Genomic DNA, 144,179 nt, shown 5'->3' on the forward strand with positions numbered 1-144,179 from the left:
GGCTCTGGTGAATACCAGTAGCATCTTAGAACCGGTCCACCGACACGGTCCACGCCAATCCCTCGCTGACACAGAGGATCCACATCCAGCTAGCCGAATCGTGACAGTAGATCCGGCCATGGATCCCGCTGAGGTGCCGCTGCCAAGTCTCGCTGACCTTCCCGTAGTGAAGTCCGTAGTGTCTTCGAGGAACCAGCCCGAGCTTCTTCTGCCGAGACTGCCCTGCTGAACCTGGTCCAGGGTAATTCTTCAGTAGGCGAGTACGTCATCCAATTTCGTACTCTCGCTTTCGAATTATCTTGGAATAACGAGGCTCTCTGCGCGACCTTTAAAAAAGGCCTATCCAGTAATATCAAGGATGTGCTGGCCGCACGAGAGATTCCTGCCAACCTGCAAGAACTTATCCATTTGGCCACTCGCATTGACATGCGTTTTTCTGAGAGACACCAGGAGCTCCGCCAGGAAAAAGACCTAGATCTCTGGGCACCTCTCCCACAGTATCCTTTGCAATCTACGCCTGTGCCTCCCGCCGAGGAGGCTATGCAAGTGGATCGGTCTCGCCTGACCCAGGAAGAGAGGACTCGCAGTAGGGAAGAAAATCTTTGTCTGTACTGCGCCAGTACCGAACATTTCTTGGTGGATTGCCCTATTCGTCCTCCACGTCTGGGAAACGCACGCACCCAGCTCACGTGGGTGTGTCGTCTCTTGGTACGAAGTCTGCTTCTCCACGTCTCACGGTGCCCGTGCGGATTTCTCCTTCTGCCAACTCCTCCCTCTCAGCCGTGGCCTGCTTGGATTCTGGTGCCTCTGGAAATTTTATTCTGGACTCTTTGGTGAATAAGTTCTGCATCCCGGTGACCCGTCTCGTCAAGCCGCTCTACATTTCCTCGGTCAACAGAGTTAAATTGGATTGCACCGTGCGTTACCGCACAAAACCCCTCTTAATGTGCATTGGACCCCATCACGAAAAGATTGAATTGTTCGTCCTTCCCAACTGCACCTCTGAAGTCCTCCTCGGTCTGCCATGGCTCCAGCATCATTCTCCCACCCTTGACTGGACCACCGGGGAGATCAAGAATTGGGGCCCTGCTTGCCGCAAGAAATGCCTCACCCCTGCTCCCAGTCCCGTCTGTCGGGCCTCAGTGTCTCCTCCTGTGCCTGGTCTCCCCAAGGCCTATCGGGACTGTGCCGTGCCTCCTCATAGCCCCCGTCCTGTTGACACCCTGCCCCGTGGCAAGCTTCACCCTCTGCCCTCCCTCCCCACTCCCACTCCTGCTGTACTGCCTGCCTTTGAGGAAACCCTACAATCGCTCCCAGTGTCCTCGTCCCATTCGAAGCAATTGCCGGACAAAAAAAGGGGGAGACCTAAGGGGGGGGGTACTGTTACGCCGAGCGCTCCGGGTCCCTGCTCCTCCCCGAAGCGCTCGCGTTGTTCCTCTCTCTGCAGCGCCTCGGTCAGACCCGCTGACTGGGAGCGCTGCACTGACATTGCCGGCGGGGATGCGATTCGCATAGCGGGACGTGCCCGCTCGCGAATCGCATCCCAAGTCACTTACCTGTCCCGGCCCCCGGCTGTCATGTCCTGGCGCGCGCGGCTCCGCTCCTTAGGGCGCGCGCGCGCCAGCTCTCTAAGATTTAAAGGGCCAGTGCACCAATGATTGGTGCCTGGCCCAATTAGCCTAATTAGCCTCCACCTGCTCCCTGTGTATATAACCTCACTTCCCCTGCACTCCCTTGCCGGATCTTGTTGCCTTGTGCCAGTGAAAGCGTTTAGTGTTGTCCAAAGCCTGTGTTTCCAGATCTTCTGCTATCCACATTGACTACGAACCTTGCCGCCTGCCCCGACCTTCTGCTACGTCTGACCTTGCCTCTGCCTAGTCCTTCTGTCCCACGCCTTCTCAGCAGTCAGCGAGGTTGAGCCGTTGCCGGTGGATACGACCTGGTTGCTACCGCCGCAGCAAGCCCATCCCGCTTTGCGGCGGGCTCTGGTGAATACCAGTAGCATCTTAGACACGGTCCACGCCAATCCCTCGCTGACACAGAGGATCCACATCCAGCTAGCCGAATCATGACAAAGGTCAACCTGCAACTTTCTTCTCCTGATGATTATTAAGCCCCTTCTGCACCCGGCTCCCGTTGGCGATAGGGATAATTTTTGCCAGGAAAGAAGAATCACAACTAAGTGCGGGTCATAAGCTAGGGTTCATTAAGTCCCTGCCCCTTGTACACACCGCATGTCTCTACTAACAATTGGATGGTTTAGTGAGGTCCTCAGATCGGCCCCCGCGGGGAAGGAGAAGGCCCTGGCAGAGCACCGAGAATTTAACGATCATTGTTGAATTTTGCATTAAGCATGTATTTAGCTACTGCTAAACTTCAAAAAATTATAGGCCCAAGGCCTGAGGCACCAGGGAGGCAAGTAGTTCCTGAAAGACACAGAAGGATTCTGGAGCAGTCATTCGTAGTACCCAAGAGGGTTTCATAACCCCTTTCATTTAAAGATCAATGTTGACATTTGCATTAAGCATGTATTTAGCTACTGCTAAACATCAAAAAATTATAGGCCCAAGGCCTGAGGCACCAGGTAAGCAAGTAGTTCCTGAAAGACACAGAATGATTCTGGAGCATTCATTTGCAGTACCCAAGAGGGTTTCATAACCCCTTACATTTAAAGATCAATGTTGACATTTGCATTAAGCATGAATTTAGCTACTGCTAAACTTCAAAAAATTACAGGCCCAAGGCCTGAGGCACCAGCGAGGCAAGTAGTTCCTGAAAGACACAGAATGATTCTGGAGCAGTCATTCACAGTACCCAAGAGGGTTTCATAACTCCTTTCATTTAATGATCAATGTTGACATTTGCCTTAAGCATGTATTTAGCTACTGCTAAACTTCAAAAAATTATAGGCTCAAGGCCAGAAGCATCAGTTTCCCCATATTAGGAGCATAGTTGTCCCCCAGATTAGGAGCATAGCTGTCCCCCAGATTAGGAGCATAGATGTCCCCCAGATTAGGCAGCATAGCTGTCCCCCAGATTAGGCCGCATAGCTGTCCCCCAGATTAGGCAGCATAGATGTCCCCCAGATTAGGAGCATACTTGTCCCCCAGATTAGGCAGCATAGATGTCCCACAGATTAGGCAGCATAGATGTCCCCCAGATTAGGAGCATAGTTGTCCCCCAGATTAGGAGCATAGTTGTCCCCCAGATTAGGAAGCATATATGTCCCACAGATTAGGCAGCATAGATTTCCCCCAGATTAGGAGCATAGTTGTCCCCCAGATTAGGAGCATAGTTGTCCCCCAGATTAGGAGCATAGTTGTCCTCCAGATTAGGCAGCATAGATGTCCTCCAGATTAGGCAGCATAGATGTCCCCCAGATTAGGCAGCATAGTTGTCCCCCAGCAACTTGGACAGGAGCACATTCAACTTCTGCGCCGTTGGATGAGTGGGCGCATACTGTTGTCTCTTGGACATGGCTTCGCCGATGGATTGTTGGCGGAATGGCTGACTAAAAGCGGGAGAAGCAGGAGCGACAGAAGGAGGGTTTGACACACAGCTCCCTTCGGCTGAGGTGGTGGAGCCTTGGCTGGAGGAAGGAGGGAGCGGATGGCCACTGGGTGATGCGGCAGGCTGAACCACTACATTTTCCCAGGCCGCTTTATGGTGGTGAAGCATGTGTTGACGCAGGGCCATGGTGCCCACATTGGGACCCTGGCCACGCTTCACCTTCTGCCGACAGATCTTGCATGTGGCTATGTGAATCTCCTACGGATGCCTTATGAAAAACTTCCACACCGCCGAGTAGCTGATTTTCCCACCCGCAGTCCGCACTAATTTTTTTTTTTTTTATTTTAAACAATTTTTTATTTTTCAAATATTTTAAGGACAAAGAAATAAATCAAACAGCCACAGTACAGTACAATACAAGACATTGCAAGCCTGCAAGAATGTAGATACATATCAAAACGTAGCATCGTGCATGTACAGGCTCTGTCCACTATACTTGGTTAACATGTAGAGCATAACACAAAAAACATTAGTTACATAAAGTATGTATCCAGGGTTAGCATAATGTGAGGCAATCATGCATCACAAAAGTAGTACTTAATTCCATGCACCAGCTAATTTAGGTTAGATCATCCTACTCAAAGCTATATTCCAGTTAACAAAAATCTATCTAAAACTCCACTCCTAAATAACGAATTCTACTTATCAGTTTTTTCAGCATCAGACCATAGTGACCATCACAACAACGCTCACAGTGTCTATTAGGTGGTTCCCAGATTACATCAGTGAATTCAATCCGGTGCTCTACATGGACAATGGGGACTAGATAGCCATGCTGCCCACTGCATTGTATAATGTGTGTATTGTCCATTAGCCAGAGCATAGATCCTTTCATAGTTACAGGATGTGTTTACCTGGATACCAGTGAGGCTTTGTACATGTGGTTACCTAGATACCAATGAGGCCTAGTACCTGTAGTTACCTGAATACCAGTGAAGCCTAGTACATGTGGTTACCTAGATACCAGTGAGGCCTAGTACATGTGGTTACCTAGATACCAGTGAGGCCTAGTACATGTGGTTAATTGGATACCAGTGAGGCCTTGTCCTTGTGGTTAACTAGATACCAGTGAGGCTTAGTACATGTGGTTACCTGGATACCAGCGAGGCCTTGTACATGTGGTAACTAGTGTTGAGCGGCATAGGCCATATTCGAATTTGTGATATTTCGCGAATATATGGACGAATATTCGTCATATATTCGCAAAATTTGTATATTCGTAATAGTCACATTATATTTTCGCATATGCGAAAATTCGCGTATGCAAAAATTAGCATATACAAAAATTAGCATGAGTGAAAATTCGCACGCCAGTCTCACACAGTAGTATTAGAGCCTTCTTTACACCACACAAGCTGGAAGCAGAGAGGGATGATCACTGTGATGTGTACTGTGAAAAAAAATGAAAAACGAATATTCCTAATTACGAATATATAGTGCTATATTCGCTAATATTCGCAAATTTGCAAATATGCGATATTCGCAAATAAAATTTACATTGCGAATATTTGCGAGCAACACTAGTGGTTACCTGGATACCAGTAAGGCCTAATACCTGTGGTTACCTGGATACATGTGAGGCTTAGTGAATGTGGTTACCTAGATACCAGTGAGGCCTAGTACATGTGGTTACCTAGATACCAGTGAGGCCTAGTACCTGTGGTTACCTAGATACCAATAAGTCCTAAAACATGTGGTTACTTGGATACCAGTGAGGCCTTGTCCTTGTGGTTAAATAGATACAATTGAGGCCTAGTACATGTCGTTACATGGATACCAGTGAGGCCTAGTACCAGTGGTTACCTTGATACCAGTGAGGCCTAGTACATGTGGTTGCCTGGATACCAGTGAGGCCTAGTTCATGTGGTTATCTAGATACCAGTGAGGCCTAGTACATGTGGTTACCCATATACTAGCTAGGCCTAGTACCTGTGGTCACCTAGATACCAATATCACTGGTTACTTTACAATGAAAAAGTGTGGCTCCAGCTGTTGCATAGCTACAACTCCCAGCATGCACAGACAGCCAAAGGGCATGCTCGGAGTTGTAGTAGTGTGCCTCCAGCTGTTGCATAACTACAACTCCCAGCATGCCCTCCGGGTTTTAGAGCATGCTGTGAGTTGTAGATTTGCAACAGCTGGAGGCACACTGGCTAGAAAACACTGGGGTGTCGGGGTGTTACCCGGTGTGGTCCGCATCCCCTTAGCAACGCCAATATTTTTCACTAACTGAGCAAGTTTCTCTTCTGCCTGTGCTTTATAAGCTCTTATAAGTTGCTTGGCTTTTTTTTGCCCGATCTTATAGATTTCCCTATGTTTATTGCTCTTTTTTTAATACTAAATGTTATCTTTTTTGTTTTGTTTAGTTTTTTACTATTTTGGCCACTTTTGTAGAGTACCACAGGACCTTATGCTTTTTTGGATTTTAATGACAAGAATAATCTGTTGCCTTAACCCCTTAAGGACACATGACGTACTGGAACGTCATGTGTCCACTCCCGATCTATAACGCGGGGCCACGGCGTGGCCCCGCGTCATAGCGGTTCGGGCCCGGCCTCTAACAACGGCCGGGACCCGTGGCTAATAGCGCGCGGCATTGATCGCTGTGCCGCGCGCTATTAACCCTTTAGACGCGGCGTTCAAAGTTGAACGCCGCGTCTAAAGTGAAACCGAAAGCATGCCGGCTAGCTCAGTGGGCTGTTCGGGATAGCCGCGGTGAAATCGCGGCATCCCGAACAGCTGACAGGACAGCGGGAGGGCCCCTACCTGCCTCCTCGCTGTCCGATCGCCGAATGACAGCTCAGTGCCTGAGATCCAGGCATGAGCAGTCATGCGGCAGAATCATCGATCACTGGTTTCTTATGAGAAACCAGTGATCAATGTAAAAGATCAGTGTGTGCAGTGTTATAGGTCCCTATGGGACCTATAACACTGAAAAAAAAAAGTGCAAAAAAAAAGTGAATAAACATCATTTAACCCCTTCCCTATTAAAAGTTTGAATCAAACCCCCTTTTCCCATAAAAGAAAAAACACAGTGTAAATAAAAATAAAAATAAACATAAATGGTATCGCCGCGTGCGGAAATGTCCGAATTATAAAAATATATCGTTAATTAAACCGCACGGTCAATGGCGTGAGCGCAAAAAAATTCCAAAGTCCAAAATAGTGCATTTTTGGTCACTTTTTATATCATGAAAAAATGAATAAAAAGCGATCAATAAGTCCTATCAATGCAAAATTGGTACCGTTAAAAACTTCAGATCACGGCGCAAAAAATGAGCCCTCATACCGCCCCATACACGGAAAAATAAAAAAGTTATAGGGGTCAGAAGATGACAATTTTAAACGTATAAATTTTTCTGCATGAAGTTATGATTTTTTCCAGAAGTGCGACAAATTCAAACCTGTATAAGTAGGGTATCATTTTAATCATATGGACCTACAGAATAAAGGTAAGGTGTCATTTTTACCGAAAAATGTACTACGTAGAAACGGAAGCCCCCAAAAGTTACAAAATGGCGTTTTTTTTTTCAATTTTGTCTCACAATGATTTTTTTTCCCGTTTCACCGTAGATTTTTCGGCACAATGACTGACGTCATTACAAAGTAGAATTGGTGGTGCAAAAAATAAGCCATCATATGGATTTTTAGGTGCAAAATTGAAAGAGTTATGATTTTTTAAAGGCAAGGAGCAAAAAACGAAAATGCAAAAACGGAAAAAACCCCGGTCCTTAAGGGGTTAAAGGAGATATCCAGTGCTGAAAAACGTATCCCCTATCCAAAGGATAGGGGATAAGTTTCAGATTGAGGGGGGTCCGTCCGCTGGGGCCTCCCGCGATCTCCTGTACGGGGCCCCAGCAGCCCGCGGGAAGGGGGCGTGTTGACCACCGCACGAAGTGGCCTTAGGCAATCTTCGGCTCTGCCATAGTGATGTATTGAGGGGGTGTGTCGGCCGCCAATTCGTGCAGTGGTTGACACCCGCTATCTGGCCAGCGAGCTGGGGCCCCATACAGTAGATCCCTGGGGGCCCCAGCGGTCGGACCACCCGCGATCTTAAACTTATCCCCTATCCTTAGGATAGGGGAAATGTTTTTCCGCACTGGACTACCCCTTTAAAAAATGTAACTTTTAAGAAGTCCCATTTCTCCTGGACTCTTTCCAAACTGTTCCAGTCTGATAGGGACTCATTTACCACTTATCTTATTTTAGAAAAGTCAGTTTTTCTAAAATAGAAAATTGTAATTTTTGGGTGGTGTGCCACTTTACTTATAGTAAACCACACTGACTGGTTATCACTAGATCCTAAGCTTTCACCTACAGTTATATCAGATACCAAATCCATTTGTGAATACTAAATCCAAAATGGTCCCCTTCCCGGTTGGCTCCTTAACTACTTGTCTAGATTAAAGTCTTAGTCATGTAATGTAAATTAAACTATTTAAATGAAGAAAAAATGATTGTATATTAGAGATGTGTTGTAGTACATAAGTACTACAACATATCAAAAATAAAGTTTGGTGACAGTGCCCATTTAAGAATCACCCAAAAACAACTGCTTTCTATCAGTCCTCACCTTATCCCTTTTTGTCTTTTGCTGCAGTCTTGCATAGCTTAGACATAGAAGATGATGGTTCCTCTGCGCCTGAACCACCCTCCATGTTGCCCTTAAACTCTAAAAGTATTAAAGTATTGCAAATGAATTACGGAGAGCCACGGACTGTGGAACTTACCTTCTATCCACAACTCTTAGTCTAGCAGAACCTACAGTTATCCATCTGACATTCCTAGGGGTCCTCTGTGGTAGTGGAATTGCAACAGCCCCCGCCTGAGTTTGTTTCACAGATAATTTATAAATCTCAGACTTCAGAAATGCTGCAGTGAGAAGAACTGTCTACAAATCAGACAGCGTCCAAACCTCCAAAAAGTGGAACATGAAATGAATGCACAACATATCTACCATTTTAATGATGATTTGATTTTTAATTATGTCTACCTCCAGACTACCTCCTGAATATCTCCAGTGCAAGTTAAATATGCAGCAATAAGGATATGTCCACAGATGAAGAACACAAAGCTTAGTGAATTTAAAGAGTTTATTATTATTATAATTTTTTTGCAGTTTAGTAAATGCTGATTAATTATATGTAATATGAAATGAAATCAATGTGTTACAATGAATAGACAGTCATTATAGAAGCATAACATCATGTGACTATATGGAAGATTAAAAATTAACTCACATGTACAGACATATGTTTACTCTTAAAATGTGCACCATATTTAAGGTATACTTTGGCATACTGGAAGAAAGACATGTTGACATACACCATGGTGTACCCGCCCCAGACCCATAAATCAATAGACTTCAAGGGAATCTGTCAGGTGCAATTAATTTTCCAAACTGCTGACACTGATATATAGCTGGAAGAACAGGGAGACTCATAATACCTTTCACATATCTGTCTTTGCTTCCCTAACATAACACATAATTGTTAACAGCTGATACACTCCTTGCTCCCATTCTCATCCCTGTCTGTGCCATGGCAGCGCACACCTCCATATTTATAATACGGTAGTTTTTATTTTATTTTATTTTTTATGTGTTGACAACATTTTTTTTTTTCTGATTGATTGAAATTCAGCTGGAAGCTGAGCCCTGTTTCATATTTTCATTCCTGTGCCGTGAAGGTGAGACATTTGGAAACGGGGCCCGGCTTCCAACTGACTGTCAATCAAGCAGGAAAAACAAAAAATAAAAATAAAAAAATTGGTCAGCACATCCTAAAGAACTATTATAAACATGGAGGTATCTAACAGTGACAGCAGTTTGAAATGTGAATTGCAGCTGACAGATTCCCTTTGCCGTAGCCTACTAATGACTATACTCGGTCCATTTCTAAGTGAATACTATCATTTTGTGGGACTAAAATTTTCAGCCCCCTTTGCAAGTAACAGTATGGACTGAACGTAATCACTAGTAGACTTCATTAGTCCATTAAACTCAATGTATTTAGCAGCGATATGATTGGCACTCAATCACTCAGATGTAATTGGCACAAAAATGCAGTTTTCCGCGGCCGCAGAAAGAATGTTAATTCTCTCTATCGACTCTGCACGAAATGCATAGCTATGAGATGAAGCATTCCTGTGCGGCTCTAGAACCGGCATTTTGTGCCGGCATCCACAGTTTCTGGAACGTTTGCACAGAGATTTTCCGTGCGGACATGTGAACATAGCCTATAAGTAGTAAGTATAGATCCTTCCATGTGGCTGATTTTCTTTAACATGAAAGGCAATGGGTTTGAAGTGGGCACTCATTTCTGTATGAATATGGAGGTACACTGTAGCCCTATATAAGTCTATGGGAAAGATTTATCAAAACTTGTAAAGGAAGAGTGGTGCAGTTGCCTATAGAAACCAATCAGATTGCTTCTTTCATTTTTTACAGGCATCTTTAAAAATAAAAGTAGTAACTGCACCACTCCTCCTTTATGCAGGTTTTGATAAATCTCCCCCATAATCAGTAGAAAAGCTCTGTACTACTCTGAAAATCTTTGACTATTTGTAATCATGTACAAAGAAAAACAGATGTTAGTGCACATAAAAAAAAATCCCTTGTCCTGCCAGGGTTATGTCTGTTTTCTACAACTGCATTGTACATTGATCATTGAAATGCAAAAGCGAAATAATATCTACTATATTGTCTGATCCATGTCTAGCGTTAGCAAATGTTCATCATTGTATATGAAGCAGAATCTTTGACGTTGGCTGTAGAACCATTTTTCTAATGACAGGATGGACTTTAAAAGTCCTTTTGTGTAACCATCAAATCATATAGTGTAACACCATGCCACATGCCTTCAATTTCTGCCTCAAAGCCGAAGAGTGTCTTGACTTTAGCCCGGTACGGCACAGACAGATTTACTTTAGTCACTGAAGCCTCCATTCGTATGGCTTTACCAGGAGGGACCTCAACAGGAGAGCTTGATGAAAATTTTACCTAAATAAAGAGACAATGATCACATGTTGCATAATCACATAGTGGGACATATATTATTGTTGTCTTTAGAAAGTGAGTATTAAAGTAATTTTTTTTCTTTGGTTTTTCTTACGTGCAATATATTATTCATACTATCATTCTATGTACTGCACTGTATTATGCCTATGCTCGTCAGAGTTACACTGACAGATATAGTACAGTTGATCACAGGCAGAGTCTGATCACCTTCTGTAGCCTTTTTCAGACCTCTGGTTGCCATTATAACCATGGACCAATTCCTTCCAAATCTGACAATGAGAATGAATCCCTGAATCATGTGCCACCTCCAAAATCTATTGTTCACAACAAATGACCATAGTTCAAAAGAAGTATTGTATTACAGTGTACTCAAAACGTAACTTTTTTTTCCAAGAATTCAAAATAAATAACACGGTGCCTTAAAGGGGTATTCCAGGTTTATACATCTTATCTGCTATCCAAAGGATAGGCCGCCTCCTATAGACATGTATGGAGGGGGCGTGACTTGACATCACGAGGGGGCATGACCGTGACGTCACGTCCCCATCTCGGAAGCAGCGCCCGACACAGAATGCCGGGGCTGCACCGAGATCGCAGGGGTCCCCAGATGAAGGACCCCTGCGATCATATATCTTATCCCCTATCCTTTGGATTGGGGATAAGATGTATAAACCCAGAATACCCCTTTAAAAAAACAGCAAAATAAGTGTGTTCTTGATTGCCATTGGAACCAAGGAGAGGATAATGTATCAAAAATCTCTCTCTTGTTGTTGGCAGTGAGACAGGTGATTCCCCAGTTGTGGAAGAACACTTGACCTCCTTCTATAACAGAATGGTTCGCAGAGATTTCTTATTAACTTTGTATAGAGTAGTGGTCTTTTTTATTGTCTGATCAAATTTCATGTTCAGAAAAGAGAATTTTGTGTTTTTTACCTCATTTTTTTATTTGAGCTCCTGGCGAGGTTATAGAGATTTTTCTCACAGATTTCTAATTATTTTAAGGTTCAGTTATGGCAACATGCAGTAACCCATGGTAACTATTACAGACAGCCATTTTTTTAGGCTTAATCACACCAAAATAAAGCAGCATAAAGTATCATCGGTTGTCGGTAGATGCATGCTGGTGTTGAAATGCACACGGAGATATCAGGAGACAGAGTGGCTTTTTCCAAGTGTGACAAAAATTATCCCTTTTATATGAAAGAAGAAACAGGTTTTGAGTCTGGCAAGTGAAGATGGCATGGATTTGCCCAAGTTGGGATTAGTAACATTATTGGTGTTCTAAAACAATGAGGAAGAAGCTTTTGTATAAAAACCTGAATAAAATGATGCCTTTTTTGGGGAAATGATAGGTTAGAAGTAGGGTGATGGTGGACTAGTTGTAGCCAACGTACAGCAGGTGGTGGCTGACTGATGTTAATAGTATGTAGCATGAGATAGCAGACTGATATTACTACTGAAGTAGTAGCTAGCATACAGCAGAAGTGGTGGTAGTACTGTGTAATCAATATCATTTGGCACAGTTTTTTTTTATAATTTTGCCAGCCAGGCGACTCAGGCCTGGATGGAAGTAGCAGGTGGCTGAATGTAATAGGAGGGAGTGTGGAGGCTGAGCATATTGGCGCTGTAGGTCAAGGAAGGCATGTTTAAAAGCATGCAAAAGGCTAAACATAACACACACTTTCCTGCACATGCTGCTTAAGGTTGCACCAGCAACCATCATGGCACAGTGATTTACTGGAGGAAGTTTTAGTATCCTGCATACAGCAGAAGATAAAGAAATCTGTTTCATTGACAACTTTTGCCAGCAAGGCTGGCCAGGTCTGGCTGGCTGGATGTTGCACCAGCAAGGGTGGTGGCTTAGTGTTTTACTAGGGGGAGTTGTAGTTGTCTGTATATAGCAGGATGTTAAGAAACAGCAAGACTTAAAAGAACTTAGGTTTGTCAAATTTTGCATTGCATGCACTGTGCTGCACACAGACAACTGCATGGAGTGGCCTATCCTCTGCACCACATGATTGTGTACAGTGGGGACTAATGAAAACTGTAGCCAGCAGACAGTAGGCAGTAAAGAGGTATATGTAGCTTCACAAATAATGTGTTCATGGAGCAAATCCCTGTCAAATGCATATCCTTTTTACTTTACTACTATAGCAAAACTAGGAAGATTTAGCAGGCGTTTAATGAAACTAATACTATTCACAACATTTTTTTTGTCACAGGGCTAATCCCTGGGGATGGGGGGACACATTTTGATCAAAAAAAGCTCTAAGAGCCTCCATTTTTTGACCTAGAGGGCTGTTGCAACTTTCTTGTTTGTACATTTTGTATTTGCCACAGCAGCGGGCACCTGTGTATTAGGTTGTTGTGCTGGCTATTTTTCCTTTTGCTTTTACAGGGCTAATCCCTGTCAAATTTAGGGCAGTACTATGTCCCAAACAAGAAGATGTGATAGGTGTTTGCTGAAACCCAAGTCCTTTTTCATGTCAGTTGTCCCCAGTGTTTTCCTATTTAATACATAATTCCAGCCACCTGGATTTTTCCTCCCCATGTTCAAAACCTTACATTTATCTGTGTTACTTCATCTACCACTTCTCAGCCAAGCCTCCAACCTATTGAGATCCATGTGTAACATTGTACTATCCTCTATTGTGTTATCTACTATACACAGTGCACTGTCCTCTATTGTGTTATCTACTATATAAAGTACACTGTCCTCTATGCAATGTTTCATTTGCACAGCCCACTGTTCCAAAGATCTGTCAAATGGGGTGTAAATGATCAATGCACCCCTTATTACATTCAGTGAGGGGTGTAGTTTCCAAAATGAGGTCACATATGAGGGGGTTCACTGTTCTGGCAACATGGGGGATTTGTAAACGCACATGGCCCCCGCCTTACATTCCAACTAAATTCTCTCTCCAAAAGTCCAATGTTGCTCCTTCTCTTCTGAGACTTGTAGTGCACCAGCAGAGCACTTTAAGACCACATATGGGGTATTTCCTTACTTGAGAGAAATTAGGTTTTACATTTATGGGTCTTCTTATCCTAATACCCCATGTATAACTGAAAATTTTGGGGTAACACCACCGTTTTATTGTTAAAAAATAGTTTTTTTTTTTCATTTTTATGGCTCACTGTCAAAAAAACATGTGAGGCGTAAGTACTCACTGTAACCCTTGTTATGTTCCTTGTGGGTATGCAGTTTCCAAAATGGTGTCACATGTGGGGGGGGGGTTCCGCTGTTCTGGCTCAATGGGGGCTTTGTAAACACATATGGCCCCCGACTTAAATTACAGCTAAATTCTCTCTCCAAAAGCCAAATTTTTCTCCTTCTCTTCTGAGCATTGCAGTGCGCCCGCAGAGCACTTTACGTCCACTTATGGGGTATTTCCATACTCATAAGAAATGGGGTTTTAAATTTGTGAATTTGTGAAAATGAAAAATATGGAATAGCACCAACATTTTAGTGTTAAAAATCAAATTTTTCACATCCAACTTCAACGCAAAGCCATTAAACACCTGTGAGGTATTCAGGCTCACTGTACCCCTTGTTACATTATTTGTGGGGTGTAGTTTCCCAAATAATATGCCATGATTTTTTTTTTTTTTTGCTGTTCTGGCACACTGGGGGCTTCCTGAATGCAACATGCCACCCAAATATCATGACAGCAAAATTCATTATCCAAAACCCTAAAGTTGCACATTCCCTCCTAAGTCATGTTGTGCGCCCGCAGAGCACTTTACATGCACTTATTAGGGATTGCCATACTCAAGAGAAATTGGGTTACACATTTTGTTGGGGATTTTTATTCCTTTTACCCCTTGTAAAAATAAAAATAAAATGGGGCTACATTTTAATGTAAAAAAATTTGATTTTGAGTAATCATAAAAAGGACAAAATAGAGGGAGAAAAGAAGGATGGCTGAAATAAGATAAAAGGGAGGAAAATGGTATGTAGAAAGAGAGAGAAGCAAGAGCATAAGAAAAAGATGGAAGGGAAGAAACATAGAAACATAGAATGTGTTGGCAGATAAGAACAATTTGGCCCATCTAGTCTGCCCAATAATCTGAATCCTATGAATGGTCCCTGGCCCTATCTTATATGAAGGACAGCCTTATGCTTTTCCCATGCATGTTTAAACTCCTTCACTGTATTTGCAGCGACCACTTCTGCAGGAAGGCTATTCCATGCATCCACTACTCTCTCAGTAAAGTAATACTTCCTGATTTTACTTTTAAACCTTTGCCCCTCTAATTTAAAACTATGTCCTCTTGTGGTAGTTTTTCTTCTTTTAAATATGCTCTCCTCCTTTACCGTGTTGATTCCCTTTATGTATTTAAAAGTCTCTATCATATCCCCTCTGTCTCTTCTTTCTTCTTTTTCCTTCTTGAGATTTGGCCTCCAGTACTGTGCACAATACTCCAATTGAGGTCTCACCAGTGTTCTGTACAGCGGCATGAGCACCTCCCTCTACTGCTTATACCTCTCCCTATACATCCATGAGCACTTCTCTCTTTCTACTGCTTATACCTCTCCCTATACATCCAAGCATTCTGCTAGCGTTTCCTGCTGCTCTATTACATTGTCTTCCTACCTTTAACCCCTTAAGGACGCAGGACATACTCAAACGGCCCCTTTTCCGAGTCCTTAAGGACTCAGAACATTTGAGTACGTCCTGTCCATTCCCGGCCCCCTGCCGCTAGCTAGAGGGGAGCCGGTGCCCGATGCCTGCTGAAATCGTTCAGCAGGCATCGAAGCATATTGCCCAGGGGAGTCATGATGACCCCCCATGTCGGCGATGGCCGCAGATCGCTGGACAATTCAGTCCAGCAATCTGAGGCAGATTCCGGGTCAATCGGATCTCCAGTGACCCGGTGACCCGAAATTACAGGCTGTTCGGGGCCGTCTCTGACGGCCCTGAACAGCCATAGTCAGCAGGGGTGAGGTGGCACTGGTGCCACCTCACGATCGCCCTGATTCGGCGGCTGGTTTCCCGGCTGACCAATCAGGGCGTCTGCTGCGGGTGTCACTCCCGCAACCCGCTCCGCCCCTCTTCTGGAGGACGTGAGCGGGTGCGGGACGTGCACCCCGGGAGCTGGGGAACCTGATCCCCGGCGTGAATGTTGGGATCGGGGCCCCAGGAGCGGCGGCGGCGGCTACGACGAGGGACTGACCTGATGCAGCGTAGATCGTTGGAGGTGAGTGACAGCCTCCTGCTATTGCTTAGCAACAGCTCCCTGCATGCAAAAAGGGCATGTTGGGAGCTGTAGTTATGCAACAGCAGGAGGCAGACCACCACAACTCCCAGCATGCCCTTATGGGCATGCTGAGACTTATAGTTTTGCAACAGCTGGAGGCACATTTTTTCTATGGAAAAGTGTACCTTCAGCTGTTGTGTAACTACAACTCCCAGCTTGCACAAACAGCTAAAGTGCATGTTGGGAGTTGTAGTGGTGCATCTGTTGGTTGCATAACTACAACTCCCAGCATGCCCTTTGGCTGTCGGTGACTGCTGAGAGTTGTAGTTTTGCAACAGCTGAAGGCACACTGAGTTAAGTAGCAAACCAGTGTGTCTCCAGCTGTTGCATAACTACAATCCCCAGCATCCCCAGCCAAAGTAGTATGCCTCCAGCTGTTGCATAACTACAAGACCCAGCATGCCCTTCCGTTGTCCGTACATGCTGGGGGTTGTAGCTTTTGCAACAGCTGAAGGCACACTGGTTGCAGAACACTGAGTTTGTTACCAAACTCAGTGTTTCACAACCAGTGTGCCTCCAGCTGTTGCAAAACTACAACTCCCAGCATGCACTGATAGACCGTACATGCTAGGAGTTGTAGTTTTGCCACAGCTGGTTGCCCCCCCCCCCTCAATGTGAACGTACAGGGTACACTCACATGGGCGGAGGTTTACAGTAAGTATCCGGCTGCAAGTTTGAGGTGCGGCAAGATATTTTGCCGCAGCTCAAACTGCCAGCGAGAAACTACTGTGAACCCCCTTCCATGCGACTGTACCCTAAAAACACTACACTACACTAACACACAATAAAATAAAAAGTAAAAAACACTACACATACACATACCCCTACACAGCCCCCCTCCCCTCCCCAATAAAAAAGAAAAACGTCTGGTACGCCATGGTTTCCAAAACGGAGCCTCCAGCTGTTGCAAAACAACTACTCCCAGTATTACCAGACAGCCACTGACTGTCCAGGCATGCTGGGAGTTTTACAACAGCTGGAGGCACCCTGTTTGGGAATCACTGGCGTAGAATACCCCTATGTCCACCCCTATGCAAGTCCCTAATTCAGGCCTCAAATGCGCATGGCGCTCTCACTTTGGAGCCCTGTCGTATTTCAAGGCCACAGTTTAGGGTCACATATGGGGTATTGCTGTACTCGGGACAAATTGTGTTACAAATTTTGGGGGGTATTTTCTGCTTTTACCCTTTTTAAAAATGTAAAATTTTTGGGAAAAGAAGCATTTTAGGTAAATTTTATTTTTATTTTTTACATATGCAAAAGTCGTGAAACACCTGTGGGGTATTAAGGTTCACTTAACCCCTTGTTACGTTCCCCGAGGGGTCTAGTTTCCAAAATAGTATGCCATGTGTTTTTTTTTTGCTGTCTGGCACCATCGGGGCTTCCTAAATGCGGCATGCCCCCAGAGCAAAATTTGCTTTCAAAAAGCCAAATGTGGCTCCTTCTCTTCTGAGACCTGTAGTGCGCCAGCAGAGCACTTTTCACTCCCATATGGGGTGTTTTCTAAATCGGGAGAAATTGGAATTCAAATTTTGGGGGGGGTATTTTCTGCTTTAACCCTTTGTAAAAATGTTAATTTTTTGTGAAACCAAGCATTTTAGATAATTTTTTTTTTTTTTTTTACATATGCAAAAGTTGTGAAACCCCTGTGGGGTATTAAGGTTCACTTTATCCCTTGTTACGTTCCCTAAGGGGTCTAGTTTCCAAAATGGTATGCCATGTGGGTTTTTTTTTTTTGCTGTCCTGGCACCATAGGGGCTTCCTAAATGCGGCATGCCCCCAGAGAAAAATTTCCTTCAAAAAAGCCAAATGTGACTCATTCTCTTCTGAGACCTGTAGTGCGCCAGCAGAGCACTTTTCACCCCCATATGGGGTGTTTCGGGAATAGGGAGAAATTGGGCTTCAAATTTTGGGGGGTATTTTCTGCTATTACCCTTTTTAAAAATGTAAAACTTTTGGTAAACCAAGCATTTTAGGGATTTTTTTTTTTTTTACATATGCAAAAGTCGTGAATCACCTGTGGGGTATTAATGTTTACTTTACCCCTTGTTATGTTCCCCGAGGGGTCTAGTTTCCAAAATGGTATGCCATGTGGGGTATTTTGCTGTTCTGGCACCATAGGGGCTTCCTAAAGGTGACATGCCCCCCAAAAACCATTTGTCGCTCCTTCCCTTCTGAGCCCTCTACTGCGCCCGCCGAACACTTAACATGAACATATGAGGTATGTCCTTACTCGAGAAAAATTGGGTTTCAAATACAAGTAAAAATTTTCTCCTTTTTACCCTTTGCAAAAATTCAAAAATTGGGTCTACAAGAACATGCCAGTGTAAAAAATGAAGATTGTGAATTTTCTCCTTAACTTTGCTGCTATTCCTGTGAAACACCTAAAGGGTTAGCAAGCTTTTTGAATATCATTTTGAATACTTTGGGGGGTTCAGTTTTTATAATGAGGTAATTTTTGGGGTATTCCTAATATCAAGACCCTTCAAATCCACTTCAAACCTGAACTGGTCCCTGAAAAAAAGCGAGTTTCAAAATTTTGTGAAAAATTGGAAAATTGCTGCTGAACTTTGAAGCCCTCTGGTGTCTTCCAAAAGTAAAAACACGTCAATTTTTTGATGCAAACATAAAGTAGACATATTGTATATGTGAATAAAAAAAATTATTTGTAATATCCATTTCCTTACAAGCAGAGAGATTCAAAGTTAGAAAAATGCAAAATTTTCAAATTTTTCATCAAATTTTGTGATTTTTTACCAAGAAAGGATGCAAGTTACCACAAAATTTTACCACTATGTTAAAGTAGAATATGTCACAAAAAAACAATCTCGGAATCAGATGATAACTAAAAGCATTCCAGAGTTATTAATGTTTAAAGTGACAGTGGTCAGAATTGCAAAAAATGGCCGAGTCCTTAAGGTGAAAAAGGGCTCAGTCCTTAAGGGGTTAAGTCTTCTGAAATAATTACTCCTAAATCCCTCTCCTCAGATACTGAGGTCAGGGCTGCGTCAAATAATCTATATTCTGCCTGAGGGTTTTAACGCCCCAGGTGCATTATCGTGCACTTATCCACATTAAATTTCAGTTGCCAGAGTTCTGACCATTCTTCTAGTTTCCCTAAATCCTTTTCCAATTGGCATATCCCTCCAGGAACATCAACCCTGTTACATATCTCTGTGTCATCAGCAAAAAGACATACCTTACCATCGAGACCTTCTGTAATATCACTAATAAAGTTATTAAACAATATTGGTCCCAGAACAGATCCCTGAGGTATCCCACTGGTGAAAAGACTTTGCTCTGAATATTCTCCATTGACTACAACTCAATGTTGTCTGTCACTCAGCCACTGCCTAATCCACTCAACAATGTTGGAGTCCAAGCTCAATGACTGTAGTTTATTGATAAGTCTTCTATGTGGGACAGTGTCAAAAGCCTTACTAAAATCTAGATATGCGATGTCTACTGCTCCTCCGCCATCCATTATTTTAGTCACCCAGTCAAAAAAATCAATAAGATTTGTTTGACATAATCTCCCTGAAGTAAAACCATGTTGTTTTTCATCTTGCAATCCATGGGATTTTAGATGTTCCACAATCCTATACTTTAGTAGGATTTCCATTAATTTCCCCACTATTGATGTCAGACTTACTGGCCTAAGAAGTAAGGGTGGAGGAAGAAAGAATGAGAAAGGTGCAAGACATTTAGAACTCTTTCAGAAGACAAGTGAGGGCGCATACACATCACGTTATTTATATACAGTTGCCATAAAGGGTTTTCAATGTGAAAATCATTTGCATAAACCATACACAACTAGATATATCCCGTTGTGTAGGGTTTTGTTCTTGTACGGTTTTTATTATGTTGCACTCATTGAGCATTAAAATACACACCGTTGAGTCAGTTTTTTGTTTCCTGTAAAAAAAGAGATGTGAATGTAGCCTTTGTCTCTCATTTACAATGTTCTCGGAATCCCAGTGTAAGGAAGCCTGAGCTGCCAATCACAACCTCGCCAACCAAAAAGAGATGTCACCCACCATCACTGGAGAGGAGAGACAGACAATACTACCAGTCACAGGCAACGTTCATTTACCTCGGTCTCATTCGTGTCTGTGAAGTTCCACTCGTGGGTTGTGCTCACATCTATTGTCACTCCAATCTCATTCTGAGCAATACCTGGTATCCCAGCTGTGAATTTCATAGAACCACCAATTGCAAATGTAAATCCATGTTGATGGGAGAAGGAGCTGGAAACCTTTATTGTTTTTTCAAATCTGTTACAAGAAAAAGAAGAAAAATGTTTAAATCTTCTGTTATTTTCAGATCCTGTAATAAAGGGAACCTATATCTTAACCGTTCCTGCCCTGATAACCTTCATTAATAGCTCTATCCCTATATCTAAACAGGAAGAGACCTATCAGCCACTACTTGTAGAAGTTGTCGAGGACTGTCCTGATGACTTATGATTCAGGCAGCATAAAGTGATGACCGGTTCCCATTAAACACTTGTAAGATTTGTAAATTATGCTGCTGTATAAATAAAGCATGTATATTGTGATAGGGTTGTATACTTGACTGTACCCATCTCTTCACAACACACCAGCAGGTTGAGCGGATGCATCCATGTCTACATACCAATAGGACAGTGATGCAAGAATTACAATACTGCCCAATACTCCAATGTAGTTATGGATGTACTCTCACATGACAGGTCATGCATTGGAGGCCTACTTGTATTTATCATTAGTATGGATAGTGTTAAAGCGACTGTCCAGTTAGGAGTTCAAAAATTTTAAGTCACTAGACAGAGGGGATGGTTACCAGCTATATACTACATGGCAGCTTTCTAGCTTAGCTTATTTAACAAAGAGCTGTGATCTGTGACTATAGTTTAGCTTCAGCTTCTACAGGGTCTCTCGGGTAGTCCAAAACACACCTCCTGTTTTTATATTGGTTCAGGTTGCTGTCCTGTCCCTTCCTCTGCAAATCTGCCTCTTCTGATTGGCTGCTGTAAATAAGCAGAAATCTATCACAGGTTCACGAGGAAGTCAGGGCAGGGAAAGCAGCAACTCCTGGACTGCTGGTGGACCACTAGGACTAAGTCGGGGACCTCTGCATTATATAATGAGAAGTATGATTATACAGTATATAAAGATTACTAAACCATCATTGTGGAAATGATCATTAGGTAATTGGAGACTTACTTTGAGATAAATATATATTCCCTGTAGTTATTTGGACTGTGGACTCCACTTCATTTTTTACACAGTTACACAGTTTATTTTTTTCTCTTGTAGGAACATGGTTATACTCACGTGAAGTTGTGTTTCAGTGGCACCAAGCTATGTTTGTTATCAAAGTTTTGGACAGCTATCACTTCCGCACTCTGAGAATCTCTTTGCCCTTGTTCAGGCAGGAACTGTAAGCGTATAATGCTGCTGATTGTCTTGTCTTTTGTGAAAGAGAGGAAACGAAAAATATGGTAGCTGTATCCCAATTTCTCAGCGTTGTCTATATAACGGCCATCACTGGGTATGTACCCTCTGTAAAAATTTCCATTATTCTTATTGACAGTCCACAGTTTACCATCAGAATCAAATGCCATAAAATGGGTCAATTTAAACCAGTTGCACCCTCCAGCCACTGTAGCAGACTTCAGCCAATCCCAGTATTCTTGTGAGGTTGTTGGGGGTTTTCCTGTCACAATTCTATCTTCTTTGTTCACTATGTACAGGGAACCATCTGGATGAAAGCATAAGGCTTCGCACTGCTCCCAACCATTGATCCCAATCTTTGTGGCTTGGCCATACATCCAAGATACATTTTCATTGTCCGGTTGTGGACCTTTGTAGAACTCTCCGTTATTTGTTACACAGAACATTTCTCCATTTTGGTGAAAGAATAGAATTTTAACTTTCCTCCATTCACCTTTCCCAACTCTTCTGGCAATAGAAAACCAGTCAAGGTCAATCTTTGATGGCAAAGGCCCCCTGTAGAGATCTCCATCACGGACACAGAACAGTTCCCCTTCTGGACTGCAGATAACATGGCTGGCCTTTTCCAGTTTTCCTAAAACCGCAGCCCTATCATAAAAGCTGTCACTGTAATCTGCTGGTGGCAGGCCGACTTTTATGGTACCATCTGTAGAGACGGCCAGCAAAAGATTCCCTGAAATGCAAATAATTAAAAGTAATCACAGCTTTAATTTATATGAATACTGATATGTTCTTGTTGTCTTATATTGAGATAAATGGAAAAATCGGTCAGGGCTACACTGAGACTTTTTATAGTGCTACAAGATTGATTTTAAAGGGGAACGGTGGAAAAAAAGCTTTTATAAATTAACAGGTGCTAGAAAGTGAGGTGCCAGGTTTGTAAATTACTTATACTATATAAAAATCTTAAAGGGGTACTCCATTGGAAAACAATTTATTTTAAATCAACTGATGCCAGAAAGTTAAACAGATTTGTAAATTACTTCTATTAAAAAATCCCAATCCCTTCAGTACTTATCATCTGCTGTACAGAGGAAGTTCTTTTCATTTTGAATTTCCTTTCTGTCTGACCACAGTGCTCTCTGCTGACACCTCTGTCCATGTCAAGAACTGTCCAGAGTAGGAGAGGTTTGCTATGGGGATTTGCTCCTTCTCTGGACAGTTCCTAAAATGTACAGAGGTGTCAGCAGAGAGCACTGTGGTCAGACTGGAAAGAACTACACAACTTCCTCTGGAGCATACAGCAGCTGATAAATAAAATAATGCAAACAAAAATAAACATAAGCATATGTGAAATTGCCGCGTGTGTAAATGTCTGAACTATTAAAATATTATGTTTATTAAACCGCATGGTCAATGGTGTATACATAAAAAAAATACCAGTCCAAAATTACAGATTTTTGATCACTTCATATACCAGAAAAAAATAAAAATAAAAACGATCAAAACAAAAATAGTATCAGTAAAAACGACAGATCACAGTGTAAAAGAATTACCCTCATACAGCCGCATATATGGCAAAATAATTGTGTTATAGGGGTCAGAGGAGGACAATTTAAGCATACTAATTTTCATACAAAAAGTTGTAATTTTTAGAAGTAAAGTTGTAGTAAGTAGTGAAATATAGTGATCTCTCAACATATGATTGTAATTTGTTTTAAATGAACCATCGTTACTTGAATTCACCGTATGTTGAGGGATCCGTGCAATAATAATATACAAAGTTATACTCACGTGTCCCCGCTGCTCCGGACCCTCACTGCTGCCCTGGATGGTCGCTCTCCGTTGCTTCGCTGTGCACGCTGCTACTATTGGATGACGGGACTGCATGGGGGGTGACGTGATGATGACGAAGGAGAGCGATGGCCATACAGCGGAGCCCGAAGAGGACGATCCGGAGTGGCAGGGACAGGTGAGTGACACTCACCGGAGCACACGGGACACATTAAACGGCTATTCGGGGGCAACTGAAGCAGTCTGCGCTGCCGGACAGCCGTTTATGCGATGGCCCCGACATACAAAAGCATCATCGTATGTTGATGCTGCCATCAACATGAGATGGCCTCTTAGAGGCCATCATATGTTGAAATGATCTTATGTCGGGGCCATCGTAGGTCGGGGGATCACTGTATAACAAAACCTAAATAAATTAGGTGTCATTATAATCATATGGGCCATCAGAATAACTGTGTAAAAAAAGATGCCCCCCAAATGTTTTAAAATGGCGGTCTTTTTTTAATTTTTTTTTAATTTTTGCCCCCAGATATATTTTTTTGTTTCACTGTTAATTTTGTGGAAAATTAGAGATATAACTATTTTAGTGGCACAAAAACAACAACAAGCCCTCATATGGCTCTGTAGGTGGTAATTTGGAAGTGTTAAATTTGGAAATTTTAGAAAGTGAGGAGGAAAAAACGAAAGTGAAAAAAAAAAAAAAACATGCCCTTAAGTTACAGTCAACAGCTCATCTGACCAGTTACATAGACCCAGTCATGTCAAGAGAGAAGTTACCATGTTTTCTAACATATTCTGACTACACAAACATTGATACCGCAGTACGCTGTTGGCTTTTTGCTCTGAAGTCTGAGCATTAACAATATGGGAATGTATCAGCTAGAATTATTTTTATTACTGCTTCTTATCTGCTACTATTTCTTGATTGTTTTATAAAATAAAAAAATTGTACATTATTAAGGGGGAGGGGGGTCACCATCTTCCTTGTTCTTAGTGATATGGTCATTGACAACAATAGACAGGACTTGTCTCTTACATGAATTGAAGAGGCTACTGAGCACTTTCTTTGACCTTTTCGTTCTATAGGGAGGGGTTAGGCTGAGCTTTGCTGTAAATTGTGGTGGATCCAGTGTTATCTATTTACTGCTGTCACCCACTGTGCTAAGAAGAATGGCATAACTGTGTAATGATCTGCAAGATTTCAGGATTATTATAAAATAGTGACCCTGATTTATTATACTGTGTGAGAGAAAGAACTTAAGGGAGTTTGCACATAACAACCAATCACAGCACAGCTTTCCTATCCTTTCGAGCTCTGGTAAAGTAAATGCTGGGCTGTGTTGGGTTGATCTTGCACATTTTGATAAATAAAGGCCTGTAATACTAAAATGAAAATATTTGAAAAAACATCACCAAGAAACTCATTAAAATCTTGATTTAAAGGGGTACTCTGGAGGAAAGCCACATTTTTCAAATTAGCTGATGCCAGAAAGTTAAACAGGTTTGTAAATTACTTCTACTTAAAAATCTTAATCCTTCCAGTAGTTATCAGCTGCTGTATGCTTCGGAGGAAGTTGTATAGTTCTTTCCAGTCTAACCACAGTGCTCTCTGCTGACACCTCTATGCCAGTGTCAGGGCAGAACCGCCACTCGTGATGGGATCTCTGCATATGGGAATGCCGAGGGGTCAAGCTCTATAATTTATCTTATCTCTCTCCTGATGATCCGTGATGGATGAAACACGTTGAGAAACTTTATGTTATCAATGACATCACTTTGTGTAACTTTACGTTCGTAATCTTTCATATCCAATACTGCTTTAATATCTCTGGGATATAGGTATGTGTAGGTATACCTTAAATATGGCACAATTTTTCTATGCAGCGCTTGTCTTGTACATGCATCTGGAAGGGATATATACATATATATAACGTGTTGCACACCTTTGGAGCACTGTATGTGGTATTGACTTTAGTAATGCTTAAATCTGGTAGTCAGCATGTACCTTGAATGTATGTGGTCTGTGTTATCTGCCTAAATAGTCCACACCTGCATAACCGCTACTATATGTTCTGTGGCTTATTTGTTTGTGTCGCTATGCATACTGTTTGTCTGGCAACGCATTCTTACATTGTTGAGCTTTGCTATTTTTAACATATACGTGTGGCACGTTTTGTCAAACTTGCTTTTTGTATTTGTTTTATGTATTGCTGCAGGTACATTGCTTGTTATCTATTATGTTTGACACTGCAGAAGGTCACTGCAGATTGACTGATACTATATATGCATTTCCTTTGCATCTATCTACATTTATATCTAATTCCAGGGCTATACTGTTATTTAGTCGTTGCACTGTTATAATCATACCTACATTGAACATTATTACACCATATCCACATTATATTATTGCTACCTGTGAATGCTGCATGTAAATGTAATATCCTCTCATTACTATACCATCCAGAGTTGTGTGATTATCTGAGCAGTATATACCCCTTGTATATTTTTGGGAAAAAGTGAGGACCCTTGGAGTATCCATAGCTGTAGGTATTGGTCCGGCTAGTAAGTTAGCATATATTCTTAGTAAGTGAGTAAGTGTACCATAGGGTAAGTGTTAGTGAGGTTCCAGTGCAGGACTGTTCTTGTTAGGACGACCATTCCGCCTAGGAATAGGGCCTAGAGCAGTATTAGCTGTAGGGAGTGATAGGCTCCCGCTCCCGGCCTTCCCAGTTGTCCCTCTCCCTATCAATCCCTGAGTCACCTGGGGCTAGGGCATGATAGATACATTACTACATGTACTGTTCTTTTATATATTTATCATATGATTTATCTTTGGCATCATTTGTATACATCTACTTGTGGATTGATATGTACTGTGTTATGTGCTTTATCAGGCGTATCAGAGGAGCTGTGAATTGTATGCTTGTCCACCAACTGATGTAGTGAGCGCTTGGAGAAATCTGTGTTACCTTTGGTTTTATGGGCATGCAATAAAAGTTATATTTTAATAAGTCTATTATCCTGTGATTCAGGCCAGAGTAGGAGCAAATCCCCATAGCAAACTTCTCCTACTCTGGACAGTTCCTGACATGGACAGAGGGGACAGCAGAGAGCACTGCGGTCAGACATTTGCCGTGTGCACAGAGCAGTAGAATCCTGTGGAATTCAATGGAACTCTGCTGCAGTGGAATTTACGTGCGGACATTCTGATGTGTGAACATAGCCTGGATTTAAGCAGGGATGACGCTATGCTATAAGTCCCACCCGTAGGACATAGAAGAGAAAAGAAAAGGAAGAAAAGGAGATAATCAGAGAGGGGAGCGAAGAGAGCCTGAGGGAGGTAAAAGCCAAGGTTGAGTACTGAGTTGAGGGAGAGCATTGGAAGGCACCCGTCTTGAACAATCGAACCAGGGTAAAGTAACTGTAGTGTATAATGTAAAGTTGTATGAACTTATTATTCGCCAGGGAAACCGTGAGATGGGAAGCCATTACATCACTCCAATCATAAGCAGTGAGAGAGGGGAAGCATGCCTTCCAATGAGCCTTCGCAGTGACAGTGACCAGTGGAACCTGACTTAAATGAATATAAAGGATGGATACAAGACCCCTCGGTCCCTGAGATGGAAGGAGCCCGATTAACGGGTAGGCAGATATAGGAGTTCTAGGAAAGGGAAATTGGGTGGCTGGACGTATTTACAGCATGCCTCCCAGAGAACATTAAAGTCACACTGAACCTGAGTCGTACATAAGCCCAGTTGTGAAACTCCTTGAGCTGTCCCGAAAGAACGGTCAAGAGTAAAGTGTGAACAAAGTGTTGGTTATCCTATAGGGGAAGGTCAGCCTTAATGTCAGAGAAGTGATAGACAGACTAGATCTGCCGCCACACTTGTAGAGCCAACTTATGTAGGTGTAGTAACCTAAGAACCTGGGGAGGGGTGCCCTCTAGAAAAGCTCTCAAGGAGGGGAGGTGTAGATGATGTGCCAGGTGGTGTTCTGCATTAGGTAGAGGAGCTGGAGGGAGACACCACGTTGGAGGTAACAAAACTGGCCGTCAAAATCTTTTATTTGAGGTCCAGGAGTGCTGCCAATAGGGGTCGCCTCTAACATGCCCCCCCCCCCCCAGTGCAAATGAGGCAGAAGAGAGGTCATTAACCATAACACTGGTGTGTAGCTACAAGTATAGTGTAGCTACCCAGTTGACGAAATTGGGACTAAAACCAAAGCACCTAAGAACCTCTAGAAGATATCCCCATTCTACGGATTAGCAACATCAATTGTAATGTATTTCAGTTCAATCTAAGTCATTCTCAAATAGAACTGTATATGAGAGTAAATAAGAAAGTTTGTTCTCACCAGAGTTAGGGGCCGCTTGTCTTGATGCCATTTGTTCCTTTTGGTTTTGGTGTAGACCACGTTATCTTCTGCAATAATTGGTGCTTGCCTCCTGTACTTAGGATCAGTCCTTTATCACTGCTGGGAGCCAAGGTGGATTATTCTGGATGTTGTGGAGTGTGTAACCTCTTCTGTAAGAGAATATTTGAGTACATGAAGATGCATGATTTTTCAGGGTAACATCTAAGGAGAGTGATGGCGCCACATACATGGAGTCAGCTCCTGACAGTCAAATCATAACCTATGATAGTAGTGTAGGTAACAGAGTAGATGAAATGTGTGATAGATATAGAACAAGGGATGACCCTGAACCCTAAATACAAACCCAAAGAGACAAGATAAATGGATGTACTAGAGTCCACATATTTTAGAGGAAAATTATAGTGCACATATTTCATTTGAACCACATAACCGAATAGTGGTTGATACATTGAGAAAGAATTGGTATGATAAGAGGGATAGTCAAAGCATTAGGGATATCCATAACTCACTTACAGGATATTTTACAGACTGTAATATCAATGGGGGAGTAATCTGGAGAATCTCTGCATCAGAACAGTCACACGTTCCGTGAAGGTTTCACCCTATCCTGAAGGACTTACTTCCTCCTTCTGAATTTCTCAAAGACTAAGGAGATAATGATTTCCAGGGCCCCTTAGCTGTGGACCTCATGTAAGGCTAAATGATTGTGTCTCTGTTGGAAGCCATCACATAGTGTTTTCCAACTCTTTTTTAAGTGATATACCACCTCAGGAACTGCTCAGTCAAACATCTATGCGCTACACTGGTTAACTCCTTTAGTACCATCTGAGATCTACTCACTTAGGTACTATTGTTATAGGAACTGTTCATAATATGTGCCTCCACTTTGTGTAAGAAGTTTAGTAAAAGTTACCTGTTATGCTTCAATACCCTTTGAGTCCCAGTATATTGCTTTCTACTGCAAGCATAACACCAAGGCTCTACCATTTACCTCTGAAGGACAGAACATCATTAACAATCCCAGGGGATATTGACTGACTACTTACTGTGAAGTAACTCTACTTTACAACAACAAAAAAGAGGTATAGTTAAATTCAGCTCACCACCATAGGACAATGACAGAATGGAGCTCTTGTAGTAGTAAGGAGAGCAGGGCAGGCAAACAATGGTCCGGGTCCCGGGATTCAACTTGACAAAAAGAAGGCAAAAAAAAAAAAGCAGGGGCAGGGATGTCACATGTGTCACCTGTAGTTGGAGATGACAGTTGGACCCCAGTGTTCCCTAGAGTTACAAAAATGGATTGTAAAGTAGAGTTAAAGAAGGCAAAATAAAAATCAGAAGATATCCATGGTGGAAAAAAAGGTACAAGAAACCAACACGTTTCGAGCCGACACTGGCTCTTAGTCGTGGCACCATGGATATCCTCTGATTTTAAATATGTTGAAATAAATGTGAAGTTTACATTTTTCCATTTTCTTCATCTTGGAGCAGCTGGAGGCCCCTGCTTTTATTTTGCCTTCTTTAACTCTACTTTACTATCCGTTTTTGTAACTCTGGGGAACACTGCGGTCCAACTGTCCACTCCAACTGACATCCCTGCCCCTAAATGAATAAAACTACAGGTACCCTGTCCTATCACAATGCCTGCCCAGGTGCACCAGACAGTTGTTTGCAAACTATTAAAAATAGGAAAACATTCAAGATGCAGTCATTCTAGATACAGTATAATATACAAAGTTTTATTTAAGGAGACTTTGTTACTAATATTTTTCGCCTTTTCTCTTTTTTAGACACACTGCAATCTCCCAGGATGGGATACTAGCAAAACCAGTCTCTCTCTGCTCTAAAGAACAAAATCACATGTTTAGAAGCTGTTTTATGGTTCTTTCCCCTTGTCAATACAGTGCAGGGTATTGGTTGGCTACAGGGACTTATTTGCCATGAAGTGAGATGAGCATCTCGCCTCAGGCAGAAGATTGCAGAGCCCCTGAGGAATGGCAGTGCTCAACCCTACATATGTTTGTTTGTGTGCGGACTGAAGTGTTGTGTATAGCCAAACACCCCCACCCACCCCCACCCACGTACACAGATGTATGCAGCAGGACTCTTCGTCCACAGTCTGCATCTCACTGTATGGGAAGGCCCATTGAAAAGCCTCACATCACCACATCACATAATCTAAAGGTCCTTGAAAGACCTTTGGGCAGAAAGAGAAGGTAAGTGAAATGCATGCCTGTATGTATATATAGGAGATATCTGTAACTGCCATGTAAACAGACAATGCACAGTACCATGTAATCTTCCTGTATAGACACTGCCCAGTAATATCTATTCTACCGGTATAGAAACTGCACAGTAACATCTAATCTTCCTGTATAGACACTGCACAATGCTATCTAATCTTCCTTTATAGACACTGCACAATGCTATGTACTCTTCCTGTATAAACACTGCACAGTGCTATCTAATCTTCCTGTATAGACCCTGCACAGTACCATCTAATCTTCCCGTATAAACACTGCACAGTAGCATTTAATCTTCCTGTATAAACACTGCACAGTACCATCTAATCTTCCTCTATAGACACTGCACAGTACCATCTAATCTTCCTGTATAAACACTGCACAGTACCATCTAATCTTCCTGTATAGACCCTGCACAGTACCATCTAATCTTCCCGTATAAACACTGCACAGTACCATTTAAAATTCCTGAATAAACACTGCACAGTACCATCTAATCTTCCTCTATAGACCCTGCACAGTACCATCTAATCTTCCTGTATAAACACTGCACGGTATCTCCCCTAGTCCTGTATGCTGGCTGTAATTTTCAGTATCTGCTTTTATTCTGTATACATTGACACTATACAGTACTCCTTTCCATGTTTTGGGTTTGTTTAAAGGAGTACTCCGGTGGAATACAATATTTTTGTATATCAACTGGCTCCAGAAAGTTAAAAAGCTTTTTGTAATTACTTCTATTAAAAACAGTCTTCCTCTTTTCAGTAATTATCAGCTGTTTTATGCTCCAGAGAAAGTCGAAATGTTCTCTTCTGTGTGACCACAGTGCTCTCTGCTGACACTCTTTTTTTATTATAAAAGTACAAAACTTATACAAAAACACAAAACAAGCTTAACCAGCTATAACATAATTAAGAAATACACTGGTACCAAAGAACAAAAACAAAACCCTGCCTAACCGGCCAGCCCAGCTTTACAAAACCCTAAAATATGCCAACCCACCTAACCGAACCAAACAACACACTCACACGCATACCAAAAATGAACATAAAAATAGCGCTTGGCTTATCAAAATATGAAAATAAAATTTAGCACTACCTGGCTACAACTCAAAACCATCCATATTCGGGAAACACAAAAAAAAAAAAAAAAAAAAAATTTTATAAAATAAACAACGTAACAACATGATAAAATCAAGTAAACCACGTAACATAATAACTGGTCCGACTGCCATGACTACTGTAATGCTGTAATATAGAAACAAAATGAAAACAATATATAAACAATATACATACAAAATCACATGAACATAATAATATAGTATTTAACTAAAAATAAATATAGATACACTAAAGAAAACCTACAAAAACAATAGAAAACCCTACCAAAATCCCTACACTAAAACTGTACCCTCTCCCACACCACCCCTCCTGCACATGGGTCAGAGTCCATACCGTTCGTACACAAAGTCCTGTCCCTAACTGACCCATGTCAGGTCCCCAAAAGAAAAGCAAAACACCACCACCCACAAATACACCCTCCCCACCTAGCACTCCTCCCAACCAACTTACACACAAACTTATACACACTAACATATACACACTAAACCAAAGCTACCTTAGGCCCAAGTTTGGTCGCCTGTAAGCCCTTCATACCATATCAACTTAAAACAAAACAAAAAGCTAGCGTGTGCATGCATTAGCCCACCACCAGGGAGAAGGATGGCAGACTTGATACATCAAAATAATTTTAAACTCTTTCCCTAACTCCCCCCTACAATTTTCCCTAATTCTATCCCTCCATTAAAACTGACCCTGCTCTCACCCTATCACTATCCCTATAACACTGCCCCTAACCAAAATAAAGGTACTCTACCTAAAAAGGTCTAGTACCTAGGGCACATCAAAAGAAAAACCTCTCCACAGGAGAGAAGCCCTACTGGTACCAAGACTGCCATACTCCAAAGACCTGATCTTCCCGAGGTCACCGGTGATATTCCTACAGACCTCCACCTCGGAGAGGATTTTCTGTTGGGTCGACACTAAACACCGTGCGTTCCACGTGTAGTACCTAACCACTAAACTAACTAAGAATAAAGTGCCCCGATCTCGGCCACCCAGGTTCCTGAATGCCCCATAAGCCCACTCCGGATAGGTTAGGCCGGAGGAGCCCTCTCTTTCCAGAGGTTTGCGATGTTAGCTTTCAAGAAGGTGTTCGTGAAGAACACCACAGGGTTTACCATAGATAAACCCCCTAGTCTCCTTGTGTGGTACGTAACCTCCCTCCTGACTAGGTTCATCCTGTTTCCCATAACAGTTGGAAAAACAGGCTGTAGATCCTAGTGTAGTAAGCCTCTGGTAAGATACATACACTGCCCAGATAGATAAACAAAGGGAGCAGGTACGATTTGATCAGGTGTACCCTTTCCCTGAGGGTCATAGACCAACCCTTCCACTGATCCACCTTCTGAGCGGCATCCTGGAGCTTACCATCCCAGTTTTTGGTGGGATAATCATCCTGGCCGAATGTGATGCCTAAGACTTTTGCTGATTCTTGGGGCCCTGGAAGGGTGTCCGGGAGATCAAACGTGGGATCCCCCCCTCCCAGCCAGAGACTCTCACACTTATCCCGGTTGATCTTAGACCCGGATGCCTCCGAGTAGCGGTCCACCTCCGACATCACCACATCGACCTCCTCCTGTGAGGAGACGAAAATAGTGACATCGTCAGCGTACGCCACCACTCTCTGGGTGACATCCAGCTCCGCCAGACTCATCCCGACTCCCGCCAACGGCCCACAATCTACCCTCCGGACGAAGGGATCGATTGCGAACACGTATAACAGCGGGCTCAAAGGACAACCCTGACGGACTCCGGACCCCACCTCAAAAGAGCGGCCAGACCAACCGTTCACCAGCGGGAAACTCTCTGCCCCTGCATACAAGATCATAAGCCAATTAACAAAAGTACTCGGTAAGCCATATCTCAGGAGGACGGACCAGAGGTACTCGTGGTTCACCCGATCAAACGCCTTGGCCTGATCCAGGGACAGCAAGTACCCCTTCCAGAAACCCGCACTACTCCGCTCCACTGCCTCCCTGACACTAAGGACAGCACTTAAGGTGCTTCGGCCTGGAACAGAGCAGTGCTGAGTCCCCGAAAGGAGCCGGAGTGCAAACTTCACCAGCCGATTAAACAGTATCTTGGCCAGAAGCTTCCTGTCCGTATTGAGAAGAGCTATGGGCCTCCAATTCTCAATCCGGCTAGGATCTTTACCCTTTGACAGAAGAATCAGGGCTGACCTCCTCATTGACTTTGGTAGAGTGCCCGAGGAGAGACACTCATTGAATACCTCAGTCAAGAGGGGAGCTAAAGACTCCTTAAAGGTCCTGTACCACTCGGATGTTAAGCCATCCGGACCTGGCGACTTCTTAGGGGCAAGCCCCTCGATCGCCAGTCTCACTTCCTCTTCCCTGATTTCTTCTGCCAAAACATCAAGAGAGGGGTCTACCCCTGGCTCAGGAATGGTTTCAGCCAGGAAAGCCGACATCCTGTCTCGATCTAGATCCTTCCTTCCCAAGAGGTGCGAGTAGAAGGATCTGACGACCTCCAAGATCCCTGATCTGGACCGATTCAGAGATCCCGTACTATCAATCAGTCCTGAAATGACTTTACTACTCACTGACATCTTACAGTTTCTGTAAGGGTCGGGCGAGCGGTACTTCCCGAAATCCCTCTCAAAAACCAAAGATGCGTGCCTATCGTACTGACACCTCATCAGCAAGGATTTCACTCTGGAGAAATCCTCCCGGCTACCTCCAGTCGAGACGAGAAGCTCGAGTTTCCTCCTCAGACCCTGATACAAGCGATACCTGTTCAGGGACCTGAGGCTCGAGAGCTGGCGGAAGAACCCCGCAACCCGCTTCTTGAATATCTCCCACCACTCCAGCTTATTACTACAAAGATCCAGTAAAGGTACCTGACTCTGAAGAAAATCCTCAAAGGACTGTCTTACCTCCGCTTCCTCCAGGAGGGACGAATTCAGCTTCCAATAACCTTTTCCCATCCGGGGGGTCTCTGAAACATTCAGGGAAAACAAAATCATACAGTGATCGGAGAACTCCACCTCAACCACGGACACTGCGGAAGAGACGGCTTCCTCCTTCAAATAAAACCTATCTATTCTAGACCTACGACTACCTTGATGATAGGTGAAACCCGCGTGGCCCGAGGGGCTCCGGATGTGGGCATCCTCTAGGCGAGCTTCTCTAGTTATGCTAATCAGTGCCACACTATCGCAAGTCAGCGGACCATTGGAGCCTCTCCTATCTTGGGACCTCGTGACATTATTGAAGTCCCCTCCAAAGATCACCTGCCGACTCGTAAAAAGAAAGGGCTTAATCCTCATAAAGAGATCTTTACGGCCCCGCTTAGTTTGCGGGGCGTAGATGTTAATGAGTCGGAGCTCCTGTCCCTTCATGAAGACATCTAAGATCAGGCACCTGCCCATTTCTAATTCAATAACCCGTCGGCATTCAACAGGAGCGGTAAAAAGGACCGCCACCCCACTATACGACTCAGCCGCAAGAGACCAGTGGGAGGGGCCGCGCCTCCACTCTCTCCTGGCTTTTACCAGGGAGGCTAGATCTGACAACCTGGTCTCCTGCAGATACAAAATGTCGGCTTCAACACGGCCGAGAAAATCAAAGGCTGCAAATCTAGCCGTATCCGACTTTATGCTGGCACAATTAATAGATGCCAGCGTCAATGGGGTGAGTGCCGCCATACAGGGTGATTGAATTAGATGGCCTCACCCTTTATTTCTTTTTCCCCTTCTTTTTAGCCCCCTCATCCCCCGAAGACGACGAAAGGGCAGGACCACTCTTACATCTTTTTTTAGACTCCGATTGGTCCATAAGGTCCCCGTGTCCGTCCGGCCCCGGTCTAGCCCTGCCCTCTGAGGAAGGTGCCTCGACAGGACAGGGCCCAGTTCCCCCCAGAGGCTCTTTCTCCCGAGGCACCCCGCCCTCACCTTCCCCCTCCAAGGAGGGGGAGGAGATGGTATCGAGGACGAGGTACCGGTTTGACAGGTCAATCAGAGGGGGGGCAGCCAGGCTTCCGCTTTGGACCTGGCCCGTAGTACCAGGAGCTTCAGAGGGCTCTGACCTCTTCTTTCTCCCTTTCCTTTTGCCCTTTTCTTTCTTTTTGGGCCTCACCCCACTCTCCTCATCCACACTTTCATAGTGGGAGGAATCGGAAGGGTCGGCCATATTGCTTTCCTCTCTGTGAAGTCTCCTGATCTCCTCATCCAGCACATTCTCCACCAGGGCTTCAGCAGTTACAGGGCCAGCTTCAGGAGCAGGGACTGAAGCTACCCCCGCCACCTGGGCACTCTCCAGCTCCCTACTCCTTCTACGATTTTCCTCCCGCCTTAGTTTGGCAGGGCCCTTTTTCCTCCTCACTAGCCCTGTTGCGCCCCCATCCCTGCCCGTACCCTCCCCAGCCGAGGCAACTTCACAGCTCTCCTCAGCTGGAGCGGCCGCTGCATGGGCGAAGGCGCTAGGATAACGGCTGAAAGGGTGTCCGAGGACACCACACAGGTGGCACCGGATCTGCCGACAGGATGCGGCCAGATGACCCACCCCACCACACAAAGCGCAGACCTGCACAGTACAGGCTGCGCTAAAGTGGGTGGGGCTGCCACACCTGTGACAGACCTTAGGCTGCCCCTGGTAGAAGACCTGGATCCTATTACGTCCAAGGAAGGCGGCTGACGGAATGTGGGCAACCGTACTCCCTGAACGCTTGAGTTTGACGGAAAACGTCCAGGCCCCGGACCAGATCCCGTGCTCATCCAAGTTTTTCTTGGGCATGTCCGTCACATCCCCATACCGTCCGAGCCAGGTCATGATATCATAACAAGAAAGTGACTCGTTACGGGTCAAAACGGTCACCTTCTTGACAGCATTCTGACGGGAAATCGCCTTTACGGCGAACTCCCGCCAGCCGGGCTCGTTTTTTGCAACTTCGTAGTTTGACCAGAAGAGTTCGAGACCCTCTGGCCGAACGAAACTGACATCAAACTCAGATGAACCATAGGGGTGGATCAGGGCAAAGATGTCACATGCCCTGAATTCCATCTGGAGGAGGAGCTCAACCACTTTAGCGCGAGGCGGGCACGCATCCTCGCCCCTCCAAATCAGACGGACCACATTCCTACGGTTATTGTCCTGCCCAGTTGTCGGGAGGGACCAGACCACCTCCCCATTCCGCTCTCGGAAAGCCCCCAAACCGTGCCTCTCTATCCAGAAAGACAGGTCGACCTCACCCCTCCCCTCTACCTGGATCGACCTGTCGCCCCTACGCAGAGCCTCCAGGAGGCGCTGTTGCAAGTGGCCTCCAGAGCCGGACGGAGATGGGGACCCCCCTGAACCCCCGGCAGCGACATTAGCATAACTTCTAGGAGCAGTCACTACCGGGGGGGCAGCCGGACCAGACCCAGACCCATCAGTACAGCCACTCACACCACTACTCCCATCTTTATTCCCATCCATACCAGACTTCCCATTCTTACCACTACTACTCCCACCATCATTCACTCCACTTACACTCCTCACATCCACAGCTCTACTACACTCAGCATTCTCACATCCTCCACTCTTTTCCTGCCTAATGGATTCTGGGTCGGCTGGGACCTGTAGTACTGCTGGTCTTATTATGGTTTTCTGTGCTGGGGTCGATGCTGCTGCTGCCGGGGTCGACACTGATGACTCCTCCTCCATGTGCGATGACACCTCCTGAGTCTGGGGCTGCCCCTCAAAGCGCACCCCAGCTCCTCCCACAGCGCCATCGCTTGGTTTGCCTAACCACACAGGCTCTGCAGGGGATATCGGTGCCCGGACACTCCCCCCCCCTCACAGAGGAGTGCCCCGCAGCACCCACAGAACACACAGTACTCGGGGGACCGCCCCCCGAGCACACAGACACTCCGCTCTCCGCCACCGGTGCCCGGACACTCCCCCCCTCACAGGGGAGTGCCCCGCATCGCCGGTAATGCCCACAGTTCTTGGGGAACCGCCCCCCGAGCACACAGCAGCAAAACTCGCCTCTGGCACTGGGACACGCCCCCCGCCACCCTGGGGCGGCCCTGCAGTGCCAGAGCTGCCCACCATGAGCCCATCCTTCCCCTTCCTATCGGCAGGATGGGTGTGCTTTACAGCTATTGCGTCCGCAGCCTTTTCTGACGCCATGCTGTACCCCCCATGCTGGCTCCGTTCCACTACAGAAACGGAGTCTGGCAGTCTGGGGGGCCCAGCAGCCTGAACCAGCTTTGCAGCTGGCCCTGACTGCTGGAAAGGGACAAACATGTACTTTACTGTCTCCTGAGTCTTCTGCTTCTTACGCTTTACTGCCACATCATCGCACTGGTCATCTCCAAAGGTAAAGTTCTGGAGGTGGGCTGGGGACTCCTGCATAACAATCGCCCTCAGTAATCCCCCAGCCTCACTCTCCAGTTCATCCTCCTCGCTCTCACTTAATGGAAGCGCCACCTGGGCTGGCTCTATGTAGCTGTCCTGGGTGTTATAGGGAGTAGCTACAGGCAAGACATCCATTTCCACCACTTGTGCTCTTTCTCCCACATTCTCCTCCTCCTTCTTCTTTATGCCTTCACCATCCACACTTTCTTCACCGCCACTACTCTCCCCATCATCCACCTCCACCTTACCTGGGGATTTCATGGCGGCAAACCGGTTGTTGTTCTGAAGCTTCTCCTTGAAGAGACCGCTCCCCTCCAAGATCTCTGCTCTCCTCTCCTCCAGCTGCACAATCTCAGCCTTCAGTGCTGAGATCTTTCTTCTTAGCTCTGGTCTGCTCTTTTTGGGCGCAGTGTTCACCAGATTCTGAGCCCCTTGCAGATCTTGTCTGGCCAACTTCAGCTCCTTGCCACAGCGATCATATTCAGCAAACCGCGCGGCCATGCGGGAGCAGTAGGTGGCGCTGGACTCCTTGGGCCCTCTCTCTGCCCACAATTCCACACTTCTTCTTCTTGCTTTTCTTTCACCAGTCCTCTGGCTGGCAACCGTTGCCGGGGGTGCAGAGCCTGCATTGCTGCAGACTCTGCCAGATCTTCTCCCCCCGGCCGGAATGGCTGTTGCTGTTTGCTCTCCACCCCCCGCCAGCCTTGAAGAACGGGAGGTGGAGGCCAGGGACGCCATGCAGGGAGGCTCTCCCGAGGAGGCTGCCACACTCCTGGGGAGGCTGATGAAACACCTGCTCTGGTCTGCTGGAAGTCTCTGGAGCACACACAAAGAGACACACCCGAATGAGCTGCACACTGAACTGCTCTGAACTACAGGAAGTGCTCTCTGCTGACACCTCTGTCCGTGTCAGGAACTGTCCAGAGCAGGAACAAATCCCCATAGCAAACTTCCCCTGCTCTCGACAGTTCCTAACATGGAGAGAGGTGACAGCAGAGAGCACTGTGGTCAGACAGAAAAGAACTACACAACTTCCTCTGTAGTATACAGCAGCTGATAAGTACTGGAAGGATTTAGATGTTTGAATAGAAGTAATTTACAAATCTGTTTAACATTTTTGGCACCAGTGGATTTGAAAAAAAAAAAATCACTAGAGTACCCCTTTAAAGAAGTTTTCTAAGCAAAAAACTATTTATAGCCTATCTACAGGCCAGACCATTAATAGTTGATTGGCAAGGTGCCAAAACCCGGCACCCCCACCGATTAGCTGTTCACTGCATGCACTATACAAAGAATAGAGCTTGAAGCAGCTGGCTCTGTATGGTGTAGTGGCAGAACTGGGGTACTGCAGCCTCAGCTCCTGCTGAAGTGATAGACCATCAATAGTTGGATAGGCCATAAGTGTGGGTCTCATGACCCAATTCTGTGTAAACTATCTTTTCTTTCACAGAGAAAGTTCTTCAGAAAATCCACTGTTACTTGTCCAAGTCCACAACTGTGTCTGGCTACTTTTATCTACAGTACCATCAGAGGCCCCCCACATCTGCACCCAGACACTACAACTATAGGAATTACAACCCAGACTATCTCACCAGTGCAGACCCCCATTGACAAAGGTGGTCAAGACCAAAAGCAAGGTGCCCAGGGTCCAGCTATTTCCCTCAATCTACTGTGACATCATCAACTCTGTTCAGAGAACTACAACTCCCATCTGGCCCTATATACCATCTGCTATCTTCCATGTGGTCGTCACTTCATAATGTTAGAAGAAAGTATGAAGTGGGTTCAGAGGTTGAGCCAACTCCATAAATAATGGAGTCCAACCGCTGGGAGCCCCTATACTGGGCCCCGGCTCCCGGCATCACACCCCCTCCATATATGTCTATGGGAGGGCCGTAGATAACTGAATGGCTTTCCAATAGAGATACATGGAGAGGGAGTGTGGGCCCCCGCTTCATGCGGGATGCGACATAAACAGCAGCACACAGCAGCAGATCCTTTAATTGCCTAAATAAAGTCAACACCTGACTAAGTTTATAACGCAGTGTGAACATATCCAGCATGTTACTTGTGGTACTACAGTTGCCTGCTGTGCCCACCCGATACTGGTATTAATAGTGAAGGGGAGAAACACAGGAGGCAGAGCAATGGGACCTGTGTGTTGTTATATAGAGGGCAGGAGAGCTGTGTTCTTGTGTAGAGAGCAGGAGGAGCTGTGTTCTTATATAGAGGGCAGGAGGAGCTGTGTTCTTATATAGAAGGCAGGAGGAGCTGTGTTCTTATAGGGAGGGCAGAAGGAGCTGTGTTCCTATATAGAGGGCAGGAGGACCTAGGAAAGGGGGGGATGTGTATATGATGTGTGTATGATGTGTGTGTATGATGTTTGTATGACAGAAGCGTGTATGTATGATATATGTGTGTATTAATGTATGTATGAAAGATGTATGTACGTATGATAGAAAGGGGATCTCCTGTATGGGGCCCCGGCTCTCCCCAGGAGCAGCGCATCATGACTCCAGCACAGCCCTCTCCATATATCTCTATCGGAGAGCCGAAGATAGCTGAAAGGCTCTCCATAGAGATATATGGAGGGGGCACTTATCCTGTATGATTTGGATAGGGAATACATTCTTCACCATGATACTTCTCCTTTAATAAGCAGGGTTAAATTGATACTATGTGGTTATTATGTGACCACATCTGTCATACATACATCTATCATGCACACATACATCTATCATATATATATATACACACACACACATCTATCATACATGCATCTATTTTACATACACACATGTATCATAAATACATACATCTATCATACATACAGACATCTATCATACATACACCAGTCATATACACATCTATCTATCATACATACATATATACATACATATACTGGACAAAGATGTGAAGGGGGGGGCAGGGGGCAATTGGGTATGGGTCGGCCTAGGGCAGCAAAAAACTTAATTACACCACTGACTATTTGGAGAATATTGGTTTTGATTTGTGATCTCCAATCTATTGCTCTCCAGCTGTGGCACAACTACAACTCCTACCATGCTCTGACAGCCTTCTATCTAGAGCAGGACTTTGGGGTCTGGGGAAGGGGACAGATGAGCGTGGAGAGGACTTAGGGGTCTGGGGAGGGGGGCAGAGGAGCATGGAAAGGACGTAGGAGTCTGTCAAGGGGGCAGTGGTGCAAGAAGAGGCCAGGTTCACACTATGGAATTTTGTTTTGAAATTCCGCTTGGAAATTCAAGTGGAGCAGTGCATACTGCAGAGTTTTCAAGGCAGACTCTCTGCCCTGAAAATGCCCTTGTAAAATTCTACCAGAGCATTGAACTCTTGGAAGGTGGGGTGGTGGAACAGAAGAGCTGGATGATATATGGGTCTGGGGCAAAGAGGAGCCTGGAGGAGGATGAGGACAGTCATGGCATCTGGACAAGATAAACAAGAAAAAAAGGAAAGACAACAGAGAAGACGTCACTCAGGTCACTGATATAATTGTGTATTCTGTCTGGCTGTCCCATCACTGCTGTAGTCACTTGAAAGTTCTGTGGGGATGATAGGTTAAACTGTATCCCAATCTTTGGCTCTCCAGCTGTCCTAGCATGCGGCTTGAGGCTTTCCAGACATGATGAGATTTGTAGCTTTGCAACAGCTGGAGAGCCACTTAAACTGAGGTGATCAGTGGGGGTCCTACCAGTCGTACCACCACAAAAAAAAATTAGCTACTTAGTCTAAAATGCCCAAGCAAATTTCTGGTCCCAGTTCAACCCTGAGCGGGGACAAACATTGATCTCCATCCTGCATCACAGGATGCCCCCCAGTTTAAGGTCCCAGGACAGAGATCGTTGTGATTTAGTGAGTAAAGTTTACTTTGTTCTGCTGATTGATGATGGTCTCAGTACTTAAACTCCGACCAATGAAAACTTATAACATATCCCTGTAACATGTCAATAGGCTGATGACAATGACAGGGGGACCCTTTAAAGGGGTTGTTCAGCCAAAACAAACTGGGGAAAAGTAGCTGATGGTGTGTGTGTTTGGGGGGGGGGTCTGTCCGCTTGGACCCCCTGCAATCTCTGGAACAAGACCCCTGCTCTCAGTGAGGAGCATGTGCAGTAGATGACAGGAGCTCCATTCATCTCTATCGGAGTACTGAAGAGACACAAGTACCTCCTCACTGGGAGCTGGGGTCCTGTCCGGAGATTGAGGGGGAGGGGTGTCCCGACGTTTTGGACCCCCAGCGATCAACTACTTTTCCCCTATCCTGTGGATAGGGGATAAGTTAGTCTTGGCGGGAGTTCCCCTTTAATGCTCAACAGTACTCTACTCTATTTGTAATTTAAATGGGAACAAGTTAGAAGTAGCTTCAGACGTCTATGCCAAAATTATATCTGGGAAAACTAAAGGGCGAACAGGACAAAATCTAAGTGGTCCGACCCCCGTTGCAGGTCCTCATGTATATAGATGAGACAGAAATTATACTCACCGATCCTGATAGTCTGCTGCCTGCACCTGTTGTAGGAAAGAATAGGAAGGAGAGAAATATATATACAGCAGAGAAAGGGGCTGAACAAAGGAATTCAGAAATTCTGTGGAAAAGACGTCACAAAAGATAATAATGATTTAACAAAGGGAAACAGTCAAAGCAAACAGTAAAACCAAATGGTTGAGAAATCTTAATCTGAATTTTGCTCAAGTTGATACAATATCTCCAAGAGCGCGAAAATCACAATTATTACACACACATATATATACAGCCGTATCTCCCATAAGTGAGTCCCCCCTCACATTATATATACAGTATCTCCCATAAGTGAGTCCCCCCTCACATTATATATACAGTATATCCCATAAGTGACTCCACCCCTCACATTATATATACAGTATCTCCCATAAGTGACTCCACCCCTCACATTATATATACAGTATCCCCCATAAGTGACTCCACCCCTCACATTATATATACAGTATATCCCATAAGTGACTCCACCCCTCACATTATATATACAGTATCACCCATAAGTGACTCCACCCCTCACATTATATATACAGTATATCCCATAAGTGACTCCACCCCTCACATAATATGTACAGTATATCCCATAAGTGACTCCACCCCTCACATTATATATACAGTATCACCCATAAGTGACTCCACTCCTCACATTATATATACAGTATATCCCATAAGTGACTCCACCCCTCACATTATATATACAGTATATCCCATAAGTGACTCCACCCCTCACATAATATATACAGTATATCCCATAAGTGACTCCACCCCTCACATAATATATACAGTATATCCCATAAGTGACTCCACCCCTCACATTATATATACAGTATCTCCCATAAGTGAGTCCACCCCTCACATAATATATACAGTATCTCCCATAAGTGACTCCACCCCTCACATTATATATACAGTATCTCCCATAAGTGAGTCCACCCCTCACATTATATACAGTATATCCCATAAGTGACTCCACCCCTCACATTATATATACATTATCTCCCATAAGTGAGTCCACCCCTCACATTATATATACAGTATATCCCATAAGTGAGTCCACCCCTCACATTATATACAGTATATCCCATAAGTGACTCCACTCCTCACATAATATATACAGTATCTCCCATAAGTGAGTCCACCCCTCACATTATATATACAGTATCACCCATAAGTGACTCCACTCCTCACATTATATATACAGTATATCCCATAAGTGACTCCACTCCTCACATTATATATACAGTATATCCCATAAGTGACTCCACCCCTCACATAATATATACAGTATCTCCCATAAGTGACTCCACCCCTCACATTATATATACAGTATCACCCAAAAGTGAGTCCCCCCTCACATTATATATACAGTATATCCCATAAGTGACTCCACCCCTCACATTATATATATACAGTATATCCCATAAGTGACTCCACCCCTCACATTATATACAGTATATCCCATAAGTGAGTCCACCCCTCACATTATATATACAGTATCTCCCATAAGAGACTCCACCCCTCACATTATATACAGTATATCCCATAAGTGAGTCCACCCCTAACATTATATATACAGTATATCCCATAAGTGACTCCACCCCTCACATTATAAACAGTATATCCCATAAGTGAGTCCACCCCTCACATTATATATACAGTATCTCCCATAAGTGACTCCACCCCTCACATTATATACAGTATATCCCATAAGTGAGTCCCCCCTCACATTATATATACAGTATCTCCCATAAGTGAGTCCACCCCTCACATTATATATACAGTATATCCCATAAGTGACTCCACCCCTCACATTATATATACAGTATCTCCCATAAGTGAGTCCACCCCTCACATTATATATACAGTATCTCCCATAAGTGAGTCCACCCCTCACATTATATATACAGTATATCCCATAAGTGAGTCCACCCCTCACATTATATATACAGTATCTCCCATAAGTGAGTCCACCCCTCACATTATATATACAGTATCTCCCATAAGTGAATCCACCCCTCACATTATATATACAGTATCTCCCATAAGTGAGTCCCCCCTCACATTATATATACAGTATATCCCATAAGTGAGTCCACCCCTCACATTATATATACAGTATCTCCCATAAGTGACTCCACCCCTCACATTATATATACAGTATCTCCCATAAGTGAATCCACCCCTCACATTATATATACAGTATCTCCCATAAGTGACTCCACCCCTCACATTATATATACAGTATCTCCCATAAGTGAGTCCCCCCTCACATTATATATACAGTATATCCCATAAGTGAGTCCACCCCTCACATTATATACAGTATCTCCCATAAGTGACTCCACCCCTCACATTATATATACAGTATATCCCATAAGTGAATCCACCCCTCACATTATATACAGTATCTCCCATAAGTGAGTCCACCCCTCACATTATATATACAGTATATCCCATAAGTGAGTCCACCCCTCACATTATATATACAGTATCTCCCATAAGTGAGTCCCCCCTCACATTATATATACAGTATCACCCATAAGTGAGTCCCCCCTCACATTATATATACAGTATATCCCATAAGTGACTCCACCCCTCACATTATATATACAGTATCTCCCATAAGTGAGTCCACCCCTCACATTATATATACAGTATCTCCCATAAGTGAGTCCACCCCTCACATAATATATACAGTATATCCCATAAGTGACTCCACCCCTCACATTATATATACAGTATCACCCATAAGTGACTCCACTCCTCACATTATATATACAGTATATCCCATAAGTGACTCCACCCCTCACATTATATATACAGTATATCCCATAAATGAGTCCACCCCTCACATTATATATAGTATATCCCATAAATGAGTCCACCCCTCACATTATATACAGTATATCCCATAAATGAGTCCACCCCTCACATTATATATACAGTATATCCCATAAGTGACTCCACCCCTCACATAATATATACAGTATATCCCATAAGTGACTCCACCCCTCACATAATATATACAGTATATCCCATAAGTGACTCCACCCCTCACATTATATATACAGTATATCCCATAAGTGACTCCACTCCTCACATAATATATACAGTATCTCCCATAAGTGACTCCACCCCTCACATTTTATATACAGTATCACCCATAAGTGACTCCACTCCTCACATTATATATACAGTATATCCCATAAGTGACTCCACCCCTCACATTATATATACAGTATATCCCATAAGTGACTCCACCCCTCACATAATATATACAGTATATCCCATAAGTGACTCCACCCCTCACATTATATATACAGAATCACCCATAAGTGAGTCCCCCCTCACATTATATATACAGTATATCCCATAAGTGACTCCACCCCTCACATTATATATATACAGTATATCCCATAAGTGACTCCACCCCTCACATTATATACAGTATATCCCATAAGTGAGTCCACCCCTCACATTATTTATACAGTATCTCCCATAAGTGACTCCACCCCTCACATTATATACAGTATATCCCATAAGTGAGTCCACCCCTCACATTATATATACAGTATCTCCCATAAGTGACTCCACCCCTCACATTATATACAGTACATCCCATAAGTGAGTCCCCCCTCACATTATATATACAGTATCTCCCATAAGTGAGTCCACCCCTCACATTATATATACAGTATCTCCCATAAGTGAGTCCACCCATCACATTATATATACAGCATATCCCATAAGTGAGTCCACTCCTCACATTATATACAGTATCTCCCATAAGTGAGTCTACCCCTCACATTATATATACAGTATCTCCCATAAGTGACTCCACCCCTCACATTATATATACAGTATCTCCCATAAGTGAGTCCACCCCTCACATTATATATACAGTATCCCCCATAAGTGAGTCCACCCCTCACATTATATATACAGTATCTCCCATAAGTGAGTCCACCCCTCACATTATATATACAGTATCTCCCATAAGTGAGTCCACCCCTCACATTATATATACAGTATCCCCCATAAGTGAGTCCACCCCTCACATTATATACAGTATCTCCCATAAGTGACTCCACCCATCACATTATATATACAGTATATCCCATAAGTGAGTCCACCCCTCACATTATATACAGTATCTCCCACAAGTGAGTCCACCCCTCACATTATATACAGTATCTCCCATAAGTGAGTCCACCCCTCACATTATATACAGTATATCCCATAAGTGACTCCACCCCTCACATTATATGTACATTATCTCCCATAAGTGAGTCCACCCCCCACATTATACACAGTATCTCCTATAAGTGAGTCTACCCCTCACATTATATACAGTATCTCCCACAAGTGAGTCCACCCTATATATACAGAGGGGCAAAAAAAAAGTATTTATTCAGCCACCAATTGTGCAAGTTCTCCCTGTTATTTTCATCATAGGTAAACCTCCACTATGAGAGACAGAATGAGAAAAAAAATCCATAAAATCACATTGTCTAATTTTTTAAGAATTTATTTGCTTATGGTGGAAAATAAATATTTGGTCAACTTTAAGCGATCAAGATTTCTGTCCCTCACAGACCTGTAACTTCTTCTGTAAGAGTCTCCTCTGTCTTCCACTCATTACCTGTATTAATGGCTCCTGTTTGAACTTGTTATCAGTATAAAAGACACCTGTCCACAACCCAAACAGTCACACTCCAAACTCCACTATGGCCAAGACCAAAAAGCTGTCGAAGGACACCAGAAACAAAATTCTAGACCTGCACCAGGCTGGGAAGTCTGAATCTGCAATAGGCAAGCAACTTGATGTTAAGAAATCAACTGTCTGAGCAATTATTAGAAAATGGAAGACATACAAGACCACTGACAATCTCCCTAGATCTGGGGCTCCACGCAACACCGTGCAGGATGTTTGGCATTTGCCAGAGAACATCAAAATTGGCAAATTCGCCACTGGTGCCCTTCACAGATGAAAGCAGGTTCACACTGAGAACATGTGACAGATGTGACAGAGTCTGGAGATGCTGTGGAGACCGTCCTGCTGCCTTCAACATCCTCCAGCATGAGGTGGTGGGTCAGTAATGGTGTTGGGTGGCATTTCTTTGGGGGGACTGGCCTGCCCGTTTTCCAGACCTGAATCCAATTGAGCACTTCTGGGACATCATGTCTCACTCCATCCACCAACGCCACGTTGCACCACAGACTGTCCAGGAGTTGGTGGATGCTTTAAATGGGCACTGTCACAAACTTTTTTTTTTGATATGTTGTAGTACTTATGTACTACAAGATATCTCTAATATACTTTTATTATTATTTTTTTTCATTAAAAAGGTTTAATTTACATTTAAAAACCGGCTACTGAAAAAGGACTGATTTTGGAGTGGCAATCAGTCCTTTTTCAGTTAGGCTGCACTCGCTCCCTGCCTGTCAATCAGACAGGCGGGAGCGAGCACATTGGCTCCCCGGCCACTGTCTGGGAGGCCACTCCTCCCGCACATCGCCGCCCCCGCCGCCTCGTTGCCGCCGCTGTCCCTGCACGCCCGCTGCCGGACTCTGCAGTAACTGCAAGTGTAATGAGGGAACGGGGTATGCGGGGCGGGGGGGGGAGGAGGAGGAGGGAACGGGCTAGTGCCGTAGCGGGGGGGGGGGGAGGTGAACGGGCTAGCAAAAAAAAAAATAGGATGGTGGGAGCTACCCTTTAATCGGGGTCTGGGAGGACATCCCTCAGGAGACCATCCGTCCAAACGTTGTAGTCATATGGGTACGGGGAGGCCACACACACTACTGAGCCTCATTTTTACTTGTTTTAAGTAGTGATGAGCGGCATTGGCCACATTCGAATTTGCAATATTTCGCGAATATATAGATGAATTTTCATCCTTTATTCACAAATTTTGTGAATTTCGCATATTCGTTATATTCGGATATTCGCATATGTGAATATTCGCATATTCGAGGAAGAAAACAGTGAGGGGGAGGGCAACTTTACTATTGGTTGCTAGAGATGTTGTTGATAACCTCTGACAAGTGTATTTGTATCATTCTAATTGGCCCACAAAAGAAAAGAAGGAATATGCGCATATGCGGAAAAAAGTGAATATTCATAATTTCGAATATATAGTGAATATATTCGCGATAAATATTAAAAATGCGAATATTCGCGCCCAACACTAGTTTTAAGGACATTACATCAAAGTTGGATTGATTTTGAGTGTGACTCCATATCCAGATCTCCGTGAGTTGATAAATTTGATATCTATTAATAATTTTTGTGTGATTTTGTTGTCAGCGCATTCAACTATGTAAAGACGACATTATTTCATACCATTAGTTCATTCATTCAGATCTAGGATGTGTTATCTTAGTGTATATATATATATATATATATATATATATATATATATATATACAGTATCTCCCATAAGTAAGTCCACCCCTCACATCATAAATACAGTATCTCCCATAAGTGACTCCACCCCTCTGTATACCATATAAATTATTATATACAGGACCCTATAGAGATTGATACCAGCTGTTCACAGGGTGTGCACACCACCATCTCTCATCATAAGTGATAACACCAGCATCTGCAGGACAAACATCTTAGATTCCACATTTTCCAGTGCCCTTCTCCTCTCTACACAATCCCCTCAAACCAGTGTCTTCCCTTTGGTGTCCTGCACAGTAAAAGTTGGTAGAATACTAGCCCACTATTAGGTAGGTATATTACCAACAAAATATGGGAAGGTATGTCCCACAACAGTTTTATCCCTTATCAGTTAATCCCCCACATGCAGGTATATAGGCAAGTAGGTAAAAACAACCTTAGGTAGACCTTAGGTAGATCTACCTGCTCCCCCATAATGTAAATATGTTTGTTGGTAGATAGGTAGCCAGGTAGGTAGCAAGGTAGGCAGGTAAGTAGCCAGGTAGTCTGTTGGGTAGCTATTTAGCCAGGTAATAAGTTGGTAAGCTATGTAGCCAAGTAGGTAGCTATGTAGCAAGGTAAACAAGTGGGTAGCTATGTAGCCAGATAGCTAGCTTTTTAGCCAGGTGGGTAGCTATATAGCCAGGTGGCTAGCTATGCATTATGGTAGGTAGCTATGTAGCCAGGTAGGTAGCTATGTGACCAGGTAGTCAGGTGGGTAGCCATGTAGCCAGGTAGGTAGCTATGCAACCAGATAAGTAGCTTTGTAGCCATGTAGCCAGGTAGTCAGGTGGGTACTTGTGAAGCCAGAAAATCATTTGGGTAGCTAACTAGCAAGGTAGATAGCTATGTAGTCAGATGAGTAGCTATGTAGCCAGGTAGTCAGATGGGTAGCTATGTAGCCAGGTAGTCAGGTGGGAAGCTATGTAGCCAGGTAAGTAGATATATCTCCAAGTAAACAGGTGGGTAGGTATGTAGCCAGGGTGTTAGCTATGTAGTATGGTAGGTAGCTATGTAGCCAGATAGGTAGCTATGTTAACAGGTAGTCAGGTGGGTTGCCATGTAGCCAGGTAGGTTGCTATGTAACCAGATAAGTAGCTTTGTAGTCAGGTAATCAGCAGCTGCATAGGCAGGTAGCTATGTAGTCAGGTAGTCAGATGAGCAGCTATGTGGCGAGGTAGTCAGGTGGGTAGCTTTGTAGACATGTAAGTAGCTATGGAGCTACATTGTCAGCTGGGTAGGTATGCAACTAGGTAGGTAGCTATGTAGCATGGTAGGTAGCTATATAGGTTGGTAGTCAGCAGCTTCCTAGGTAGGAAGCTATGTACCTAGGTAATCAGGTGGGTAGCTACGTAGCCAGGTAGGTGGCCAGATAGGTGGGTAGCCAGCAGCTATGTAGGTAAATTGCTATGTAGAAAATTAGTAAGGTGGTAACTATGTAGCCAGGTAGGTAGCTATATAGATAGGTAGCCAGATAGGGGGGTAGCCAGCAGCTATGTAGGTATATTGCTATGTAGAAAATTAGTAAGGTGGTAGCTATGTAGCCAGGTAGGTAGCTATATAGGTAGGTAGCCATCAGCTATGTAGGTAGGTAGCTATCTAGCCAGGTAGTCAGATGGGTAGCTATGTAGCCAAGTAGGTAGCAATGTAACCATATAAGTAGCTTTTTAGCCAGGTAGGTAGCTATATAGGTAGGTAGCCAGTGGCTACTTAGGTAGTTATGTAGTCAGGTAGTCAGGTGAGTTGCTATGTAGCCAGGTAGGTAGCTATGTAGTCAGTTAACCTACACATATAGGAACCCAAATTAACATTCCAAAACCAACAAATGTGTGGGACTGATAGAAGTAATGATCAACCTAGTGCATGAATATACCATACAACAATATACATTACAACAAAATAATTATTTTGAATAAATAATAAGTAACTATTTATTTAAAATAATTTTTGTAGTATGGTATATTGTGTGGTACACACAGTAGGTTAGGTAGCTATGTATCCAGGTAGTCAGTTGGGTGACAATGTAGACAGGTAGGTAGCTATATAGGTAGGCAACAGCTACATAGGTAGGTAGCTAGCTATATAGTCAGCTAGGTAGCTATATAGGTAGATAGTCAGTGGCTATGTAGGTAGGTAGCTATGTAGAAAAGTAGTCAGGTTGGTATCTATGTAGCAAGGTGGGTAGCTATAAAGGTAGGTAGCCAGCAGCTATGTAGGTAGGTACTACTTTTCTATATAGGTAGCTACATAGGTCCAGACCGCCATGGATATTTCTTCCAGTCACAAAGTATCTTTGCAAAATATGCTAGCCAAACATCTTAGGCTCCTCACATTTGGGGTATGGTCCCACGTAGCATATACAAAGCATATTTTTTGCTATATAGGTAGATAGTCAGTGACTATGTAGGTAGGTAGCTATGTAGAAAATGAGTCAGGATGGTAGCTAAGTAGCCAGGTAGGTAGCGATTTTAAATAATTATTTATTTAAAAAAATTTTTAGTTGTAGTATATATTGTGTGGGACACACAGTAGACTAGGTATCTATGTACCCAGGTAGTCAGTTGGGTAGCAATGTAGCCAGGTAGGTGGCTATATAGGTAGGTAGGCAGCAGCTACGTAGGTAGGTAGCTGTCAGGGACCGACCTAGGGGACAGGGAGAGTGAGCCCTAAACTGACCCTAAAACCGCTCTCCCTGTCTACTTGCCCATCCACCCTAAACAGTGGATCGACAACTGGGCGACGCTCCCTCCCTGAGCTAAAGTCGGGCACAAGTCAGAAACATAACATAGAACATAGAACTCTATAATGACTGGACTCAGATAACAAACACAAAACTGATTAAGTTCAGAGAACACAGATCAGTGAGCAGCACAGAGGACACTATAGATAAATGGTAAAGCACAGAGGAAAACACTAGCTAAGTGATCATGTACTCTATGATTAGTGCATGTACAAAAACTCCAAAGATCTGAATAATGAACTAATAAACAAATAGAGTTCAAAACACTAGACAAGGCAACAGATGAGTCTAAACAGACTACAGGAACAAACAGGAATAAGCTTAATCCCCTAGAAAACCTTGGGTAGACGCAGGAATAACAATACCCTTTGAGTCCCCCACACAAAGATAAACAGAATCTATTGCTAAACAGGAATAATAATAGCAAACCCTCAAAACCTCCAGTAGACACAGAAATGTCTTGACATTAAAACTCAATCTCCCAGAGGCCCCATGGACTGGTAAACCACTAGAAAACCTCCAGCAGACACAGGAATAACAATACCCTCTGAGTCGCCCACACAAAGGTAAACAGGATCTATTGCTAAACAGGAATAATCACAATCCCTCAGAACCTCCAGTAGACACAGGAATGTCACCATGGAGCGGTAACAGGGATGCCTAGAAAAACAGATAAAACAGATATAATTATAGAACACTCTTCACACTGAACACAAGAAAGGAAACCGGATGAGTCTGAACAGACTCAAGGAACAAACCGGAATAAGCTCAATCCCCTAGAAAACCTTGAGTATACGCAGGAATAACAATACCCTTTGAGTCCCCCACACAAAGGTAAACAGAATCTATTGCTAAACAGGAATAATAATAGCAAACCCTCAAAACCTCCAGTAGACACAGGAATGTCTTGACATTAAAACTCAATCTCCCAGAGGCCCCATGGACTGGTAAAAGTAGGTACTACTTTTCTACATAGGTAGCTACATAGGTCCAGACCGCCATGGATATTTCTTCCAATCACAAAGTATCTTTGCAAAATATGCTAGTCAAATATCTTAGGCTCCTCACATTTAGGGTACGGTCCTATGTAGCATATACAAAGAATATTTTTTGCAGATGATTTTGCTACCTATTGATCTTAATGGGTAGAAAAATATGCAGCAGGAGATACAGAGCAAAATACACAGGTAGATCCTTTCAGTAGGTAGGAAGTTTCCCCAACATTTGGTAGGAAGGTTCCCCGAGTAGGTAAAGCCCCCCAGCAGGTAAGTAGTTCCCTGGAGTAGATAGGTAGTTTCCTTTATTAAAGGTGTACTCTGCCAACATACATATTATCCCCTATCCAATGTCTGACTGTGGGGTCCTGCAGTCACGCCCCCTTCCATTGACATGAATGGAGAGGGCGACGTCAGGTTGGTAGCTATATAGCCAGGTAGGTAGCTATATAGGTAGTAAGTGGCTATATAGGTAGGTAGCTATGTAAAAAAGTAGTCAGGTTGGTAGCTATGTAGCCAGTTAGGTAGCTATATAGGTAGGTAGCCAGCAGCTATGTACTACTACTACTTTTCTACGTAGGTAGCTACATAGGTCCAGACCGCTAATGATATTTCTTCCAGTATCTTTGCAAAATATGCTAGCCAAACATATTAGGCTCCTCACATTTAGGGTACAGTCCCATTTAGCGTATACAAAGCATATTTTCTGCAGCTGATTTTGCTACCCAAAATACGCAGGTAGATCCTTTCAGTAGGTAGAAAATTTCCCTATTCGGTAGGTCGGTAGTTTTCCCAACATTTGGTAGGTAGGTAATTCCCTGGAGTAGGTACGTAGTTTCCTTTATTAAAGGGGTACTCTGCCCACAGACATATTATCCCCTATCCAATGTCTGACTGTGGGGTCCTGCCATCACGCCCCCTCCCATAGACATGAATGGAGGGGGCGTGGCGGGACATCACAGGTGAGGTAGGCTGGCATAATGTCATGTCTCTGGCCGCCCAAAACACATTGTTCTTAACATACTGTTTAGAATGCCGGGTGCAGCACGGGTGCTGCATGGAGATTGTGGGGTACGAGCGGCAGGCCCCGTGATCAGACATCTTCTCCTCTGTCCTTTGGATAGGGGATAAGATGTCTGTGAGCGGAGAACCAGTTTAAGTAGGTAGATTCTCCCAGTAGGTTTCCCTGAGGTGGTAGGTAAATTCCAAAGTCGGTTGGTAGATCTTATTCTACATATAAGAGTGCCGTAAAATTATAATGATTTTTTTCTTCATTAAAACCCAACATAGAACAATCTAAGAAAGACTAACAAGAAATAATAGAGTGCCGCAGTAGATGATAAATCATCACAGAGTTCCATACTGCCATCTCTCCTGGTGACCTGTTTGAGGAATCTGATGAATCACTTATTGTTACACAGTCATAAACCGCACACGGGGGAGGTAATCTCTGCACAACACTGATACCGCTCTTCACCTGAATTTCCTTGGAAGGTGGTTTTGTTTTCATGAGTGTAGAACACTCCTAGTTATGTAGTTTATACGATGGAAAAGATAGCAGGGGGGTGAAGAGGTGGAGGGGCAAGTTGAGCTGACAGGGCCCCCCTCCCCCATAATCCATGCCTGGCTTAGTTAGGAAATGGTTTATAACCCCTTAAAGGGGTACTCCGCCCCTAGACATCTTATCCCCTATCCAAAGGATAGGGGTTAAGATGTCAGATCGCCACGGTCCCGCTGCTGGGGACCCCCAGGATCCCCGCTGCGGCACTGCGCTATCATTACAGCACAGAGCGAGTTTGCTCTGTGCGTAATGACGGGCGATACGGGGGACGGAGCAGCGTGACGTCATGGCGCCGCCCTTCATGACATCACGGCCCGTCCCCTTAATGCAAGTCTATGGGAGGGGTCGTGATGACCGCCCCGCCCCCTCCCATAGACTTGTATTGAAAGGGGCGGGCCGTGACATCACGAGGGGCGGAGCCATGACGTAACGATGCTCCGGCCCCTGTACTGCCCATCATTACGTGCAGAGCGAACTCGCTCTGCGCAGTAATGATAGCGCAGTGCCGCAGCGGGGATCCCAGGGGTCCCCAGCAGCGGGACCGCGGCGATCTGACATCTTATCCCCTATCCTTTGTATAGGGGATAAGATGTCTAGGGGCGGAATACCCCTTTAAAGGGTTACTCCTACACTAAGACATCTAAAGGATAGAGCATAAGATGCCTGATCATGGGGGTCCCGCCACTGGGGACCCCCATGATCTTGCACGCAGCACCCTGTTACCATCAGTCCCTGGAGCATGTTTGCTCCGGGTCTGATGATTGGCGATCACGGGGCCAGAGCATTGTGACGTCACAGCTCCACCAATGTATGATGTCACACTCTGCCCCCTCAATGCAAGCCTAGGGGAGGGGGCGTAACAGTTGACAGTCCCATAGGCTTGCATTAAGAGGGCGGAGCGTGACATCACACGGGGGCGTAGCCCCTGTGTGATGTCAGGCTCCACCCCCTCAATGCAAGCCTATGGGCGGGGGAGTGACAGTTGACAGTCCCATAGGCTTGCATTGAGGGGGCGGAGCATGACGTCACACTGGGCGGGGCCGCGACGTCACACTGCTCCGGCCCCGTGATCGCCAGTCATCAGATTCGGAGCGAACATGCTCCGGGGACTGATTGTAACGGGGTTCTGCGTGCAAGATCACGGGGGTCCCCAGCGCCGGGACCTCCACGATCAGGCATCTTATCCCCTCTCCTTTGGAGAGGGGATAAGATGTCTTAGCGCCGGAGTACCCCTTTAAGGACGGACCCATTTTCTTTTTTTTACATGTGTCTCTTTAAATGTTAATAACTTTGGAACACTTTTTCTGAGTGGAGTGATTCTGAGATTGTTTTTTCGTGACATATTGAACTTTATATAAGTGGTGCATTTTTGTTGACATGCAGCATTTTTTGTGAAAAACTCCTGTGGTGTACCGGTACCGTATTTCATACATTACCTTTGTAGAGGTTCCCATAGTCAGAGTCCCTAGGAACGTCGGGGTCCCTCTCCTATAGTTATCCCCTTGTCACCCCTCAGTTAGTCTATGACTGTATAGAAGTTCTTATAAATATAAGTATAAATGTGTATATTTAATTGCCTACCTATTTAGCGTAGCAGGACCTGTGAGTCACGTGATTAGGTTAGAACTCTATGGTTTTGCTACAGGACCTTTGGAGGTTCCCGTGACTTGTTCACCCACAATGCAATGTAACGGTGAGTGACAGTTGTTATGGACCAATCCAAAATGGCCAGCCCCTGTCCATATAAGGGACCTGCGCCATCTTGATCCCTCTCTTGGGTTGCTTACTCTGGAAGAGGTAGGACCTCCGCAGCTGACTAGACGATTTACTAGGCCAAAGCCTTGCGGCCTCGGCCTCTAACATAGCGGATAGACTAAGCAATTCCCCGCTACTCACCGCAAGGACCTAAACGCACCCTTAAATCCAGCGGATCTATGATACAAAATCTCTAAGAAGCCAAATTGGGCTTATCTGATCCCAACCGACTGTCAATCGCTGCTCAGCTATATCTGTAGAGACTGTTATCTGGACTGTTACTATTGCTGCATATACAGAAATTCTTCAGTAAAAGTTCCTGCAAGTTTTCAGTTAACAGCGGTCGTGGACAATCCTTTATTTCTGCATCACCTATTGCTCTTGGGAAGGATGGCAATAGGCCTATCAAGATTACAGAATTTAACCCCTCACCCTGGCGTCACCAGTGACAAGGGTTAACAGCGCCCTTTAAAATTCTGAACCGCAACACCCTAACTACCCTACACCCCATAAGGCTTTATCCCCCAAGTTTACCACAACTTTAATGGTGTACACTGTTGGATAAAAGTGATGTTATATTCATTCTGTGGGTCAGTACGATTATGGCGATACCCACTTTATATAGATTTCTATGTTTTTTTTTTTTTCTGCCCAAAATTCTTTTCACTTTCCAACAGCCATAACTTTTTTATTTTTCATCTGACATCATTGAGTGAGGGCTTATTTTTGCGGGATGAACTTTTGTATTGGTATAATTTTTGCGTTGCATGCTACCTTTTGATCTTTTTTTTATTCCCCTATTTGTACCAAAATTGTTGAATTTTGTGGTTCGCTTTTTTTGTTCACATTATAGTTTTATAGTACACGTCATTACGCACATGGCGAAACCAATTATGTATATGATTTCTGTTTTTGATCTTTTTTGGTGATAATACACCTTTATTTTGAAAGAGACATTTTTTATTTATTTTTTTTACACTTCATACTTTTATTGAAGAACTTTTTATAAATTTTTTTTACACATTTTACATTTGTTAATTTGCCTCTGGCCGGATCTCACAGGCTTCCGTAGCAGGCAGACAGGAGGTCATGATCTGACGTCCTGCTGCCATAGCAACCAATGGTGACCAGCGATTTTATCGTGGCGCCGACGTTGGTGAACAGGGGGAGTGCGCTCCCCCTGTCAACACCATAGATGCGTGATCAGGATTGATCACGATTCACAGCATCTATGAGGTTAATGCTGCCCGGACCAGCACGAACGTGGTCTCGGCAGCTGCGGCGGGAGTGCAGCTGTGATTGACAGCCGGGTCCTGCCGCCGATCTCCTACGCTGCCAGTGGCAGTGCAGGAGATCGCTAGAACGTATGCATAAGTCCTAGAGCGGGAAGGAGTTAAAGTGATAATGTGTAAAGTAAGGGTTATGGGGGACAGAATAAAAAGACTTTATAATACACTGTGTATATGCTGTGTATTTAATATACTGTGTTTCACTTGCAATTCCTTGAGTTACATAAACAGAGAAGCGGGCTCCGCCATCAAATTCAATGGGAACCATGCAAATTGCGTTACTCCCCCCCCCCCCCTTTGGTTACTTTTGGCTTTCCTGACCACCCCCAGGCGCCACAAACAAGCCAAAGGTGGGCAAACTGAGAAGCTGAGACATCTCCTTTAAGGAAATAAGCCAAAGCCTGTCCAGGTTTGATGGGAAGTGTAGTTTTGAAACAGCTGGAGGCACACTGGTTGGGAAACACTGGTTTACAATGCATACAGTAGTAAATGCCTGCAGTTCCACAGTTTGTTCAGCAGGGGGTGTATTTTATGCAGTACATTAGGGAGATGCTGACACTGGTCTTTGGGCAGTACTACAGCTACCTACTGGGAGTTGTAGTTTTTCAACAGCTGGAGACATACTGGTTGGGAAACACTGTTTTATACCCTATAATGCATATGGTAATAGGCGACGGAAGTTGCACAGTTTGTCCAGCAGGGGGTGTATGTTATGAAGTACATTAGGAGGATGGTGACGCCGCCCCCTGCTGATCTCTCGACTGTACTACATCTACCTGTGGTCACAAACACCGGCCGACTACAGGGAGAACAATGGGGGTCGGTGGCAGAGGAGGATCAGGGAAGAAGCTGCTTCTGACCGGGCGCTGCCAAATCTCTATGTCTGGCAGCAGATTGGTGCACACAGAGCTGACACTTTCCAACAATGATAGGGTGCAAGTGATAAGGTGCAATGCTCTGTAGGCCTTAGAGGGTGGGGGTTCCCTACGTCACCATGGTTCCTATATACCAAATATGTTTATTTTTTATATATATTTTTTTTATTTTTTTTTCCTATTTTTGGTGTAAAATGGGAAAAAGAGACAATTTTAATTTTCATTTCGAGAGGGGATTTTTCAAATATTTGTTACTTTTTTTTTTATTTACATTTTTTAACCTTCCTTTTACACTTTTTATGTCCTCAAAGGGAACTATTTATCGCAATCATTCGATTGCTAATATTGTTTAGTGATATGCAAAGGGCATAGCACTGATCAGTGTTATCGGCTATCTTCTTCTCGATCTCAGACCAGAGCAGAAGACCCCGGGAGACAGACGGAGGCAGGTGAGGGGACCTCCATCTGCCATATTGGATGATCCGATACCCGCAGCAGCGCCACGGGTGTTCTGATCATCCAATATAACGCCCGCAATGCCGCAGATCTGAGGGGTTAATGGCGGACATCAGCGTGATTGCTGATGTCCGCCATTAGCGTCGGTTCCCTGGCTGCTGATAGCAGCCGGGACATGCCGTGCATGATGCGTGTAGCGGTCCGGTGCTCTCGTCATGTACAGAACGTAAATGTACGTCCTGGTGCGTTAAGTACCACCGCACCAGGACGTACATTTACGTCTTGTGTCGTTAAGGTGTTAAATAGCTAAAGTGATGACATGTACATCAGAAATATAGCTACACATTTATGCAATAATTTGTTAAATATAGGAAAACTAAAGACTTATTACTATGGGCTGAAGGAGCAATCCCAGGAAAGCTTGTTTCCGATAATATGCCTCTGTATAATGGCCGGTGATTTGCTCGTTCTTCGGATTATTGGATTAACGTTTCAGACAATTGAATTATCATTATTGGCCGCACATCGCCCTGTGTAAACAAGCTATATATGACAGCAAGATCGATGGAGCCTTGTAAAGTAGATCCCCACCCAGCTGTAAGGTAACTGGTCTGGCCCGCGATCCTCCATCCTACACAGAACGTAACAAGTGGAAGTTCTAACCAATAACCTTCACATACAATCTATATATATATATATATATATATATATATATATATATATATATATATATATATATATATATAAAAGGAGAAGGCCGGACTCACTGACTTGAACCCTTGAACCTAGAAAGCTGAATTTTTTCACAGGTGTTTTTAAGACTTACCGTATATACTCGAGTATAAGCCGACCCGAGTATAAGCCGAGGCCCCTAATTTCACCCCAAAATCCCAGGAAAAGTTATTGACTCGAGTATAAGCATAGGGTGGGAAATACATCATCCCCCCTGTCATCATCCAGACCCGTCATTAACATCCTCATCATCATCACCCTGTCATCATCACCGCCTGTCATCATCCAGACCCTCATCATCATCACCTGTCATCATCCCCTTGTCATCATCCCCACCCCCTTCATCATCCCCTTGTCATCACCCCACACCCCCCCTTGATCATCCTCTTGTCATCATCCGCCCTCAGTGGTCTTCAACCTGCGGACCTCCAGAGGTTTCAAAACTACAACTCCCAGCAAGCCCGGGCAGCCATCGGCTGTCCGGGCTTGCTGGGAGTTGTAGTTTTGAAACCTCTGGAGGTCCGCAGGTTGAAGACCACTGCGGCCTTCGACATCATCCAGCCCCCTCTCACCCCCTTTAGTTCTGTACTCACCTCCGCTCGGCGCTTGTCCGGTGCTGCAGGACTGTCCGGTGAGGAGGTCGTCCGGTGGGATAGTGGTTCCGGGCTGCTATCTTCACTGGGGGCGCCTCTTCTCCGCGCTTTGGGCCCAGAATAGAGGCGTTGCCTTGACGATGACGCAGAAGTACGTTGGTAATGAACGTACCTCTGCATCGTCGTCAAGGCAACGTGACTATTCTGGGGCCGGGCCCGAAGCGCTTAGAAGAGGCCTCCCCGGTGAAGATAGCAGCCCGGAACCACTATCCCACCGGACCACCTCCTCACCTGACAGTCCTGCAGCACCGGACCAGCGCCGAGCGGAGGCGAGTACTGTACAGAACTAAAGGGGGAGAGAGGGGGCTGGATGATGTCAAAGGCCGCAGTGGACTTCAACCTGAGGACCTCCAGAGGTTTCAAAACTACAACTCCCAGCAAGCCCGGACAGCCGATGGCTGCCCGGGCTTGCTGGGAGTTGTAGTTTTGAAACCTCTGGAGGTCCGCAGGTTGAAGACCACTACGGGTGGAGAGTTCACTCGAGTATAAGCCGAGGGGGGTGTTTTCAGCACGAAAAATCGTGCTGAAAAACTCGGCTTATACTCGAGTATATACGGTAGATGAGGAAAAAGAAAGGATTTTTTCTAAATTTAAAGAGGTTATCCGGGAAAAAACTTTTTTTATATATCAACTGGCTCCAGAAAGTTAAAGGAGATATCCCATGCAGCAAAGAAAAAAAAAATACCTAGCCATTCCATAGTATATTCACCTACCACCTCTCTGACATGTTTGTGATTTTTTCCGGCCCCCATTCACCGGCTATTCAGCTCATAAATTCCAGTTACTTCCTGGTTATGGTGGCTATGCCTGTGATCTCAGAGACTACATTTCCCTGCATGCACTGCTCACATTTCCTGCTCTCAGCTGCCTGAGCAGAGAGCTTGTTATCACCCCTAATTTATGTTAGTCACTCCTACAGCTCTGCTAGCTCACTCCCACATAACACTGAGCTCCAATCATAGCCCTATACAGCAGGGTGGCCACGAGGAAGCAAACTAATCTCAGTGCTCAGAAAGAGGGACCCGGGAGTTGAAGCTGCAGTTTTACACTGTAAAATCCCTCCCTCCCCCTCCTCCTCTCAGTGAAACAGCTTTACAGTGTCACAATCACCTCCCCCTGCTCTTCCCTGCACTCATCTCTCCCCAGTGCTCAGTGTGACAGCTCTACTCTCCTGCTCTCCCTCCCCTCCATTCTCAGTGTAAAAACATTAGCAAGGAGACGGGAGGGAATCAGCCTGTTTGCTGGGGCTGCTATGATCTGAATCAGCCGGCATATAGGCAGTGCTGCTCAGCCAATCACTGCAGAACAGAGGGAGGACAGTGTGAATATTCATCAGATGGGAGGGGCTAAGGCCGAGCACAGGGAGCTCTCTGCAGCACAGGGGTTTTCTGGGTAATTGTCATGTCACGGCCCCTGGATGCTGCTGATAACAGCCTGAATAGGGGGTCGCAAGTCATGAAAACCTGGAACAGCTGAATTTCCTGTCAGACAGAAGAATGCAGAAAAAGCTGGTTTCTAAGCAGCATTGGTAATGGAAGTGATTTACAAACCTGTATAACTTTACCTTCTGCACTAAAAGCTGAAGAATTTTTTACTGTGAGACTTGTCCTTTAAACAGAATTGTAAATTACTTCTATTAAAAAAATCTTAATCCTTTCAGTACTTATGAGCTTCTGAAGTTAAGGTTGTTCTTTTCTGTCTAAGTTCTCCCTGTGTCTCGGGAACCGCCCAGTTTAGAAGAGGTTTGCTATGGGGATTTGCTTCTAAACTGGGCGTTTCCCGAGACACGTGTCATCAGAGATTACTTAGACAGAAAAGAACCTTAACTTCAGAAGCTCATAAGTACTGAAAGGATTAAGATTTTTTAGTAGAAGTAATTTACAAATCTGTTTATCTTTCTGGAGCCAGTTGATATATATATATATATATATAAAAAATAGTTTTTTCCTGGATAACTCCTTTAACCCTTAAGGGGGTGAAAAAGGGGTTGAAAGTTTGTATGGAAGTCCGTCATTTTTGAAACTAGAAGCATGAAAATTAGTTTTTAGGATAACAATTAGAGATAAAGACACACCTGTTTTAACGTTTTCTAAAATTCCACCCCTGAAGATTCAAAGTTTGTATGACTTAAGATTAGGTTGATTTTTGAATTCGAAAGTTTGCACCATTACTCTTAAAATAAAAACAACATCTGTCCGTATCTGTATTGACATAATAATAATCCTCCGAAAAATCAATCAAAACACAAAAAAAATTGCACACACTGCACCCGGACAGTATATAAGCAGTGCGAGAAGGCGGGTTCCCCCTTTTTGTTTCTTTATTCTGACTATAATTTACCTTTAGTTTGGTATCATTGGATGTCTGTAGACTTTACCCAGAGTGGCCTCATTACTATAGGATCATAAAAAGTAAATCTATGTTACCCCAAATGTAACGCGAGCGAAGCCGCGGGCCAAAGCTAGTATCACATATAACACAAGGACACGATGAGTGATCACATCTAAAGTTTATTGTAAATTCATCAGAAGTACAAAGCAATAGCGGATTATTAGCTGTTTCTGGAAGGAATTATTTGTGGAGATACATGAATGAGGTCAGAAGAGAAGATTTCTGATTTATTGTAGAAATTACAGATCGGATGTTTTAAGTGATCTTCGCAAGTTGTGGGATCCTCAGTATTTTTGGTGACTGTTCACCTGGTTCTATAGGACATTTGGTTTTCCATACAAATCCTAGATTATTTTTTACCTTCCTTAAAAGGCCCCAATACAATGGGATCAGTTATTAAAGGGGTAAAAACATTTTATCCCCTAAAAATATTATAAAAACATTTTATCCCCTAAAAACATTATAAAAATTATCCTAGTAGCGGGCCCCCCGCGATCTTCCTGAAGCACCCGCATTCTATGCGGGGACTGCGTCTCTAGTTTCGGAAACCTCTGGGTTTCCGGGACTGGGAACATGACGTCACGCCACGCCCCCTCCATTAATGTCTATGGGAGGGGGCGTGACGGCTTCTCAGGTTGGCAAATTGGGCCAACTTTGATTTAAAGAAGATATCCCATGCAGCAAAGAAAAAAAAATACCTAGCCATTCCATAGTATATTCACCTACCACCTCTCTGACATGTTTGTGATTTTTTTTCCGCCCCCATTCACCGGCTATTCAGCTCATAAATTCCAGTTACTTCCTGGTTATGGTGGCTCTCCCTGTGATCTCAGAGACTACATTTCCCTGCATGCACTGCTCACATTTCCTGCTCTCAGCTGCCTGAGCAGAGAGCTTGTTACCACCCCTAACTTATGTTAGTCACTCCCACATAACACTGAACTCCAATCATAGCCCTATACAGCAGGGTGGCCATGAGGAAGCAAAATGTAATCTCAGTGCTCAGAGAGAGGGACCCGGGAGTTGAAGCTGCAGTTTTACACTGTAAAATCACTCACTCCCCCTCCTTCTCTCAATGAAACAGCTTTACAGTGGCACAATCACCTCCCCCTCCTCTGCCCTGCACTCCTCTCTCCCCAGTGCTCAGTGTGACAACTCTACTCTCCCTCCCCTCCATTCTCAGTGTGACAGCCCTACGCTGGCAGCTCCCTCCCCTCCCCCCTCTCCTCCGTTATCAGTGTAAAAACATTAGCAAGGAGAGGGGAGAGAACTATGATCTGAATCAGCCGACATATAGGCAGTGCTGTTCAGCCAATCACTGCAGAACAGAGGGATGACAGTGTGAATATTCATCAGATGGGAGGGGCTAAGGCCGAGCTCAGGCAGCTCTCTGCAGCACAGGGGTTTTCTGGGTAATTGTCACGTCACGGCCCCTGGATGCTGCTGATAACAGCCTGAATAGGGGGTCGAAAGTCATGAAAACCTGGAACAGCTGAATTTCCTGTCAGACAGAAGAATGCAGATAAAGCTGGTTTCTAAGCAGCATTGGTAATGGAAGTGATTTACAAACCTATATAACTTTACCTTCTGCACTAAAAGCTGAACAATTGTTTACTGTGAGACTTGTCCTTTAAGTATATTGGGATCTTAAGGGGTACTCTGGTGAAAAACATATATATATATATATATATATATATATATATATATATATATATTTTAAATCAACTGGTGCCAGAAAGTTAAACAGATTTGTAAATTACTTCTATTTAAAAATCTTAACCCTTCCAGTAATTATTAGCTGCTGTATGCTCCACAGGAAGTTCTTTTCTTTTAAAATGTATTTTCTGTCTGTCCACAGTGCTCTCTGTTGACACCTTTGTCTGTCTGGGGAACTGTCCAGGACAGGATAAGTTTGCTATGGGGATTTTCTCCTGTTCTTGACAGTTCTGAGACAGACAGAGGTGTCAGCAGAGAGCACTGTGGTCAGACAGAAAAAAAAAAAATAAAAAAAACTTGCTGTGGAGCATACAGCAGCAGTACTGGAAGGATTAAGATTTTTAAATAGAAGTAATTTACAAATCTGTTTAACTTTCTGGCACCAGTTGATTTAAAAAAAAAATATGTTTTTCACCAGAGTACCCCTTTAACCCCTTAAGGACTCAGCCCATTTTGGCCTTAAGGACTCAGACAATTAAATTTTTACGTTTTCATTTTTTCCTCCTCGCCTTCTAAAAATCATAACTCTTTTATATTTTCATCCACAGACTAGTATGAGGGCTTGTTTTTTGCGCGACCAGTTGTCCTTTGTAATGACATCACTCATTATATCATAAAATGTATGGCGCAACCAAAAAACACTATTTTTGTGGGGAAATTAAAACGAAAAACGCAATTTTGCTAATTTTGGAAGGTTTTGTTTTCACGCCGTACAATTTATGGTAAAAATTACATGTGTTCTTTATTTTGAGGGTCAATACGATTAAAATGATACCCATTATTATATACTTTTATATTATTGTTGCGCTTAAAAAAAATCACAAACTTTTTAACCAAATTAGTACGTTTATAATCCCTTTATTTTGATGACCTATAACTTTTTTATTTTTCCGTATAAGCGGCGGTATGGGGGCTCATTTTTTGCGCCATGATCTGTACTTTTTTTTGATACCACATTTGCATATAAAAAACTTTTAATACATTTTTTATATTTTTTTTTTTAATAAAATGTATTAAAAAAGTAGGAATTTTGGACTTTTTAAATTTTTTTTCGTTCACGCCGTTCACCGTACGGGATCATTAACATTTTATTTTAATAGTTCGGACATTTACGCACGCGGTGATACCAAATATGTCTATAAAAAATGTTTTTTACGCTTTTTGGGGGTAAAATAGGAAAAAACGGACGTTTTACTTTTTTATTGGGGGAGGGGATTTTTCACTTTTTTTTTACTTTTACTTTTACATTTTTTTAAATTTTTTTTACACTTGAATAGTCCCCATAGGGGACTATTCATAGCAATACCATGATTGCTAATACTGATCTGTTCTATGTATAGGACATAGAACAGATCAGTATTATCGGTCATCTCCTGCTCTGGTCTGCTCGATCACAGACCAGAGCAGGAGACGCCGGGAGCCACACGGAGGAAGGAGAGGGGACCTCCGTGCGGCGTTATGAATGATCGGATCCCCGCAGCAGCGCTGCGGGCGATCCGATCGTTCATTTTAATCGCGAACTGCCGCAGATGCCGGGATCTGTATTGATCCCGGCACCTGAGGGGTTAATGGCGGACGCCCGCAAGATCGCGGGCGTCGGCCATTGCCGGCGGGTCCCTGGCTGCGATCAGCAGCCGGGATCAGCCGCGCATGACACGGGCATCGCTCCGATGCCCGCGGTTATGCACAGGACGTAAATGTACGTCCTGGTGCGTTAAGTACCACCTCACCAGGACGTACATTTACGTCCTGCGTCCTTAAGGGGTTAAGGCTAGGTCCACACTATGGAATCTCCCAACTTGAAATATTCTTGACATTTAAAGCAAAAATTTGGTAAAGCTTGAAAAGTCTGTAGTGTGAAACGGCCTTACTGTTAAGTCCCAGTCTTATGGTAAATTAACATTTTTTTTAAACCACCAAGGAATAATACATTTTTTGAAAACCTTCTCCGACCAATTATTACAGCTACTCAGTCTAATGTAGCATAGAGATAATAGTCCGGTGTGAACAGACCTTTAGATCTGTCTTTGTTATTCCAGCCCACTCTTTCTTATTCCTGTTCCTAGTATAAGCCTGTGTTGCTCTCCAATCTCCTCCACTGCAGCAGCAAATTTTTAAGGATTTCATAGGGGGACATTTATTAATGTTTTCTTATGTATTCTTTTTTTTTGTTCTTTTTTTCTTACTATTTTTTATTTATTTACTTTTTTTTGCTTATGTGCGACTTATTTATAAGCTGGTTTCAGCCTATTGATATATATATATATATATATATATATATATATATTTTTTTTTTTTTTTTTGCTTTGGTAGTGGCTTTCTCTGCTCCATGTCTGAGCTGGAGTAAATTTTGTAGGTTTTTCTCATGTAATGCGTTTCTTTTGCGACTTTCGGACTTGATAAATCTCGGACCAATGCAGGTCAAAAATCACTTTTTGCTTTGGTAACCAAGTTTTTTTTTAATTTTTTGCTTAGGGCACTGCACAATGGTAGTCGCACATAAGACTTTTTTGCGAAATTTTAAGAAAAAAATAACTACTAAATTCTTTGATAAATGTCCCCCATAGTAATTATTACTGAAGACTAATAAAAGATTTTTATGTATTTTTCTAGGAATTTCAGCAGAATCATTACTTATCATTTTTAATCTAAACTAATCATCATGTTGAATCCTGGGATCATCTAGATACCATAATTCTCCTGGGTAACCGTCAGGTTGTAATGTGAGACCCCAACCCACGTTCCAGTAACTTCAACCTCAGCACCAAACACGGTCCGGGCCTTGGCCTTGTAAGGGACGGATAGTTGAGCTTTTAACACTGAGGCCACCATCCGAATGGCTTTACCGGCCCCAACCGCTACATTTTTGCTCAGTTGAAAGGAAGCCTGTAGAAGACAAAGAGAGAAGACAAGAACATTAGTCACCATGGGGAAGATTTATCAAAACCTTTGCAGAGACAAAGTTGCCCAGTTGCCCATAGCAACCAATCAGATTGCTTCTTTCATTTTTCAGATGCCTTGTTAACCCCTTAAGGACGCAGGGTTTTTCCGTTTTTGCATTTTAATTTTTTCCTCATCACTTTCTAAAAATCATAACGCTTTCAATTTTGCACATAAAATTCCATATGATGGCTTATTCTTTGTGCCACCAATTCTACTTTCCAGTGACATTAGACATTTTACAAAAAAAAATCCACGGCGAAACAGAAAAAAAAATCATTGTGCGACAAAATTGAAGAAAATTTTTTGGGGGCTTCCGTTTCTACGCAGTGCATTTTTTTGGGTAAAAATGACACCTTATCATTATTCTGTAGGCCCATACGATTAAAATGATCCCCTACTTATATAGATTTGATTTTGTCGGACTTCTGAAAAAAAATCATAACTACATGCAGGAAAATTTAGACATTAAAAATTCTCATATTCTAACCCCTAGAACTTTTTAATTTTTCCGCATACAGGCCAGTATGAGGGCTCATTTTTTGCACCGTGTTCTGAAGTTTTTATTGGCACCATTTTTGTATTGATCAGACTTTTGTGTCGCTTTTTATTCATTTTTTCATGATATTAAAAGTGACCAAAAATACGCTATGTTGGATTTTGGAATTTTTTTGCGCATACGCCATTGACCGTGCGGTTTAATTAACGATATATTTTTATAGTTCAGACATTTACACACCCGGCGATACCACATATGTTTATTTTTATTACACAGTTTTTTTTTTTTTTTTTTTTTTATGGGAAACTTTTATTAGGGAAGGGGTTAAATGACCTTTATTAACTTTTTTTTTTCACTTTTTTTTGCAATGTTATAGGTCCCATAGGGACCTATAACACTGCACACACTGATCTTTTAACCTGATCCCTGCAAAGCCATAGCTTTGCTTTGCTCAAGTCTGTAGCTCAGGCTTGGAGCAATCAAACGCCGATTGGACACGATGGTGCAAAGTAAGGGGGTCTCCGCTCGCGTCCTAGCTGATCGGAATATCGCAATTTTATTTTGTTTTAGATGCAGCGGTCAACTTTGATCGCCGCGTCTAAAGGGTTAATAGCGAGTGGCACAACAATCGGTGCCGCACGCTATTTGCCCAGGGTCCCGGCTATCATTAGCCAATAGGACCGACCCGGTGTGATGCGGGGTCACGGTGTGACTCCATTTTAAACACCGGGATCGGGCTTAGGGCCCTACGTCCTTACAGATTTAAGAATGTAAGATACAAGCTGATTGGTTGCTATGGGCAACTGGGCAACTTTGCCTCTGCACAGATTTTGATAAATCTCATCCTGTGTCTATTATGTCAGTAGGAAGAACGTGTCAGAACTGCCCAATGCCCGGTATTTTTGTGTCTCTTTGTAAATATCAATAATGGAAAATTGAAGCAACACATCAGTAATAATTTGAAGGATTTGGTTTTGATATAAATTATTTTGAGGACACAGTGAAGGAGAGCAATTCTGTGACCAAACAAAATGAAAATTTTGCATTAAGCAATAATAAGATGAATAAATCTCCTCTTAAAGGGGTTCTCCGTTGCTCAGCGTTTGGAACAAAATGTTCTGAATGCTTAGAGCTGGCGCCAGGTGCTCGTGATGTCATAGCCCCGCCCCTCAGGACGTCAAGTCCCACTCCCTCAATGCAAGTCTATGGAAGGGGGCGTGATGGCTTTAACGCCCCCTTCCATAGACTTGCAATGAGGGGGCGGGGCGTGAGGTCATGAGGGGCAGGGCTATGGCATCACAAGCTCCCTGTGCCGGCTCTAAGCATTCGGAACATTTTGTTCCAAACGCTGAGCAGTGGAGTACCCCTTTAATCTCCACATATAATGAGAAGACCAAGATTGGGAACAAGAAGAAGAGCAGAACTATCTGGAAGATGCCAAGAAGAAGACACCAAGAACCAATGAAAAGTCATTTTAGAGGAACACAATTTATATGGTTACTGGGATCTGACACCAGCTCGTCACCTAATATTATTATCACTTACCTCTTTCTCCTCTACTAATTTGTGGAAACCAAAGTATCCTGACCACATTAGGGTCGACAGGTTAGATAAATCTTTTTATAGCTCAGGGATTCTCAGCCTTATCTTCATTATATACTCATTTTCCTGATACTAGCCGCCTCCTCTGTTATTGGTTGTATCCGCAGTTTTTTTGGTACCTTGGTTTCCTGTTCCACTTTATCTTGTGATTGGTCCAGTTCTCATTTGGCTTTATTCCTCACCTATATTCCTGATTATCAGTTATATTTATAGATGTATAAACTTACAATGCGAATCCCCAAAAACGAATCTCAAGCAGCATTTGAATTGTTTTGTTTAGAAGAAATAAGTCAAGAAAACAGTTCAAGTGCTCAAGATTCCAAATAAAGTCCCATCAGACACAGGGGATCAGATCACCTGGAAAGTAGAACTACCTTATCCACACAAAACCAATCAAACCCCACAGCCTGAGACCTAGGGTAATACTGTAAGTTCCCTAATCTCTAGTTATATCACATTATCATGTTTACATCTGTCAACATTATCTCCATTCTTGACCTGCCACCAGTCTTCCATTCTACTATGCTCTATATTGCTGTTAAAGGGGTACTTTGGTGGAAAATGTTTTATTTTTAAATCAACTGGTGCCAGAAAGTGAAACAGATTTGTAAATTACTTCTATTAAAAAAATATTTATCCTTCATTACTTATTAGCTGCTGAACACTACAGAGGAAATTATTTTCTTTTTTGTAACACAGTGCTCTCTGCTGACATCTCTGTCCATTTTAGGAACTGTCCAGAGCAGCATATGTTTGCTATGGGGATTTTCTCCTACTCTGGACAGTTCTTAAAATGGACAGAGATGTCAGCAGAGAGCACTGTGCTCGTGATGTCAGCAGAGAGCTCTGTGTTCCAAAAAGAAAATCATTTCATCTGTAGTATTCAGCAGCTGAAGGATTAAGATTTTTGAATAGAAGTCATTTACAAATCTGTTTACATGGCACATAGTTGATAACAAAAAAGTTTTCCACCGGAGTACCCCTTTAATATGTTCTGGCTCCCATCAGCAGTTCAGGGCCATCTACATGGGAATATACCTTAGTAAAGTCCAGACCTCTTTGCCAGGGTAAAGGGTGACAGACAGGCTACTGTAGGCACTGCCCCCAGTGTAGACTGTGATATTGGAGACGTTTCTAACTTAATAAAGAAAACCTCTAAAAACGAGATGACATATAAGTTCATAATAACCCAACTATACATTACCCAAATATTCCAGAACACATGTAACCGTGTATTTTCTAGTGTCGTTTTGATGACTTACCTCAGTTTCATTGGTCTTCGTTAAGTTCCATTGGTGGGTGGTGCTCGTGTTCAGTTTTACACCCACAGATCCTTCAGCAATAGAAGGAATTCCAGACTTTATAGTCTCCGCTCCGTCTTCAAATGTAAATCCACATCCGTGGGTAAAACTACTGGACTCCTTTATAGTTTTGTTGATCCTGAAAAACAAAGTCAATGTTGTAAGGTCTGATTTGGTGGCAGCGGATATCATACAATACTATTGGTTAGATAATAATTGATGACATCCACTTTCAGTATTGGTCACATTCCCTAAAACGTTATTTTTGTTTTACAGTAGATCAGTGGTCTCCTACCATGTGGCTCACTATAAGAGCCCTCAGTTATGGCCATAAGCAGTGGCTACAATACAGTATCTACAGTAATTATATGGTAGACAAATCTTAAAGGGGTACTCTGGCGCTAAGACATCTTATCCCCTATCCAAAGGATAGGGGATGAGATGCCTGATCGCGGGGGTCCACCGCGATCAGGCATCTCATCCCCTATCCTTTGGATAGGGGATAAGATGTCTTAGCCCCGGAGTACCCCATTAACCCAATTCTGATGGTGTAATATGGTATGATACCAGTGTCTCAAATATTAACCTAAAACATCAGCATTTATTTGCATTTTTGTTTTTATATCTTCATGTTTAATATTTCTGAACAACACTCAACGTTGAAGGTGACGCACATGGTTGGGGACGTCTGTCATAGATAAACTTCTAACATTATGTATTTACAAAATTCCATTATATACTACATTATAATCCACTATATATTCTCTTGTATATGTCATCTATGATTATTCTTCAGCCGGGGTCTGTCATGTAGAAGACGTCCTCACTATATTCCATGCTGTCACTTTATAAAGACTCCAGGAGGAGAAGAAATACCACCCTCCGAAAACTGGACCAGGGCATTGGTGTTCCAAACAAAAGTCTCCCTCTACTACAAAGTACTATAAACATAATAAGGGTGCTCACTCCTTTTCTCATAGATATTGATTTTTTTTCTGAAAATCTAGTTCAGAAGACCTGACATTCAATTTTTTGTAATCCAAAAACATCCAGATAATCTAAGGACACCCATTGTTTGAAGGCATAGTAGGTAATAATAACAAGGTCTATAATAACAATGACCCCCAGGATTTCTCAACCCCTCAACATGTTTTAACCCCTTAACGACATAGGACGTAAATGTACATACTGGTGCCCTGGTACTTAACGCACCTGGACGTACATTTACATCCTGTACATGACCGTTTGCACCGGAGTGGTGCTCGTGTCATGCACTGCTTGTCCCGGCTGCTATCAGCAGCCAGGGACCCTCCTGTAATGGCGCACATCAGAGATCACTCTGATATGTTACATTAATCCCTCAGATGCCGTGATCAATACAGATCACGGCATCTGTGGCAGTGCGGTCACTAAAATGGATGATTGGAACGCCCACAGTGCTGCCGCGGGGATACGATCATTCAGCATGGCGGACAGAGGTCCCCCCACCTGCCTCCCTCTGTCTCTCGGTGTCTTCTGCTCTGGTCTGAGAACAAGCAGACCAGAGCAGAAGATTGCCGATAACACTCATCAGTGCTATGCCCTATGCATAGCACTGAACAGTATTAGCAATCAGGTGCTAATGGGGACTATTAAAGTGTAAAAAAAAAAAAAAAAAAAGTTTAAAAAATTTTAAAAATAAAAAAAGTAAAAAAATTAGAAAAATCCTCTCCCCCAGGGACTTTTTTTCCCATTTTCCCCCCAGAAAGTATATATATAAAAGAAATAATAAACATATTTGTCCAAACTATCAAAATATATTGTTAATGATCCCTTCGTACAGTGAACGGTGTAATGCTTTTTTATCACATAATATTCCCCAAAAAATAAAAAATTTAATTATTAAAAGTTTCATATATGAAAACGGGGTATGAAAAAAAAGTACAGGTCACATCACAAAAAATTTGCCCTCATACCGCCGCTTATACGGAAAAATGGAAAAGTTATAGGTCGTCAAAATAGGGGGATTTTAAATGTACTAATTTGGTTAAAAGGTTTGAGTTTTTTAAAGCGGTACAATAATAGAAAAGCATATAATCATGGGCATCATTTTAATCATATTGACCCACAGAATAAACGGAACATGTTATTGTTTTACCGTAAATTGTACAGTGTGAAAACAAAACCTTCCAAAATTCGCTAAATTGCGGTTTTCTTTTCAATTTCCCCACACAAATAGTATTTTTTTATTTTGCCATACATTTTCATGGTAAAGTGAGTGATGTCATTACAAAGGACAACTGGATGTGCAAAAGACAAGCCCTGAGTCTGTGGACATTTTTTTAAAGAGTTATGATTATTAGAAGGCGAGTAGGAAAAAACAAAAATGAAAAATAACATTGGTTGCATCTTTAACCCCTTCCCGACCTATGACATACCTGTACGTCATGGGTGGCAAGGTGTTCCCGACCCATGACATACAGGTACGTCATGAACATTACTGCCGCTACTCGCGGCACCCCGCAGCGCCCGGAAAGATGGTGGCTAGCCAGCCATCTTACCGTGCGACCACTGGGGGTTTCATCCCCCCCCCAGCGATCGCTGCTATCAGCTGGTCAAATCTGACTAGCTGGTAGCAGCGTTTCGCTATGAAAATACTTAGCAGCGCGGTGTGAGAGTCCGGATCACGGGGATCGGGACACACATCGCTCTGCTAAGTGTCCCTGACCCGTCCCCCGGCGTCACTTACCCGTCCGAGCGGTGTCCCGAGCGGTGTCCCGAGCGGTCCCGGCGTCCTCCAGGTGGTCCCGGCTGCGCTGCGTCCCGGAGGTGAGTTTCCGGCAGCAGTGCGGCATCTTCATTGGCAGCAGTGAGATCGCCGTAAAGCGATCTCACTGCTGCCTCTGAGAGTTTCAAAACTGCAACTCCCAGCATGCCCAGACAGCCTTTGGCTTTCTGGGCATGCTGGGAGTTGTAGTTTTGCAACATCTGGAGGTCCACAGTTTGGAGACCACTGTATAATGGTCTCCAATCTGTGCTCTTCCAGATGTTGCAAAACTACAAATCTCAGCATGCTCAGTCTGTCCAGGCATGCTGGGAGTTGTAGTTCTCTAACATCTGGAAGAGCACAGATTGGAGACCATTATACAGTGGTCTCCAAACTGTGGACCTCCAGATGTTGCAAAACTACAACTCCCAGCATGCCCAGACTGCCCAAGCATGCTGGAAGTTGTAGTTCGGCAACATCTGATCCTTCAGATATTGCCGAACTACAACTTCCAGCATGCCTGGGCAGGTGGGGCATGCTGGGAGTTGTAGTTTTGCAACAACTGGAGGCACACTAGTTGGGAAACATTGTCCGTTTCCTACCTCAGTGCCTCCAGCTGTTGCAATTGTTGCAAAACTATAACTCCCAGCATGCACTGACAGACCATGCATGCTGGGAGTTGTAGTTTTGCAACAGCTGGAGGCACACTGGTTTGGAAACACTAAGTTTGGTTGCAAAACACTTGAAAGTTTATTACTTAACTTAGTGTTTCCAAACCAGCGTTCCTCCAGCTGTTGCAAAACTACAACTCCCAGCATGCACGGACAGCCAAAGGGCATGCTCGGAGTTTGCAACAGCTGGATGTTTGCCGCCACCCCCCACCCCCAATGTGAATGTACAGGGTACACTCACATGGGCGGAGGTTTACAGTGAGTGCTGCAAGTTTGAGATGGCGCAAATTTTGAGCTGCAGCTCAAACTTCCAGCGGCAAACTTGCTGTGAACCTCTGCCCATGTGACTGTACCCTAAAAACACTACACTACACTAACACTAACCTAAAATAAAAAGTTAAAAACACTACATATACACATACCCCTACACAGCCCCCCTCCCCCCAAAAAATGAAAAACGTCTGGTACGCTACTGTTTCCAAAACGGAGCCTCCAGCTGTTGCAAAATAATAACTCCCAGTATTGCCGGACAGCCATTGACTGTCCAGGCATGCTGGGAGTTTTGCAACAGCTGGAGACACCCTGTTTGGGAATCATTGGCATAGAATACCCCTATGCAAATCCCTAATTCAGGCCTCAAATGCGCATGGTGCTCTCTCACTTTGGAGCCCTGTCGTATTTCAGGGCAACAGTTTTGGGACACATATGGGGTATCGCCGTACTCGAGAGAAATTGCCTTACAAATTTTGGGGGGCTTTTTCTTCTTTAACCCCTTATGAAAAGGTGAAGTTGGGGTCTACACCAGCATGTTAGTGTAAAAAAATAAATTTTTTACACTGACATGCTGGTGTTGCCCTATACTTTTCATTTTCACAAGAGGTAAAAGGGAAAAAAGACCCCCAAAATTTGTAACGCAATTTCTCCCGACTACGGAGATACCCCATATGTGGGCGCAAAGTGCTCTGGGGGCGCACAACAAGGCCCAGAAGGGAGAGTGTGCCATGTACATTTGAGGCGATTTGCACAGGGGTGGCTGATTGTTACAGCAGTTCTGACAAATGCAAAACAATAATTCCCTTACGTCCTAACCAGCAGCACAAGTGGGGTGTTCTGCCCCTGTGAAGCTGGCAGGACGGTGGAATTTTTAATTCCGCCCAAGCAATTTAAATTAATTAGCCCCCCCATAAAAGGCCTCCTCCCCTAGGCCATCTCGCTTTTTTTCTGTCCTGTGTAAGGACAGCAGGACGGTGCAGGCTCCTTTGGAGCCTGCCTGGATGTTTCCCCTGTATTGGGGAGATATTTTTGGGGCGCAGTACCTTTTTCAACTGCCCCCTGTTTTTTTCTTTTTATATTATTTGGGCCTCCGGCCTGGTTTATCTTAAAACTATTTTTTTTGACTATTTTATGTTGCTATAGGGATCCGGTGATCCCTCATAGCATTAGGGATGCCGCCGCGGGTTTTTTCTTACCCGCCTGGCGTCCCACGTGTCCCGGCGCACGATCGCCTCCATTACACTGTGCGAGACGTGGACCGGAAGTACGTCATCTGACGACTTACGGTCCCGGCCTCACTTTCTTCAGCGCTTTGCGCTGCCTTTTAAGTTTTATATTTAGGTGAAAATTCAGGCGTGAGCCCTTTCCTAGTTAGGGAAGGGCTCAGTGGATAATTTTTATTAAAATTCCCTTCCGGGTGTTTCAGCCTATTGCAGGCTGGTCTTTCTCTGAAGGGGGCGGGGCTTCCGGGCCCCTTCCCATATAAAGACAGCTGAGACCTTCAGTCAGTCTCTGCTGCCATCATAGCTAGTCCTATTTACAAGCCTAGCATTAGTGGTTAGAGCTCCTATCTGCATTATAGGTATCTCTCCCTCTCTATTTGGCGTTAGGGCGATAATAATTTTATTTATTATCCCTAACTTATTTTCTTTCTTTCCAGAGTCATGTCTACTCCTTCCTCTAGTGACCCACACTCTGGTGGTCGTAAGGCTAGCGCCAAAAAACGCCATCTAACTTGCGCCAATTGCGGCACTCCGCTTCCGGACGCTTACGAATATAACAGGTGTCCCGGTTGCCGTCCACCCTCTAATCCAGCTGAACCTACTGTCCAGGACATGTTCATCTGGATGAAGGAGTTTATGGGAAATTCCATATCTGAAATTAAGAGTGCTCTTGTTCCCAAAAGAGCTAGAACTGAATCCACTCCTCCTTCTGTGGCGGAAGAATCCGTTATGTCGGTCGATGTATTGGACCAGAGGTCATCTGTACAGTCTGAACAGCCTGTTGAGGTGAAGATGTTTCCGCCTCTTTTCCCTGCGGAAAAGACGCAGAGATTACTTAGGTCCATCCGGTCAAGGGACCAGGATGTTGACCAAGGGGAAGCCTCTGCATCCACCTCTAGAGAACCTTGGGTTTTCAAGGTGAATGATGCATGCAAAAAGATGATGAAGGCTGAGTGGAAGCACCCAGATAAACCTGCGCTTGTCACTCGTACCTTCAAATTGATGTACCCTCTCTCGGACGCGGAATCTGATTCCTGGATGCCACCTCCTAAGGTTGATATGGCAGTAAATAAACTGTCCAAGAGAGTCTTGGTTCCCGCGGATGATGGAAGCAACCTCCAGGACCCGCTTGATAGGAAGGTGGATTCCCTTCTCAGACGCACATATTCGGCAGCATCAGCGTCTGCCTCTGTGGCTATTGCCTCGGGAGAAGTGTCTGACTTCGTGAAGGAGCGTGTGGAGCGCATACAGACTGAGATTGACAACAATGTCCCCAGGGAAGACATCTTGGACAGCTTCAAGACACTCCTCCTTGGTATAGACTTCCTCTGCGAGGCCTCCCAGCAACACCTTAAGCTAGCTGCCAAGTCCATGGCACTCGCTTCTGCTAGCAGACGTCCCTTGTGGTTACGCCCTTGGGTAGCGGACAACACCTCCAAGTTTAACTTGTGTGGGATGCCTTTCGAGCCTACTTGGCTATTTGGTTCTGAGCTGGATCGCATAATGGAAGGTTATGCTGACAAAAAAGGCAGGTGCCTTCCTGTTCAGGCCTTTCAGGGTAAAGGTAGAGCAAGAGGGGGGAAGTCCCAGGGCCCTCCTAGATCCCAGAGACGTCAGTCCTTTCAAAAACGTGGTGGAGGTCGCGGCCGCGGTAAAGACCGGAAGGCCGAGCTATGACTTTCTACTGACATCCACCAACGTTTTCCCTCTCCCTTCCCCTCAAGTGTTTGTTGCAGAGAATCTATCTGCCCATCCTCCTCCAGTAGGAGGACGTTTAAGTTTATTCCTTACAACCTGGATGCAAGAAATCCAGGATCCCTGGGTTCTGAAGGTTATTCAGTCGGGGTACAGGATAGAATTTACCTCCCCTCCCCCAAGGAAGTTTGTCTTAACAAAGTTACTTCCTCAGCCAAAACAGGCTGTCATAGAAACCTCAGTTCTCCAATACTTGGAAAAGCAAGCTTTGGAAGAAGTTCCCCCAGATCAAAGAGGATCTGGCCTCTACTCCCCGATATTTTTGGTTCCCAAACCAAATGGCGACTGGCGCATGATAATAGACCTGCGCTACCTAAACCGATTTATAAGGAAAAGGCGGTTCAGAATGGAAACCATTCGCTCGGTGGTCAGTATCCTGAACCCACAAGATCTCATGGTCACTATAGACTTGAAGGATGCATACCTTCATGTCCCTATATTTCCTGCCCACAGGAAGTTCTTAAGAATCGCCGTCACCATAAAAGGTATGGTAAGGCATTTCCAATATGCTGTTCTACCGTTAGGCATTACCTCCGCTCCCCACACCTTCACAAAGGTGGTGGCTCCAGTTGTCTCTGCTCTAAGACTAAAAGGCCTAGAGATTGTTCCTTATCTAGACGACTGGCTTTTAAAAGCCGCAACTCTAGACATTCTTCAAGCTCATCTTCAACTGACCCTGGATTTTCTTCAACACCTAGGGTGGCTCATGAATTGGGAAAAATCCGAGATCATTCCATCTACCTCAAGAAGGTTCCTGGGGTTTGTCCTAGACTCCTCTCGGATGACGCTGTCTCTCACCCCAGAAAGGAGAGAGCGCGTCATAAGAGCCGCAGAGTTTTTGTCGGTACCTCGCAGAGTGCCCATCAGAACTCTAATGAAGATGTTGCGCCACATGTCAGCGTCTGCAGAAGCAGTCCCCTGGGCCCTGTGGCACCTCCGACCTCTCCAAGATCAGGTCTTGACTGCCTGGAATCGCAACCCCAGTGGGTTGGACAAAAAATGCACCCTGTCGTCCGAAGTCCGTGCCTCTCTCAGGTGGTGGACAAACCTGACAGATGGGAAATCCTTGATTCAACCTCTGTGGATCACTCTGACCACGGACGCCTCCCTTCTAGGGTGGGGAGCCCATCTGGACGACCATCCGGTTCAGGGTACCTGGACCCCTCAGGAAAGGTTACTCTCATCCAACATGAGAGAACTGAGAGCAGTTCGTCTTGCGCTCCTCCACTTTGCTCCCCATATCTTAGGGAAAGCAATAAGAGTCCGGTCAGACAACACCACTGTAGTGGCTTATATCAACAGACAGGGTGGCACAAAGTCCCAAGTGCTCCTCAGGGAGACCGGACTTATTCTATCGTGGGCAGAGCTCAACCTATCCCACCTTGTTGCAGTCCACATCAAGGGGGATCTCAACGTAGTGGCAGATCGTTCTAAGTCGCGGGCTTGCAGTCCAGGGAGAATGGTCTCTCAACGAGAAGATCTTCAGGAGGATAACCCTGAAGTGGGGTACACCAGAAATAGACCTCATGGCAACCCGGCTGAATGCCAAAGTGAGCAAGTTTTGTTCCCTTTACAAGGAGGACAATCCGGTGGCGATAGACGCTCTGTCCATCCCATGGAGGTTCAGGATGGCCTACATATTCCCTCCACTTTCCATGATACCCAGAGTATTGATGAAAGTCAGGCAAGACCAGACCTCAGTGATTGCCATCATCCCATTCTGGCCGAAGAGGTCTTGGTTCACCCAACTCATGAGGATGAGTCAGGGGTGTTATTGGAGGCTTCCCCACGTGCAGAACCTTGTGTCTCACAACACAGGCTCCTGCCTAGATCTGAGGAGACTCAATCTGACAGCCTGGAGATTGACAGGACCCTACTAAGGAGTGGGCTTCCTGCGGAGGTCTTGAGAACTATTGCACACTCTAGAGCAGAGTCTACAAACAAGGTTTACTCCAGGATAAAGAAGATTTTCCTTCAATGGTGTGCAACGAAAGAGGTAGTTACCTCAGATCCTCCTCTTTCTGCAATACTGCGTTTTCTCCAGGATGGCCTTGACAAGGGTCTTAGCCCATCCACCTTAAAGGTTCAGGTCGCAGCACTCTCTGCCTTCCTAGGCAGGTCTCTATCACAAGAATCCCTGGTTAGAAGATTCCTCAAAGGGGCTGAAAGACTTAAACCTACAGTTCTCAGACCTATTCCCAGTTGGGATTTAACCACTGTTCTCAGGGGGTTATGCTCTCCCCCCTTTGAACCTCTGGAAGAAGTAGACTTTAGGTATTTATCCCTTAAAGTCACTTTTTTATTGGCCATAACCTCAGCCAAGAGAGTGGGTGAGCTTCAGGCCCTTTCGGCTTTCGAGCCTTATACTGTTTTTCTACAGGACAGAGTCCTGTTGAGGTTTTTACCTACCTTCCTTCCTAAGGTTCCGACTTTCTCCAATACCAACCAGGTTATTTCTCTTCCAGTTCTACTGCCTAATCCATCCTCTCCTGAAGAAGCGGTTGACCACACTCTGGACATCTCTAGAGCTCTCATAGTCTATATCTCAAGAACTGGAGAATTCAGGAAGTCGGAACACCTCCTTGTTTCTTTTTCTGGAAAGAACAAGGGCTTGAAAGCCTCTAAACCTACCCTAAGTAGGTGGATTAAGGAGGCAATCCGAGAGACCTTCATAGTCCAGGAGCTAACTCCTCCTGCCTTTGTCACTGCCCATTCCACTAGGGCAGTCTCTACTTCATTTGCTGAGAAAAGGTCTGTTCCTCTGGAACAGATTTGTGCTGCTGCTTCTTGGAGCACCCACAATACTTTTTTGAGTCATTACAGGGTTAATGCCAAACGATCGGAAGAGTTGGCCTTTGGGCAGTCAATCCTAAGTGCCACTCTGCCGTAGTCCCTCCCTATTTGTGTTGTTACTCGCTAAGTCCCCACTTGTGCTGCTGGTTAGGATGTAAGGGAAGCGTTAATTTTTAACGTAAATTTGTTTTCCCTTAGTCCTAACAGCAGCACACAAATTTCCCGCCCTAAACTTTTTTGTTACTTGTTATTAAGCGAGATGGCCTAGGGGAGGAGGCCTTTTATGGGGGGGCTAATTAATTTAAATTGCTTGGGCGGAATTAAAAATTCCACCGTCCTGCCAGCTTCACAGGGGCAGAACACCCCACTTGTGCTGCTGTTAGGACTAAGGGAAAACAAATTTACGTTAAAAATTAACTCATATCCATATGTGACCCCATTTTGGAAACTACACCCCTCACGGAATGTAATAAGGGGTGCAGTGAGCATTTACACCCCACTGGTGTATGACAGATTTTTGGAACAGTGGTCTGTGAAAATGAAAAATAAAATTTTTGATTTGCACAGTCCACTGTTTCAAATATCTGTCAAACGCCAGTGGGGTGTAAATGCTCACTGCACCCCTTATTAAATTCCATGAGGGGTATAGTTTCCAAAATGGGGTCACATGTGGGGGGGGGTCCACTGTTCTGGCACCATAGGGGCTTCCTAAATGGGACATGCCCCCCAAAAACCCTTTCAGAAAAACTCACTCTCCAAAATCCCATTGTCGCTCCTTCCCTTCTGAGCCCTCTACTGCGCCCGCCGAACACTTTACATACGCATATGAGGTATTTCCTTACTCGAGAGAAATTGGGTTACACATTTTAGGGTGATTTCTCTCCTTTTACCCCTTGTAAAAATTCAAAAATTGGGTCTACAAGAAAATGCGAGTGTAAAAAATGAAGATTTCGAATTTTCTCCTTCACTTTGCTGCTATTCCTGTGAAACACCTAAAGGGTTAAAACACTTACTGAATGTCATTTTGAATATTTTGGGGGGTGCAGTTTTTATAATGGGGTCATTTATGGGGTATTTCTAATATGAAGACCCTTAAAATCCACTTCCAACCTGAACTGGGCCCTGAAAAATTATGATTTTGAAAATCTTGAGAAAAATTGGAAAATTGCTGCGGAACTTTGAAGCCCTCTGGTGTCTTCCAAAAGTAAAAACTTGTCAATTTTTTTATGCAAACACAAAGTAGACATATTGTATATGTGAATCAATATGTCATTTATTTGGAATATCCATTTTCCTTTCAAGCAGAGACTTTCAAAGTTAGAAAAATGCTAAATTTTCAAAATTTTCTGAAATTTTTAGATTTTTTACCAAGAAAGGATGCAAATATCAGTGAAATTTTACCAATAACATAAAGTAAAATATGTCACGAAAAAACAATCTCGGAATCAGAATGATAAGTAAAAGCATTCCAAAGTTATTAATGTTTAAAGTGACAGTGGTCAGATTTTCAAAAAATGCCCAGGTCATGAAGGTGAAAATGGGCTGGGTCATGAAGGGGTTAAAGGGGTACTCCGCCCCTAGACATCTTATCCCCTACCCAAAGGATAGGGGATAAGATGTCAGATCACGGGGGTCCCGCTGCGACACCCCTCTATCATTACTGCACAGAGCGAGTTCGCTCTGTGTGTAATGACGGGCGATACAGGGGCTGGAGCATCGTGATGTCATGGCTCAGCCACTCGTGACATCACGACCCGCCCCCTCAATACAAGTCTATGGAAGGGGGCGTGGTGGCCATCACGCCCCCTCCCATAGACTTGCATTAAGGGGGCGGGCCGTGATGTCACGATGCTCCAGCCTCTGTATCGCCCGTCATTGCACACAGAGCGAACTCACTCTGTGCAGTAATGATAGTGGGGTTCTGCAGCGGAGATCCTTGGGGTCCCCAGCGGCGGGACCCCTGGGATCTGACATCTAATCTCCTATCCAAAGTATAGGGCATAAGATGTCTTTGGGCGGAGTACCCCTTTAAGGTCAAAATGGGCTGTGTCCTTTAGGGATTAATGACTAGCAGCATCTTGCCTGGAGATAATTCCTTCCTAATCTTATCTGTGTTTTGGGGTCTACATTAATTTAGGGGTGTGATTTGGGATCTGAATTTATTTAGGAATCTTGTCTATGGTCTGAATTTATTTGGGGGCTGGATATAACTTTTTTTAGGGTTTGGTCTTAGATCCTAAAGAGGTACTTCACCCCTGGACATCTTATCCTCTATCCAAAGGTCCCACTGTACGGACCCCCAGCGATCTTCAGGCGGCAGCCCGGCGTTCTGAACATTTTTGGACAGAATTCTGGGATCAGCAGTCGTGGACGTGTCTATGGGAGGGGGGCATGATGGTGACCCAGAGATCGCTGGATTCCCAGCGGTTGGACCCCCCACCACCACCCGATCAGACATTTTATTCTCTGTCCTTTGGATAGGGATAAAATGTACAGGAAAAGCAATAAAACAACGATGTCTATCTACAGTCATCAGGAGAAATCATCATGGAAGTCTAGGCCAGAAGGAGAAGAAAAAAATAATAAAATACTTCAATTAGAGAAAAGTAATGGAGTTTATAAAGCATCTTTCACTACTCATGACTTATCTGAATACTTTTATTACTCACGAGGTACCAATTCTGGAAATTATGAATAGATGTTACTATTCCCCTGTTAAAAGGGGTACTAGAGTGGAAAACTTTTTTTTATTTATTTATTTTTTTATATCAACTGGTGCCAGAAAGTTAAACAGATTAGTAAATGACTTAAAAAATAAATTAAAAAAAATCTTAATCCTTCCAGTACTTATTAGCTGCTGAATATTAAAGAGGAAATTATTTTATTTTTGGAACAGAGAGCTCTCGGCTGACATCATGACCACAGTGCCCTCTGTTGACATCTCTGTCCATTTTAGGAACTGTCCAGAGCAGCATATGTTTGCTATGCGGATTTTCTCCTATTCTCACAGTTCTTAAAATGGACAGAGATGTCAGCGGAGAGCACTGTGCTCATGATGTCAGCAGAGAGCTCTGTGTTCCAAAAAGAAAATAATTTCCTCTGTAGTATTCAGCAGCTAATAAGTACAGGAAGGATTAAGATTTTTTAATAGAAGTAAATCACAAATCTGTTTAACTTTCTGGCAGCAGTTGATTAAAAAAAAAAGTTTGCCACCGGAGTACCCCTTTAAAGGAATGCTTCACAGAGGAGGGGGGGGGATTTGTAACTTTTACACATGAATGTCTCCGGCTGAAATTTGAGTGTACGCCTGTACCCTGATGCTGTGATGAGGTATTTTTCTCTTGTACTTTTATTTTCCTTCTTGAGCTTATAGTGGGGTTTATATATTAAAAAGCATGGCGGTGGGACCAAAAAGGTCAAATTTGCTGCAGGGAACGTAGTGCACCACTATTTTTCTATTTTTATTGACTGGTGAGGACTGTGTTTTAGGAAGGCTTCATAGTCCTAGCTTGTCTATGGTCCCTTTTTGGTTTTCTTTGGTCAAAGAAGTGACAGTAACCTGGAGCTAAAACATCTCTAGTGCCCATCATAAGTGACACAATTTATAGTAGAATACTTACGTAAAAGTCTCTCTCAGAGTAGAAGTGCTTTTTCTGTTGTCGTAGATCTTCTCCTCCAATATCTCAGGGGTTTCAGATGTTTTTTTCCCCCTGGTCAGTCAGGAATTCAAAGCTGATAACATTCTTAATTGTTTTGTCTTTTGTGAAAGCCAAAAATCTATACTGGTTATATCCTCATCCTAAGTATTCGGCATTTATCAGATATTCTGGTTGTTGTGGTGTCGGTGTTTCTCCTCTGAAGAGGTTTCCATTATATTTATCTACACTCCACAGCTTATTATCAGGAGTATAGCCCAGAAAGTGACTTAGCCTATTCCAGTTACTCCTTCCAATAACAGTATTTTTCCATGGAACATTTTCATCAGTAGGCGGTGCTCCCGAGTAAAGTTGGTCATTGCCCACAACAAACATTATGCCATCTGGATTAAAGACCAATGCCACATACTCATTCCAATTCCTACTTCCTATCTTCGTTGCCACATCATAGAGCCATGGTACATGCTCATTATCTGGTGCAGGACCTTTATACAAGTCTCCCTCATATGTGGTGACATAGAAATCTCCATTGGGGTGGAAGGCCATAAGTTTTACTTTGTTCCACTCAGCACTTCCCACTCTTCGAGCCACTGTAAACCAATCAACATCTTTCTTGGAAGGTATTGGACCTCTGTACAGGTCACCATCACGGATACAGAAGAGTTCCCCATCTGGGCTACAGGCTAATTGGCTGATATTGTTTACATTTCCCACAAATTGTGCTCTCTCCTTAAAGCGATCTAGAAGATTCCGGGGTGGTAAACAGAAAAATCCTCAGTCACTGCCAGAAGGAATGTGTCTAGAATCAAATGAGAAATATTAGGAGAAATTTACTACAGAATAAAGCCTCTTATATCTTATAGCTATTATAGATTGTAAACTCTATGGTCAGGGATTTTAATCTTACTCCACCTGTTATATGCAGCCTTATTCCCTATAGATTGTAAGTTCCTATGTTCAGGGCCGGTGCAGCTGCTTATAGTGCACTGCCACCCAGGGTGCAGTCAGCCAGATTCCCCAGACCAGGAGAATCCAATAAAGAAACGAGTGCCGTGTGGATGCTTTTAAAATGTAAATGAGCACCCTTAACCCCTTAAGGACCCAGCCAATTTTCACCTTAAAGGGGTTCTCCACCATAAGGTGATTTTAGTATGTACCTGGAAGACAGTAATGGACATGATTAGGAAGGATCTGCGCTTCTCTTGGGGCTAAATGGCTATGCTGTGAGATTACCATAATACTGTGGTTCGCTTTCTGTGAACTGGTATTTCCTGTTTGACTTTTCTTTTTTTGACTACAAATCCCATAATTCAATTTTCCTCCCTCCCACACATCAGCCACCCCACCCATTGAAACATAAATGAGCTGCATCCATTCAAAAGACCTGTGGTTTTCAATCAGGGTGCCTACAGCGGTTGCATTAGTTGCAGATTGATCTCTCTCTCACCAAGCGATCGCCCCACCCATTGAAGCAGACAGGCTCTCTGTCATCAGCTGACTAGTGAGTCAGATCTCGGCCGCATTGCAACCTGGGAAAAATCTGAGACAATAGTCATTTTGTATGCAGATAAAAATAAATATTGGGGTGAAAATCACAAAAAAATTGTGAGAAAACCATCACACACAGGTAAAGACACTATATTATGAACTAAACTAACTTTACAGCCCCTGTAGCACAGTCAAATAAAAAAAAATATTGGAATACCCCTTAAAGGGGTACTCCGCCCCTAGACATCTTATCCCCTATCCAAAGGATACGGGATAAGATGTCAGATCGCCGCGGTCCCACTGCTGGGGAGCCCCGGGATCCCCGCTGCGGCACCGCGCTCTCATTACAGCACAGAGCGAGTTCGCTCTGCACGTAATGACGGGCAGTACACGGGCCGGAGCATCGTTACATCACTGCTCCGCCCCTCGTGATGTCGTGGTCCACCCCTTTCAATACAAGTCTATGGGAGGGGGCGTGGCGGTCGTCAAGCCCCCTCCCATAGACTTGCATTAAGGGGTCGGGCCGTGATGTCACGAGGGGCGGAGCCATGATGTCACGCTGCTCCGTCCCTCGTATCGCCCGTCATTATGCACAGAGCGAACTCGCTCTTTGCTGTAATGAGAGCGCGGTGCCGCAGCGGGGATCCCAGGGGTCCCCAGCAGCGGGACTGCGGCGATCTGACATCTTATCCCCTATCCTTTAGATAGGGGATAAGATGTCTAGGGGCGGAGTACCCCTTTAAAGGATCCGGGCTTTTTTTGCACATCTGACCACTGTCACTTTAAGTATTAATAACTCTGGGATGCTTTTACTTTTCATTCTGATTCTGAGATCGTTTTTTCATGACATATTCTACTTTATGTTAGTGGTAAATTTTCGCTGATACTTGCATCATTTGTTGGTGAAAAATTCCAAAATTTGATGAAAAATTTTTTACTTTGAAGCTCTCTGCTTGTAAGGAAAATAGACATTCCAAATAAATTATATATTGATTCACATATACAATATGTCTTCTTTATGTTGGCATCATAAAGTGGAAATGTTTTTACTTTTGGAAGACATCAGAGGGCTACAAAGTTCAGCAGCAATTTTCCAATTTTTTACAAAATTTTCTAAATCGGAATTTTTCAGGGACAGTTCAGGTTTGAAGTGGATTTGAAGGGCCTTCCTATTAGAAATACCCCACAAATGACCCCATTATAAAAAATGTACCCCCTCAAAGTATCCAAAATGACATTCAGTAAGTGTGTTAACCCTTTAGGTGTTTCACAGGAATAGCAGCAAAGTGAGGGAGAAAATTCAAAATCTTCATTCTTTACACTCGCTTGTAGACCCAGTTTTTGAATTTTTACAAGGGGTATAAGGAAAGAAATCACCCTAAAATGTGTGACCCAATTTCTCTCGAGTAAGGAAATATCTCATATGTGGATGTAAAGTGTTCTGCGGGCTCAGTAGAGGGCTCAGAAGGGAAGGAGCGACAATGGGATTTTGGAGAGTGAATTTAGCTGAAATGGTTTTTGAGGGGCAAAAAAAAAAACACATGGCATACTATTTTGGAAACTACACCCCTCAAGGTACATAACAAGGGGTCCAGTGAGCCTTAACACCCCACAAGTGTTTGACGACTTTCCGTTAAAGTTGGATGTGTAAATTAATTTTTTTTTCATTAAAATGCTGTTTTTCCCCCAAATTAAAATTTTTTACAAGGGGTAATAGGAGAAAATGTCCCCCAAAATTTGGGGCAGCCTCCTCCGGGCAAATCTCCAGCTGTTGCAAACTACAACTCCCAGCATGTACTGACAGACCGTGCATGCTGGGAGTTGTACTTTTGTAACAGCTGAGGGGCTGCAGTTTAGAGACCACTGTATAGTGGTCTCCAAACTGTAGCCCTCCAGATGTTGCTAGGCAACAACTCACCAGCTTCTGTGGTCTGCAGCACGCCGCACAAGGGAGAGGATTGCCGCCCACCACCGCCGATTGCCACTGGTAAGGGACCTCCACCACCGATCACAGGACACTTCCCCCGTTCTGCCTGGACTACTGTGGGTTGGCAGCATGGGGGACCCAAACTTTAACCCCCCTCCCCGCCTCCAATCTGGTATTGATCGGTTGCTTCTTACCGACCAATAGTAGGGAAAGGAGGGGTGGCACTAAACTCCTATCCCCTAAACCTAGGGGTTTGTAGGTGTCTTGGACATCCCCAATCCCCATTACTTTCTGAGTCAACGGGTCACCGCAGACCCGTATGACTCAGAATCGCCGCAGATCGCCAGTCTGAATTGACTGTCTCAGGCCCCCCCCCCCCCCCCCGGGGTTTGCACGGGGTGCCTGCTGAATAATTTCCACTCGCCGGCGGGGACCGGAATTCCCATGGGCGAAAATTAACTTCCTCTGTATTAAACAGCAGCTGATAAGTACTGGAAGGATTGAGATTTTTAAATAGAAGTAATTTACAAATCTGTTTAACTTTCTGGCACCAGTTGATTAAAAAAAAATGTTTTCCACTGAGTACCGCTTTAACCTCTTAGGGACCCAGGGCGTATGGGTACGACCTGGCTCCTTGGTTCTTAAGGACCCAGGGCGGGTCCTTAATAACCAAGGAGCCAGGGTGTACCCATACACCTGGGTCCCTAAGGGGTTAAAGGGGTACTCCAGTGGAAAACATTTTTTTTAAATCAACTGGCGCCAGAAAGTTAAACATATTTCTAAATTACTTCTATTTAAAAATCGTAATCCTTCCAGTACTTATAAGCTGCTGTATAATACAGAGGAAGTTAATTTATTTTTGAATTTCTTTTCTGTCTGTCCACGGTGCTCTCTGCTGATACCTCTGTCCATGTCAAAAACTGTCCAGAACAGGAACAATTTCCCATAGCAAACCTCTCCTGCTCTGAACAGAGGTGTCAGCAGAGAGCACTGTGGTCAGACAGAAAATAAATAAAAAAAAGAAAAGAACTACCTCTGTATTATACAGCAGCTGATAAGTACTGGAAGTAAAAAAAAAATTTAAAAGAAGGGATTTGCAAATCTGTTTAACTTTCTGTCACCAGTTGATTTAAAAAAATGTTTTCCACCGGAGTGCCCCTTTAACTACAAAGCTCATTTGCAGTTTTTAAGCATCCGCTTGCCATGGAGCTGAAGGCAAGGAGAAAAGCCATCAGCCTGGACTTAATGTGCGCCATCCCCCTGCAGTGCTTCTGTTCAGGGTGAACACCCGTCAGGACCACATCGGCACAGCTCTTCAAGCCATGCGGGATGACGTCATCTCATGGCGCACGGCTTGTGTGAGAAGTTCTGTGCTAGAGGTCTTGCCTAGCACCAGCCCTTCCTATGTTCAGAGTCTTGACTGAATTCTCTGCTCTTGCATCTCCTCTTAATCCTTATAGATTGAAGTTACTTTGGTCAGCTCTCCTACTCACCCTTCACCTAATGTGTCTCCTTATTAGTGATGCAAGTACTGGTGCTAGGCAGGAAAGGTACCAGGTTCTATAGCGCAATCCACCACTCAGGCAACTTCTTGGGATAAAAGGTTCGATTTATTTGGCCAAAAACATAACGCGTTGCGAAGGTTTAGACCCTCTTCATCAGATGTACAGGCAATGTACGGCGAACCGGGCGAACCGCCATTGACTTCAATGGGCAGGTGAATTTTAAAACCCACAGGGACTCTTTCTGGCCACAATAGTGATTTAAAAGTTGTTTCAAGGGGACTAATACCTGGACTGTGGCGTGCCGGAGGGGGATCCATGGCAAAACTCCCATGGAAAATTACATAGTTGATGCAGAGTCTGGTTTTAATCCATAAAGGGCATAAATCACCTATTATTCCTAAATTCTTTGGAATAATGTTCTTTAGCCCCCTTTAGGCAGCACATAGAGCCCCCCTTTAGGCATCACATAGTTAGATCCCCCCTTTAGACAGCACATAGATTCCCCCATATTAGGCAGCTCATAGTTAGAGCCCCCCTATAGGCAGCACATAGATTCCCCCATATTAGGCAGCACATAGATTCCCCCATATTAGGCAGCACATAGTTAGAGCCTCCCTTTAGGCAGCACTGGTTTTATTTCACAGCCAAAAAAGGTATTTTTAATTTTTTTATTTGAACAACTGTCACACCAAATGTGATTTGCACTAGTGTGACAATGAGCAAAAAAGGTTGCCAGCGGAGTTCCCCTTTTAAGCAGAGGTCCCCAACCAGGGTGCCTCCAGCAGTTGCAAGACACACGGACTGAACTTATAGCCCTTTTAATACTGTAGTTAGTTTCTTGAAGGAACTTAAGTTTTACACTGGAGTACCCCTTTTAACCAGCGGTCCTCTCCCAACCAGGGGGCCTCCAGCTTTTGCAAAAAAACACGGACTGATATTTGAGCCCTAAAAAGGGCTTTTTTGGGTGCTGTCCTTAAAGCAGATGTTAGACTGGTGCTTTAGGAGTAAAGTGGACCCTGAATACACCACCTAGCAGCAACCTAGTTATCGCTTTCCCTATTACTGCAGGAGCAGCTTCTGTGTCCCTCCACTTTCTAAGCCTGCATCATGCCGAATGAAGGTAAAATGGCGTCCGTGCAGGAGGTAGGAGGGTCTGGAAGGGAGGGACTGCTGCTGATTGGCGTAATGTGTCTGCTGACTCTGACTCACAGGGTCAAAGTTTACTGCAATGTTAAAGTATAGGGGGCGAATCAAACTTCACATATGTTCGCCCGGCGATGCGACGCGAACATGCTAAGTTCGCCGGGAACTGTTCTCCGGCGAACAATTCGCTACATCTCTACTCCTTATTCCTCATAAATGGTGAGGTCTCTTGGTCAGTACTTTTACTTATCTCCCACCCCTTGTATTACATGGAATCTGTCATCTGTATTTGCTGTGAAGAGCTGCAGACAACATTGAATAGCTGTTAGGGTATAAAAGTAAACTCTACCTTTCCCAGAGGTGGTTATTAGACTTATAATGTCTTTTTATTTCTCAGCCAAGTGTCAAAGGGGCGGGGCTGAACTGCTCAAGTGCCCCAAACTGGCACACCTCCTCGCTCACCCACAAGTCCAAGCCCCATTTTAACTAATATACAGGGGACGGCACATCAGTCAAGGAGTAGCTGGGGTCAGGGAGAACCAGAAGGCATGCCAGTCTGGAGAACTCAAGCTGCTTTGCCCCACCTCCTTGACACTTAGTAAAATAAGTAAAAAGGCGATTTTATATATTTGGCAACTACAATGCGAGCCAATATAACCATTACATTTAATTTTATGTCATAACAGTTATATCTTGTATATCCTCCTTCCTATAGATTGTAAACTCCTATGGTCGGGACACTTTGTAATCCCTCACCTCTTGTACCTTCTCCTACATCAGGAGTCTCAAACTCCTGGCCCACGGGCCATTTGCAGCCTACGAAACGAAAGTTTGTGGCCCGAACCAGGTATGTGTAATTTGTATTGCCTGACGCCCGGACATGCAGTTCCGAGCACTGGGCAGGTAACTTCTTCGGGCATTTAGCCCTGCTTCGGGCAAGCAGCGCTAAATGCCGAAAGGCTTCACTTACCACGCCCTCCTCCGCCCACCCCCACCCCCCATATCCGGTTGGATGGCCGGCCCGAGTCTCATGAGGGGCGTAGCGCATGTGACGTCCCTCCGCAGACCCGCAGAGGAGGACATCAGTGACGTCACTCGTCAGGCTGCCGCCAGAGAGGAGAAGCGCAGGACAGGTAAGTGTGTCTCTGTGTGTGTGCATGTGTAGGTGTCTGTCTGTCTGTCTGTTTGTGTGTCGGTGTGTGTGTGAGAGAGTCGGGGGGGGGGGGAATGACAATGCTACCTAATGTGGGGAACCTGCTTCCTCCTAATGTGGGGAACCTGCTTTTACCTAATGTTGGGAACCTGCTTTTACCTAATGTGGGGAACCTGCTACTACCTAATGTGGGGAACTTGCTTCTATCTAATGTGGGGAACCTGCTACTACCTTATGTGGGGAACCTGCTTCTACCTAATGTGGGGAATCTGCCACTACCTAATGTGGGGGAGCCTGCTACTACCTAATGTGGGGAACCTGCTCCTACCTAATGTGGGGAACCTGCTTCTACCTACTGAGGGGAACCTACATCAGGAGTCTCAAACTCCTGGCCCACGGGCCATTTGCAGCCTACGAAACGAAAGTTTGTGGCCCGAACCAGGTATGTGTAATTTGTATTGCCTGACGCCCGGGACATGCAGTTCCGAGCACTGGGCAGGTAACTTCTTCAGGCATTTAGCCCTGCTTCGGGCAAGCAGCGCTAAATGCCGAAAGGCTTCACTTACCACGCCCTCCTCCGCCCACCCCCACCCCCCATATCCGGTTGGATGGCCGGCCCGAGTCTCATGAGGGGCATAGCGCATGTGACGTCCCTCTGCAGACCCGCAGAGGAGGACATCAGTGACGTCACTCGTCAGGCTGCCGCCAGAGAGGAGAAGCGCAGGACAGGTAAGTGTGTCTCTGTGTGTGTGCATGTGTAGGTGTCTGTCTGTCTGTCTGTGTGTCGGTGTGTGTGTGAGAGAGTCGGGGGGGGGGGGTAATGACAATGCTACCTAATGTGGGGAACCTGCTTCCTCCTAATGTGGGGAACCTGCTTTTACCTAATGTGGGGAACCTGCTTTTACCTAATGTGGGGAACCTGCTACTACCTAATGTGGGGAACCTGCTACTACCTAATGTGGGGAACTTGCTTCTATCTAATGTGGGGAACCTGCTACTACCTTATGTGGGGAACCTGCTTCTACCTAATGTGGGGAATCTGCCACTACCTAATGTGGGGGAGCCTGCTACTACCTAATGTGGGGAACCTGCTCCTACCTAATGTGGGGAACCTGCTTCTACCTACTGAGGGGAACCTACATCAGGAGTCTCAAACTCCTGGCCCACGGGCCATTTGCAGCCTACGAAACGAAAGTTTGTGGCCCGAACCAGGTATGTGTAATTTGTATTGCCTGACGCCCGGGACATGCAGTTCCGAGCACTGGGCAGGTAACTTCTTCGGGCATTTAGCCCTGCTTCGGGCAAGCAGCGCTAAATGCCGAAAGGCTTCACTTACCACGCCCTCCTCCGCCCACCCCCACCCCCCATATCCGGTTGGATGGCCGGCCCGAGTCTCATGAGGGGCGTAGCGCACGTGACGTCCCTCCGCAGACCCGCAGAGGAGGACATCAGTGACGTCACTCGTCAGGCTGCCGCCAGAGAGGAGAAGCGCAGGACAGGTGTGTCTCTGTGTGTGTGCATGTGTAGGTGTCTGTCTGTCTGTCTGTTTGTGTGTCGGTGTGTGTGTGAGAGAGTCGGGGGGGGGGGGGGGGGAATGACAATGCTACCTAATGTGGGGAACCTGCTTCCTCCTAATGTGGGGAACCTGCTTTTACCTAATGTGGGGAACCTGCTTTTACCTAATGTGGGGAACCTGCTACTACCTAATGTGGGGAACCTGCTACTACCTAATGTGGGGAACTTGCTTCTATCTAATGTGGGAAACCTGCTACTACCTTATGTGGGGAACCTGCTTCTACCTAATGTGGGGAATCTGCCACTACCTAATGTGGGGGAGCCTGCTACTACCTAATGTGGGGAACCTGCTCCTACCTAATGTGGGGAACCTGCTTCTACCTACTGAGGGGAACCTGCTACTACCTAATGTGGGGAACCTGCTTCTACCTAATGTGGGGAACCTGCTTCTACCTAATGTGGGGAACCTGCTTCTACATAATGTGGGGAACCTGCTACTACCTAATGTGGGGAAACTGCCACTACCTAATGTGGGGAAACTCCTACTACCTAAATAATGTGGGATCCTGCTGTGTACCTAATGTGGGGAACCTGCTGCCTACCTAATGTGGGGAACCTGCTTCTACCTAATGTGGGGAACCTGCTTCTACCTTATGTGGGGAACCTGCTACTACCTAATGTAGAGAACCTGCTTCTACCTAATGTGGGGAACCTACTACTACCTAATGTGGGGAACCTGCTACTGCCTAATGTGGGGAACCTGCTTCTACCTAGTGAGGGAAATCTGCTACTATCTAATGTGGGGAACCTGCTTCTACCTAATGTGGGGAACCTGCTTCTACCTAATGTGGGGAACCTGCTACTACCTAATGTGGGGAAACTGTTACTACCTACCTAATTTGGGGAACCTGCTGCCTATCTAATGTGGGGAACCTGCTACTACCTAATGTGGGGAACCTGCTACTACCTAAAGTGGGGAAACTGCTACTACCTACCTAATGTGGGGAACCTGCTGCCTACCTAATGTGGGGAACCCCCAGAAGTAGCACCCCCATCATCCGTCAGCTCATGCTATTACCACACCGAGGTGGGGGAATGGGGGGGTTGCTGGTGGATGATGGGGGTGCTACTGCTGTTGGGAGTGTTGCTGGTGGATGATGAGGGGCGCATGATGGGGGCATTATATGTGAGGGGCGCATGATGGGGGAATTATATGTAAGGGACGCATGCGGCCCAGCCTAGCCCCAGATAATTTGAGTTTGAGACCCCTGCTATAGATTGTCAGCTCCCATCGTCAGGACTCTTTGTAATCCCTCACCTCTTGTACCTTCTCCTACTTCCTATAGATTTTAAGCTCCTATGATCAGGACTCTTACCCATCCTCCATTTATTGTATCCCCAAATATAGTAATGGTCCATCTTGTCTGCTTTTTTTCAATTTTATTTACTTTAATTTACTATACATGTATATTTTAAAGTTTTTTTGCTTGATCTATGAACATATATCTATAGTGAAGGGGCAGAAGCACTTGCCCGAGTTCACTGAATCCATACAATGCTTATTTGGCTTTTCGAGGAGACCCGATCAGAAACAATGCGCACAGCTCCTAGTCTAACCCTTAGGACCCTTCATGTTAGTAATCTGTGGGGCTCAGCATCTCCATCTACACTAATAAAAATGTCTATCATATCTCTAGAGCATGTCCCAATTCTCTTATTTTTAACCTTTAGGTTCACTGTAACTAACCCTAAACACACATAAAGGTTTCCATCATGTCCCCTTCCCCATAACATACATCGTGCCTGATACTATTCTGTTTTCCTGTAAACTTTGTTTGAAAAAACAAAGGGAAATTAATTTCACTCTATTAATTAATGGCGTGACCCATATGTACTCTGACCCATCATAAGTCACTTATAAGCAGTTAAGAGTCTACAATCATAATAAATATAACAAGGAAGGTGCGAAAGAAGAAGATGATGAGGGTGATAATGAAAAAGTAAAAAAATATAAAGGGGATAAAGAAGCCGAGACAAACAAAGTAACAAGGAAGAAGATGAAGAGATAAAACAGAGCTAAGTAAAAAAAGAAGAAGGTGATGGAGGAAGATGTGAATGATTATTGTTAGGCGTGAATATTCGCATTTTTAATTTTTATTGCGAATATCGCAAATTTGCAAATTTGCGAATATTGCGAATATATTCACTATATATTCGAAATTACGAATATTCACTTTTTTCCCACATATGTGAATATTCGCATATTCCTTCTTTTTACTTGTGGGCCAATTAGAATGATGCAAATACACTTGTCAGAGGTTATCAATAACATGCCTAGCAACCAAAAGTAAAGTTGCCCACCCCCTCACTGTTTTCTTCCTCGAATATGCAAATATAACGAATACACAAAATTGACGAATATTTGTCTATATATTTGCGAAATATCGCAATTTCGAATATGGCCAATGCCTCTCATCACTATGAATGATTATAGAAACCAAGAGGAAAAAGGAAATATAAAAAAATAAAGAGAAAGTTGATGAGAAGGAAGAGAAAATATAGATAAAACAGAAGATAAAAGGAGGGACTATAATAGTGAAGAAGATACAAAACGTATGGAATAGAAATGAAGTAGAAGAGGACAGATCGGTGAGGTCGGTGGAGATGACTTACCTGTATCTGTCATGGTTGGATCTTACACTGGATCTCGCTGCACTTTGTGAGAGGATTGCAGGTCACTGAGGAGGATTCTGCGCCGGACTCTTAAATGTTCCTGATGTAGACATGATGTGAATATTCATGGACTGTGGTCACAGTCTCTGTTATTTCCCTGTAGCACTCTATCATGTGTCCTCATCTCTGTTTGTCCTGCTCTGTTGATGTTTACCACCATGTTTACTTTCTAACTGCTGTTCTCTGACTCGGGGATAGTGAAATTTTACTATTGGTGGCGCTGTATTTACAGCTTTGGCTGCCCCTAGGCACCTGAACTGAATACCACCCATCAGGATGATTCCACATGAGGCAGAATTGTTTAAAGGGGTACTCCGGCCCTAAGACATATTATCCCCTATCCAAGGGATAGGGGATAAGATGTCCGCCGCTGGGGACCCTCACAATCTTGTATTCGGCATCCACCTCTTTGATCTGCATGCCGCGCTGCCAGCTCACAAACTGCCGGGGCTGGAGTATCCTGACGTCATGTCTCCACCCCGCGTGACGTCATGCCCTGCCCCCACTATGCAAATCTTTGGGAGGGGGCGTGATGTCACGCCCCCTCCCATAGACGTACATAATGATGGCAGGGGTGACGTCACATGGGGCGGAGTCATGACGTCACGATTCTCCGGCCCTCTGGGGGACCCCCGCGGTCAGACATCTTATCCCCTATTCTTTGGATAGGGGATAAGATGTCTTAGGGCCGGAGCACCCCTTTAATGATCTCAGATATCAGAAATATTGACCATGAATCTCAGCATCCATGAGCTGAGAATCTGGACTTGTATTGCGGTAGCAAGGCATATTACGTAAACAATTGTTCTCTAAAGCCAAGAGATGATCCTATGTGGAGAACACATCTCCCAGCAACTTGTCCAAAAGCAGCTTTGCTCCATACTGGCCACCTGCAAAAGCCAATACTGGTGGCATCTGTTAATGGTAAAACACGGCAAATTGTAGTTCTACCTATACACCTAGTTCTCCCTATATGTCCTACCAGAGTCAATAAATTGTGTCCTCCTGGGCCAACCCTTGCTGTACCGGCACACTGTGGTCTTTGGCACACTGGGCAGATTATTTGATGGGTCTATTATCACTCCTTCTTGTCTCAAGTATGCACTGTATCTTCTTTGGTGCCTTGGAATGTGTCTAGCCTTCCTCCTCAGTGTGCTTCCTACACTAAGGTCTTCAGCAAATAGGAAGCCAAGACTTTGGCATCAAAAGAATACAACACTCCAAGACATACACTTGCTACCCACAGTAACATTTTGTGGAGGTTCCATCTTGCTGGGGGGCTGTGTGGCCAGTGCCGGTACTGGGAGTCTTGTTAAAGTTGAGGGTTGCATGGATTCCACTCAATATCAGCAAATACTTGAAAATAATTTAGAGGAATCGGTCACAAAGATGAAATTATGCAGGCGCTGGATATAAGACAACGACCCAAAACATTGCAGAAAATCTACTCTGGCATTTATGTAGAGGAACAAGTCCAATGTTCTGGAATTGCCATCCCAGTCCCCAGACCTTAATATCAATCTTTGGTGTCATGTGAAGCTGGCCATCCATGCTCGACAACCATCACACCAAACTGGCTTAGAGATGTTGTGCAAAGAGGAATGGTCCACGACTTTCCCACCTGCTCACAGATGACCCGCTGTCCCCCTCACCTACTATTTTCCCCCTCTCCCCTTGTAGGTTGTAAGCCCTTATGGACAGGGCCCTCTCTCCCTCTATATCAGACTGTATTTTACGGTGTCATGTTCAATGTACCTGTTGTAAATTAACCCTCATCAAATGTGAAGTGCCATGGAAACAAAGGCACTATATATAGGGCTCTACACATCTACCCTGATAAATAAATTTACTTCATGTAATTTCTGTTGTATACAGTTCTTTATGCTTCTCTTTGATGTAGAGAGCACGCCAGAAAGTCTTTACCTACTGTACATATAAGTTCCTGTTAATAGAGTAGACAGCAGAGCGGGACTGCATAGAAGGCGTGTGACACTCACCGGAGAAGACTGGAGGTGGATCCACTGAGCACCGCGTGGCAGATGTAGAGAGCCGCACCAGGGAGCGGAATCTAAGAAGCCGCTGGTCTTCACCAGAGCCCGCCGCGAAGCAGGATGGACTTGCTGCGGCAGGCGACGTCCAGGTCGCTTCCGCTGGTACGACTCGACCACGCGGGCGGCCGAAGTGGTACTTGGCACAGAGAGGAGTAACCGAGAGGTAGGGAGCGGGCAAGCTGTCGGGCTGATGGTAGGTCGTGGGCTGGGTAAAGCTAAGGTCAGAGGCTGGAGACTGGGTGCGTAGTCAGGGACGTAGCAGAAGGTCAAGGGCTGGCGGCTAAGGTACGAAATCGGGGACGTAGCTTAAAGGTCAGGTAGCACAGGTAGTCAACAGTAGTGGTACGCTTTCTCTAGGGCAATAGCACAAAGATCCGGCAGGGAACAAGGGAAGGGAAATGCTTAAATAAGGTGGGACCAACAAGTGACAAATAGAAAGGGTACTGTCCCTTTAAATCTCACAGAGTGGCGCGCGCGCGCCCTGGGGGAGAGACGCGCGCGCACCAGCACTGCAGGAGGATGCACGGGAGACGCGCCGAGAGAAGCCCAAGGACGCGGCTCCCGTGCGAGCGGGACGAGGATGCTGCCCAGCGGGAGTGACAGAGGAGGAAGGTAAGTGGCGGGGAGGAGAATGCCGGGGCACAGGCACACAGGAGCGGGAGAGGAGGCGCAGATGGCCCCGCCCAGGGCACCGGGACACGGAGCGGGCCGTGACAGTACCCCCCCCCCTTTGGCCCTCTCTTCCTTTTGAGTTGCAGGAACTTCTGGATTAAGTTCTTGTCCAGGATGTTCTCTTCGGGTTCCCACGACCTCTCCTCAGGACCAAATCCCTTCCAGTCAACCAAAAAGAACTGTCTTCCTCTGGAGAGTTTGGAGGCAAGAATTTGTTGCACTTCAAAAATGTCGGAGACACCAGAGATTGGAGATGGAGTACAAGACTTGGTGGAAAATCGATTCAAGACCAATGGTTTGAGGAGGGAGACATGGAAGGTGTTAGGGATTCGAAGAGAACGAGGCAGGAGCAGCTTGTAGGCCACCGGGTTAATTTGACGTAGAACCTTGAATGGGCCTAGAAAACGGGGTCCTAGTTTGTAACTGGGCTGTTTAAGGCGAACATGCTTGGCGGAAAGCCCCACCTTGTCACCGGGATGGAAAATTGGTGGAGGTCTTCTCTTCTTGTCAGCCTGGAGTTTCATACGGGAGGAAGCATGGGTTAATGAACGTTGGGTGTCTTTCCAAATGGCCTGGAAATCTCGAACCAGGGAATCAACCGCAGGGACCTCGGAGGAGATGGGCAGTGGGAGAGGAGGGCGGGGATGGTGTCCATAGACAATGAAGAACGGGGAGTTGCCGGAAGAACCAGAGTCATGGTGATTATAAGAAAATTCGGCCCAGGGTAGGAGAGAGGACCAATCATCTTGTCGTGCAGAGACGAAGTGACGAAGATAGGTACCAAGGGTCTGGTTCACTCTTTCCGCTTTACCATTGGTTTGAGGGTGGTACGCAGAGGAGAAATCCAACTTGACTTTGAGGCGATTACACAGAGCACGCCAGAACTTTGAGACAAATTGCACCCCCCTGTCAGACACAATATGGAGAGGGAGACCATGGAGCCGGAAGATGTGACGGAAAAACAAACTTGCTAGCTGGGTTGCGGATGGTAGACTGGGGAGCGGGATAAAGTGGGCCATTTTAGAGAATCTGTCCACTACAACCCAGATTACAGTGCAATTGGAGGACGGTGGCAAGTCCGTGATAAAATCCATGGCTATATGGTCCCAAGGAGATTCCGGAATGGAAAGCGGTTGCAGTAAGCCAGCAGGCCTCTGGCGAGAAGTTTTATTCCGGGCACAGATGACACAAGCACGAACAAAATCGGAGACATCGCGGGGTAGGCTGGGCCACCAATAGTGACGGGAAATGAGGGAGATGGAGTTCTGGACCCCCGAATGTCCTGCTAGGAAGGAAGAGTGGCCCCAGTTCAAGATCTTGGTTCTCAGGTGAGGAGGTACAAAGGTCTTCCCAGGAGGTACCTGAAGAAGGGAAGCCGGTGCTGCAGGAATGAGGCGGTCAGGAGGAATGATGTGCTGAGGCTGCGAGTCTAGTCCCGTAACATCAGAGGCCCTGGAGAGAGCATCAGCTCTGATATTCTTATGAGCTGGACGGAAGCGGATCTGGAAGTTAAAACGAGAGAAGAACAAAGACCACCTGGCCTGTCGGGGGTTCAGCCGTTGCGCGGTTTGCAGGTAAAGGAGATTCTTGTGATCCGTATAGATGGAAATTGGGAGGACTGTCCCCTCCAACCAATGACGCCACTCCTCCAGAGCTAATTTAATAGCCAAGAGCTCCTTGTCCCCGATGGTATAATTTCTCTCTGCTGGAGAAAAGGTCTTTGAGAAGAAACCGCAGGTGGACATTTTGCCCTTGGTGGATTGCTGCATTAAGACTGCTCCAGCTCCCACGAAGGAGGCGTCCACCTCCAGGAAAAAAGACTTGTCTGGGTCGGGGCGTGTCAAGACCGGAGCAGAAGCAAAGGCAGACTTGAGTTGGGAGAAGGCTTCTACGGCAGGGGGAGGCCAAGACTTGGGGTCCGCTCCCTTTTTAGTCAAAGCCACAAGGGGTGCTACTAGGGTAGAGTAATGTGAAATGAACTGCCGATAATAGTTGGCAAAGCCTAAAAAGCGCTGAATAGCTTTTAATCCAGAAGGCTGAGGCCAGTTCAGAACAGCGGACAATTTATTTGGGTCCATGCGAAGCCCTTGGCTAGAGATGACATAACCAAGAAATGGGAGGCTGGTCTCCTCAAAGAGGCACTTTTCGAGATTGGCATAAAGATGGTTGCTTCTCAGGCGACGAAGAACTTGGCGTACTTGGGTCCGGTGAACCTCTAAACTGGGGGAGAAGATGAGAATGTCATCGAGATAGACGACAACACAGGAGTACAGGAGATCCCGGAAAATGTCGTTGACGAATTCCTGAAAAACTGCTGGTGCGTTACACAGGCCGAAAGGCATAACAAGATATTCATAGTGTCCATCTCGGGTATTGAATGCAGTCTTCCATTCGTCCCCCTTTCTGATCCTAATCAAGTTATAGGCACCTCGAAGATCCAACTTAGAGAAGATCTTAGCTCCGCGTAAGCGATCAAAGAGCTCGGAAATGAGTGGAAGAGGATACCGATTTTTGATAGTGATCTTATTCAACCCTCGATAATCAATACAGGGGCGTAGCGAACCATCCTTCTTTTCCACAAAGAAGAAGCCGGCTCCCGCAGGGGAGGAAGATTTTCGGATGAATCCCCTCTGTAGGTTCTCCCGGATGTAATCCGACATGGCCTTGGTCTCGGGCGCGGACAGTGGATAAATCCTACCCCGAGGAGGGGAGGTGCCTGGCAGGAGGTCGATAGGGCAGTCATAGGGACGGTGAGGAGGTAGACACTCCGCTTGCTGCTCAGAAAAAACATCGGCGAATTCACGATAGTGGACTGGAAGGCCAGGTAGGGCAGAACTGGGAGGAGGAAATCTAGGTTGAACCGATTTCAGGCAACGGTTCTGGCAATCCGGACCCCAACGAGTAACCTCTCCGGAGCGCCAGTCCAAGAGTGGGGCATGAAGCTGCAACCAAGGAAGACCCAGGAGAGCATCAGAAGTGCAGCGAGGTAGAACGTAGAAGACGATCCTTTGCTTATGAAAGACCCCAATCTGCATCTCGAGTGGAGCAGTCACCTCAAGCACTGCGGTATTAAGGCACTCCCCACTGATGGAAGATATGTACAAAGGTTTAGTGAGCCGAGAGACTGGAAGGCGGTACTTAGAAACTAGGTGAGCGGAAAGAAAATTGCCGGCAGAACCAGAGTCCACAAGAGCGGAAACAGTAAAGGTATTACCCGAAGGAGAAGTGATCTGAACTGGGATATTCAAGCGGGGAGAGGAGTTCCTCTCACCTAGGGTCGCCTCTCCTACGTCTCCTAGGTGTGAGCGTTTCCCTGGCGAGGAGGACGGAGAGGGCAACGATTCAAGAAGTGTTCCGGGCTGGCACAGTAGAGGCAAAGATTCTCCTCCCTGCGACGGGTTCTTTCCTGAGGGGTAAGACGGGCCCGGTCCACTTGCATGGGCTCGTCAACAACTGAAGATTAGGAGGCCTCTGGTGGGTGTTGTATTACCGGAGCCAGCCTAGGGAAGCGACGTGGTCTTGGCTGCTGGCGCTCCTGGCGGAGTTCCCCTTGCCTCTCCGCAAAACGGACATCGATGCGGGTAGCCAAATGGATTAAATCCTGAAGAGAAGAGGGGGGGTCACGAGTGGCCAGGGCATCCTTGTCCCTACTAGACAGGCCCTTCTTGAAGGTGGCACACAGTGCCGGTTCATTCCAGTCCAGTTCAGACGCTAGGGTGCGAAACTGGATGGCGTAATCACCGACTGACGAATCTCCCTGACAAAGGTTCAAGAGGGCAGACTCGGCAGAAGAGGCTCGGGCAGGTTCCTCGAAGGCGCTCCGGAACTCGGTAAAAAAGGTTTGCAGGTCCGATGTCATAGGGTCACCTTTGTCCCAAAGAGGGGTGGCCCAGGCCAAGGCTCTTCCAGAAAGAAGACTGAGGACGAAGGCCACCTTGGCCCGTTCCGATCTTAACTGGTCTGCCATTAATTCTATATGCATGGAGCATTGGGACACAAAACCCCTGCACGCCTTGGAGTCACCCTCAAACTTGTTGGGCAGGGAGAGTCGCAACTTTGGACCGAGAGCAGAGGCTGGAGGCTCTGGTCCAGGAGCAGGCTCGGGAACGGGTTGCCGTGGCTGCGGCTGCTGAAGCTGCTGCTGCTGCATGGTGAGGAGCTGCTCCATCATGGCGGATAATTGGTTCAGTTGTTGAGCCTGTTGTGCCAACTGCTGGGACTGCTGAGCCACCACAGTAGAGAGATCCATGATGCTGGGAAGAGGCACCTTGGCGGGATCCATGGCCGGATCTTGATGTGACACTCACCGGAGAAGACTGGAGGATGATTATTTTATTGTTCTCCATCCATCCGTGTTTGTATTTCTAACAAATAGTCACAAATGACACAACTCAGCAAACCTCATTACACATATTCCAGCTTGTTCTTCATTACATATTCCGTATTTGTTCTTTATACATACAGACATATGACATGGCTTGGCTTGGTTGTAGTGTTTACTTATGTGTTTCTGCTTTTTTTTTTTTCTTTTTACTTTTGAAATTTTGCACCATTCACCATTCAACATAAATAGCAAATTATCTGTATTTGTGATCAGTCCAATTACATGGAAACCAAGTATATATATATATATATATATATATATATATATATATATATATATATATCTTAGGTTTTTACACAAAAAATAATTAGTTTTTGTATCACCACATTATAACAGACATAACTTTTTTATTTTTCTGTCAGTAAAGATGTGTGAGGACTTGTTTTTGTGTAGCAGCTGTACTTTTCAATTGCATGCCTGCCTCTTTAAAGGGGTACTCCGCCCCTAAGATGTCAGATCGCGGGGGTCCCGCAAACTCGATCTGTGCGTAATGACCGGCAATACCTGGGCCGGAGCATCGTGACGTCATGGCTCCGCCCCCTCAATACAAGTCTATGGGAGGGGGTGTGGCAGCCATCATGCCCCCTCCCATAGACTTGCATTAAGGGGAAGGGCTGTGATGTCACGGGGAGCGGAGCTGTGACATCACGATGCTTCGGCCCCTGTATCGCCGGTCATTACGCACAGAGCGAGGGTGCTGCAGCAGAGATCCCGGGGGACTGGGTAGCGTGTTCGCTTCATTCGCGGCGGGTCCCGGCGGCTGTCAGCAGTCGCGGACCAGCTGGTAATAGCAGACATTGGTGATCGCACTTATGTCTGCCATTAACCTCTCAGATGCCATGATTAATACAAATCACTGCATCTGCGTAAGTCTGGCACTTGAAATGGCTGATCTGATTGCCTGCAACACTGCCACGGGGATTAGATCAGCCAAGATGGGGGACTGAGGTCCCCTCACCTGCCTCCGTCCATCCCCCGGTGTCTTCTTCAATGGTCTGAGATCGAGCAGATCAGAGCAGAATATCGGAGATATCACTGATGAGTGCTATGCATAGTACTGCGCAGTATTAGTAATCTAATGATTGCTATAAATAGTCTCCTAAGGGGACTAAAAAAGGTGTAAAATAAAGTACCTCTCCAATAAAGATTTTTAACATCTTTTCCTAATTTTAATCAAAAAAGCGCAAAAAATATAAATACCGTATTTATCGGCGTATAACACGCACTTTTTAGGCTAAAATTTTTAGCCTAAAGTCTGTGTGCGTGTTATACGCCGATACACCCCCAGGAAAGGCAGGGGGAGAGAGGCCGTCGCTGCCCGCTTCTCTCCCCCTGCCTTTCCTGGGGTCTAGAGCGCTGCTGTCGGCCCTTTTCACCCCCTGGTTATCGGCGCCGCTGCCCGTTCTGTCCCCCTGACTATCGGTGCCGGCACCGATAGCCAGGGGGAGAGAAGCGGCGCCGACAGCCAGGGGGAGAGAAGGGGCAGCGGCACCCATTGCCGGCGCCGTTGCCCCGTTGCCTCCCCCCATCCCCGGTGGCATAATTACTTGAGTCGGGTCCTTGCTGCTCCGCTGCTCCAGGCCTCCGTCGTTGCTATGCGCTGAACGGCGCGGCGCATGATGTCAGAGCGCCGCGCCGTGCATAGCAACGACGCTGGGGACGCACGACGGAGGCCTGGAGCAGCGCGGACCCGACTCAGGTAATTATGCCACCTGGGATGGGGGGAGGCAACGGGGCAGCGGCGCCGGCAATGGGTGAAAAGGGCCGACAGCAGCGCTATAGACCCCAGGAAAGGCAGGGGGAGAGAAGCGGGCAGCGACGGCCTCTCTCCCCCTGCCTTTCCTGGGGGTATATCGGGGTATACACGCACACACACGCACCCTCATTTTATCATGGATATTTGGGTAAAAAACTTTTTTTACCCAAATATCCTTGGTAAAATGAGGGTGCGTGTTATAGGCCGATGCGTGGTATACCCCCATAAATACGGTAATAAACATATTTGGTATCTTCGTGTGCGTAAATGTCTGAACTATGAAAAAATAGAATGTTGATGATCATGTACGGGGAAAGGCATGGAAGTAAAAAGAAAGAATTTTGGATCACATTGCAAAAAACTATTATAAAAAGTGATCAAATAGTCACATATACGCAAAGTAGTATAATAATAAACTCCCCTAAAAATTTACATTTATTGTGTCTTCTAGTAGTGACATACAGGTTAAAACCACTAGGTCACAGTACCAGAAGTGACTATGTATAGGGAATTACCCCACTGTGTATAAAGTATAGGGAACTGCAGTTTCCCTTATAACTGGATTACTGTGACACAATTAAACCGTGAAATTTGACCCGCCCCCCCCCCCCCACTAGTTTCGGCTGCACCGCTGTTCTATGCGCTCTCCGATCATGTCACCTGATCAGACGGAGATCTCCTTACTTCTCGCCCATGCAGACGAATTTAACATTGAAGCGATACGTAGAGATCAGTCTGCGCCTGCGTCCCGACTTAGACTCTGGTCCCATGAGAGTCTCTTACTACGCCTTTGTGCTCCTCAATATCTGTTTTTGTAATGCCTGTATAAAATAAATGCTCAGTATCATATGCAATCCACTGATGTCATGAATCGCATGTTGGTGTCAGCAAGATTATCCTAAAATCTAATCCTCACCATTATTGTTATATGTTAGCAATACTATTGCCACTATCATGTTAATCAATACTATTCACTTACGCATAGAATCGCTCACTCGCTGGCATGGAGCGGGAATAGAATAAAGAGTGAAGGCTAGTAATGATAGCAGGCACCCTTTGAATGCCTGTGGAGTGGAGCAATGTATGGAGCAGAAAAACGACCCTTTCAACGGCGCTGCTGGTTCAAGTAAGAAGTAGATCCAAGCCAGGAATATTGCAAAACACTGTAGTGGTTTATTAGAGTAAATAAAAACAATAAAATATAAGAGATGACGCGTTTCGGGGGATCCACCCCTTCCTCAGATCAGTCTGGGGACATCAGGTACATACATGGTATAAATTGATGGACATTTGTTGCCAAAATCAAAAAAGGGGGCAGAGCCAAAGTACCACATCATAGGTAACATTCACAGTGTTAAGTTACATGCAAAAGTATGGCAATAAAACAGTTTCAAATGTAAATGATTATAAACAGAATGGCAAGTGCATAAACATACATTTAATATATGCAGGACTTGGATAAATGACTTAGTGGCAGGCAACGATGTGTAACCACAGAACGGACCCTGACATCCGGTTTACAGATGTCAACATCTTGCTAGATGATGCTGACAGCGCTGGAGCTAGTGTAAGGGACACGTCACTGGAGTAAAGAACCATGTGACCGGCTCTCGGCCAATCACAGTTGAAGAAGTGGGCACCCAGGTCGGCGCACGTGTCTGGAGATGTAAATGTAAACAAAAACATCGCCGGGAACTGCTGACAGGTAGGGTGGACCATGCGCCGCGCTAAACAATGTACATAGAGCGTGCAGCATGGACCCAGCAATAAGGCCAAAGCCGATGAGAGAGGATATTGTAGGCAGATGACGGGGACATAGGAAGCAGGAGTACGGTGGACCGTGCGCCGCGCTAGACAATGTACGTGGAGCGTGCAGCATGGATCCATCAGTGGAACCATAGCACAAATAGATGTAAAGAGGGGATAATAATAGTAATGTAGAATACTAATGGTAAAACACACATGCAATGCCATAGTGGGGGTATATGGGGAGATGGTATCTAAGAATAATATGGGCGGAGGAAATCTCTATATAGGCAGAGCATATATTGCCGGTAGCATAAATGGTGAAGTGCAGGTAATATGTCCACTACTCCGCAAACAATAAACCGGAGCAAAGGAAACAGTAAAAGAGTAAAAAGGACGATTAAAAATTCATAAAAATGTATATGATGTATATTATGAGAATATATATTATAAAAATTATAAATATTAAATAGCGTATAATGTATAATAGTTAATAAATAAATTAAGGTCCGGATCACTATAAAACACAGGCTGGAAAGATAAAAGGAAGAATAGAGCGGGCCCATTAAAAGTTGCATTCTATCATCTCGTTCAAGCCTTGTGGGGTAAGGGTTCGTAATGTGTGCATCTAATCATTTTCACGTTTTAACGTGATTTTTTAACGATTTTTGGCGCCAATTGTCCATCTATTTATACCATGTATGTATGTACCTGATGTCCCCAGACTGATATGAGGAAGGGGGTGGCTCCCCCGAAACGCGTCATCTCTGTATATTTTATTATTTTTGTTAACACTAATAAACCACTACAGTGTTTTGCAATATTCCTGGCTTGGATCCACTTCTTACTTGAACCAGGGTCGTTTTTTCTGCTCCATACATTGATTCTCATCAGGACTGGATTATTCCTTCTCCTGTGACCTGGGCTCTGCAGTTGGCTCTCCACTTCTTGGGAAAACCCTGTGTGGGTTGACATGCGAATTTCCTATTCTCTTCTGGTAAGCGGCCATTACTTAAGAGCATTCCCTGCCTAGTGACACCTTTTGTCACAGAACTACCAATTGTTATTGTGGTAACGCACAAGGCGCCCCTGTTGGTCTCTTTTGTTTCTTTTCAGGCGGAGTGGAGCGGAATGCAATGTTTTTAGCAACCTGAGAGCTAATCATGTTGGGAAGGTTAATCTATTATGCTGTGCTCAATACAATGACCCAGGATACAGGATACAGGACATTACTATGCAGCTCCCTGTGGTGGAGGATCCAAGGGGGGGGGGGGGTAACAGGGCAATCACCCCAGATTAATTTCCCCCTCACATTCAGGATATCCCTGTGTCCCGAAAGATCTTTTCGGTACACAAGGATGTCCCAGTTACCTTTCTGCAGACCCGCTTTAACTTTTAAAACGCAGGGGCCGCCGGGAGGTAGCGCATACAGGTACGTCACTGACCTTCCGTGGGTGCGCCCATAGGAGCACAGCGGAGCAGCGAGGACCCTCGCATGGTAAGTTACCAGCAGCACCTCATCTTCAGTGCTCCGATCACCACTCCTCCGGTCCCGGGACCTACTGCTATGGCCTATAGGCAGGACCCCGGACCGGAGGAGCGGTGGACAGAGCACAGAAGTGGGGCAGCACTGAAGTGGGACAGTACACAGACATAACGCCTCCAGCCATCCACTATCTAATGTGGGGGAACTATACTGCCAACTTAATGTGGGGAGAACTACAACCTAATGTGGGGAACTATAATGCCAACCTAATGTGGGGGAACTACAACCTAATTTGGGGGGAACTATACTGCCAACCTGGGACTATACTGCCATCCTAACGTGGATAGAACTACAACCTAATGTGGGGGAACTATACTGCCAACTTAATATGGGGGAACTACAACCTAATGTGGGGGAACTATACTGCCAACCTAATGTGGGGGAACTGCAACCTAATTTCGGGGTAACTATACTGCCAACCTAAGGTGGGGGGGGGGAACTATACTGCCATCCTAATGTGGATAGAACTATAACCTAATGTTGGGGAACTATACTGCCAACTAAATATGGGGGAACTACAACCTAATGTGGGGGAACTCTACTGCCAACCTAATGCGGGGGAAAATACTGCCTACCTAATGTGGGGGAACTACAACCTTATGTTGGGGAACTATACTGTCAACCTATTGGGGGGAACTACAACCTAATGTGAGGGAACTATACTGCCAACCTAATGTGGGGAACTACAACCTAATGTGGGGGAACTATACCGCCAACCTTATGTGGGGGAACTACAAGCTAATGGGGGGGAACTTTACTGCCTACCTAATGTGGGGGAACTATACTGCCAACCTAATGGGGGGGAACTACAACCTAATGTCGGGGAACTATACTGCCTACCTAATGGGGGGAACTACAACCTAATGTCAGTTAACTATACTGCCAACCTAATGTGGGGGACCTACAACCTAATGTGGGGGAACTATACTGCCAACCTAATGTGGGGGAACTACAACCTAATGTGGGGGAACTAAACTGCCTACCTAATGAGGGGGAACTATACTGCCTACCTAATGTGGGGGAACTACAGCCTAATGTGGGGGAACTATACTGCCAACCTAATGTGGGGAACTACAACCTAATGTGGAGGAACTATTCTGCCTACTTAATGTGGGGGAAATATACTACCAACCTAATGTGGGGGAACTATACTGCCAACCTAATGTGGGGGACCTACAACCTAATGTGGGGGAACTATACTACCAACCTAATGTGGGGGAACTGCAACCTAATGTGGGGGAACTATACTGCCTACCTAATGTGGGGGAACTATACTGCCAACCTAATGTGGGGAACTATACTGCCAACCTAATGTGGGGGAACTATACTTCCAACCTAATGTGGGGGAACTATGCTGTCAATCTAATGTGGGGGAACTATGCTGCCAACCTAATGTGGGAGAACTATGTTGACAACCTTATGTGGGGGAACTTTGCTGACAACCTAATGTGGGGGAACTATGCTGCCAACCTAGTGTGGGGGAACTGGGAACTATACTGCCTACCTAGTGTGAGGGAACTATGCTGCGTACTTAAAGGGGTACTCTACTGCCCCAGTGTTCTGAACATTTTGTTCCGATCCCTGGGTGCGGGCTGCGGGAGTGGTGACATCATAGCCACACCTTGTGACATCAAACCACGCCCCCTCAATGCAGGTCTATGGGAGGGAGCGTGTCAACCAGCGCACAATACTCTGATAGTGCCCCTCCCAAGACTAGACTCTGGATCTGCCCCTGGCTCCGTGCCAGTGAGCAAGCCAATCTATGTGCAGGCTCGAGCGAAGCCGCTCCGTTCACACAGCCCTATGTTGCGTCACATGTGGGGCGTGATCTTGCACTGTAAAGCCCGTTCCTCTGACTGGAAGTGAGGTCGGATGCCGGTTCCTCGTTGCATACAGCGAGAGAGTCAGAGAACTCCGGCTCCCTGCATGAATGCAGGTGTATTCTTGCAGCTTTGTTGTGATTTCTACGAACTGTGAATAAGATAGAACTGTTATTACACAGCTCAACATCGTTTTCCTGTACAGGCCCAAGAATTGAATAGTTTTTTTTTCTGCTTTATTACAGGTGGATGATTCGCTGGGTGAATTAAAACTATAGTGCATCTCTCGTGGTGTAATGTCAGTTCACTGATATACACAGTGGCACCCTGAGTATGATTATTGTTGCTGAGCCCGCTTGAGTACTCACTGGCTTGTTTTGTACTCAAATACTTTTTTAAGCGTACAATAGCACATTTTTTCCCCTCATAAGTGCATACCACATACGTACATCTAAGTGGTGTACTATTTTGTACCTGTTAAAGTTTTGAGGGCCTAGATACTGTGATAGGCCAGGCAAAAGTACTCACCAGCTGGTGTTGTACACAAATACTTTTTTAAGGATACTGTTGCACATTTTTCTCCCCTCATAAGTGCATAGCACATAAGAAGTATCTTATGCTGTGGGTTCAGCTCTACTATTTAGTGAGGATTATCTAGAGGGCAGTCAGTAGCTACTGCTTAGCGAAGAAGTGGAGGAGACATACGCAGCTTCCTACGCTAGGCAGGCAAGTAGTGATAAGGAGAGTTGCATGGGAGGTGGTGTTGCAAGCATTTAGGCTCCTGAAGCAGACACTGTTGAGGAACCTGAGGAGGACATCAGTGACGTGCAGACACAACTCGATGATGATGATGATGATGAAGCCGATTGCACTTGGGAGCCGGGTGCAGAAGGGGCTTTATCATCACAAGGAGAAGAAGGTTATGGGTTACCCGTGAGGCAGCAGCTTAGCCAGCAAGGTGGTAGAATGGTTGGCAGTCAGCATGGTGGAAGAATTGGAAAGTCTGGAGCCAAACGTGCCCAGGGTAGACCACCTACTTCACGGCAGCCTATCTTCCCAGGAGGTAGTGAAACAGGGGTTCCTGGATTTAGCATCAGTAGCAGTCAATAAGTGCCGACTGTTGGTGGGCAAATCAGCTACTTGGTGGTGTGGCAATTTTTCATCAAGCATCCGGAGGAGGTTAACATGGCTACATGCAAGATGTGTCGGCATAAGGTGAAGCGTGGCAAGGGTCCCAATGTGTGCACCACGGCCCTGCGTCAACATATGCTGCATCACCATAAAGCGGCCTGGGAGAACCATGGCTCAGATGTGGTGGTCCTGCCTGCCGCTCCCTCTTTCAGCCAGCCAAGGCTCCACTACCTCAGATGAAGGGAGCTGTGTGTCATACCAATCTTATGTCGCTCCAGATGCTCCTGCTCCTCCTACGTCGAGTCACTCATTCTGCCAGCAATCAATCAGCAAAGCCCTGTCCAAGAGAAAAAAGTATACGCCCACTCATCCAATGGCGCAGAAGCTGAATGTGCTCCTGTCCAAGTTGCTGGTGTTGCAGTCCCTCCCTTTTCAAGTGGTGGACTCTGCACCTTTCAGAGAACTGATGGCTTGTGCCGAGCCGAGGTGGAGAGTGCCAAGCCGTCATTTCTTTGCGAAGAAGACAGTCCCAGCCCTGCACAATTTTGTGGAACAGAGGGTGGGCAAGTCCTTGAGTCTGTCGGTGTGTACCAAAGTGCACAGCAGCACCAACGTGTGGAGCTGTACCTACGGTCAGGAACAATACATGTCCTTTACAGCTCACTGGGTGAATGTGGTTCCTGCACAGCCACAACACCAACTTGGACAGGTCACGCCGCTTCTGCCTCCACGCTCTCAGGCTGTCGGTCTTGTGACAGTGTGCGACTCCGCCTCGGTGAACGGAGTCACACAAGGGAGGAACTGCTTAAAGTCATTCATCAAGAGATCCAATCATGGCTTACTCCATGACAGGGCCGTTTGAAGGAATTTGGGGGCCCCAAGCAAAATAGACATGAGGGGGTTCATCTGGGGGTGCTACCTTCCTACTGGCGGGAAGAGGGGGTGATTTTGAGGGTACTACCTTCTTATTGGGGGAAAGAGGGGGTTAATTTGAGGGTACTACCTTCTTACTGGGGGGAGGGGGTTAATCTGGGGGTACTACCTGCCTACTCAGGGGCCCCAGATTAACCCCCTCCCCCCCAGTAGGCAGGTAGTACCCCAGATTAACCCCCTCTCCCCAGCAGGCAGGTAGTACCCCCAGATTAACCCTCTCCCCCAGTAGGCAGGTAGTACCCCCAGATTAACCCCCTCCCTCCAGCAGGCATGTAACACCCCCAGATTAACCCTCTCCCCCAGTAGGCAGGTAGTACCCCCAGATTAACCCCCTCCCTCCAGCAGGCATGTAACACCCTCAGATTAACCCCCCCCCCCAGTAGGCTGGTTGTATCCCCTGTACCCAAGGGGTGGGGTTCATCCGGGGGTGCTACCTTCCTACTGCGGGCCCCAGATTAACTCCCCCCCCCAGTAGGAAGGTAGTAACCCCCAGATTAACTCCCCCCCCTGTAGGAAGGTAGCACGGTACCCCAGATTAACCCCCCTCCCCTCCCTCCAGACCCAGTAGGCAGGTAGTTCAGAACCTTGAAATAACATTCACTCACTGTCAGAGATATATGTTGCACTAAATGCTGTGCACGGTAATCCTGTGAGTTCGCACACCGCGCACCGTCACGTGAGGTCATGACGGTCATGTTACGCGCGAAAATACAAATCCCGGACCGACTGAAGGTGTGCCGGAGCGGGGCACAAAAAGGAACCGGAGGTTGCAACTTCAGTCTCTGCCTCCCGCTCCAGGCAGGGTCTCGCACTGCTGGCCCGGCAGCTGCCTGCCGAACGGTATATCGCAGGAGGATAGGCAAACACCGGCTCTGCTTGGGGGCCCCAGGCCAGCTTGGGGCCCCAAGCAATTGCTTGGTTTGCCTGTCCTCTTGCGACGGGCCTGCTCCACAAAAACTTGAAATGGGAACCATGGTGACCGACCGGTAGAATATCTTTTCTGCGCTGCGACATGGAAGCCTGAGACATGTGCCCTGCATGGCACACATGTTCAATCTGATTTTCAAGCGGTTCCTGAAGTGTTCCTCCATCTGCAAGACATCCTAACATTGGGAAGGAAACTGTGTATGCACTTCAGCCATTCGTACACCGCAAAGCACACCCTCCTTGAGATGCAGCATCAGAACGGTATCCCCCAACATAGTCTGATTTGCGACATTTCCACATGTTGGAATTCCACCCTCCATATGTTGGACCTATGCAAACAAAGAAAAGCCATCACCAATTTCTTGATGATCTAAGCAGATAGGAGTACTCCCCTATGTAACTTCAATTTTAACCAGTGGCAGCTCATATGACACCTGCCGTTTGCTCAGGTGCCTTGAGGAAGCCACATTATTTGTAAGACGTCAGGATTATGGGAATAATGACATCATTCCACTGCTTCATTTCCTTCAAGTGTTGGAAACGATGGCTGGTCAGGGCACTGACAGAGGAAATGTGGCTATGTGCAATGGACATTAAAGTCTGTATACTGACATACCGACGGAGGAGGGTATGTTGGCTATTAAGGAGGAATTGATGAAAGATGAAATGCTGGATAATAGGAAAATCAGATTCCTAATGGACTTGCTGGAATTGATATTGAATAAAAAACATTTGTAGTGGATTATTATATGCAGCAACAAAGAACTTCGATGGGGTTACCAGTGGCCCCCAGTCTAGCAAACATTTTTATATGTAGATTTGAGAATTGATACATTTCAGCAAGTCCATTGGGAAAAAATGTGAATATATGGCTCCGATTTGTGGACGATGTGTTCGTCCAATGGTCGGGCACACGTTCAGAATTGGAGGAATATATTAAATTCCTCAATAACTGTCACCTACTTATTGAGTTTACATGCGAAAGCAGTCAGCAAGAGATACATTATTTGGATGTACACATAACTAAGGTAATTAATATACTGGAGACATCCCTTTTTTCTAAGGAGACAGATGGCAATAATCTTCTCCACAGAAATAGTGGACATGCTTCTTAGGTATTTGCGTGGTATCCCCAAAGGCCACATAGTAAGAACTAAAAGAATTTGCAGCACACAAAATGAATATGAAAGAAATAAAAATAAAAATTGTTAAAAAATTTGTACAAAGAGGATACAATAAGAACTAGTGGAAGAAGCAGGGAGAGTGGTGGATGATATACCAAGGGAACATCTAAGAAGGAAAAATTAGAAAAGGGAGAAGAGAAAGGAAAATGGTTATTTTTCAAGTGTTTGATGGACATTCCAAATTAATAAAAAAGTGATCAATAAATATTGGGGTATGCTGAGAGCAGACTCGAAATATGGGAACTTGTTTAAACAAAAACCAAGATTTGTATATCGCAGGGGTAAATCCATTGGTGACATGCTGGTGAGGTCAGATGTAAGAAAAAAACGAGTGTCAAAACGAACCTTTTTAAAAGCAAGACAAAAGGGCACATTTCCATGTGGTTCGTGCCAGAAATGTAATGGCATTGTGAAAGGTGGCACAGTGTCCCATCCAATGAAAGGGACCAAGTTCCCTATACAGGGATGGTTCACTTGTGATATGAAACAAGTTGTAAACCTGATAAAATGCCCCTGTGGCAAGGTGTATATCGGCTAAACAGCCAGATCAGTAAAAATTTGTATCAATGAGCATAAAAGTGCAATCAGAAATATGGCTAAGAAGGTAGCACAGGAAAAAACTGTGGAGAACACTAAGTATGGAGATACTAGTGTTGCAAGGCATTTTGTAGAAAACCACCACCAAATATGTGATCTCAAATGGATGGTGTTGGAAGAGGTATGTGGATCAAGGAGTTAATTATTAAGGAAGGAGGTTTACTGGATTACTAAATTGAATGCTATGTCCACGAATGGCATTAATGAAAATTGCAATTTCAGTGTATTTCTATGAGGTATGTTGCTCGGATGTGTTAATGTATGGTAAAGCCATCTACCATTTTATATGATTGTTCTATATGTGATTTTAATTCATAGATATGCAATCTGACGAGACTATGGTCCAAAAGTAATGGTGGTGGGTTTACTCACGTTAGGCTTGAGAAAGGAAGTGAACCTGAAACGTCGCCAACCACGCTCACTTGTGTGTGAGCTTTCACTCGCTGTCCATAAAGAAAACAATGTGAACGGTAAACATGGAAACATAAGGACAGCAGCTCCGGCAGGAGCGAAAGAATGTGATCTAATGCCGAAACCTTATCAGCGACGAGCACCTGGGTGAATATAATGTGTTTTTTTATACTGCTCCCGTATTTTAAAGTTTTTGTATGAAGACGTACGGAGGAAGTAAAAGTGATTTATTTAGAACACGAACCTTGTTGTATCCAATTCTTATTGGAGTAGCTTTCTTCACCCGCATAGTGAAGCAACTCGTCAGCAGCAGGTAGACATGGAGCAGGACCTGAACCAGCAGGTGGGGGCATACCTTGACATGGCCATGCCAACACACCTTGACGATCCGCTGGACTTCTGGGCAGCCAAACTTGATTTGTGGCCGCAACTAGCAAAGTTTGCCCTGGAAAAGCTGTCCTGCCCGGCCAGTAGTGTGCCATCAGAGCGGGTGTTTAGTGGAGCGGGGGCCATAGTCACCCCAAGGAGAACTCTTCTGTCAACAAAAAAATGTGGAGAGACTGACGTTTGTGAAGATGAATCAGGCGTGGATCAGCCAGGTTTCCACCCACCAATGCCTGATGCATCAGAGTAGATTGACCATGGTGCCACACCAACACTTCACAAATATGGATAGTGCAAAACATATTTAAGGTGCTGCTCTCCAGTTACAGACATTCCTCGGCATCAGACCACAAGTAAGTATTGAGGATATGCATTAGCTAAAACTTAAAACTTTTCTTAGGCTAAAAATGTACGTACTTTTGTTAAATCAAACAAAAGGAAAGGTGTGCATAAAAAACAAGGGAACAACGTATGGTCCATTTTATCAGGTGGGGGTGAAAACTTCCCCTGTAAGGCCCTACTCTCGCATTATTAATTTCCTATTTAACTTCCTATTTCCACCTAAAAACTCTGGGAAATGGCAGTGTTTGTAGGGGGAAATAGGGAGAGGTTCCTGTGTGAGGCCGCCCTTTTTAGGGCGAGTAACACTTGCCAAGAAGGGAAAAAATGTATGCGAGAGTAGGGCCTTACAGGGGAAGTGTTTACCCCCCACCTGTTACAAGGGACAATACATTGTTCCCTTCCACCTTTTAGAGGTCTTTGCATCACATCAATACTTGGTGGTGTAGGTGGAACATGGGCCGGCATTTGTTATTGTAGGTGTAAGTGAGGCATTTTTCTACACTATAAGGACATGCTGGGAATTGTAGTTGTGCGGCACGGAGGAGTGTATTAGATCGGCGGGCGGATGACAAGCTTGACAAGCACCGCATGAGTACAACTCCCAGCATGTCCTTATTGTAAGGGTGCGGTGCGGGCGGGAAATGTGCGGGTGGGTTCCAATAGATGTACTAACCTATTTTCCTTGTTTTTCTTTCCTTCTCATTTCAGATCCGTGTATCCTGATGATGACCAGTGTTTTTTTTTTTTAATGTTAATAAAATGGTCAACAAGGGCTTGTGGGGGAGTGTTTTTTGGTATAAAAGTTTTTTAAACATGTTGTTTTTTTTTTTGTTCACTTTACAGGCTTAGTAGTGGGAGCCGTCTTATAGACAAAATCCATTACTAAGCCAGGGCTTAGCGTTGTCGCTAAAAACAGCTATCGCTAACCCTCAATGATTACCCCGATAGCCACTAACAACAGCCCCTGAGCATCAAATATGGCGCTTCTGGGCCTAGGCTGTAACAGGCTGGCGTTATTTAGGCTGGAGAGTAACAATGGTCCTCACCCACCCTGGTAACGTCAGGCTGTTGCTGCTTGGTTGGTATTTGGCTGAGAATTAAAATATGGGGAACCCTATGCGTTTTCGTTTAAATAATTAAATAATAAAAGTAAAACGCATAGGTTTCCCTGTATTTTTATTCTTAGCCAGATACCACCCAAGCAGCAACAGCCTAATGTTACCGGGGTGGGCGAGGACCAGTATTACTGGCCCTCCCCAGCCTCAATAACACCAGCCTGTTACCCCCTTGGCCCAGGAGTGCCATTTTTACACTCTGGGCCTGTTGGTACCGGCTCTTCCCAACACCACTGTGATGGTGGGTCCCAGTGTAATAATCGTGGGTTAGCCCTAGCTGTTTTTAGGGACAACGCTAAGCCCCGGCTTAGTAATGGATTCCGTCTATAAGACAGCTTCCACTACTAAGCCTGTAAAGCAGGGGTACTCAACTATTTTTAGTGAGGGTCCGCTTTTCCAGGTCTGCCATCCGGTGAAGGTCCGGGCTAAACCCTAAGACCTTGTTCACACCTAGCGGCCACAGTGCTATGCCAGAAATAGGCGCTGCCTGTTGTAGAACATAATTAGTACTTAATAAGTCAGAACCGTTCTCCAACTGCCACATACTGTGCCCCTGGTATAATACTGTCGCACACTATGCCCCTGATATAATACTGCCACACACCTGTCCCTAAGTATAATACTTCCACACACCGTGCCCCTGAGTATAATACTACCACACACCATGCCCGAGTATAATACTGCCACACACTGTGCCCCTTAGTATAATACTGCCACACACTGTGCTCCTGGGTATAATACTGCCACACACCACACCCCTGAGTATCATACTGCCACACACTGTGGCCCTGAGTATAATACTACCACAAATTGTGCCCCTGAGTATAACATTGCCACAAATTGTGCTCCTGATTATAATTCTGCCTCACACTGTACCCCTTAGTATAAAACTACCACATGCTGGGCCCCCAAATATTATATTGCCACTTGCCCTGAAGCAAATTTTACTTCTGTGTCCCTTAAAACAATGAATAAGGTGCCCCCATCCCCACCCCCATATGAACTCTCCAGCTGTTGCAAAACTACAACTGCCACCATGCAGACAGAAGAGCATGATGGGAGCTGTAGTTTTGAAACAACTGTAGAGATAAAGGTTGGGAAATTCCTGTAATACACATACTTCCAGGGTCAGACTGGGAGCAAAAATAGGCCTGCAGGTATTAGACTATGCAGCCCATTTTTTTACGGTGGGTATCGCAGAAGTCCTTAAAATTAATATAGGCTGCATACTCTAAAATTACCTCGGCTTAAGTGGCTCTCCAGCTGTTGCAAAGCTACAACTCCCATCATGTCTGCAAAGCTTCAGGCATTAGGGGAGTTGTAGTTTTGTAACACAGATTGGGGTACATTGTCACCCATCATCACTGCAGAGATTACCAGTGACTCCAGCTCTGATGGGACAGTCAGGAGAATACACAATTGTATAATGACTCACAGGAGATGTCTTCTCTGTTGTCTTTCCTTTTTCTTCTTCATCTGGTCCTTGTCTTCTTTCAGCTCCATCTTCTCTGCATAGTCTGATGCCTGCAAATCATTTGTTACTTTGTTAGTAGATCCTCATCCTCTGCTTAAAGACAATAATCATTATTACCCTGCCAGACATCATGACCCCTAAAATAATACTGCTAGACACTGTTTCCTCTGTTTGTCAGAATCCCAACCCTGTACTCCCCCAGACCCATTTTCCCCTCCTCCTGCAGACCCCTAAGGGCTTCTTCACACTGTGGACATTTAGTTGGTGGAATGTCTACTTGCTGCAGGCGCCACAGAAGCCATTGGAGGTAGGACTGCACGGATGGGCGCCATCTCTATAGATGACAATGCAGTCTGGTGAAATTCCCCCAGCAGAATGGACGTCCACCTAAAGAACAAACATGTTTGTTCTTGTGGTTTACATCCATTCTGCTGGGGGAATTCCACTGTGGCGATTCCACAGTATAGAGAGATCAGCAGAAAACCACTGAAAACATTAGGACTCTGCTGCAAGCAGATTTCCGCCAGAGGAATGTCCTCAATGTGGATGGGCCTTAAGTCCCCCCAGACCCCTAGGTCCTCTTCCAGACCCCTCCCCCCCTATAGATACCCCCAGACACAACTGCCCCCCTGACCCCTAAGTCCTCATCCAGACACCTCTGCCCCCTGACCTCTAAGTCCTTATCCAGACACCTCTGCCCCCCTGACCCCTAAGTCCTCATCCAGACTCCTCTGCCCCTGACCCCTAAGTCCTCCTCTAGACTTCTCTGCCCCCCAAGATCCCTGCTTCATCCTTTACATCCCCCCAACCCCTCTGTCCCCTTCTGTCCTAACACTCCCCACCCACCAATACCTCTGCATCATTCTTCTTTAAACTTTTCTGCCCCCCAGACCCCTCTGTCCCCTTCTGCCCTAATACCCCATACCCCAAGACCCCTGCATTATTTTCTTTACACTTTAATGCCTCCCAGACCCATTTATCCCCTTCTGCCCTAACACCCCCCACCCAAGACCCTACACATCATTATTTTCACTTTTATGTCCCCCTCAAACCCCCTTCATCCGCTTCTGCCCTAACACCCCCAAGACCCCTGCATCATTCCTATTTTCACATTTATGCCCCAGACCCCTTTATCCCCTTCTGCCCTAACACTCCCCCCACCCCCCAAGACCCCTGAATCATTCTTATTTTCCCTTTTCTGCCCCCCCCCCATTCCCCAGACCCCTTTATCACCTTCTAACCCTAATGCCAACACCCCCCCAAGACCCCTGCATCAGTCATATTTTCACTTTTAACCCACAGACTCATTTATTCCCTTCTGCCCTAACACCACCAACCCCCAACCCCAAGACCCCTGCATCCTTACTTTCACTTTTATGGAGCTGGGCGCAGATGGCTGGCCCCGCGAACGGCCCGGTCCTGATGCTTCTCAGGTCTCACGCTGCTCCGCTGCTCTGGCCTCTTCTTGTCAGTCCTGCCCAGAGCAGATGATGCAGGCAGCGCTAATCACGCCGCCTGTATCATAGTAGAAGCGCTGGTCGGGCAGGGAGCAAAGTGTTCCCTCGCTCCGGCGGCACTCAGCTATTCGTTTGTATTGGTATCTTTAAGACACTGATACATATGAATTCCAGAACAGCGGCATCCACCTCTGGCCGCTTCCCTGGAGCGGCCGGAGGTCCGGATGACTGGCGGCCGCGGTCCGGATCTGGACCGCAGTCCACCAGTTGAGTACCGCTGCTGTAAAGTAAATAAAAAAAAACACATTTAAAAAACTTTTATTCCAAAAAACACTCCCCCACAAGCCCTCGTTACAAAGTGTTGTTACTATTAAACAAAAAATGCAGGTCATCGTTGTCTACCAAATCTGAAGTAGCCCACAGGATAGACGGATCTGAAATGAAAAGAAAAACAAAATTGGCTAGTACATTTAGGGGGAAAAAAGTGTTAAAAAATGTAATAAACACACATACATTTTTTTTGCTTATGTTTACTAAGAAAATAAGTGATTTTATTGGTTTTTGCTCATGTGAGCCAAATGTATCAATCCCCTGTGATAGTATGATAAATATATGAAAAACATATGAAAAATATTTGATTAAAAAAATGCCTACAGAATTCACTTACCAAAGCAAACGATTAAAATGTCCCCCATTATCTATGCAATTGTCCACTAAAGCCAGGAGACTCCGGTACCTATGGTTAGTAAGCATGCCCGGACAGCCGAAGGCTGGCACATTTTTGGACCAAATCGTTGCATCTTGGACTGTGGCCCTTTAATTAAAGGCATGTCTTTTATTGAAGACACACCCCTTATTTAAGGACATGGAGGCAAAGTATCTAAATCAGAGCTTTCCAAATTTTCTATGTGGGTGACATCCTTTTCAGATGTGCAAAATTTGTTTACACACTCCTCACCCTACCAATTGCATGAATCACATTGCTAATCCTGCTACACATGACATGATACCAGTATCCAGTATAAGCATTCCAAAAGTGGTTGCTAATGCCCTGTGCCATTTCATCCCCCCTTCATAATCCTTTGTGCGATGTCTTTCCTCCCCCTATGACTCCCCCCATGCCACATTATTTTCCTCCCCTTAACTCCCCCTGGGCCATTTCATCCCCCTGTTTCCCTCCGTGCACTTCATTACTAGCCCTTGAACACCTCCGTGCCTCATCATTGCCCTCCTTGATGCTCATCTTTGCCATTTTATCCCCCCTTTACCCTCTCTGTGCCATTTGTTCCCTTGTTCCCCTCCTTTATCACCCCCTGTGCCATTTAATTCCCCCCCCTTAAACCCTTTCCTGTGCCACTTCATTTCTCTCCCCTTGAACCCTCCTCTGTGCCACTTCATCCCCCACACCTCAATCCCTCCCTGTGCCATTTCATTCCCTGCTTATCACTCTCTGTGCCTCATCATTACCGCCCTTGATCCTCTCTTGTGCCATTTCATCCCCTCTCTTTACCACCCCCAGTGCCACATCATTACCCACCCCCATATAATCCCCTGTACCACATCATAGCCACCCTCCCCCCCCCCCCCCCCCCCCCGTTGCATCATTACATTCTCACCCAGTTTGTGTTTCATGGTGCGCTAAGGCAGGCTCATTTGGCGGTCAGACGTCTTGACTGTTCTGCTGAGCGACATCCTCCTGCGCGGCTCCCCAGCGCAACATCAGAGGCGTCATTCTTCAGTCCTAGCAGACACCGCAGCTTACCAATTTAACACTTGGGGATTACCACTGATACACTAACATAATGTGGAACCCAGTTTTGAAAGTCCTTATCTAAATAGTCCCTAAAGCTGATAATATAGACAGCTTTGTTTTTTTGGTACAGATTATGCAAGAATTCACAACTTCCTAATAGTAAATCTACATTGCTTTAACGATAACAAAGATGCGTACACAGTGACGACTTTTTGTGTCTGTGTATGTGCTATATCGTTATTGGACACTAGATGTCCCTGTCTTACCACTTTACCTGGTTTTAGTATTAAATCATGTGATTCTGTCTCGTTCTGCATTCAGCTGAGGCTCCGTAATGAGGTGTTGGTAAAGTAATGGAAGGAGCTTCTATTTTATATAAAAACCTGGGGAGGCTATACCGGCCACTTTGTCTTCTGTATGTCCTTATTTTAGCAGCTAAATATTTTCCTGGGGAGAGACACCTAGATATTTATAATGAGAGTATAATAAATCCTTCTAGGTTGCACCTGTAGATAAACATGATTTTATAATAAATGAAAGCCATGTGACTATCAGTATGAATGTGTTAGAATTTCACACACCAATCTATGTTTTAGTTTAAATGGTCACTGTCAGAAGGCTGCGTCATCAACCTCTTAAGGACGGGTGCAGTAAATGTACGGCGCTGCTAAGCATCGCTTGGTGCACAGCGCCGTAAATTTACATCTATGGATGCAGTTATCAGGCCAGGATGGCTGCTGTTATTTGTCAGCGATCACCGTGATTCGCCGGTCAATTCAGACCGGCAAATAACAGTGTTTCCGGGTCACTAGTCTGTTACCTAACTCAATGTTTTTCTACCAGTGTTCCTACAGCTGTGGCAAAAGTACATCTACCAGCATGCATGGAAAGCCAAAGGGCATGCCGGCAGTTGTAGTTGTGTACCTCAGCTGCTGCATAACTACAACTCCCTATCATGCCCTTCAGCTGTCAGTGCATGCTGGGAGTTGTAGTTTTGCAACAGCTGGAGGTACACTGGTTGGGAAACACTGAGTATGGGTCTTTTACCTAACTCAGCATTAGAGGTTAACTAACTAACTCAGTTGTTAACTAACTCAGTGTTTTGCAACCAGTGTGCCTCCAGCTGTTGCAAAAATACAACTCCCAGCATTCACTGAGAGATTGTACATGCTGGGAGTTCTAGTTTTGCAACAGCTGGAGGCACACTGGTTGCCAAACACTGAGTTAAGTAACAAACTCTCAGTGTTTCTCAACCAATGTGCCTCCAGATGTTGCATAACTACAACTCCCAGCATGTATGGCCTGTCAGTGCATGCTTAGAGTTGTAGTTTTGCAACAGCTGGAGGTTTGCCCCCCCCCCCCCCCCATGTGAATGTACAGGGTACATTCACACGGGTGGGTTTACAGCGAGTTCTGCTGCAAATTTTAGATGCAACAAATTTTCCGCCACGGCTCAAACTCCCAGCTCAAACTCACTGTAAACCTCTGCCAGTGTGAATGTATCCTAAAAACACTACACTACACAAAACAAAAATACATACCCCTACACAGTCGTCCCCCCCCCCCCCCCCCCCACAATAAAAAATTAAAAAAATCTTGTACAGCACCGTTTCCAAAACGGAGCCTCCAGCTGTTGAAAACCAACAACTCACAGTATTGCCGGACAGCCACTGACTGTCAAGGCATGCTGGGAGTTTTGCAACAGCTGGAGACACCCTGTTTGGGAAACACTGCCGTAGTTTTTTTTTGTGGCGGATTCAAATCCCCAATTTAGTCCTCAAATGCGCATGGTGCTCTCCCACTTCGGAGCCCTGTCGTATTTCAAGGAAACAGTTTAGGGCCACATATGGGGTATCTCCGTACTTGGGAGAAATTGTGTTACAAAATTTGGGGGGATTTTTCTCCTTTTACCCCTTATGAAAAGGTAAAGTTGGGGTCTACACCAGCATGTTAGTGTAAACAAAATGTTTTTACATTAACATGCCTGTGCTGCCCCATACTTTTAATTTTCACAAGTGGTAAAAGGAAAACAATTAATAAAAATTTGTAACGCAATTTCTCCTGAGTACAGAAATACCCCATATGTGGGTGTAAAATGCTCTGTGGGTGCACAACAAGGCTCAGAAGGGAGAGCATACTATGTACATTTGAGGTCTAAATTGGTGATTTGCACAGCGGTTCTGACATAATCACAAAACAATAAATACCCACATGTGACCCCATTTTAGAAACTCACAGAATGTAACAAGGGGTATAGTGAGCCTTAACCCCTTAAGGACCAGGCCATTTTTCACTGTAGGACCAGAGTGTTTTTTGAACATCTGACCACTTTCATTTTAAGCCTTAATAACTCTGGGATGCTTTTACCTTTCATTCTGATTCCGAGATTGTTTTTTCATGACATATTCTACTTTATGTTAGTGGTAAAATTTTGTCGAAACTTGCATCATTTCTTGGTGAAAAATTTCAAAATGTGATGAAAAAATTGAAAATCTTGCATTTTTCTAACTTTGAAGCTATCTGCTTGTAAAGAAATTAGACATCCCAAATAAATTATATATTGATTCACACATACAATATGTCTACTTTATGTTGGCATCATAAAGTTGACATGTTTTTACTTTTTACTTTTGGAAGACATTAGAGGGCTTCAAAGTTCAGCAGCAATTTTCCAATTTTTCACAAAATTTTCAAAATCGGAATTTTTCATGGACCAGTTCAGGTTTGAAGTGGATTTGAAGGGCTTTCTTATTAGAAATACCCCACAAATGACCCCATTATAAAAACTGCACCCCTCAAAGTATTCAAAATGACAAACAGTAGGTGTGTTAACCCTTTAGGTGTTTCACAGGAATAGCAGCAAAGTGAAGGAGAAAATTCAAAATCTTCATTTTTTACACTCGCATGTTCTTAAAGACTCAGTTTTTGAATTTTTACAAGGGGTAAATGTAAAAAAATCCTCACAAAATTTGTAACCCAATTTCTCTTGAGTAAGGAAATACCTCATATGTGTATGTCAAGTTGCCACGATTCGGCTGGCTGGAGGTGGATCCTCTGTGCCAGAGAGGGATTGGCATGGACCGTGTTGGTGGACCGGTTCTAAGTTGCTACTGGTATTCACCAGAGCCCGCCGCAAAGCGGGATGGACTTGCAGCGGCGGTAGCAACCAGGTCGTATCCACCAGCAACGGCTCAACCTCTCTGACTGCTGAAGATAGGCGCGGTACAAGGGAGTAGACAAGAGCAAGGTCGGACGTAGCAGAAGGTCGGGGCAGGCAGCAAGGATCGTAGTCAGGGGCAACGGCAGGAGGTCTGGAACACAGGCTAGGAACACACAAGGAAACGCTTTCACTGGCACAATGGCAACAAGATCCGGCGAGGGAGTGCAGGGGAAGTGAGGTATAAGTAGGGAGTGCACAGGTGAACACACTGATTAAGCCTGCTGCGCCAATCAGTGGCGCAGTGGCCCTTTAAATTGCAGAGACCCGGCGCGCGCGCCCTAAGGAGCGGGGCCGCGCGCGCCGGGACAAGACAGACGGGGAACGAGTCAGGTACGGGAGCCGGGATGCGCATCGCGAGCGGGCGCCTCCCGCATCGCGAATCGCATCCCGGCTGAGAGGGATATTGCAGCGCACCCGGTCAGCAGGTCTGACCGGGGCGCTGCAAATGCGAGGATGCTGCGAGCGCTCCGGGGAGGAGCGGGGACCCGGAGCGCTCGGCGTAACAGTACCCCCCCTTGGGTCTCCCCCTCTTCTTGGAGCCTGAGAACCTGAGGATAAGACTTTTGTCTAGAATGTTGTCCTCAGGTTCCCAGGATCTCTCTTCTGGGCCACAGCCTTCCCAATCCACCCAAAAATTTTTTTTCTTTCTGACAGTTTTGGAGGCCAGAATCTCCTTCACAGAGAAGACGTCAGAAGAACCGGAAACAGGAGTGGGGGAAACAAGTTTGGGAGAGAAGCGGTTAATGACGAGTGGTTTAAGGAGAGAGACATGGAAGGCATTGGGAATACGAAGAGAAGGAGGAAGAAGGAGTTTGTAAGAGACAGGGTTAATCTGGCACAAGACTTTGAAAGGGCCAAGATAGCGTGGTCCCAGTTTGTAACTGGGGACACGAAAGCGGACATATTTAGCGGAGAGCCATACCTTGTCTCCGGGAGCAAAAATGGGGGGAGTTCTTCTTTTCTTATCAGCAAATCTTTTCATCCGGGATGAAGCCTGTAAAAGAGAATTTTGGGTCTCTTTCCATATGGTGGAAAGATCACGAGTCACTTCATCCACAGCGGGCAAACCAGAGGGCAAGGGAGTAGGGAGGGGGGGAAGAGGGTGACGGCCGTACACCACGAAAAATGGGGATTTAGCAGAAGATTCGGAGACTCTGAAGTTGTATGAGAATTCGGCCCATGGTAGAAGATCTTCCCAGTCATCCTGGCGGGAGGAAACAAAATGCCGTAAATAGTCACCCAGGACCTGATTAATTCTTTCTACTTGCCCATTGGATTGGGGATGATAAGAAGAAGAGAAGTTTAATTTGATCTTGAGCTGTTTACAGAGGGCCCTCCAGAATTTAGACACGAATTGGACGCCTCTATCCGAGACGATATGCGTGGGGCAAACCGTGAAGGCGAAAAATGTGTACAAAAAATTGCTTTGCCAACTGAGGCGCTGAAGGAAGACCAGGAAGAGGAATAAAATGTGCCATCTTGGAAAATCGATCAACGACCACCCAAACAACTGTGTTGCCACGGGATGAGGGTAAGTCCGTAATAAAGTCCATACCAATCTGTGACCAAGGCTGTTCGGGGACAGGCAGAGGATGAAGGAGGCCAGCAGGCTTCTGGCGAAGAGTCTTATCCCGGGCACAGACAGTACAGGCCCGCACAAAATCAACAACATCAGTCTCCAGAGTCGGCCACCAATAAAAATGAGAGATGAGTTGCAAGGATTTTTTGATGCCCGCATGGCCTGCGAGGTGGGAGGAGTGTCCCCATTTGAGAATCCCGAGACGCTGGCATGGAGAAACGAAGGTCTTCCCTGGAGGAGTTTGCCTGATGGAGGCTGGAGAAGTGGAGATCAGACAGTCAGGAGGAATGATGTGATGCAGAGAGACCTCTACTTCAGAGGCATCAGAAGAACGAGAGAGGGCATCGGCCCTAATGTTCTTGTCAGCAGGGCGAAAATGAATTTCAAAGTCAAAACGGGCAAAGAATAATGACCACCTGGCCTGGCGAGGGTTCAGTCGTTGGGCAGACTGGAGATAGGAGAGATTCTTGTGATCAGTGTATATGATAACTGGAAATTTTGATCCCTCCAGCAGGTGCCTCCATTCCTCAAGCGCCAATTTAATGGCCAGTAGTTCTCGATCCCCGATGGAGTAATTTCTCTCCGCCGGGGAGAAGGTCCTAGAAAAAAAACCACAAGTCACAGCATGCCCGGAAGAATTTTTTTGTAGAAGGACAGCTCCAGCTCCCACTGAGGAGGCATCTACCTCCAATAGGAAGGGTTTAGCTGGGTCAGGTCTGGAGAGCACGGGAGCAGAAGAAAAGGCAGACTTGAGATGTTTAAATGCGTCTTCCGCTTGGGGAGACCAGGACTTAGGATTGGCATTTTTCTTGGTTAAAGCCACGATAGGAGCCACAATAGTGGAAAAGTGTGGAATAAACTGTCTGTAATAATTGGCGAACCCCAAAAAACGTTGGATAGCACGGAGTCCGGAGGGGCGTGGCCAATCTAAGATGGCAGAGAGTTTATCTGGGTCCATTTGTAGTCCCTGGCCAGAGACCAAGTATCCTAGGAAAGGAAGAGATTGACATTCAAAGAGACATTTCTCCATTTTGGCATAAAGTTGATTGTCACGAAGTTTCTGAAGAACCATGCGGACATGCTGGCGGTGTTCTTCTAAGTTGGCAGAAAAATCAGAATATCGTCCAGATAAAACACAACACAGGAATATAGGAGATCACAAAAAATTTCATTAACAAAGTCTTGGAAGACGGCAGGGGCGTTGCAAAGGCCAAAGGGCATGACCAGATACTCAAAGTGTCCATCTCTGGTGTTAAATGCAGTCTTCCATTCGTCCCCCTCCCTGATGCGGATGAGATTATAAGCACCTCTTAAGTCCAGTTTGGTAAATATGTGGGCACCTTGTAAGCGATCCGAGTTCCGAGATAAGAGGTAAGGGGTAGCGGTTTTTTTACCGTGATTTTATTAAGTCCGCGGTAATCAATGCAAGGACGTAGGGAGCCATCTTTTTTGGACACAAAAAAAAATCCAGCTCCGGCAGGGGAGGAGGACTTGCGGATAAACCCCTTTTTTAAATTCTCCTGGATGTACTCCGACATGGCAAGAGTCTCTGGAGCAGACAGATGATAGATTCTGCCCCGGGGTGGAGTAGTACCCGGGAGGAGGTCAATAGGACAGTCATAAGGCCTGTGAGGAGGTAAAGTCTCAGCTTGCTTTTTGCAAAAAACGTCAGCATAGTCCATATAAGCCTTAGGAAGACCGGATACAGGGGGAACCACAGGGTCACGGCAAGGAGTACTGGGAACCGGTTTAAGACAGTCCTTGTGACAAGAAGTACCCCAGTTCTTGATTTCTCCTGTGGACCAATCAAGGGTTGGGGAATGGCGTTGAAGCCACGGTAATCCAAGAAGAATTTCAGAAGTGCAGTTGGAGAGGACCAAAAATTCAATTTTTTCGTGATGAGGTCCGATGCACATTAGGAGAGGTTCCGTGCGATAACGCACGGTACAGTCCAATCTTTCGTTGTTAACAGAATTGATGTAGAGGGGTCTGGCGAGACTGGTCACCGGAATGTTGAACCTGTTGATGAGGGAGGCCAAAATAAAATTTCCTGCAGATCCGGAATCCAAGAAGGCCATAGCAGAGAAGGAGAAGGTAGAGGAAGATATCCGCACAGGCACAGTAAGGCGTGGATGTTACGCCGAGCGCTCCGGGTCCCCGCTCCTCCCCGGAGCGCTCGCAACATCCTCGCTACGGCAGCGCCCCGGTCAGATCCACTGACCGGGTGCGCTGCGATACCGCCTTCAGCTGGGATGCGATTCGCGATGCGGGTTGCGCCCGCTCGCCATGCGCACCCCAGCTTCCGTACCTGACTCGCTCTCCCTCGGTCCTGTCCCGGCGCGCGCGGCCCCGCTCCCTAGGGCGCGCGCGCGCCGGGTCTCTGCGATTTAAAGGGCCACTGCGCCACTGATTGGCGCAGTGGTTCCAATTAGTGTCTTCACCTGTGCACTCCCTATGTATACCTCACTTCCCCTGCACTCCCTCGCCGGATCTTGTTGCCCTTGTGCCTAGTGAAAGCGTTCCCTTGTGTGTTCCTAGCCTGTGTTCCAGACCTCCTGCCGTTGCCCCTGACTACGATCCTTGCTGCCTGCCCCGACCTTCTGCTACGTCCGACCTTGCTTCTGTCTACTCCCTTGTACCGCGCCTATCTTCAGCAGTCAGAGAGGTTGAGCCGTTGCTAGTGGATACGACCTGGTCACTACCGCCGCAGCAAGACCATCCCGCTTTGCGGCGGGCTCTGGTGAATACCAGTAGTGACTTAGAACCGGTCCACTAGCATGGTCCACGCCAATCCCTCTCTGGCACAGAGGATCCACCTCCTGCCAGCCGGCATCGTGACAGTAGATCCGGCCATGGATCCCGCTGAAGTACCTCTGCCAGTTGTCGCTGACCTCACCACGGTGGTCGCCCAGCAGTCACAACAGATAGCGCAACATGGCCACCAGCTGTCTCAACTGACCGTGATGCTACAGCAGCTACTACCACAGCTTCAGCAATCATCTCCTCCGCCAGCTCCTGCACCTCCTCCGCAGCGAGTGGCCGCTTCAGGCCTACGACTATCCTTGCCGGATAAATTTGATGGGGACTCTAAGTTTTGCCGTGGCTTTCTTTCACAATGTTCTCTGCACTTGGAGATGATGTCGGACCAGTTTCCTACTGAAAGGTCTAAGGTGGCTTTCGTAGTCAGCCTTCTGTCTGGAAAAGCTCTGTCATGGGCCACACCGCTCTGGGACCGCAATGACCCCGTCACTGCCTCTGTACACTCCTTCTTCTCGGAAATTCGTAGTGTCTTTGAGGAACCTGCCCGAGCCTCCTCTGCTGAGACTGCCCTGCTGAACCTGGTCCAGGGTAATTCTTCCGTTGGCGAGTACGCCATACAATTCCGTACTCTTGCTTCTGAACTATCCTGGAATAATGAGGCCCTCTGCGCGACCTTTAAAATAGGCCTATCCAGCAACATTAAAGATGTTCTGGCCGCACGAGAAATTCCTGCTAATCTACATGAACTCATTCATCTTGCCACTCGCATTGACATGCGTTTTTCCGAAAGGCGTCAGGAGCTCCGCCAGGATATGGACTTTGTTCGCACAAGGCGTTTTTTCTCCCCGGCTCCTCTCTCCTCTGGTCCTCTGCAATCCGTTCCTGTGCCTCCCGCCATGGAGGCTAAGCAAGTTGACCGGTCTCGCCTGACACCTCAAGAGAGGACACGACGCCGCATGGAGAATCTCTGCCTGTACTGTGCCGGTACCGAACACTTCCTGAAGGATTGTCCTATCCGTCCTCCCCGCCTGGAAAGACACACGCAGACTCCGCACAAAAGTGAGACAGTCCTTGATGTCTACTCTGCTTCTCCACGTCTTACTGTGCCTGTGCGGATATCTGCATCTACCTTCTCCTTCTCTACTATGGCCTTCTTGGATTCCGGATCTGCAGGAAACTTTATTTTGGCCTCTCTCATCAACAGGTTCAACATCCCGGTAACCAGTCTCGCCAGGCCCCTCTACATCAATTGTGTTAACAATGAAAGATTGGACTGTACCATACGTTACCGCACGGAGCCCCTTCTAATGTGCATCGGACCTCATCAAGAAAAAATTGAGTTCTTGGTCCTCCCCAATTGCACTTCCGAAATTCTCCTTGGACTACCGTGGCTCCAACGCCATTCCCCAACCCTGGATTGGTCCACGGGGGAGATCAAGAGCTGGGGTATCTCTTGTTTCAAGGACTGCCTTAAACCGGTTCCCAGTACTCCCTGCCGTGACCCTGTGGTTCCCCCTGTAACCGGTCTCCCTAAGGCCTATATGGACTTTGCTGATGTGTTTTGCAAAAAACAAGCTGAGACTCTACCTCCTCACAGGCCTTATGACTGTCCTATTGACCTCCTCCCGGGCACTACTCCACCCCGGGGCAGAATTTATCCTCTGTCCGCCCCAGAGACTCTTGCTATGTCTGAGTATATCCAGGAAAATTTAAAAAAGGGGTTTATCCGCAAATCCTCCTCTCCTGCCGGAGCTGGATTTTTCTTTGTGTCCAAAAAAGATGGCTCCCTACGTCCTTGCATTGACTACCGCGGACTTAATAAAATCACGGTAAAGAACCGCTACCCTCTACCTCTTATCTCTGAACTCTTTGATCGCCTCCAAGGTGCCCACATCTTTACCAAACTGGACTTAAGAGGTGCTTATAATCTCATCCGCATCAGGGAGGGGGACGAATGGAAAACGGCATTTAACACTAGAGATGGACACTTTGAGTATCTGGTCATGCCCTTTGGCCTGTGCAACGCCCCTGCCGTCTTCCAAGACTTTGTTAATTAAATTTTTCGTGATCTCTTATATTCCTGTGTTGTTGTGTATCTGGACGATATTCTGATTTTTTCTACCAACCTAGAAGAACACCGCCAGCATGTCCGCATGGTTCTTCAGAGACTTCGAGACAACCAACTTTATGCCAAAATGGAGAAATGTCTGTTTGAATGTCAATCTCTTCCTTTCCTAGGATACTTGGTCTCTGGCCAGGGACTACAAATGGACCCAGACAAACTCTCTGCCGTCTTAGATTGGCCACGCCCCTCCGGACTCCGTGCTATCCAACGTTTTTTGGGGTTCGCCAATTATTACAGACAATTTATTCCACATTTTTCCACCATTGTGGCTCCTATCGTGGCTTTAACCAAGAAGAACGCCAATCCTAAGTCATGGCCTCCTCAAGCGGAAGACGCCTTTAAACAGCTCAAGTCTGCCTTTTCTTCTGCTCCCGTGCTCTCCAGACCTGACCCATCTAACCCCTTCCTATTGGAGGTTGATGCCTCCTCAGTAGGAGCTGGAGCAGTTCTTCTACAAAAAAATTCTTCTGGGCATGCTGTTACTTGTGGTTTTTTTTTCTAGGACCTTCTCTCCGGCGGAGAGGAACTACTCCATCGGGGATCGAGAGCTACTGGCCATTAAATTAGCACTTGAGGAATGGAGGCATCTGCTGGAGGGATCAAAATTTCCAGTTATTATTTACACCGATCACAAGAATCTCTCCTATCTTCAGTCTGCCCAATGGCTGAACCCTCGCCAGGCCAGGTGGTCTCTGTTCTTTGCCCGGTTTAATTTTGAAATTCACTTTCGCCCTGCCGATAAGAACATTAGGGCCGATGCTCTCTCTCGTTCCTCGGATGCCTCGGAAGTAGAGCTCTCTCCGCAACACATCATTCCTCCTGACTGCCTGATCTCCACTTCTCCAGCCTCCATCAGGCAAACTCCTCCAGGGAAGACCTTCGTTTCTCCACGCCAACACCTCGGAATCCTCAAATGGGGTCACTCCTCCCATCTCGCAGGCCATGCGGGCATCAAGAAATCCTTGCAACTCATCTCTCGTTTCTATTGGTGGCCGACTCTGGAAACGGATGTTGTTTTTTGTGCGGGCCTGTACTGTCTGTGCCCGGGATAAGACTCCTCGCCAGAAGCCTGCTGGTCTTCTTCATCCTCTGCCTGTCCCCGAACAGCCTTGGTCTCTGATTGGTATGGACTTTATTACAGACTTACCCCCATCCCGTGGCAACACTGTTGTTTGGGTGGTCGTTGATCGATTTTCCAAGATGGCACATTTTATTCCTCTTCCTGGTCTTTCTTCAGCGCCTCAGTTGGCAAAACAATTTTTTGTACACATTTTTCGTCTTCACGGGTTGCCCACGCAGATCGTCTCGGATAGAGGCGTCCAATTCGTGTCAAAATTCTGGAGGGCTCTCTGTAAACAACTCAAGATTAAATTAAACTTTTCTTTTGCTTATCATCCTCAATCCAATGGGCAAGTAGAAAGAATTAACCAGGTCCTGGGTGATTATTTACGGCATTTTGTTTCCTCCCGCCAGGATGACTGGGCAGATCTCCTTCCATGGGCCGAATTCTCGTACAACTTCAGAGTCTCTGAATCTTCTTCCAAATCCCCATTTTTCGTGGTGTACGGCCGTCACCCTCTTCCCCCCCTCCCTACTCCCTTGCCCTCTGGTTTGCCCGCTGTGGATGAAATAACTCGTGATCTTTCCACCATATGGAAAGAGACCCAAAATTCTCTCTTACAGGCTTCATCACACATGAAGAAGTTTGCTGATAAGAAAAGAAGAGCTCCCCCCATTTTTTCTCCCGGAGACAAGGTATGGCTCTCCGCTAAATATGTCCGCTTCCGTGTTCCCAGCTACAAATTGGGACCACGCTATCTTGGTCCTTTCAAGATCTTGTGCCAAATTAATCCTGTCTCTTACAAACTTCTTCTTCCTCCTTCTCTTCGTATTCCTAATGCCTTTCATGTCTCTCTTCTTAAACCACTCGTCATCAACCGTTTCTCTCCCAAACTTATTTCTCCTACTCCTGTCTCCGGTTCTTCAGACATCTTCCCCGTAAAGGAGATACTAGCCTCCAAAAAGGTCAGAGGAAAAACTTTTTTTTTAGTGGACTGGGAGGGCTGTGGCCCTGAAGAGAGATCCTGGGAACCTGAGGACAATATCCTAGATAAAAGTCTGGTCCTCAGGTTCTCAGGCTCTAAGAAGAGGGGGAGACCCAAGGGGGGGGGGTACTGTTACGCCGAGCGCTCCGGGTCCCCGCTCCTCCCCGGAGCGCTCGCAACATCCTCGCTACGGCAGCGCCCTGGTCAGACCCACTGACCGGGTGCTCTGCGATACCGCCTCCAGCCGGGATGCGATTCGCGATGCGGGTGGCGCCCGCTCGCGATGCGCACCCCGGCTTCCGTACCTGACTCGCTCTCCCTCGGTCCTGTCCCGGCGCGCGCGGCCCCGCTCCCTAGGGCGCGCGCGCGCCGGGTCTCTGCGATTTAAAGGGCCACTGCGCCACTGATTGGCGCAGTGGTTCCAATTAGTGTCTTCACCTGTGCACTCCCTATGTATACCTCACTTCCCCTGCACTCCCTCGCCGGATCTTGTTGCCCTTGTGCCTAGTGAAAGCGTTCCCTTGTGTGTTCCTAGCCTGTGTTCCAGACCTCCTGCCGTTGCCCCTGACTACGATCCTTGCTGCCTGCCCCGACCTTCTGCTACGTCCGACCTTGCTTCTGTCTACTCCCTTGTACCGCGCCTATCTTCAGCAGTCAGAGAGGTTGAGCCGTTGCTAGTGGATACGACCTGGTCACTACCGCCGCAGCAAGACCATCCCGCTTTGCGGCGGGCTCTGGTGAATACCAGTAGTGACTTAGAACCGGTCCACTAGCACGGTCCACGCCAATCCCTCTCTGGCACAGAGGATCCACCTCCTGCCAGCCGGCATCGTGACAGTGGAGGAGCAGAGTTGACATCAAGAACTGTCTCACCTTTGTGCGGAGTCAGCATACGTCTTTCCAGGCGGGGAGGACGGATAGGACAATCTTTCAAGAAGTGTTCGGTACCGGCACAGTACAGGCATAGGTTCTCCATGCGGCGTCGTGTCCTCTCTTGAGGTGTCAAGCGAGACCGGTCAACTTGCATAGCCTCCACGGCGGGAGGCACAGGAACGGATTGCAGAGGACCAGAGGAGAGAGGAGCCGGGGAGAGAAACCGCCTCGTGCGAACAAAGTCCATATCCTGGCGGAGCTCCTGACGCCTTTCGGAAAAACGCATGTCAATGCGGGTGGCAAGATGAATAAGTTCATGCAGGTTAGCAGGAATTTCTCGTGCGGCCAGCACATCTTTAATGTTGCTGGATAGGCCTTTTTTAAAGGTCGCGCAGAGGGCCTCATTATTCCAGGATAATTCGGAGGCAAGAGTACGGAATTGGATGGCGTACTCGCCAACAGAAGAATTACCCTGGACCAGGTTAAGCAGGGCAGTCTCAGCAGAAGAGGCTCGGGCAGGTTCCTCAAAGACACTTCGAATCTCCGTGAAGAAGGAGTGTACAGAGGCAGTGACAGGGTCATTGCGGTCCCAGAGTGGTGTGGCCCAAGACAGAGCTTTCCCAGACAGAAGGCTGACTACGAAAGTCACCTTAGACCTTTCAGTAGGAAACTGGTCCGATATCATCTCCAAGTGCAGGGAACATTGCGAAAGAAAACCACAGCAAAACTTAGAGTCCCCATCAAATTTATCCGGCAAGGATAATCGTAGGCCGGAAGCGGCCACTCGCTGCGGAGGAGGTGCAGGAGCTGGCGGAGGAGATGGTTGCTGGAGCTGAGGTAATAGCTGCTGTAGCATCACGGTCAGTTGAGACAGCTGGTGGCCTTGTTGCGACTGCTGGGCGACCACCGTGGTGAGGTCGGCGACAACTGGCAGTGGGACTTCAGCGGGATCCATGGCCGGATCTACTGTCACGATTCGGCTGGCTGGAGGTGGATCCTCTGTGCCAGAGAGGGATTGGCGTGGACCGTGTTGGTGGACCGGTTCTAAGTTGCTACTGGTATTCACCAGAGCCCGCCGCAAAGCGGGATGGACTTGCAGCGGCGGTAGCAACCAGGTCGTATCCACCAGCAACGGCTCAACCTCTCTGACTGCTGAAGATAGGCGCGGTACAAGGGAGTAGACAAGAGCAAGGTCGGACGTAGCAGAAGGTCAGGGCAGGCAGCAAGGATCGTAGTCAGGGGCAACGGCAGGAGGTCTGGAACACAGGCTAGGAACACACAAGGAAACGCTTTCACTGGCACAATGGCAACAAGATCCGGCGAGGGAGTGCAGGGGAAGTGAGGTATAAGTAGGGAGTGCACAGGTGAACACACTGATTAAGCCTGCTGCGCCAATCAGTGGCGCAGTCGCCCTTTAAATTGCAGAGACCCGGCGCGCGCGCCCTAAGGAGCGGGGCCACGCGCGCCGGGACAAGACAGACGGGGAACGAGTCCGGTACGGGAGCCGGGATGCGCATCGCGAGCGGGCGCCTCCCGCATCGCGAATCGCATCCCGGCTGAGAGGGATATTGCAGCGCACCCGGTCAGCAGGTCTGACCGGGGCGCTGCAAATTTGAGGATGCTGCGAGCGCTTCGGGGAGGAGCGGGGACCCGGAGCGCTCGGCGTAACACAAGTGTTTGGCGGGCGCAGTAGAGGGCTCAGAAGGGAAGGAACGACAATGGGATTTTGGAGAGTGAGTTTTTCTGAAAAGGTTTTTGGGGGGCATGTCACATTTAGGAAGCCCCTATGGTGCCAGAACAGCAGAAAAAACCCCACATGGCATACCATTTTGGAAACTACACCCCTCAAGGCACGTAACAAAGGGTCCAATGAGCCTTAATACTCCACAAGTGTTTGACAACTTTTCGTTAAATTCGGATGTGTAAATGAAAAATTTTTTTCACTGAAGTGAATTTTTCCCCCCCAAATTTACCATTTTTATAAAAGGTAATGGGAGAAAATGCCCCACAAAATTTGTAACCCCATCCCTTCTGAGTATAGAAATACCCCATGTTAGGACGTAAAATGCTCTGTGGGCAAACTACAAAGCTCAGAAAAGAAGGAGTCACATTTGGCTTTTGGAAAGCAAATTTTGCTGAAATGGTTTTTGGGGGGCATGTCGCATTTAGGAAGCCCCTATGGTGCTAGAACAGCAAAAATACCCAAATGGCATACTATTTTGGAAATTACACCCCTCAAGTAATGTAACAAGGGGTGCAGTGAGCCTTAACACCTCACAGGTATTTCACGACCTGTTAAAGTTGGATGTGTAAATGCAAAAAAAATTTTTCACTAAAATCCTGTTTTTTCCCCAACTTTGACATTTTTACAAGGGGTAATAGGAGAAAATTACGCCCAAAATTTTTAACCCTATTTCTTCTAAGTATGGAAATACCCCAAGTGTGGACATCAAGTGCTCTGCGGGCGCACTAAAATGCTCAGAAGAGGAGGAGCGCCATTGAGCTTTTGAAGAGTGAATTTGTTTGGAATGGAAGTCAGGGGCCATGTGCGTTTACAAAGCCCCCTGTGGTGCCAGAACAGTGGACCTCCCCCACATGTGACCCCATTTTGGAAACTGCACCCCTCATGTAATGTAATAAGGGGTGCAGTGAGCATTTATACCCCACTGGCATTTGACAGATCTTTGAAACAGTGGGCTGAGCAAATGAAAAATTACATTTTTCATTTTCACAGACCACTGTTCCAAAAATCTGTCAGACACCTGTGGGGCATAAATGCTCACTGTACTGCTTATTACATTACATGAGGGGTGAAGTTTCCAAAATTGGGTGACATGTTGGGGGGGTTCATTGTTCATAGCACTATGGGGGCTTTGTAAACACACGTGGCCTTCAATTCCAGACACATTTTCTCTTCAAAAGCCCAATGGTGCTTTTGAAGAGACCTAACTCAGTATTTTCCAACCAGTGTGCCTCCAGCTGTTGCAAAACTACAACTCCCAGCATGTACTGATTCCGGAAGGGCATGCTGGGAGATGTAGTTATGCAATGGCTGGAGGCACATGTGAGTACTTCGGGCAGGGGATTATGGGAGGGCGGGAAACAGCGGCGGGAATGAAGGTAGGCGGGATGACCCTGAATCACATGTGAGATGCAGCCTATCAGTGTTCACTGATCCCTGTGATGTCACAGCCCCTATATAATCGGCGGCCATCTTGCCTCTCTTCATTTCATCTATGCACTCAGATGGAGAGGACGGGACTGCGTGTGTGTGAATAGCTCATACCACAGCGTTACACTGCAACTGCTAGTCACATCAGCATTAGGGAAAGACAGGAGTGCAGAGTGCTGTGCTGTTACACTGAGAAGGATCATTGATTGCTAAACCTCCTATTCACGTTATTGAGCATTGCAGCAGAGAGGGGCAGATAGCTGTCAGCTGCCTCATACACATATCCAAGCTGCCTGAACTTTCTGAAGCATCTTATCTCCTCATTTTTCAGGCCAATTGATTATTTTTTTGCTCCACAAATCTTCTGCTGCTCAGAATTGTGTGACAGAGTGCAATTTAGGGTTTAATTCCTGGTTTTTTTTTTTTGTGGTGCTGCACTGTTGGGTCCTGCTGCTGTTCAGAAATAAGTCGTATTAGTGTGGACTTTAGTGCCTTTTTACCATTTTTCACCTGTTACTCTGTCTCTGTGCTAAATTCAGTGTTATACCACACGTTATACACCTGACGGTGTATTAAAGAAAAAAAAAAGGTTTTCCTGCTTACAAATACGCTTAACAGTGTCCTTATCATTGCAAGGGGCCTAAATACAAGCAAGTAGTGTTCTATTTAGCACCTGTATTTCTCTCTCGGTGCTAAATTCAGTGGTATTCCACACATTAGTATACACCGACTGGTGTATACAACAAAAAAAAGATTTTTTTTCTGCGTAGAAATACGCTTAACAGTGCGCTCATCATTGTAAAGGGCATACATACAACAAAGGAGTGTACTATTTACTACCTGTTATTCTGTCTCTGTGCTAAATTTAGTGCTTTTCCACACATTAGTATACACATGCTGGTGTAATAATAAAAAAAAAAAAAATTCTGTGTAAAAATATGCATACCAGTGCGCTCATCATTGCAAAGGGCATACATACAACAAAGGAGTGTACTATTTAGTAACTGTTATTCTGTCTAGGGCCTATATACTTTGAAAGGACAGCCGTAAGTAATCGCCTGCTGCTGTTCTATACCCTCATAAACGCACTAAGAATGTCAATCAGGGAAGTGCCAGGACGTGCACAGAGAAGGGGCAGAGGCCTACATACGTCAGGCAGAGTTGGCAGCAGACTTGGGGCGAGTGGCAGCAGGAGTCGCAGCAATAGGCCTGAGCTCCCGTTAACACCCGGCGGTCGTGTCGTCGACCCATCTCTCCTCGTCAATTGGTTTGCACACTCATCCCCATCATCACAAGCGACATCTGACAACCCCAGTCAAGAGTCGGTGGGTTCCTCAGACACAACCCTCAGTTGGCATGGCCCGGGAGCAGTCCCCGTAATCCCATTGCCATTGTCCTATGCTGTTCCCTCTCCCAAAGAAGTATCATATGCTTTGGGTTCAGCTCCACTATTTAGTGAGGACGATGTAATAGAGGACAGTCAGCATCTAATGGGCAGCCAAGAATGTGAGGAGACATGCGTCCCTTGCTCCGCAAGGCGGCCAAGTATTGATGCGGAGAGTGATGTGGGAGAAGGTGTTTCAATTGTTCAAAGTCCTGAAGCAGAAACTGTTGTGGAACACGAGGAGGACATCAGTGACGTGCACACATCATTTGATGATGATGAAGCCAATCGCAATTGGGAGCCGGGTGCAGAGTGCCGGGGCTTCATCATCATCAGGAGAAGAGATTTGCTCTTTGTCTATGAGGCAGCAAGGCGATAGCATGGTTGGCAATCAGCGTGGTGGTGGCAGTAGTGGAAATTTAGGAGCCAAACGTGCCAGGGGGAAACCACCTGCTTTGCGACAAGCTACCATTCAGGGAAGTAGTGGAACAGGGGTTCCTGGAGATGGCGCCAATAGCAGTGAAATAGTGCGAACTGCAGGTGCGAAAATCAGCTACTCTGCGGTGTGGTTGTTCTTCATAAAGAATCCGGAGGACCTTAGCGTAGTCACATGCAAAATCTGTCGGCAGAAAGTTAAGCGTGGCCAGGGTCCCAATCTTGGCACCACGGCCCTGCGTCAACACATGATTCGCCACCATAAAGCGGCCTGGGATAACCGTGGCTCCGAGGTAGTGGTCCAGCCTGCTGCATCACCCAGTGGCCATCCGCTCCCTCCGTCATCCAGCCAAGGCTCCACCACATCAGCCGAAGGGAGCATTGTGTCAAACCTTCCATCTTGCGCTCCTGCTTCTTCCGCTCATAGTCAGCCATTCCGCCAACAATCCATCGGCGAAGCCATGTCCAAGAGACAACAGTATGCGCCCACTCATCCAACGGCGCAGAAGTTGAATGTGCTCCTGTCCAAGTTGCTGGTGTTGCAGTCCCTCCCTTTCCAAATGGTGGACTCTGCAGCTTTCAGGGAATTGATGGCTTGTGCCGAGGTGGAGAGTTCCAAGCCGTAATTTCTTTGCAAAGAAGGCAGTACCAGCCCTGCATATGTTTGTACAAGAGAAGGTGGACCAGTCCTTGAGCCTGTCGGTGTGTTTAAAAGTCCACGGCAGCGCCGACGTGTGGAGCTGTAACTACGGGCAGGGACAATACTTGTCTTTTACGGCCCACTGGGTAAATGTTGTTCCTGCACAGCCACAACAGCAACTTGGACAGGTCACACCACTTCCTCCTCCACGCTATGACTCCCAGGCAGTTGGTCCTTTTACAGTGTGCACCTCCTCCTCCTCCCCCTGTCTCCTCGGCCTCCACTGCACGTCCAAATCTCAGTGGCCCTGTTACGCCGAGCGCTCCGGGTCCCTGCTCCTCCCCGGAGCGCTCGCAGCGTTCTCTCATTCGCAGCGCCCCGGTCAGACCTGCTGACCGGGTGCGCTGCGATATTACTCCCAGCCGGGATGCGATTCGCGATGCGGGACGCGCCCGCTCGCGATGCGCATCTCGGCTCCCGTACCTGACCCGTTCCCCGTCTGTGTTGTCCCGGTGCGCGCGGCCCCGCTCCTTAGGGCGCGCGCGCGCCGGGTCTCTGCCATTTAAAGGGCCGCTGCGCCACTGATCGGCGCAGCAGGCCTAATCAGTATTCTCACCTGTGCACTCCCTACTTATACCTCACTTCCCCTGCACTCCCTCGCCGGATCTTGTTGCCATTGTGACAGTGAAAGCGTTCCCTTGTGTGTTCCTAGCCTGTGTTCCAGACCTCCTGCCGTTGCCCCTGACTACGATCCTTGCTGCCTGCCCTGACCTTCTGCTACGTCCGACCTTGCTCTTGTCTACTCCCTTGTACCGCGCCTATCTTCAGCAGTCAGAGAGGTTGAGCCGTTGCTGGTGGATACGACCTGGTTGCTACCGCCGCTGCAAGACCATCCCGCTTTGCGGCGGGCTCTGGTGAATACCAGTAGCAACTTAGAACCGGTCCACCAGCACGGTCCACGCCAATCCCTCTCTGGCACAGAGGATCCACCTCCAGCCAGCCGAATCGTGACAGGCCCTTTATCGTACCACATGTTTAGCGCACAGTGGAGTCAAGCCGTCCTTCACATGGGTTGCCTTGGCGAACGGAGTCACACAGGAGAGGAACTGCTAAAGTTCATTAGGGAAGAAATCCGAGTATGGCTTACTCCCCGAAATCTAGAAATGGGAACCATGGTAACCAACAATGGGAAGAACATTGTGGCTGCGCTGCGACAAGGAAGTGTGAACCATTCGCCCTGCATGGCACACGTGTTGAATCTGGTTGTCAAGAAGTTCATCAAGTCTTCACCCCATTTGCAAGACGTCCTGACAATGGCAAGGAAACTGTGCATGCACTTCAGCCACTCGTACACCGCCAAGCACCCTTTGCTTGAGCTGCAGCGTCAGAATGGTATCCCACAGCATAGTCTAATTTGTGACGTTGCCACACGTTGGAATTCCACCCTCCATATGTTGGACAGACTTTATGAACAAAGAAAAGCCATCACCGATTTTTTGAGGATACAAGCAGATAGGAGTACTCCCCTGTGTAACTTCAATGTGAACGAGTGGCAGCTCATACGTGACACCTGCCGTTTGCTGAGGCCCTTTGAGGAAGCCACATTTTTTGTTAGTCGCTCGAATTACGCAATGAACGACGTAATTTCACTCCTACATTTACTCCAAAAAATTATTGAAAACATGGCAATGGAGACGTTGCGCCTACATCAGAAGACTACATGAGTCCTGTGGGGGATGAACTGGAGGAGGATGATGAGGGGCAGAGCGGAGTACAGTTTACGGTGGATGAGATGGCCGGTGTTTCTAGTCATTGGACAAGAAAGGAGGAGCAGGAGCAGCAAGAGGAGCTGGAGGGTTAATACGAGGGAGGCGAGACAGAGGACCCAGACACACCGTGGCAGTATGCAGTGGAGATGGAGGCAGGTAGTCCCAGCGAGTCACTGTCACAAATGGCATGATGCATGCTGAGTTGCTTGCGTTGTGACCCCCGAATTGTCAAAATTCGTCAGTGCGATGACTTCTGGATCTCCAACTTATTAGACCCTCGCTACCGGCCCAGAATGGGGGCCTTTTTCACATCCACTGAGAGGGAGGGCAAGCTGACCTATTTCAGGGAGCTTCTACGTAGTCGGTTGGCCACATGGTCCATCCACTCGCAGGTCTGACTCGGGGGGCCCTCTGTGCTCACCTTCCACTGCCACGGCTGCTGGGGAGGGGAGGGGTGGCAGGAGCAGAACCAGCTCAATAAGCAGCAGCCTGAGTCTACAGTCGCTGATGTGTAGCTTCCTTCAGCCGCATAGTGAAGCTACTCATCAGCAGCAGGTGTACATGGAGCAGGACCTGAACCAGCAGGTGGTGGATTACCTCGACCTGACCCTGCCAACAACCGTTGAAGATCCGCTGGACTTCTGGGCAGCCAAACTCGATTTATGGCCGCAACTAGCGGAGTTTGCCCTGGAAAATCTGTCCTGCCCGGCCAGTAGTGTGCCATTAGAGCGGGTGTTTAGTGCGGCCGGGGCCATAGTCTCCCCAAGGCGAACTCGTCTGTCCACTAAAAATGTGGAGAGACTGACGTTTGTCAAGATGAATCGGGGATGGATCAGCCAGGATTTCCAGCCACCAATGACAGATGGGTCTGAGTAGATTGACCATGCTCCTACAACAAAATTTTCTCTATTGTGGTTGGTAATGAAACCCTCTGGGGCAGACCTGGGCATTGTACGGGCCGCTTGCCACATACGGCCCTTTGATTGGCTCTGACCTAATCTGGGGGACATCTATGCTGCCTAATCTGGGGGACAAGTATGCTCCTAATCTGGGGGACATCTATGCTGCCTAATCTGGGTGACATCTATGCTCCTAATCTGGAGGACATCTATGCTGCCTAATCTGGGTGACATCTATGCTGCCTAATCTGGGTGACATCTATGCTGCCTAATCTGGGGGACAACTATTCTCCTAATATGGGGGACATCTATGCTGCCTAATCTGGATGACATCTATGCTGCCTAATCTGGGGGACAACTATGCTCCTAATCTGGAGGACATCTATGCTGCCTAATCTGGGTGACATCTATGCTGCCTAATCTGGGTGACATCTATGCTGCCTAATCTGGGGGAAAACTATTCTCCTAATATGGGGGACATCTATGCTGCCTAATCTGGGTGACATCTATGCTGCCTAATCTGGGGGACAACTATGCTCCTAATCTGGGGGACATCTATGCTGCCTAATCTGGGGGACAAGTATGCTCCTAATCTGGGGGACATCTATGCTGCCTAATCTGGGTGACATCTTTGCTGCCTAATCTGGGGGACAACTATGCTGCTAATCTGGGGGACATCTATGCTGCCTAATCTGGGGGACAACTATGCTCCTAATATGGGGAAAATTGATGCTTCTGGCCTTGGGCCTATAATTTTTTGAAGTCTAGCAGTAGCTAAATACATGCTTAATGCAAATGTCATCATTGATCTTTAAATGTAGGGGTTATGAAACCCTCTTGGGTACTGCGAATGACTGCTCCAGACTCATTCTGTGTCTTTCACAAACTACTTGCCTCCCTGGTGCCTCAGGCCTTGGGCCTATAATTTTTTGAAGTTTAGCAGTAGCTAAATACACGCTTAATGTAAATTTCAACAGTGATCGTAAAATTCTCGGCGCTCTGCCAGGGCCTTCTCCTACCCCCTACCCCGATCCGAGGACCTCACTAACCAACTCACTAACTAATCCAATCGCTTTTAGCGACGAGTGGTGTGTACAAAGGGCAGGGACTTAATCAACGCCAGTAATTCCTTGTTTTAAGGTTAAATAATTGCAATCCCAGATCCCTATCACGAACTGGTTTCAGCGTGCAACACGCACCTGTCCTTGAAAGATAGAGACACGCTAATCCGTTCAGTGGAGCGCGCCTGCGGCCCCGGACATCTGAGGGCATAACACACATGGTAGTGCTCGATCTCGCAATTGATCGGGCAAGGTAAGGGGTTATTAAAGCCTCTTGGGTACTGCTGAGGCCTACTCCTGACTGCTCCTGGTGCAATGTATGGGGTAATTAAACACTCTTTAATAGTGTTAATGTTAAATTTACTGGTAATTTTATCAGTAATAAAATTGAATTTTGCAGAATGCTAACCGTTACACAACGGAACACTTGTTGCGTGTGATTTTTTAATGAAGATAAAAAAAACGGACAGGGATTAACTCTGCTTCATCATTTTTGGCAAAAAAAAGTCCTTTGGTGATCTGATCTTTGGGAGACAGATGCGCTTACACACATATTGAATTCGTTTTTGTAAAAAAATGTCAAACATTGTGTGGTTTATTATTTTTGAGAAGAATGTCTTTGGGTGGTCCACCGTCCTGCATTATAGAGTCTTGTGAACTGTTGGATATGCGCTTGTTCTTACACAAAGGTATTTTTTTTTTTTTCTAAAATGTAGTTTTTTTTTGGAGGGGATTGTGAAGCCCGGTGTGTACTGGTGCATCAGCCAACTCTAGGCTGTGTCCTTCAAGCAATATATGAGTTCCTGATGCCGCAGAGGTGGGGCCTGGATCTGTTAATTTTAAATTTTTGGATAGCGGGTGAAACCAATGAGAAATCTTTGTCAAAAATGTAATATATTGTGTTGTTTTTTTTGGGGGATTGTGATGCCCTGGTGTGTAGTGTACTCGTGCATCAGCCAACTCCACGCTGTGCCATTCAGCCACTAAATGGTCTCCTCTTGCTGCCAACATGTCCACGCTATGTCATTCAGCCACTATATGGTCTCCTGACACTGATGCCACCACCAGGCTCTGTCATTGTGCTGCTGTGCGGCAGTGATTCTAAGAGCGATGCCGGTAATCTGCATGCTATTCTGAATAACAGTATTATTTCACTACCCCAGCACACTCCATATGCATTTTAGGACACAGCAAAGTGTTATATACCCCTATAGAGGCTGTATGTAGGCTAGAAATAGCCTTTTTTAATATTGATTCGCCGCGAACAAATTCGGATCGAAACGCACTTTTCGGGAAAATTCGGCGAATCGGCCGAATCGAACTTTTGAAAAGTTCGTTCATCTCTAGCAAAGACCTCTAAAAGGTGGAAGGGAACAATGTATGGTTCATTGTAACCGGTGGGGGTAAAAACTTCCCCTGTAAGGCTCTACTCTTGCATTATTAATTCCCTTCTTGGCAAGTGTTCCTCGCCCTAAAAACGGCAGCCTCACACAGGAACTTAACTCCCTATTTCCCCCTACAAACACTGCCATTTCCCAGGGTTTTTAGGTGGATATAGGGAGAGTTTCCTGTATGGGGCCTCCCTTTTTAGCATGAGTAACAAAAGGGAATTAATAGGACGAGAGTAGGGCCTTACAGGGTAAGTTTTTACCCCCACAGTTACAATGGACCATACATTGTTCTCTTCCACCTTTTAGAGCTCTTAAAGATATGCCTAACGTAAAACTTAACTTTTCATGATATACTTAGGATAAAGTATATTGACCCAAAATTTTGTTTAAAATCAAACAAAAATAAAGGTTTAGTTTTATGTTATGCATATCTTTAAAAAAAATTACAGACCTTTTTCTTCTGCCTACCTGCCTTAGCTACTATTCTGATCCTGCCACCCGCCTGATACCACACATCTGATGATAAGTTCTCCTTTTTTCACCCACATTCGTCATCGGGTACTGGTATTGCCACCCACCACACCACTCTGTCACCTGATCACTTTCAGGACACCTGATGCTGTTGCTGCAACCAGGCTGTCTCATTCTGCCACCATATATTTTCCTCATGCTGATGCCAGCTCCAAGCCATCTCATACTGCCACCATATGTTCTCCACAGGCTGTGTCATTCAGCCACTATATGCTACCGCCAAACTCAAGGCTGTATCATTCAGCCATTATGTTGTCTCATCATGCTGCCGCCAACTCCAGGCTGTGTCATTCAGCCACTATGTGGTCTCCTCATGCTGCCGCCAACTACAGACTGTGTCATTCAGCCACTATATGTTCTCCTCATGCTGTCGT

The 144,179-nt window shown here is 45.8% G+C and overlaps 1 protein-coding gene across 1 annotated transcript; it reads right to left on the reverse strand.

Annotated features, from left to right (window-relative positions):
* Positions 1 to 10,372: 10,372 nt before the first annotated feature.
* LOC130337570 (uncharacterized) lies at positions 10,373 to 69,849 on the reverse strand. Its single transcript, XM_056553953.1, has 5 exons — positions 69,619 to 69,849; positions 66,006 to 66,201; positions 21,166 to 22,018; positions 19,944 to 20,124; positions 10,373 to 10,570 (listed from the first exon to the last, which is right to left on the reverse strand). Exons 1-5 carry the CDS (start codon positions 69,847 to 69,849, stop codon positions 10,373 to 10,375), a joined length of 1,659 nt encoding a protein of 552 aa, XP_056409928.1.
* Positions 69,850 to 144,179: the final 74,330 nt, after the last annotated feature.

This window comes from Hyla sarda, unplaced genomic scaffold, assembly GCF_029499605.1.
Source record: "Hyla sarda isolate aHylSar1 unplaced genomic scaffold, aHylSar1.hap1 scaffold_500, whole genome shotgun sequence".
Lineage (NCBI taxonomy): Eukaryota > Metazoa > Chordata > Amphibia > Anura > Hylidae > Hyla > Hyla sarda.

Coding starts and splice junctions, on each gene's coding strand:
- LOC130337570 (XM_056553953.1), bottom strand. CDS start 69,849: ATGATATCCGCTGCCACCAAATCAGACCTTACAACATTGACTTTGTTT. Junction 22,019..66,005: donor GGTTACCCAGGAGAATTATG/GTATCTAGATGA, acceptor TTTGCATTTCAG/GGAATCTTTTGCTGGCCGTC. Junction 10,571..19,943: donor CAGACACGAATGAGACCGAG/GTAAATGAACGT, acceptor CTCTTTATTTAG/GTAAAATTTTCATCAAGCTC.